Raw genomic sequence first — 144,179 nt, forward strand, 5'->3', positions numbered from 1 at the left:
GACTCATAGAACTTATGAACCTAGAGCTCTGATACCAACTTGTCACGACCCAAAATCCCACCATAGGCGTCGTGATGGCACCTAGTCTCTAAGACTAGGTAAGCCGATTTCAAATACCTTTTGAAGCCATTTTTTTTAACTGAATAAGTAATCAAAACTAACAGCGGAACAAATATGATATATAACCTCCCAAGACTGGTAGTACTGAGTCACGAACTCTAACTGAATATATGGAATGATCATGAGGACCGAATATGCAATACTGTTTGATTACAAATTAACAGTACAATGAAATGAAAAGGCCCCAATGGACTGCGACGACCAAGCAGCTCTACCTTGAATCCTTACGATCCCGTTGTAACTCTGCTCAAGTCCGATATCTCCAATACATGGCTCTGCACAAAAATGTGTAAAAGTGTAGTATGAGTACACCACGGTCGATACCCAATAAGTATCAAGACTAACCTCAATGGAATAGAGACGAGGTACAGGCAAGACACTCACTAGTCTAATACCCTGTGCAATATAGCAATATACAATAGTACTGGAAAATAACTAGCAATGATAACAACAACTCAACCAGTGATATAACTACAAGGCAACAAGAACATCATAATTATTGCTCAGGCGAATAAGGAACACAAGTACAATCAATAAGTCAAGTCCTTCAAATATAATCCTTCACATATTATTCTTTAAGATAAATATCTTTCGAATATACTTCTTTTGAATAATTATATTTTGAATATACTTCTTTAAAATAAATATATTTTCAAGTAAAAAAAAAAGTCACCATGTGACACCTCATTTCAAATCAAAAAAATTACGGGTCTCAGCCCACTTTCATATTTTCCACGACACCTCGTGCCCATATTTCTATCACTATCACACGGACAACTCACGTGTCAATAATAAAATCATCATATTTTTTCCCGGCACCTCATGCCCATATTATTTTCATAACTGTACGGACAACTCACGTACCAAAATATTAATGTATATAAGATCGGCAAGATCAATGTATTTTCAATAAAGTAAGGTTAAAATATTTAAGTCAAGTAAGAAATCAACAAAAGGATAAGTTTATTTTAAAAATCGTTTGAGAGAGGAAAAATGATATTTCCTTTAAAATAAGCATGAGATAAACTATTGATTTGGATATAAAATTTATTAAATTAAATATACTGGAAATTTTCTTTTATTTAAAATAACTCAATCATCAAAGACAAGTACAACCCAAAAATATAAATCCTCAAAGTCTCGTACGAAAAAGTCAAGGTCAACACAATACATCAAGAAATACAAAACACTTAATATTATGTCAAATAATACATCACGAAAAACACAAGAATTTATAAATTACAGAAAAACAAAATAACCAAGGGCAAGTGCAAACATAGTCCCAAAGTAAGTGCTCAAAAGGGGTTCTCCCGAGGTACTGCCTCGTATTCCCAAAATAAATATGCAACAACAATAATTTTCCCAGGCCATCACAAATCAATCCCCAACATAGCCCTCTTTTGTCCCGCCACGTGTGCAATAGTAAAGTAAAAACCCGCCTTGTCTTTCCACACGTGCATAATAATATTCCCACCTTGTCTCACCACATGTGCAACCCCCCACATATATATATATATATATATATATATATATATATATATATATATATATATAGCCCGCCTTGTCATGCCGCATGTGCATAAATCAATAGTAATAATAGCACGGCTGAAACCTCGTGCAAACACCCGAACATAACTCCCACAATATAATATGCCAATATCACATCTCATAAACTACAACTCAAGGATTCAGATATTACAACATAGCATAGATTGCGCATCAAATGCTCAATTATTACAACTTATCAAGATTGCACATCAAGTGCTCAAATATTACAACTTATCATAAATTGCACATCAAGTGCTCAAATATTACAAATTATCACAGATTGCACATCAAGTGCTCAAATATTACAACTTGCCACATAAATCAACAATACCTTATTAGAGCCGATGGCTCGACCATAATGTGCACAAAAAAAATCTTAACAAAATATTCGGAAGTGAACAACTCAACAAAATAATATTTCACATAAAACTCAAGGTGGCAATCACACCAAATCATCATGTAAAAATAATTTCAACAAACAAGGATCTAGGCATGACAAATAGAGGATTTAATGAGTGCCAATAATTTTCAATTTAATACATAAGGGCGTCTAAGGATTTTTAATCAATGAAATTTGCACATATAAACCAAGTACGTACTCGTCACCTCGCGTACATTATTTTCAATTATACAAATTACACATAAGACTCAATGCCTTAGGGATAATTCCCCCACTCGAGGTTAAGCAAGACACTTAATATTTAAAAGTTATGCCGATATTCCAAAATCGCCTTTCTTGCTTTGAATTGGCTTCCAGACAGCTCAAATCTATTCAAATCATTGTATAACTTCATTAAAATTCATCAAAAATAATTCCGGATAATAAAACGTCGACTTAGAAATTTATTCCAAAAAGTCAACAAAAGTCAACGCGGGACCCGCCTCTCGGAAACCGACATAATTTTTATGAAATCCGAATACCCATTCCGATACGAGTTCAACCATACCAATTTTATCGAATTCCAATAACAACACGACTTCCAAATCTTAAATTTTTATTTTTGGAAGATTTTACAAACATCTTGATTTTTCTTCCATTAAATCCGAATTAAATGATGGATTCAAAGACATAATCATGGAAATTAATCAAAACTGGATAAGAATCACTTACCCCAAATACCCACGCAAGAATCTCTCCAAAAATCACCTTTTACCGAGCTCCAAATATGATTTTGAGTTATGAACTCAAACCCCCGTTTTTGGGACTTTTAATTCTGCCCAGATAGGCCTTCTTCGCGTTCGCGAAGGCCAAAACCCAACTGCCTCAAATCCTTCATCGTGTTCGTGACTTCCTCGTCGCATTCGCGATAACCATCTGACCAGCTCCTTCGCGTTCGCGAAGGCCAAACGACCTCAGGCCCAACTCTCCCTTTCTTCTTCGCGTTCGCATTGCCTTGGCCGTGTTCGCGAAGGCTTGCCCAGCTACTTCTTCGCATTCGCGTCCCCTACTTCACGTTCGCGAAGGCCAAACCAACAACCCCTCAAATTCCTCTTCGCGAACGCGGGACTCCATTCGCGTTCGCGAAGAAGGAAACCAGATGACAGAAAACAGCAGTTCAAAAATAGAAGGAAATTGCCCGTAGCCCATCCGAAACACATCCGAGGCCTCCGGGACCCCGTCTAAATATACCAACAAGTTCCATAACCTATCACGGACTCACTCGAGGTTTCAAATCATATCAAATAATGCCAAAAAAATAAATCGCACCACGAATCGAACTTATGAACTTCCAAAACTTCCAATTTCTAAAACGCGTGCCGAAACCTCTCAAACCAACCTGGAATGACGTCAAATTTTGCAGGCAAGTCCTAAATAAGATAATGAAGCTGTTCCAACTCTCGGAATCGCATTCCGACCCCGATATCAAAAAGTCAACCCCTCGGTCAAACTTTTCGAAAATTCGACTTTCGCCATTTCAAGCCTAAATTGGCTACAAACCTCAGATTCACACTCCAGACACGCTCCTAAGTCTAAAATCACCCAACAGAGCTGACGAAACCAATATAACTCTATTTCGGAGTCGTCTTCATACTGTTCTGACTACGGTAAAAATCCTAATATTTAAGCTTCCATCTCAGGGACTAAGTGTCCCAATTTCTCCGAATCATCCGTAAATCAAACCCGACCACACACGCGGGTCATAATACATATTGCGAGGTTGCTCGAGACCTTAAGTCACTGAACGAGGCGTAAATTCTTAAAACGACAAGTCGGGTTGTTACACAAAAGCAACTTAATTACATCAATTAATGCCTAAGAAATAATTTCAAATAATAAAGGTCGAATTTAAAACCACTACCTCAAAGTCAACCAAAATTCAACGCGGGGCCCACATCTCAAAATCCGATAAAAGTTATAAAATATGAATGCCCATTCAACCACGAGTCCAACCATATCAAATTTACCAAATTCCGACGCCGAATCGATGCTCAAAACTTGAAATCTCATTTTTATGAAATTATAACCAATTCCTCTGATTTCTCTTTAAAATCAATAATCATACGCCGAAAACGAAGATAAACTCACGAAATATAATCACAAGCGAGTTAAGAATACTTACCCCAATTCATATGGTGAAAATCGCCTCAACAATTGCTAAATCCCGAGGTCCCCAACTCAAAATATGGATAAATGGCTCAAAGGTCCGAAATGGGACATTGAATCCACTGCCCAGACTTCCTTCTTCGTGATCGCGGACATCCCTTCGCGATCGCGATGAACAAATTCTTCAACATCGATTTCAAACTCTTTCAGACAACCTATAGTGTATCTACTATAACCTTTTGTATAGAACTCCAAATGCCAAACGATTTAATTTTCTGAAAACTATACGCAAAGAGTTACAACTTTTATTTTTGGATCATTTTCAAATTTCTTATAGATTGCAAGATACAAGCTTCCAAAGTCAGCCTTGTGTAGCAGAAATTCCTCCTACAAGATCGCGAAAAGGTTTACGCAATCGCGATTCACAATGCCCTAAATTGTAGTTTGCTCTTCCCGAACTCGACCATATGTTCGCGATCGCGATGCAATCCCCTATAGCCAAAAACCAGCAACTGAAAATGGCCAAAATATGGTCCGAAACCACCCCGAAACTCACCCGAGCCCTCGGGGCTCTACGCCAAACATCCACATAAGTCTAGAAACATCATGCGAACTTGGTCGCACGATCAAATCACAAAAACAACACCCGAAACCATGAATTGGATATCAACATGCATGAAATTAGAAGGGAGAACTCAAGAACTTCTAGAATTGCAACCAAGTGTCTGAATGATATCAAACCAACACCGAACGACCTCGAATTTTGCAGGAAAGTTTCAAATTATAACGCAGACCTACTTGATGTTTCAAATCTCACTTAACAATATCAAATCACAAATCGCACCTCAAACCGACTTAATAAAGTTAATGAACTTTTAAAATTCAAAACTAACGGTGAACAAGCCTAAACACCTCGGATTGATCTCAAATTTGGCACACAAGTCATAAATGACATAACGGACCTACTATAACTTCCGAAATCGAAATCTGACTCCGATATCAATAAAGTCAAACCTCGGTCAAACCTATGAACATTTCTAAACCTTCAAATTTCCAACTTTCACCGATTATTGTCGAAACCTTTTAGAAATATCCAAATGAAATTCCGGGCATACGCCCAAGTCCAAAATCATAGTCCGGACCTAACAGAATCACCAAAACTCCGTTCTGAGGTTGAATACTAAAAAGTCAAACTTGGTCAACTCTTCAAACTTAAAGCTTCAAACATGAAATTCATTCTTCCGAAATTATCCCGAAATACCTGAAAACCAAAACCGACGATTCACACAAGTCATAATATATTATACGAAACTACTCAACACTTTAAATGGCTGAACGGAACGCAAATGTTCAAAATAACCAGTCGGGTCGTTACAAATAATGTTCATTATCTTTCTTTCTCTTAAACCTCCCGTAGAGGTAAGTTGTAGTATTTATTCAACCATGCATAAATAAATTCTTATCCATAATTTGTATTACATATATATAATTACCATAATGATGACTATTATTATTTTTGTCTTTGGCACACCCGCTTTCATTGGTCAATCACTTGTCTTCATTTAGACTTATTATGCACCGCTATCACATTCACTTCAAGCATGGAGCAAATCAAGTAGGACAAGTTTCATGCCTTTTATCATTATAGTGGGACTCAAACCCAATGCCTTACCCATATAAAAGCATGTTAAGCCATAATGAGTTGGGACTCAAATCCAACTCTTATCATTATAGTGCATCAGTTAATCTTGATGACTTACCCTCATGGTGCGTTGGGACTTAAACCCATCGTCTTACCGTCAATCAATATCATCACCATATTCAGTCATCATAAAACTTTTAAGTATTATCCCTTTCAATGGTTATAAGTATATAAACTCGTCTAGTGATAAAGAAAACTTAAGTATTTGCATCACTTTATCACATATTTAATTTGATGCAACATATGAACTATATTATCAGAAGAGAAAGCTAATTAGTGGGTATCCATGCAATCTCATATCTCAATCAAGATGTTAAAGCACATCAAATAATCAACCTCGATAGATGATATGTGCATATAATTATTTAACATGGATCATAATATAATTGACAATATTTTTCATGTGCCTAAAGCAGAAGATTAGTGTAATACATTTCCGTTGTCAAAATAGAAAACTAAGCGTAAAGTTTTTCACTCACAAAAGTTTTTCTTTCGCAAAGAAGCAATAGAATCATATCACAAAGCCAAACAAAAATCGAAAAGTAAAATCCCAACATAGTATTACGAACAAATTAAAATACTAGAAGTAATATGGCTACTCCTCCAATGGTCATGTGACATAAGTATTATGAGTTAGAAATCACCTTTTCGGGATTAACAGTATTTAGCTCTAACATGGTTGAAATTTAATTTCATGAGAACTCTAAGATATAGTAATTATTACCTTCCTAATATACATGCCTAACTTTTATAGTAATTATGTTATAACTTATAGAACCACTAAAATATTATTTAATAGATTAAATATTAGCATCTAATGGTCCCACCTTGTTTCATCCACAACAAACTAATATATAACTCCTATAATTCATGATAGTAAGTACAACAATGGAAAGGAATAAATTGCATAAAATTTTGAAGGACTTAAGGGTAAGTGAGCAAAATAATAGTTTATTTTTATTTTAATATATGTGATAGACCTCAGATGCATTCCTCGGATTGCACTATGAATTCACAATATTACCTTTTCATTTTCGTGGCTAGATATAGAAAGACCATACGAAAAGTTTGCCGCAGCGCTTCAACTTGTATGCCGAATTTTGTGGCTTACTTTGAAGTTAAAGAAGACCAAAACATTGTTGAAAAACATAACATGACTAAAATGGACAATATAAGCAAACTGATCAACATGGCATATGAATTGCCGAAGGTATATAATGGCTCAACAATCAACATATATCAATGATTCTGGATAGTCCACTTTCCGTAGTTCCATCATAAACTTAGTTATCTCTACTCCTTTAGGGGATGATATAAATGAAATATTAGAGACTCGTGCTGATAACATGCTAAGAAATTTAGCTTAAAGTAATAATATAAAACAAGAAAATAGATAAGAATGTAGGGAGAAAGAGATGAGAGGTTCTTATTTTTTCCATGTATTTAAGTGTGTACACTATCATTTCTCATCCTCTATTTATAGTATTATATAGAGGTATACAAAAGAATGTCACAAACATGACATTAAACATTTGAGATCATGGAGGAAGATCGTGAGGAGGTTATGGAGGTATGAGAGTTACAATCATAACTCCATAAGTATTGGAGTAGTGGGAGATAATGGAGAAGAGTAGTGGGTATTACTCATTTATGAGTTATGGACATCCACCATTAGATAATTATTTATAACAAAATATATTTTTTTTTTTGAAAAATTATGTCCAAACAAATTTTCATCTTCAAACCAAACTTCACCCAAATCAAATTTGGAAATTTATGGTCAAACGCTAGCTAAGTGTATTTTTCTCGAAAGTGCTTTTTGAGAGAAGCTACTTTTTTCTGCTTCTCCAAAACTGCTTCTGCTCTAACTCAAAAGCACTTTTTTTTTCTTCTAAAAGCTTGGCCAAACACTTTAACTTTGAAAAAAAAGTATTTATTTTTTGAAAACAAAAGTACTTTTGGCTTTGAAGAACCTTGGCCAAACATACCATTGCTTACTCCACCCTTCTATTCGTATGTTTGTTAGGTTCTGTTTTTTTAAGTTTGACTAAGTTTTATGTATTAGCGATAAAATAATAGGGCTATGAAAATATTTCATTATTTTTTCTAGCGACTTTTTGTGATTACTTAGACAATATAAAGTGTAATTTTTTTATTATAAAAAATAATTTAGCGACTTTTATGGTACTAATAAGGTAAATTTGAGTAGCTTTTTCGTTCCAAAAGACAGTGAAGTGATTTTGGTACAACAAAATACAATTTCGAGTGACCAAATTAACTTTATAAAAAGCATTTGCACAAGTCTTTCTAATTACTTATATTAAACACTTATTGATAACCTAATAAACATAAAAACTGACTTGACATGTTAAACTACATTGATTATGTAATAAAATATTTGTATTGTCGGTATGTATAATCTAAGGGATCGTTTGGTTGGTGAAATAGGAAAATAATTTATGGGATTATTTTATCCCTTGTCTGGTAAATTTTTTGATTTCACGATTAGTATTACTGGAATTGCTCATACTACAATTGTTATATTATTTTTCAATCCCGGGATTACTAATCTTGAAATAAAATAATAAAATGATATATTTGCCCTTCTCCAAAGCTTTTCTTCAAATATTTTAAGAAAAACAAGGTTAAATATCACGACCCCAAATTCTCTCCGTAGAATATCGTGACGGCACCTAATCTCCAAGACTAGGTAAGCATAGCAATATGCGAAAATAATAATTAAAACTTAGAATCTCAAAATTCTAATAATTTCATGAATAGAATCTATAAACACAATGCGTACAACTCCCCAAAACATGGTGAAATGTAAGTCACAAGCTCTAGATACAGCGCTGGACAATCCTATACATCACTATCTATAAAAGTATAATGAAATAAGGAAGAACAAGATAGAAAGGGACTCTGAGGCCTGCAGATGCGGGCAGGTGTATCTTGAAATTTTCAATAGCAAGCTCGGCGCACTAGTGCTGGGACTGATAAGATGTATCTCGATTTGCACAAAAATATGTGCAAAAATATAGTATGAGTACACCACAAAGGTACCCACTAAGTGCCAAGCCTAACCTCGATAGAGTAGTGACGAGGTCTGGTCAAGGCCCTACTAGAGATAATAAGAAAAAAGATAGAAGATATAATAATATAATGATTAATGACAAGGAGGTGAAACAATAAAGAATTTACGGAAAGTTAACAACACGGAAGCAAGATAGCTAATACATCACAAAAGGAAAACAAGGATTTTACATGTTGAGGAAACAATAACCAAACAAATACAACAAGTAGAGAAAGATCAACAGGGGGCCCTACCGAGGTGCCGCCTCGTAGTCCCAAATAATAAAAGTAACGCACAGTCTTTCCTTACATCACTGCGGGAGCCTTTACATTTAGTTTTAAAAATTATTTTCTCAAAATAGCACCCCGCATTTTAGCCTACCTTATCACACTGCATGGCTTCTAGTAATTCCCCTACTAGCCACACATATCAAGCCCACCGTATCTCACCGCATGCGTTTCAACATCCAGACCTTATACTACCGCATGCGTATCAATAGTAACAACGGCATGGCAGAAACCTCGTGAAAATAATCAAACAATCCTCTCAACAATAACACAAATGCCAAAATATAACAGGTCAATAAAATGACATTTCACAACTTACACTTTGCCTCAATAGAAACCACGGCCTTAGTAACTCAATACTAAACTCAACAGTAAGATATTTCAAGGATAGCAAATTTCAAGTAAAGAATCCCACAATTAAATAATGAATACGAAATTAAGAAAGCAAGTAATTCAACTAAACATGTAGTACAAGTTGCAAATAAGAGATACGACAAGTAGACATGTGTAATTAGACTAAACATGGTGACTATAATATGCTACTATAACTCAATTAAAGTCTGAAAAGGAATCTCAACATTTAGCTCGTATACGCACTCGTCACCTTGCGTACACAGCCTCCACATATCACAATTATCACAACAATACCAAATTCTAAGGGAAATTTCCCCCCAAATAAGGTTAGACAAGTCACTTACCTCAGACCACACTAAATCAATCAACTAGAAGGCCTTTCCCTCGATTTTCTAACTCCAAACTACTCGAATCTAGCCAAAATATTTTCACACTATAAATATAACTATAGGAAACTAATTTAAATAATGAAATTATGATTTTAGCAAAGAATTAAAAAATCGCTCCAAAAGGTCAATCCGGGCCCGCGTATCGGAACCCGAGCAAAACTATAAAAATCGAACACACATTCGATATCGAGTCCAACCATATAAGAATTATTCAAATCCGACCTCATTTCGCCTTTCAAAACTAAAAAAATCAGCCTAAGAAGTTTTATCACTTTTCCCCAATTTTTCCAACCCAAATCCCTAATTACATGATAAAATCAATGATAGATTAGTGGAATTTAGTCAAAATCGAGTTAAGAACTCTTATCCCGATAATCCCTCTGAAAATCCCTCGAAATATTTCCTCAAACTGAGCTCTCTAAGTCCAAATTGTGAAATATAAAATAAATCCTCGATTTCAAACTTAAGTTCTGCTGCCCAGTGATTCCTTCTTCGTGAACGCGGAAAATGCCTCGCGTTCGCGAAGCACAAAAATATTGTTGCCCAAAATAACACTCTGTAATCGCAGAACACCTTATGCAAACACGTAACACAGCCCCCAACAAGCTACGCGATCGCGAAACACACCACGCAACCGCAATGAAGAAAAATGCGTGAACCTGCAGCACCCAATGCATATACGCGAACGCGACCTTCACTACGCGTTCGCGATTCACTGGGAACCAACCTTCCGCTATCGCGTTCCTCTCTCTGCGAACGCATAAAGTAAAAGTACCAGTCCACAAAAATTCCTTCGCGATCGCGGACCAGACCTTGCGATCGCATTGAAGGAAACCAGACCTAAGAAAACCAACAACTTCAGCTATTCTTCAATGATTCGAACTGCACTGAACATGGTCTGAATCACACCCGAGACCCCCGAAACCTCAATCAAGAATACCAACAAGTCCTAAAACATCATAACAACACACTCGAAGCGTTAAACCACATCAAACAATACTAGAATCATGAATCACGCATCATTTCAAGCCTAAGGACTTATGAATTTCTGATTTCCGAAACCAACGTCGATTCGTACCAAAACAACTCTGATTGACACCAAATTTTGCACACAAGTCATACATGACATTACAGACCTAATCCAACTTCCGAAATCGAAATCCGACCCCGATATCAAAAAGTTCACTCCCGGTCAAACTTTCCAAAATTTTCCAACTTTCGCTAATTTACGCTGAAATGACCTACGGACCTCCAAATCAACATCCGGACATGCTCTTAAGACCAAAATCACCCTACAGAGCTATTGGAACCGTCAAAACTCCACTCCGGAGTTGTCTTCATACAAGTCAAACTACGGTCGACTCCTACGACTTAAACCTTCAACTTAGGGACTATGTATCCTATTTCACTTCGAAAATAGGATACATCTTATTGGGGGAGGGGAGGGGAGGGGCTAATACACTCAAAACAACCGGCCGGGTCGTTACATCTCCTCCCCCCCTTAAAATAAATGTTCATCCTCGAACGAGTATAGAGACATACCTGCAGTGGTGAAAAGATGAGGATAATGGCTACGCATATCATGCTCGGTCTCCTATGTTGCCTCCTTGACTGGCTGACCCCTCTTCTGAACCTTCACTGAAGCAATATTCTTCGACCTCAACTTCCAAACCTGCCTGTCCAAAATAGCCACTGGCTCCTCAACATAAGATAGATCCTTGTCCAACTAGACTGAGCTGAAGTCTAACACATAAGACGGATTGCCGTGATACTTCCGGAGCATAGAAACATGGAACACTGGCTGAACTGCAGCTAGACTAGGTGGTAGTGCAAGTCTGTAGGCCACCTCCCCAATCCTCTCAAGAATCTAAAAGGGTCTGATATACCTAGGGCTCAGCTTGACCTTCTTCCCGAACCTCATAACACCCTTCATGGGCGAAACCCGTAGCAAGACCCGCTCCCCAACCATGAATGCAACGTTGTGAACTTTTCGATCTGCATAACTCTTTTATCTGGATTGGGCTGTACGAAGTCGATCCTGAATCAATTTAATCTTTTCCAAAGCATCTTGAACCAAGTCTGTACCCAATAGACTAGCCTCAACCGGTTCAAACCAACCCACCGGAGACCGGCACTACCTACCATACAAAGCCTCATACGGGGCCATATGAATTCTCGATTGATAACTGTTGTTGTAGGCAAACTCTGCAAGCGGCAAGATTTGATCCCAAGAACCCCCAAACTCCATCACACACACATGAAGTATATCCTCCAATATCTGAATAGTGCGCTCGGATTGCCCGTCCATTTGAGGGTCAAATGTTGTGATCAACTCAACCCGAGTACCTAACTCATGCTGTATGGCCCTCCAGAACCGCGATGTAAGCTGCGTACCCCTGTCAGAGATGATAAATACCATCACACCATGAAGCATGACGATCTCGCGAATATAAACCTGAGCTAACTGATTTAAAGAATAAGTAGTCACTACCGGAATGAAATAAGCTGACTTCGTCAACCTATCCACAATTACCCAAACTGTATCGAACTTCCTCTGAGTCCGTGGGAGCCCAACAACAAAATCCATAGTAATCTGCTCCCATTTCCACTATGGAATCTCTAGCTTATGAAGCAATCCACCTGGCCGCTAATGCTCATACTTCACCTGCTGACAGTTTAGGCACCGAGCTACATACTCTACTATGTCCTTCTTCATTCTCCTCCACCAATAATGTTGCCTCAAGTCCTGATACATCTTCACGGCAACTGGATGAATGGATTACCATGAACTGTGAGCCTCCTAGAGAATCAACTCACGCAAGCCATCTACATTGGGCACACATAGCCTGCCCTGCATCCGTAATACACCATCATCTCCAATAGTGACCTCCTTGGCATCACCGTGCTGAACCGTGTTCTTGAGGACAAGCAGATAGGGGTCGTCATATTGACGCTCTCTGATACGATCATAAAGAGAAGACCGAGAATCCACACAAGCTAAAACCCAGTTCGGCTCCGAAACATCCAATCTAACAAACTGGTTAGCTAAGTATAACGACCCGGCTGGTTGTTTTAATCATTTATGCTCCTTTCAACTATTTGAGATCTTGAATAACTTCATACAAGGTATTATGACTTGTGTAAATTGTCGGTTTTAGTTTTAAGGTATTTCGGAGTTAGCTGGAAGAATGAATGTCATGTTGGAAGCTTATGTTGAAATAGTTGGCCGGATGCCGACTTATGTGTAAACGACCCCGGAATAGAGTTTTGATGATTCCAATATCTCCGTATGGTGTATATGGACTTGGGAGCGTGTCCGGAAAAAAGTTTTTGGAGGTCCGTGGAATTAGGCTTGAAATGGCGAAAGTTGAATTTTTGGAAAGTTTGACCGTGAGGTTGACTTTTTGATATTGGGGTCAGAATCCGATTCCAGAAATTGTAATAGGTCTGTTATGTCATTTATGACTTGTGTGCAAAATTGTAAGTCAATCAGACTTGATTCGATAGGTTTCAACATCGAATGTAGAAGTTGGAAATTTCATAATAGACTAAAGTTTCAAGTGAGTTCGCACAATATCTAACTTCAAATGAGCATAACTCTCATGATACGAAACGTTATATAGTGTATTACCTATCCAATGAAAGATATCTGAGTTTAGTTTCTAACACTTTAAACTGTTCATCATTTGGACATTCCTATAAGAAGTTATGACCAAATTACCAAAGGCTGAAAAAATAGAATTTCTGCGACAATTCTGCGATCGTAGAATAATTCTGCGATCGCGAAAGTGCTTCTACGACCGCAAACTGGTCGCATAATGGACCATAACATATTAGTTCTGGGCACCAATTTTTGCGACTATTTTGCGGCCCGTATACCCATTCTACGGTTCATTATGCGACCGCAGGCCTGCTTTCGGAGGGTTAATTTTTCTATTTTCATAACCCGATCCCATTTTGATAAATAGGCTTTGGGACTCATTTTGGAGCAAATATTTAACATTTTTACAGAGATGGGAGAGTGTTCTAGAGAGAGGAAGAAGCTCAAGTGCTTTGTTCATCAAGATCTTGTTCAATCTTTGAAATCCAACAAGGAAATATCACAAGATCTTCACCCAAGAGGTAAGGTTCTAACCCCTAGTCTTCAATTTCGAGTTTGGATAAAGATGGGTGATTAAGAGTATGATTCTTGGGTGTAATAGTATTATTTATACATATCAATAAGGTTTATGGAAAGATTGCTGAGTTCAAATGGGTAAAGATTGGGTTGAAAATGGTAAAAATCTTCAATGACTTTAATTGAAGATTTAAGGGTCGAGTTGATGTCAGAATTTGGTGAAATTTATATGGTTGGACTCGTGGTTGGATGGGTGTTCATATTTTATAATTTTTGTCGGGTTCCGAGATTTGGGCTCCACGGGTGAGTTTTGAGTTAATTTTGGATTTTTATTGGAAAACTAGTATTTCCTTATGGAATTAATTACAATAATTGGTATTGACTCAATCGAATTAATTGTGGCTAGATACAAAGCTTTCAGAGACCAATTCTCGTGACAAGGGCATATAGGAATAAAGAATTACGTGGGTTGAGGTAAGTAACAGTTTTAAATCTGGTCATGAGGGTATGAAACCCCGGATTATTGTATCATGTGAGTATTTTGGAGGTGACACACATGCTAGGTGACGGGTGTGTGGGCGTGTACCGTGGGAATTGGGACTTGGTCCATTCCATGAAACTATGTAGTTGATTAATCTATTGTTATCTGTACATTCTCTATGTAGTAGAGATATTGAACCATGTTTAGATTATGTGTTGGCACTATAGGGACCCACGGAGGTCATGTACATGTTGAATTATCTACTAAATTATCGTTTTGTACTCAATCACAGTTTACTTGTTTATTTTATCTCAGTCTTTATTGTTCATTATTGATGCATCATATTATTGCTATTTGGGCTGAGTATCATAACTATTGAGAGCCCGAGAGATTGGAGAGATTTATGACTGAGTGAGGCCGAGGGCCTGATTGTGAGATATTATGCTATAGCACGTGAGTTGTCCGTGCAACACGTGAGTTGTCCGTGCGGATCCTTATATTGTACTATAGCACGTGAGTTGTCCGTGCGGATCCAGATATTTTTACTATGGTACGTGAGTTGTCCGTGCAGATTATAGCGCTTGGGCTATAGGAGCCCCTCCGGAGTCTGTACACCCCCAGTGAGCGTGGGTACCCATTGAGTGTGAGTGCTGAGGCCTGAGAGCCGAGTGGTTGAGCTGTTGTGACGAGTTGAGTAAATATTGCCCTGAGAGGCTGTACTTGCTTTTCATTTGTTGTTGCAATTAGTTGCTATCTGTCATTGTTGTGAAATTCTCTGAAAGATTTTTTATCCGGATTACTTGAACTTGAACTGTAAAAAACTGATTTGACTTAAACTTATGGAATTGAAAGCATGTCTACTCTCTGTTGGAATTACTGAAATGAACTTTAATTGTATAGCCCGTCACTATCTTCAGTTCCTTATTTATTATTGTTACTTGCTGAGTTGGTTGTACTCATACTACACCCTACACTTCGTGTGCTGATCCAGGTGTTCCCGGACATAGCGGGTGTTGATTCTTTCGCATAGTTAATTTTTTCGGAGATTCTGAGGTAGCTGCCGTGTTTCGCAGACCTTGCCTCTCCTTCCCTATCTCCTTATTTACTGTATTTGGTCTCAGACTGTTTTGGACCGTATTTTACAAACTTGTATTCATATTAGATGCTCATGTACTCAGTGACACCAGGTTTTGGGAGTGTTTGTATCGGTATTTTCAAGATTTGTAGATTGTGCTTAAATATTATATATTCAAACTTAAAAGAAATTGTGGGTTATTGAGATTATCGGCTTGGCTAATATCGAGATAGGCGCCATTGCGACAGGTTAGAATTTTGGGTCGTGACACCAAGGCCTGAACATCTAAGGCTAATGACCTCTGTGCTACCAGTAGATATGCTAAGCTGCCCATACTCTCCGCCTTGCGACTCAAGGCAACGACCACCACATTGGCCTTCCCGGGATGATATAGAATAGTGATATCATAGTCCTTAAGCAAATCTAACCACCTACGCTGCCACAAGTTAAGATCCTTCTATTTGAACAGATGCTACAAACTCCGGTGGTCGATGTAGACCTCACAAGGGACACCGTACAAATAGTGCCGCAAGATCTTCAAGGCATGAACAATAGCTGCTAACTCGAGGTCGTGGGTAGGATAGTTATTCTCATGCACCTTCAGCTGTCTAGACGCGTAGGCAATCACCCTACCATCCTGCATCAACACCGCACCGAGACCAATGCGCGACACATCATAATACACAGTATAAGACCTCAAACCTGAAAACAACACCAACACTGGGGTTGTGGTCAAAGCTGTCTTGAGCTTTTGAAAGCTCTCCTCACACTTCTCGGTCCACCTGAGCGGAGCACCCTTCTGGGTCAGTCTTGTCATAGTTGCCGCAATATACAAGCAACCCTCTACAAATTGATGGTAATACCCCGCCAAACCAAGAAAACACCGAATCTATGTAGCTGAAGACGGTCTGGGCCAACTCTGCACTTCTTCAATCCTTTTCGGATCCACCCAAAAATGCCACCGAATGCCACCGAATCAAGCTAGAATTCACACTTTGAAAATTTTGCATATAACATATTTTCTCTCAAGGTCTGTAGCACGGTCCTCAAGTGCTGCTCATGATCCTCCCGGCTCCCGGAGTACACCAGAATGTCGTCAATAAACACAATGATGAATGAGTCAAGATAGGGATGAAATACACCGTTCATAAAGTGCATGAATGTTGCAGGGGCATTGGTCAGCCCAAAAGACATCATAAGGAACTCATAATAACCATACCGAGTCCTGAAGGCAGTCTTCGGGATATTTGGCTCCCGAATCTTCAACTGATGATAGCTTGAACGCAAGTCAATCTTAGAGAACACTCAGGCACCCTGTAGCTGATCAAACAGGTCATCAATACGTGGCAATGGATACCTGTTCTTCACTGTAACCTTGTTCAACTGGCGATAATCAATACACATACGCATGGAACCATCCTTCTTTTTTATAAACAAGATTGGAGCACCCCAGGGTGACATACTGGGCCGAATGAAGCCCTTATCAAGAAACTCTTGCAACTGTTCCTTTAATTCTTTCAACTCTATTGGGGCCATATGATAGGTTGGAATAGAAATGGGTTGAGTGCTCGGTAACAAATCAATACCAAAATCGATATCCCTCTCGGGCGGCATGCCCGAAAGATCCGCCGAAAAAATATCTGGATAATCTCTCACTACCGGAACTGACTCCACGGTAGGAGTATCAACATTGACATCCCTCACGAAAGCTAGATAAGCATTACACCATTTCTCAACCATATGTTGAGCCTTCAGAAATGAGATAACCCTGCTAGGAACATAATCTAAAGCACCTCTCCACTCTTTCCATGGTAATTCTGGCATAGCCAGCATCGCGGTCTTGGCGTGACAATCGAGAATAGTATGATAGGGCAACAACCAGTCCATGCCCAAAATAATATCAAAATCTACCATACTGAGCAATAATAGATCGGATCTGGTCTCAAAACCACCAACAACAACTAAACAAGACCGATACGCACGATCAACAACAATATAATCTCCCACAGGTGTGGACACATAGACAAGAGAACTCAAAGAATCACAGGATACACCCAAATATGGAGCAAAATAAGACGACACATATGAATAAGTGGAGCCTGGATCAAATAAGACTGATGCATCTCTATGACAGACTGGAACAATACATGTGATGACTGAGTCCGATGTAGCTGCCTCCATCCAAGCAGGAAAAGCATAATATCTAGCCTGGCCTCCCCCTCTTGGGCGACCTCTACCTGCTCGACCTCCACCTCTAGCTAGTTGTGCAGGTGGAGTGGAAATTGGTGCGGCGACCATGGACTGAGAAGCCTGAGGACCCGGTGGAATACGTGGAGCCTGAGTAGTCTGTAGAGGTGTACCCCTCCTAAGTATGGGGAAATCCCTCACCATATGACGAGTGTCACCACACTCAAAATAAGCTCTCAGAGGACGTGGCTGTTGTGGCTGGGTCGGGCCTAATCGGCTGGACTGACCACTGAAAGCACCCCGTACAGGAGGTGCACTAGACAATGGTGGTGCATACTTGGGAGCCGGAGGCTTTGGAGTGGCCGGAATACCGCTGGAGGCTGGAAGTGATGAATGAATAGGACGACTTACATAGCCCCTACCATGACGAGCTGCAATTGGGGCACGGGTACCAATATATGTGCCAGAATCTTGAGGCCTCTTGGCCTCCCTCTCCTCTCTTTCTCGAGTCCACATACCCTCCAATCTCCTAGCAATCCCCACTACTTGCTAGTATGTGATATCCATTTCCAACTCTCGGGGCATGCTAAATATGATACTGGGGTTGAGCCCCTCGATAAATCGACAAACTCGCTCTCTAACAGTAGCAACCAAGGCTGGTGCATGCCTAGCCAAATCACTGAACCGGACCACATACTCGGACACGGTCATAGAACCCTAGCGCAACTGCTCAAACTCTGCGTGACATGCATCTCTGAGACTCTGGGGAAGAAACTCCCTCAAGAACATATCCGAGAACTGAGTCCAAGGGAGTGAAGCTGCCTCGGACGGACTACCCAACTCATATGCTCGCTACCACTGATAAGCCGCCCCCTTAAGCTGGAACATTGTGAAAGCAACCTCACTAGACTCCACAATACCCATAGTACGGAGGATACGGTGGCACTCCTCAAGAAAACCCTGGACATCCTCTGAAGCCAAGCCGAAGAAAGTAGGAGGGCGGTACAATCTCAAAAATCCAACTATTTTATGAATAGAATCTATAAACACAATGAGTACAACTCGCCAAAACCTGGTGAAATGTAAGTCACAAGCTCTAGATAAAGTGTTGGACAATCCTATACATCACTGTCTATAAAATTATAAAGAAATAAGGAAGATCAGGATAGAAGGGGACTCCGAGGCCTGCGAACGCGGGTAGGTGTACCTTGAAGTCTCCAATAGCAAGCTCAGCGCGCTAGTGCTGGGACTGATAAGATGTACCTGGATCTGCACAAAACATGTGCAGAAGCGTAGTATGAGTACACCACAATGGTACCCAGTAAGTGCCAAGCCTAACCTCGGTAGAGTAGTGACGAGGTCAGGTAAAGGCCCTACTGGAGATAATAAGAAACAAGACAGAAGATATTAGGATATAATGATAATGACAAGGAAGTGAAACAATAAAAGATTTACAGAAAGTTAATAACACAGAAGCAAGGCAGCTAATACAACACGAAAGGAAAACAAAGATTTTACATGTTAAGTAAACAACAACCAAACAAATACAGCAAGTAGAGAAAGATCAACATGGGGCCCAACCGAGGTACCGCCTCATAGTCCCAAATCATAATAGTAATGCACAGCCTTTCCTTATATCACCGCGGGAGCCTTTACATTTAGTTTTGAAAATCATTTTTCTGAAATAGCACCCCGCGTTTTAGCCCACCTTATCACACCGCTTGGCTTCTAGTAGTTCCCCTACTAGCCATGGGTATCAAGCCCACTTTATCTCACCGCATGCGTTTCAACACCCAGACCTTATACCACCGCATGTGTATCAATAGTAACAATGACACGGCATATACCTCGTATAAATAGTAACAATAGCACGACAGAAATATCGTGCAAACAATCAAACAATCCTCTCAACAATAACACAAATGCCAAAACATAACAACTCCATAAAATGATATTTCACAACTTACACTTTGCCTCAATAGAAACCACGATTTTTGTAACTCAACAGCAAGATATTTCAAGGATAGCAAATTTCAAGTAAAGAATCACATAGTTAAATAATGAATGCGGAATTAAGAAAGCAAGTAATTCAACTAAACATATAGTACAAGTTACAAATAAGAGATAAGACTAGTAGACATGAGAAATTAGACTAAACATGATGACTATAACATGCTACAGTAACTCAATTAAAGTGTGAAAAGGAAACTATGTAGCTAAAAATCAGAATCTCAATATTTAGCCCGTGTATGCACTCGTCACCTTGCGTACACGACCTTCACATGTCACAATTATCACACCAATACCAAATCCTAAGAGGAATTTCCTCCACACAATATTAGATAAGTCACTTACCTCAAACCACGCTAAATCAATCAACTAGAAGGCCTTTCCCTCGATTTTCCAACTCTGAACGGCTCGAATCTAGCCAAAATAATTTCATACTATAAATATAATTATAGAAAACTAATTTAAATAATGAAATTGTAATTTTAACAAAGAATTGAAAATCGCTCCAAAAAGTTGACCCGGGCCCGCATCTCGTATCCTGACCAAAATTATAAATTTCGAACACCCATTCGATATCGAGTCCAACCATATAAGAATTATTCAAATCCGACCTCATTTCACCTTTCAAAACTCAAAAATTTAGCTTATGAAGCTTTATCACTTTTCCCCATTTTTTCCAACCCAAATCCCTAATTACATGATAAAATTAATGATAGATTAGTGGATTTTAATCAAAATCAAGTTATGAACTCTTACCCCGACAATACCTCTGAAAATCCCTCGAAATATCGCCTCAAACCGAGCTCTCTAACTCCAAATTGTAAAATATGAAATAAATCCTCGATTTCAAACCTAAGTTCTGATGCCCAGTGATTCCTTCTTCGCGAACGCGGAAAATGCCTCGCATTCGCGAAGCACAAAAATGTTACTGCCCAAAATAACACTCCGCGATCGCGGAACACCTCATGTGAACGCGTAACACCGCTCCCAACAAGCTATGCGATCGCGAAACACACCACACGACCGCGATGAAGAAAAGCGCGTGAACCTGCAGCACTCAATTCCTCTACTCGAACGCGACCTTCACCACGCGTTTGCGATTCACTCGGAACCATCCTTCCACGATCGTGTCCCTCTCTCTGCGAATGCATAGTGTAAAAACACCAGTCCACAAAAATCCCTTCGCGATCGTGGACCAAACCTCGCGATCGCATTGAAGGAAACCAGACTTGAGATAACCAACAACTTCATCAATTCTTTAATGATCCGAAATGCGCCGAACATGGTTCGAATCACACACGAGGCCCCCAGAATCTCAACTAAGCATACCAACAAGTCCTTAACCATCATACGAACAAGCTCGAAGCGTTAAATCACATCAAACAACACTAGAATCACGAATCACACGTCGATTCAAGCCTAAGGACTTATGAATTTCTGAATTCCGAAACCAATGCCGATTCGTACCAAAACAATTCCGATTGACACCAAATTTTGCACACAAGTCATACATAACATTACAGACCTATTTCAATTTCGAGAATCGGAATCCGACCCTGATATCAAGAAGTTCACTCCCGGTCAAACTTTTTAAAATCTTTCAACTTTTTAACTTTCGCCAATTTACGCCGAAATGACATACGGACCTCCAAATCAACATCCGGACACGCTCTTAAGACTAAAATCACCCTACGGAGCTTTTAAAACCGTCAAAATTCTATTCCGGAGTCATCTTCACACAAGTCAAAACTACGGTCGGTTCCTACGACTTAAACCTCCAACTTAGGGACTATGTGTCCCATTTCACTCCGAAACTCACCCGAAACCAAAATCAAACATCTCGGCAAGTCACACAACTACAATATAACATAGATAAGGCAATAAATAAGGAAGGGGGGAAGAGTCGGGGCTAATACACTCAAAATGACATTAAACTTGAGATTAAAAGTTATTATTTAATCCCCTATTATAATCTTATCACTAAAATATAAAAATAACTTATTTCCCAACCAAGCATTCCCTAACTCCTTTCTTTTTTCTTTAATGGTGTATGAAGAGGGATTGGTTCTACATGTTATAATACCTCCAACATAAAATAAAAGTAAAAGCAATATCAATCTCTCTCTTTCACTCTGGTTTTAGTTTTAATTACAACATTCGGATGATAGTAGTATGTTTTTAGAAATATTGTTTTCTTCCTAAAGAAAATTTGGTGAAGTTCGTTTCCAGTGAAGGTAAAAAACATTTAACTTGTTTTCCATAAAAATTATTACAACAAACAAAAATACGCAAGTCAGACAAAAATATAACTGCAAAAAACAAAAATATTTTCTGATCCAAACATCAAGTAAATTTGTGAGCACTGCAATACCACTAATATGTCATCAATAAAGCGGAATGTTTAACATCCACGAAACATATTTGTAAAAAAGTATCTTGCTTATCTATTGACCTTTATTTTTAATACCATGAAAGTTAATGGTAAAACATTTTGATATATCCCGTCGCTTTCAATATTATGAAAAGTAATTTAGCCTACTCTATCTGCTTAATGTTGCTTCAAATTTGTTTTTCCTATCACGGTGTTTACCACCGATTATAGCTAAAAATACTAATATAGACAAAATTATATTCATTAAGTTCCATCCTTTTTTTTTTACCACCCGATACCCGCATTAAGACTCCTACTGGTTCGCATTCACCCCGCATAAGATACATTAAAAATCACTTCCTACCAGATTTTTTTCTATTTTCATCTTTTATCTTCATCTGAAACTGTACCTCCATATGCTATATATATCATTCCAATTCTCTGGATCAAAATGATGAGTAGCATTGACCAATGATGCACTACGTACTGTTTTAGTATTATATCATGTCTTCATGCATTTTCAAGCTGGCCGTTTAAAGTTCAAAACATGTGTTCCAAAGGAGAGAGTGTCGATGCTCTTATTTGTCAATTAAAGTATGCTTAGAGCAAAATATTACAAAATCAATTAACGTTGTGTTCAATTTTCCCATGTTTGGTTGACTTAAATGATTTGAAAAATATTTTTCTCCAATCAAAAGATGGAAAAATATTTTTCAAAACTTTTTTTAACATTCTCTACCCTATTCCCCATCCCCACCAACCCCCACCCACCACGCCTCACCCACCCCAACCTCGCCCACCACCCACCCTAAATAAAATTATTATTAAGAGTATTTTCTTTTCATGTTGTAGATATAATACTTTTTTTCCTCAACAAAATGAGTGTATTCTTTTCATGATGTAGTAGAAGTTATTTTTTTCATTTCAACAAAACGGGTACTTTTTTTTCATAATATAAAAAAAATATTTTCTTTCATTTCAACAAAACTAGTACTTTCTTTTCATGATGTAGAAAAAATATTTTCTTTCATTTCAACAAACTAAATATTTTCTTTTTCTAAAATAGAAAAAGTATTTAATTTCAACAAAATGAGTACTTTCTTTTCATGTAGAAAAAATATTTTCTTTCATTTCAATAAAACGTGTACTTTCTTTTAATAATGTAGAAATTTTTTTTTTTTTTTACAAAATGAGTACCTTTTTTTCATGATGTAGAAAAAGTTATTTCTTTCATTCAACAAAATGAGTAATTTCTTTTCATTTTGTAGAAAGAATACTTCTTTTTCAACAAAATAAAGTATTTTCTTTTTAGTTACCGAGCTCAAATTTCAATATTGTTCTTGTGTGAAAAAGTAAAATAACACATTAGTTCCTTTGGGTTTTTATGAATTTTGAAAAGAATAATTAAATTCTTGAAGAAAATAGAGTCCGAGGAGGGAGGAGTAAAGTAAAGTATTAATTACTTTAATAATTAAAGTAAAGTATTCTTGAATAATCCAATCCTCTCGAGAATCTCAAAAGGTCCGATATATCTGGGGCTCAACTTGCCCTTCTTCCCGAACCTCATAACACCCTTCATGGGCGAAACCCGGAGCAAGACCCGCTCCCCAACCATGAATGCAACGTCACGAACCCTACGATCCGCATAACTCTTCTGTCTAGATTGGGTTGTGCGAAGCCGATCTTGAATCAATTTAACCTTTTTCCAAGCATCTAGAACCAAGTTTGTACCCAATATCCTAGCCTTGCCCGGCTCCAACCAACCCATCGGAGACCGACACCGCCTCCCATACAAGGACTCATATGGAGCCATCTGAATGCTCGACTTGTAGCTGTTGATGTAGGCAAACTCTGCAAGCGGCAAGAACTGATCCCAAGCACCTCCAAACTCCATCACACACGCACGTAGCATATCCTCACATATTTGAATAGTGCGCTCAGACTGTCCGTCCGTCTGAGGGTGAAATGCTATACTCAAATCCACTTGTGTGCCTAACTCACGCTGTACGACCCTCCAGAACCACGATGTAAACTGCGTACCCCGGTCAGAGATGATGGATACCGGCACACCATGAAGTCTAACAATCTCGCAAATATATACCCAAGCCAGCTGCTCTGAAGAATAAGTAGTCACCACTAGAATGAAATGAGCTGACTTGGTCAACCTATCCACAATCACCGAAACTGCATCGAACTTCCACTAAGCCTGCGGGAGCCCAACAACAAAATCCTTAGTAACCCGCTTCCATTTCCACTCTGGTCTCTTAAGCAATCCACCTGGCCGCTGATACTCATATTTCACTTGCTGACAATTTCAGCACCGAGCTACATACTCCACTATGTCTTTCTTCATCTTCCTCCACTAATAGTACTGCCTCAAGTCCTGATACATCTTAGCGGCACCCGGATGAATGGAGTATCGTGAACTGTGAGCCTCCTGAAGAATCAACTCACACAACCCATCTACATTGGCACACATAACTTGTCCTGCATCCGTAACACACCGTCATCTCCGATAGTGACCTCCTTGACTTCACCATGTTGAACCGTGTCCTTAAGGACAAGCAAATGGGGGTCATCATACTGATGCTATCTAATACGATCATAAAGAGAAGACCGAGAAACCACACAAGCCAAAACTCGACTCAGCTCCGAATCATCCAATCTAACAAACTAGTTGGCTAAGCCTGAACCTCCAATGCTAATGGCATCTCTACTACCAATAGATATGCTAAATTGCCCAAGCTCTCCGCCTTTCGACTCAAGACATCGACCACCACATTGGCCTTCATGGGATGATATAGAATTGTGATGTCATAATCCTTAAGTAACTCTAACCACCTCCGCTGCTGCAAGTTAAGATCCTTCTGTTTGAATAGATGTTGTAGACTCCGGTGGTCGGTAAAGACCTCACAAGGAACACCATACAAATAATGCCGTTAGATCTTCAATGCATGAACAATGGCTGCCAACTCCAAATCGTGGACTGGATAACTCTTCTCATAAGTCATCAACTGCCGAGCTGCGTAGGCAATCACCCTACCGTCTTGCATCAACACCGTGCCAAGGCCAACACGTGATGCATTACAATACACAGTATAAGACCCCGAGCCCATAGGCAATACCAGTACTGGGGTTGTGGTCAAGCAGTCTTGAGCATTTGAAAGATCGCCTCACACTCCTCGGTCCATCTGAAAGGAGCACCCTTCTGGGTCAATCTGGTCATAGTTGTAACAATAGACGAGAAGCCCTCCATGAAACAACAATAATAACCGTCCAAACAAAGGAAATTCCGGATCTCAGTAGCTGAAGGCGGTGTGGGCCCACTCTGCACCACTTTAATCTTCTTCGGATCTACCTTGATCCCCTCACTCGATACCACATGACCCAAAAATGCCACCGAATCAAGCCAGAATTCACACTTTGAGAACTTTGCATATAACTTCTTCTCTCTTAAGGTCTGGAGCACAATCCTCAAATGTTGCTCATGGTCTTCCCGACTGCGGGAGTATACCAAGATGTCGTCAATAAACACAATGATGAATGAATTAAGATAAGGCTGAAATACACTGTTCATCAGATGCATAAATGCTGCTGGGGAATTGGTCAGCCCAAATGACATCAAAAGGAACTCGTAGTGACCATAACGAGTCCTAAAGGCAGTCTTCGGAATATCCAAATCTCGAATCTTCAGCTGATGATAACCTGACTGCAAGTCAATCTTGGAAAATACTCCGGCACCCTGTAGCTGATCAAATAGGTCATCAATACGTGGCAATGGATACCTGTTCTTTAATGTAACCTTGTTCAACTGACGATAATCAATACACATGCGCATAGATCCATCCTTCTTCTTCACAAACAAGACCGGAGCACTCCACAACGACACACTAGGCGGAATGAATCCCTTATCCAGCAACTCATGTAACTGCTCCTTTAACTTCTTTAGTTCAGCTGGGGCCACACGATATGGTGGAATAGAAATGGGCTGAGTGCCCGGCAACAAGTCAATACCGAAATCGATATCTCTGTCATGCGGCATGCCCTAAAGATCTGCTGGAAATACATCTGGAAAGTCACTCACTATGGGAACTGACTCAACGGTAGGAGTATCAACATTGACATCCCGCACAAAGGCTAGATAAGAATTACACCCCTTCTCAACCATCAGCTGAGCCTTTAGAAATGATATAACCCTACTAGGAACATAATTTAATGCGCCCCTCCACTCTAACTGTGGTAAACCTGGCATAGCTAGCATCACAGCCTTGGCATGACAATCGAGAATAGCATGATAGCCCAAGATTACATCAAATTATACCATACTAAATAACAATAGATCAACTCTGGTCTCAAAACTGCCAATAACAACTAGACACGACCGATATACATGACCCACAACAATAGAATCTCCCACAGGTGTAGACACATAACACATGAGAACTCAAGAAATCATGAAATATATGTAACACTCCATAAATCTGAATTAGTTGTGGATGAATTAAATGAGTATTAATGTGAAGTCCTATCGGGATGAGTATGAGAGAAAACCGTTGTTTTGGAATCAAGACCGATAGTAAGGTGCATAAAATTTGATAGAATCGACTAAGTTTATGGGAGGTACGTCTTATAGCCTTAGACAGTGCAAGACCATGAAAACTCACGTCCATAGAGAGTGCAAGGTCATAAAAACTCACGGCCATAGACAGTGCAAGGAACTGTCCAGGGCTTTAACTTCAGTGTCCCAGACAGCGCAAGGCACTGTCCAGGGCATCAACCTCAGTGCCCCAGACAGTGCAAGGCATTGTAGTTTTGGTGCCTCTGATGGCTCCTTGCATAATAATTTTGGCGCCCCTGACGACGCCTTACGCTAGTGAAGTTTACCCGAGCTACTTTATTTTTCCTCCTCAATTTTGGGACATGTTCACTTATTTAAAAGCCCTAGCTCATCCCCCCACACCCCAAACACGAAAACCTACTCTAGAAAGGGAAGCTCTCAAGAACCTAACATTTTCAAGGTCCCTCCATCATCCAAGGTAAGTTCTAACGATGATTCTAAGTTAATTTTAATTCTCCAACACCTTATTAACATGGGTAAATCCTTCCACTCATTAGATTTTTGGTCGAGACACCATTGTTTAGAAAGAAAATCCTAGAACTCGAATTCAAGAGGAGTGAACTTCGAAAAGGTAATGCTTATACTCCCGAATCATTTATAACTATGAATAAATGTGTTTTTGGGAGAATAGTAAATAGGTTTGATAAAGAGAACCACAAGAACTATGCTAGGGTTTTGGACTGTTGAATTATGATTGTTGTAAATATTTGGGTGATGGGAAATGGTGTTAGTTACATCTATTGGGGATTGTAGAATCACCTAGAAGTGGTAGAATGAGAACTTGGTAAAGAAAAGACCAATTACTAAGGGTTATGAGGCTTTACACCCATAAGGTGTTTGATAAAATTCCTAAGTTATTAAAACAAGAGAATTAGTGCTAATATTGGTTCCTCTTGATTTATATATTGACATAGATTATCGTTGAAAGAGGCGATGAACATCAAAATACTCTTAAAAAGGGCCAGAGCTAAGGTATGTGAGGCTAAATCTCTTTACGTTTGGGAATGTTTATGATTCTCCCTACGTCCCATTCTTTGTGACTGTTACGAGTTTCCTCAGAATGTAACTATGCCTTAGTCCCATGAATAGTTATAGAACTTCTATTCTCTAGATGGAATAGTTTCATAATCGTTCAATATCCTATGAATTTCAGTTATGACAAATTGATTTATTATGAATACATGTCTCAGTCTAGTTTTATTCAGTATTCCAGTATCATGTAACTAATTATGGTTCAGTATTTTAGTATCATATATTGCAGTATAATTCTCAGTTCCTAATTCTGAATTCCTGAATGTTGAACACCTGTATTTGGGCCTAAGGCCGCAGTTTATGCTTTATGCATTTTTGGGCCTGATGCCGCAGTTATGTATACGTATACTTGGGCCCGAGGCCGCAGTTTGTGCATATATATATATATATATATATATATATATATATATATATATATATATATATAAACAGTTGGTTCATCATTCAGAAGATGGAGTATTCATAACCTTACTTCTTATGTTTAATTAGTTATCAGTTTCAGTTTCAGTATTTATAGTTCCTTCTTTTAGTTGTTTTACATACCAGTGCAATTCAAATGTACTGACGTCCCTTTTTGCCCGGGGCCTGCATCTTGCGATGCGGGTAACGATTTACAGGTTGACGATTCTACTTGCTAGGACATCTCGTATCAGCTATTGGTGAGCCCCAGTTCTTTCGTGGTACTATCATTACTTTACAGTCTTCCAGTATTTACCGACAGTTGGTGTTTTTCGTATTTCATTAGAGGCTTCATGGACTAGAGTAACAGTTAGACAGAGTTACAAGATTTTCATGTTAAGCAATGTTGATTACAGATATATTTCATACTTGTATTAGTGTTTCCACACTTTGATTTATATCATTCAGACTTTTAGTATATCAACATGTGTTAGTTTATCTTCCACATTCGGTATGCTACGATATCACATGTTGATTCAGCTAGCCAGTTGATTTGCTTGGTCACATGTAGTCAAGCACCGAGTGCCGTGTTACGTCCAGGCCTAGGTTCGCGGCGTGACAAAACTTGGTATCATAGCAATAGGTTCAAGTGTCCTAGGGAGTTTATGAAGCCGTGTCCAGTGAAGTTTCCTTTATATGTGTGTGCCGGACATGCATATAAATGGTTAACTACCAAAACATTTAGGATTGTCTTATTTCTTTCTACTCTAGATCGTGCCATGATTCTTAGAGCAATAGGTAACCTTCTCTTCTTATCGAATTTAGACGTATTGAATGCCCAAGCGACAAGCAGGAAAGACCCAAGGTCCTAGAGATGATGATCTCCTATTGGGTATAATTATGGAGTACTGGTTGGTAACAAATAAGAATTGAGAGGATGTTGAAAGTTGGATGCAATGGATAGTAGTACAGATTACTTCATCACCTTATCAGAAAATAAAAATAAAAGAAAAGGAAAGGGAGTTATCCTGTTCTATGGTTATCAGTTTACCTCAGTTACCAGTTATACAGTCTTTCAGTTAGCAGGTTTATGGTTATTCAGTATGCCAGTATTCAGCTAGTTAGTTACCAAATCTCTAATTTTCAGTGTATCCAAATTCTGGTGACTTGTGAGTATACAATGATGCATACGAGTGCTAAAGGAAAATGTGAGTAACAATGATTATAACAAAATCTTCGCATATTTTAGGTCTGGATTAAGACCCAAGACTCGCCGGATGGTGCATGAAGTGATTTATCAGATGATGGTATACTATGAAGGACAAGTTTGTGTATGGTAGTGTATCCGTATGTGTTTTACCTCACAGAACAATTTTATTTTAATTCTTGAAAATGGAGCCACAAGTTGGATGATGATACTTTAGATGTCAGACCCCACTGTGTAACAGGTGAAGAATTTAATCGCAGCGGGCATAGAATTGATCATTATAGTTTTGGACAGACTAGAGCCTAAGGGCAAAATAAATAGGAGTCAGAAATATTTGTTATTACCAAAGATATTTTGTTAGTACAATTCATGCATATGACCAAGAAGATATGATATACTAAATGAGAATCAAGAGCAGCCGATATTAAATTTTAGGGAATGATTTTAGGTTATTCAAATTTATTCATATTATAACTAGAAAGTACCACGTTAGTAAGTTACCATAAGAAGCAACTATTATTGTGAGATAAAAGATATGATAGTTTTCCCTTAGATTTTGTGACTAAGTGTTTGCCCTGGATATTTATAGTCTTATATGATTTTGAAGTGTAATGAATGTTTGGGGGTAGATATTCCAATTTCATTTAAGACAAATAAAATTTCCCTAAGTGTGATCCATGTACATAGTATAAAAGAAAAATAGTGTGCGACTGTAGAATATGATGGTGAGGAAAGTTAGGAATAAACTTATGCTTCACTTTAATTATTCAAAACAGAACAAGAAAACATGATTCTAGCAGGGTTATTAAAACAATAGTAAGTAAGTCTTGAGTAGATACAATGAATTAGCAATTTCAGCAGAGCTAGTAGAGGTGCGATTTGATTTACTTAGTTAGGTTAACACTAGTGAGTGGGTAACAATTTGAAACACCAAACGCATGTTAGAACCCAAAGAGTTTAAGTTAAACCTAAAGTACACTGACAGTGGAAGAAAACAAATTAGCTAGGCAGTAAGAGAGCAAACTACAGAAGAATAAGCCTTTAAGAGTAATCGGAAAGGGGTTTCCCCCAAGATTGTCAATGTGAGCAGAGTTCAATTATTAAGATTGTGTATGATAGTTGTGAATACATTAGCATTCCGTTTATGTGAGTAATTTTGTTTTTCCTAGTAAGGAAGCTTGCTTAGAAGTAAGTCGGAAGATGAGTCGTCATTGACGTAAAGTACAAAGCATTGCAGAAGATAAGGAAAGTTGTTCGGATCCCAACAAAAAGGAAGGATTCACAAGTACAAGACCTTAACCTTTGGCCTAAGGGGATGATGTGAAAATCGTCAGCAAGTCCAGATGGAGATTTGAAACCCGCATAGTTAGCATGAGATATAAAAACTATAAAATCATGCCCAGTTATGTATCACGAGGGTAGTGCCCTTGCACGAGACTCTAATTTCGGAGTACTGGTCAAAGACTTAGTTCACAATAATACTATAAGTGTTTTCAAGATGTACCTTAAAAGATAAGCAAGTATGGGAAGTATAGCTCATGATTGGGGCAGACAAGGGAACTATGGTGAAAGAACTTCACCGCTTAGCTAAGCTAGGAGTTCGACTTCCGGACCTTGAAGATGGCAGAGTTGTTGTCCAGAAAAGACTTGTTCCTCCTTAGTAGCCGAAGTGAAGGAGGAATAGTTTGATGATCCCTAATGGTTGCAATTAAAAGAGGGGATTCACAAGCATAAGACGATGACATCTGAACAAGGGGGAGATGATGGTACTTTGAGGTATTGTGTGTTCCAAACATAGATGGACTTAGAGAGGGAGGATCATGTTAGAGCCCATAATTCCAGATATTCTATCCACCCAGGTTCCACAAAGATGTATCATGCTCAAGGAGATTTATTTGTGGAACGACTTGGAATGGAACGTCGCGGACTTTGTAGCCAAGTGTCTGAATTGTTAGCTAGTGAAAGTCGAGCAACAGAAAGTCCTGTGTTTTACCATAGAATACACATATCCTTTAGTGGAGACAGTAAATATGGACCTTATAATAGGATTATCTAGCTCATTTTGAAAGCATGATTTGTTTGGGCATATGTATAGATCGCCAATTGGTTGGTTCGAAGTTGGTGAATTAGAGTTGTTGGGACCAGATTTGGTTTATCAAGCTATGGAGAAAGTCAAGTTGATTCAAGAGCATTTGAAGAGGGCTCAGAGTCGCCAAAAGTCCCATTCTGATGTGCAACATAGAGACCTAGAGTTTCAAGTTGATGATTGGGTGTTTCTGAAAGTTTTGCCCATGAAAGGTGTTATAAGATTTGGGAAGAAAGGAAAACTAAGTCCTAGATACATCGGGTCATATAGTATCCTATGAAGGATCGGGAAAGTATCTTATTAGTTTGAGTTTCTGCCATAATTTATGGCTGTATACCCAGTATTTCACGTGTCATGTTATAACATTCAAGTTTCCAGTATTCAGATATCATGTCACAACATTTATGTCCCAATATTTACATCTGATGTTATAACATTCATGTCAGTTTAGAACTCACATACTCATGTCAATCCAGTACTCAGATATTCATGCCAGCTTAGTACTCAGATATCGATGCTAGTTCAGTGCTCAGATATTCTTATCAGTTCAGTACTCAAATAATCGTGCCATTTCAATATTCGTATATCCATGTTAGTTCAGAATTCATGTATCCATGACAGACCAGTATTCACGCATATGTTTTATGTTATGTGTCTTATGATGCCTTGAGAGGCTTGTGCTATACTCTGTTAGCTGGCAGGTGTTTTGGAGAAATGTTGAGGGTAACTAACCTTCTCATTCATACCTTATATTAAAATCTCTGTGTCTTTCAGCATTCGGTCAGTTTAGTAGCCATTCAGTTTAGTACCTATTCAATTCAGTATCTCAACAGTTCAGTAATCGTGTATTCATTCAGTTTAGTATGCACGTGTTCATGACATTTCAGTGTTCATATATTTCCGTCAGTCCTGTTTAACGTTTAGAGTTAGTCGTAGTTACAATAAGGACAATCATTCGAGGACGATCAAATGATCCCAAGGGAGAGATAATGTAACACTCCGTAAATTTGAATTATTTATGGATGCATTAAATGAGTATTAATGTGAAGTCCTATCGGGATGAGTATGGGTGGAAACTATTGTTTTGGAATCAAGACCGATAGTGAGGTGCATAAAATTTGATAGAATCAACTAAGTTTATGGGAGGTACGTCTTATAGCCTTAGACAGTGCAAGCCCATGAAAACTCATGGCCATAGACAGTGCAAGGCTATAAAAACTCATGGCCATAGACAGTGCAAGGCATTGTCTAGGGCATCAACCCCAGCGCCCCAGACAGTGCAAGGCATTGTAGTTTTGGCACCTCTGATGGCGCCTTGCACAATAATTTTGGCGCCCCTGACGATGCCTCGCGTTGACGAGGTTTACCCGAGCTACTTTTATTTTCCTCCTCAATTTTGGGATGTGTTCACTTATTTAAAAGCCCTACCTCATTCCCCCACACCCCAAACATGAAAACCTAATGTAGAAAGGGAAGCTCTCAAGAACCTAACTTCCCAAGGTCCCTCCATCATCCAAGGTAAGTTCTAACGATGATTCTAAGTTAATTTCAATTCTCCAATACCTTATTAACATGGGTAAATCCTTCCACTCATTAGATATTCGGTCGAGACACCATTGTTGAGAAAGGAAACCCTAGAACTCGAATTCAAGAGGAGTGAACTTTGAAAAGGTAATGCTTCTACTCCCTAATAATTTATAGCTATGAATTGATGAGTTTTTGGGAGAATAGTAAATGGGTTTGATAAAGAGAACCATAAAAACTATGCTAGGGTTTTGGATTGTTGAATTATGATTGTTGTAAACATTTGGGTGATGAAAAATGGTGTTAGTTACATCTATTTGGGATTGTAGAATCACCTAGAAGTGGTAGAATGAGAACTTGTTGATGAAAAGACCAATTACTAGGTGCTATGTGGCTTTACACCCATAAGGTGTTTGATAAAATTCCTAAGTTACTAAAATAGGCGTATTAGTGCTAATATTGGTTCCTCTTGATATATATATATACTGACGTAGATTATCGTTGAAAGAGGCGAAGAACATCCTGATACTCTTAAAAAGGGCCAGAGCTAAGGTATGTGAGGCTAACTCTCTTTACATTTGGGAATATTTATGATTCTCCCTACGTCCCATTCTTTATGACTGTTACGAGTTTCCTCAGAACGTAATTATGCCTTAGTCCCATGAATAGTTGTAGAATTTATATTCTCTAGATGGCGTAGTTTCATAATCGTTCAATATCCTATGATTTTCAATTATGATAAATTGATTTATTATGAATACATGTCTCAGTCTAGTTCTATTCAGCATTCCAGTATCATGTAACTTAGTATAGTTCAGTATTTTAGTATCATATATTGCAGTATGATTCTCAGTTCCTAATTCCGAATTCCTGAATGTTGAACACCTGTATTTGTGCCTGAGGCCGCAGTTTATGCTTTATGCATTTTTGGGCCTGAGGTCGTAGTTATGTATACGTATACTTGGGCCCGAGGCTACAATTTGTGTGCGCGCGCACACACGCACACACACACACACACATATATATATATATATATATATATATATATATATATATATATATATATAAAGCCCGAGGCCGCAGTTTATTTTTTCAGATAAACAGTTGGTTCATCATTCAGAAGATGGAGTATTCATAACCTTACTTCCTTTGTTTAATTCAATTATCAGTTATCAGTTTCAGTTTCAGTATTTATAGTTCCTTCTTTCAGTTGTTTTACATACCAGTGCAATTCAAATGTACTGACATCCCTTTTTGCCCGGGGCCTGCATCTCGCGATGCAGGTAATGCTTTACAGGTTGATGCTTGCTAGGACATATCGTATCAGCTATTGGTGAGCCCCTGTTCTTTCGGTGCATTATCATTACTTTACAATCTTCCGGTATTTACAGATAGTTGGTGTTTTTAGTATTTCATTAGAGGCTTCATAGGCTAGAGTAACAGTTGGACAAAGTCACAAGCTTTTCATATTAAGCAATATTGACTACATATATGTTTCAGACTTATATTAGTGTTTCCATACTTTGATTTATATCATTCAGACTTTCAGTATATCAGCATGTGTTAGTTTATCTTTCGCATTTAGTATGTTACGTATCACATGTTGATTCAGCCAGCTAGTTGGTTCGTTCGGTCACATGTAGTCAGGCATCGAGTGTTGTGTTACGTCCAGGCCCAGGTTCGGGGCGTGACAATATACCCAAATATGGAGGAAAGTAAGATGATTCATAGGAATAAGTGGAGCCTAGATCAAGTAAGACTGATGTATCTCTATGACAGACCGGAACAATACCTGTAATGACTTAGTTTGAAGAAACTGCCTTTGTCCTAGCAGGAACAACATAATATATGGCCTTGCCTCCCCCTCTCGGGCGAGCTCTACTCTCCGACCTCCACCTATAGCTAGCAGAGCGGGTGGAGCGGCAACTGGGGAAGCAATCATGGCCTGAGAAGTCTGCCGACCTGGCTGAATCCGTGGAGCCTGAGTAGTTTGGGAAGGTGCACCCCTACTGAGTCTTGGGCACTCTCTGACCATGTGGCGGGTATCACCACACTCAAAACAAACTCTCAGTGGGTGTGGCGGCTGGGATTGGCTCGGGCCGGGTCGGCTGGACTGTCCGCTGAAGGCACCCCGCATAGGAGGCGTACTAGAAAATGGCTGAGCAAAGTGTGCAACCTGGGACCTCGATTCAACCGGAGAACCACTAGAAGCTGGAAGTGCTAAGTGAACTGGACGGCTCACATAGCCCCTACCATAACGGGCGGAAGCTGCGGCATGACCACCACTAAATTCCATCGTGCCACGGGGCCTCTTGGCCTCCCTATCCTCTCTATCACAGTCTCGCATACCCTCCAACCTCTGTGCAATCTCAACCACCTGTTAATACGGAGTGTCTGAGGCCAACTCCCTATCTATGTTGAACCTAATACTCCGGTTGAGCCCCTTAATGAATCAACGAACTCGCTCCCTGACTGTGGCAACCAAGGCTAGTACATGCCCGGAAAAATCACTGAATCATACGGCATACTCCAACACAAACATAGTACCCTGGCACAGCCGTTCAAACTTCGTGGGCCAAGCATCCCGAAGGGTTTGAGGAACAAACTCTTAGAAGAAAAACTTTGAAAACCGATCCCATGTAAGTGAAGCTGCCTTGGATTGGCTACCCGCCTCGTACGCCCTCCACCATTGATATGCCGCTCCCTTCAGCTGAAACATAGCAAACGCAACCCTAATCATCTCCAAAATGCCCATAGTGCAGATAATGCGGTGACACTCCTGAAGAAACCCATGCGCATCCTCTCAAGCCAAACCACTGAAATTATGAGGGTAGTACTTCTTGAACCTCTCAAGCCTGAGCTGCTCCCATCAGATGTTGGTTCCCTAACCACAGGCTGAATTAGAGCAACAGGCTGTATCGGTATAACCTTTCTGATCAACCTGGACCCGCTACTTTAGGCTACGGGCCGCATGAGTCTATGCTCCTCCCCCAGCCTGAGATGTGGCTGGTGCAAGTGGAATCAACCTCGCCTGAGCTATGGTGCTGAACATGCTCATGAATTGAGCGAGGGTCTCCTGAAGTGCTGGGGTGGCAATAGGCGCCTCGGGTGTCTGACCCCCGACTGGAGCAACTGGTGGCTCCTTTGTCGCAGCTCGAGCAGGTGCTCTAGCTGCACCCCGTGCCCGTCATGGCCTCTACCCCGGCCCCGGCCTCTCGTGGCTCTAGAAGGAGGCGCAGGTGTCTGATCATTGAATCCTGTGGTGCGTGTCCTCACCATATATGGGAGAATAAAAAGTCAAAGATTTAGTTTTCGAAATCAACCAATTCGCACGATAAGGAATCAAAGAAGTGAAGTTTTCCTAACAGTTCTGTAGCCTCTCGAAGATAAGTACAAACGTCTCCGTACCGATCCGCAAGACTCTACTAAACATGCTTATGACTCCTAACACCTATGAACCTAGATCTCTGATACCAACTTGTCATGACCCTAATTTTCCTCTGTAGGATGTCGTGATGGAATCTAGTTGTCACGCCCCGAACCTAGGAGCGAGACAAGCACCCCGTGCCTCACCTAACCTGGCGTACCAAATTGCGACTAAGGGACTCTGAACACATAATGTCATACTTTGGCCATGGGGCCACCTTGCAAGACAATTTGCGAAGCAAAATATAAAACTGAATGGAAACTAGCACTAACTAAATATCAATATAAAGCTAGGCCGACAAGGCCGTCATAGCTACTACAGCTGACAAACCACCAATTTATACAAACCCAACATAATGCACTAACCAACAGGATATGCCTACAAGCCTCTACTGATAGATGTACTGTGATCGGAACAGGGCCCCGACCTACCCATAACATATATACAGATATACATAAGATGTACACAAAACTCTAGTCCTGGCAACTCCGAAAGACGTGGAGCTTACCGATCAGGCGGAACTCGGAAAACACCTACTGAGGAGGTCTACCCGTCTGTCTGTCTGAACCTGCACGCATGAAATGCAGCGCCCCCAAAAAGGGACGTCAGTACGAAATAATGTACCGAGTATGTAAGGCAATAAAATAACTGAAATCTGAAACTGAACTGATAATATGATAACTGAAATTAACTGGGAGTCAAAGATGATCTGGAGATATACTTACCTGCTGATACTGACTCAACTCCTTCAATATAGTAAGTAAAATAATTGTACGGCCTTATAAGGCTCGGTATATATAACTGCTCTGCCATAGTAGGCTCGCTTATAGGCGCTCGGCCATACTAGGCTATGTATCTCGACCATGCTGGGCTCGCTCATAGGCGCTCGGCCACAGTAGGCTCGGTATATAACTTTCCATCTGATCAGAGGTTGCCCAATAGGGGCCTGCCCATCGATTATAGCTCGATGGTAATGAAAATACTGTAATACTGTATATATAGGCTTGCTGCTCTCTTGACTGAAAGAAGACAATACTAAAATTGAATATAGAGTCTCGATAAGGAATAATATTGTAACTTATGAGACTAGAATAGTGTGAATAAATTCATGAATATGAACTTCTCTTTTTGTCTCATTACTAACACATGTAGCTACGAGATCATGCCAAAATGAAGGAAGGCTTAGCCTTAACATACCTTATCACAATCTTTTCAATCACCAAGTTGAACTCACCTCTTCGCACCTTAATCTACAAGAATGATAATAATACTATCGTTAAGTTACGAAAGGTACAACTATGGCACAACGAACGACAAACCTATTTTGTATTAAAACGGGCAGCATCTCCCCTATAATATGCCCTTCCTCCAACTTCAAGATAACACCAACAATACAAGGACAGAACAATAACAACATATATACATCATTTTCCAGCCCTATATACACCATCAAATACTACAAAACAGCCCAACACACCCCAATCTCTTCGTACACAAAACGACCACCGTAGTAGTGTCAAACGACCCGAAAATGTTATGACGAACGACCAGCCAACCACCCTACATTTATATGGTATTTATAAACCCCCTTCCTCCTCCAAAACTCCACAAAATAGTAATAAAACACGCAGCCCAACAGCAACACAAAACAGTCCACAAAACAGTCCGCTACAAGTGAATAACTCGAACTCACGGCTTCCGATCACCATCCCGTGAGTTCTTACAAGTATAGAACGACTTACCATGAATTTACAGAAGAAAAAATGGATGAAAGAGAGCAGTAAACTCACCTTATTTGTTGGATAACTCAGCTCCTATCTTGGTTCTTCAAACTCTAAGTTTTACCTCCAATTGGAACTTGAAAGGGAGAGAAAATCAATTAGGGTTTGTGGGAAATTTTTGGGAGGATTCTTTGCAGAGCTTATGTCTGGTTATTATGCTCTATTTTAAGTCTAATATATGAAGAAAATAGGCCCTTAAAAGGCCTCTTTGGACGACCCGAAATGGCCCATTTTTGGGCTTTCATTTAAGCAAGTAGGTGACACACCTACTTGTCACCTAGCAGCTTGCGCAGTATCGCAAAAATGCACATATCTCTCTACTCCGATGTCGTATTGACAAATGGTTTAATGCATTGGAAAATAGACTCATAGATCTTTAATTTGATGGGTGGAACACACCATAACTCTAAGTATATTGGGAGAAAATTGCAGTTACATTTGACCCAAAGTTTCAGTAAAACTTATGAATGTAACTTGTGATTGACTTTCATCGACTTTTGTTCCACAACTCGCTTGACTTAAAAACATAACACACGGATGTAATACGACTAATATAAATCATAACATAATCTCTTTATCATGTTAATCACCCTAGTCTCACCCCAAAGGTACATGTTATAACATTCCCAACTTGTCGACTTTCGATGAAACATTGTTTTATTTAATTGCTTTAGCTTCTGAACTGTCCAACCCTCTTTGTACTTGTTGTTCATGATCTTCAATATTTGTAACCTCAGAGGTAACATGATTAACTTACTTTATATACTTTTAAATATTATCTCATTTTTTTGTCCTACATTAGTTTGCTTACGACGCATTTTTACATACGAAAATATAGGGTGTAACATCACTCCCCCCTTGGGAACATTCGTCCTCGAATGTTTACTCTTGGAGACTTTGGAAACTTTTTCCAGAGTATCCTTCGTACACTAGGTTAAAACCAACCTGCACGTAGCCAGAAACATACTATGCATGCCACACATGGCCAATCTTTATAAATAGCAGCAATTTGCCTCACCGACCGTAAATCATAAATATTGAAAGTGAAAAATAAAAGCTTACCTGATGACCTGCTAGCCTACATAGAGCTATGTTGTAGCGTCCCATCTCGAACCATATCTTCATTTTGAAATAGGTGGGGGTATTTAGACTTCATTTCTTCCTCTGATTCCCACGTCATCTCTTCTACATTCTTGCTCCTCCATAAAACCTTTACGGAAGCTACCTCCTTATTTCGTAGATTGCGGATTTGTCGGTCTAGGATGGCAACTGGAATTTCCTCGTATGACAAGTCCTCTGTAATCTGTACATCATCCGTGGGCACCACTCGGGTAGGATCGCCAATGCACTTCCGTAGCATAGATACGTGAAAAACCGGATGGACAGACTCCAATTCTGAGGGCAACTCTAACTCATAAGCTAGTTGGCCCACTCTCCGAATGATCCTATAAGGCCCAATATACCGTGGGCTAAGCTTTCCTTTCTTGCCAAACCTCATCACGCCCTTCATAGGTGATACCTTTAAGAATACCCAGTCATTAATCCTGAACTCTAAGTCTCGTCGCCGCACGTCAAAATATGACTTCTGACGACTCTGAGCTGTCAACAGTCGCTCCCGGATAACCTTTACTTTCTCTATGGCCTGCTGAACCAGGTCTGGCCCATGTAACCCAGATTCTCCAACATCAAACCACCCTATAGGAGATCTACACTTACGCCCATACAAAGCCTCGTACGGAGCCATCTGGATACTGGAGTGGTAACTGTTATTATATGCAAACTCGATAAGAGGTAGATGTTCATCCCAACTTCTTTTAAAATCCAACACACATACTCGTAACATATCCTCGAGCGTCTGAATTGTGCGCTCGGCTTGTCCATCAGTCTGTGGATGAAAAGCTGTGCTGAGATTCACCTGAGTCCCTAGACCTCTCTGAAATGACCTCCAAAAATATGCTGTAAACTGAGCCCCACGGTCAGATATAATAGAAACTGGTACTCCGTGTAGCCGCACTATCTCCTTAATATATAACTTTGCATAATCTTCTGTTGTATATGTAGATCTGACCGGTAGGAAGTGAGCTGATTTCGTGAGCCTATCGACTATCACCCATATGGAATCGAACTTACGATTAGAACGAGGTAAACCCATGATAAAGTCCATGTTTATCGCCTCCCATTTCCATGTCGGGATCTCTATAGTCTGCATTAGCCCTCCGGGCTTCTGGTGTTCTACCTTCACTTGCTGGCAACTAGTACATTGGGCGACAAACTCAGCAATGTTCTTCTTCATATCATTCCACCAGTACATATCCTTAATGTCATGATACATCTTCGTCGATCCAGGGTGGATGGAATACCATGAATAATGTGCCTCTGACATAATCCTGTCTCGTAGCCCTGCTACATCTGGAACACACAAACGACCCTTGTATCTGAGAACCCCATCTCCCTTGAGCTCTAACAATGGCTTCTTCTGCTGCGGAACTCGCTCTCTCAACTCGACCAACTCTGGGTCCTCGTACTGCCTTTCCTTGACTTCAGCTATGAGGGATGATTTTGCAGTGTTTTGGATTACAACTCCACCATCCTCAGAATCTACTAACCGAACCCCCAACGAAGCCAATTGATGAATATCTCTAGCTAATTGTCTTTTCTCGGGCTCTACATGTGCTAAGCTACCCATAGATCGGCGACTTAAGGCATCTGCTACAACATTAGCTTTCCCTGGATGGTAGAGAATGTTAACATCGTAATCTTTCAATAACTCAAGCCATCGCCTCTGTCGCAAATTCAACTCTTTCTGCTTGAAAATATATTGTAGGCTTTTATGATCAGTAAATATATCAACATGAACACCATATAAATAATGCCGCCATATCTTAAGTGCATGGACAACCGCAGCTAACTCGAGGTCGTGGGTCGGATAATTCCTCTCGTGCTTCCTCAACTGCCTTGAAGCATATGCAATTACCTTCCCATGTTGCATCAGGACACATCCTAACCCGACACCTGATGCATCACAATACACGGCATAACCCTCTAGACCCTCTGGAAGTGTTAGAACTGGAGCTGAGGTCAACTTGTTCTTAAGCTCTTGGAAACTCCGCTCACAAGCCTCTGTCCATTGAAACTTAGTTTCTTTCTGTGTCAACTTCGTCAATGGTGCCGAAAGGGAAGAAAAACCCTCTACGAACCTCCGATAGTATCCTGCTAAGCCTAGAAAGCTACGAACCTCTGTCGGAGTGGTAGGTCTAGGCCAAGATTTCACGGCCTCAATCTTCTGAGTGTCCACCTTTATCCCTTCATCTGATACAATATGCCCCAAGAATGCTACAGACTTCAACCAGAACTCACATTTAGAAAACTTAGCATACAACTTACGATCACGGAGGGTTTGGAGTACCGCTCGCAGGTGGTCCGCATGCTCATCCTCTGAACGGGAATAAACCAAAATATCATCAATAAATACTATCACGAACAGATCTAAAAATGGCCGGAATAGGCTATTCATCAAGTCCATAAATACAGCGGGTGCATTAGTCAACCCGAAGGACATGACAAGGAACTCGAAGTGGCCATATCGGGTCCTGAAGGCTGTCTTCGGAATATCTTTTTCCCGAACTCTGACCTGGTGGTACCCCGACCTCAAATCAATCTTGGAAAAGCATCTAGCTCCCTGCAACTGATCAAACAAGTCATCGATCCTTGGAAGTGGATACTTATTCTTAATAGTTACCTTGTTCAACTGCCTATAATCGATACACATCCTCAGCGAGCCGTCTTTCTTCCGCACAAATAGTACCGGTGCACCCCAAGGTGAGGTACTGGGCCTAATGTAACCTTTCTCCAGCAAATCTTTTAACTGCTCCTTCAACTCCTTCAATTCGGCAGGTGCCATTCTATACGGAGGGACGGATATTGGTTGAGTTCCTGGAAGCAAATCGATGCTAAAATCAATCTCTCGCTCTGGAGGAATACCTGGAAGCTCATCTGGAAACACATCTGCATACTCTTTGACTATGGGAATAGACTGAAGTGTAGGTATCTCAGCATCTGCATCTCTAACTCGCACAATATGATAAATGCACCCTTTTGCGATCATTTTCCTCGCCTTCAGATAGGAAATAAACCTACCTCTGGGTGTTGGTGTATTACCTACCCATTCAAGGACTGGCTCACCCGGAAAATGAAATTTGGCTACCTTTGCTCGGCAATCAACTGTGGCATAGCAAGCTGCCAACCAGTCCATGCCCATGATAGCATCAAAGTCCATCATCTCTAGCTCAACTAGGTCAGCTGAGGTCTGACGACTACAAATTGTCACCGTACAACCTCGGTAAACCCGTCTAGCAATAATCGATTCTCCGACCGGTGTAGATACCGCAAAAGGATCACTTAGTATTTCAGGCACTATACCAAACTTCCTCGCGACAAATGGGGTAATATACGATAAAGTAGATCCTGGGTCTATCAAAGCATAAGCATCGTGAGAGCAAATGGTTAATATACCTGTCACAACGTCTGGTGAAGACTCCTGGTCCTGTCGACCCGCTAAAGCATAGATACGGTTCTGATTACCACTTGAACTGGAACCTCTACCTCTGCCTCGACCTCTACCAACCGAAGACTGAGACTCACGCCTTGAAGGATGCACGGACATAGACGATCCTGTTGCTGAACTCGCTGGTTGTGCCATTCCCCCAGAATCTCTATTTGGGCAATCTCGCATCATATGCCCCGGACGCCCACATGTATAACAAGCATCAGAACCTGCTCGGCATTGACCCAAGTGTCCTCTACCACAGATGTCACACCGCGGAGGAAATGACCATGTCTGCGCAGAACCTCATTGTCGCTGCAAACCCGACGCCCGTGAGCTCTCACCTGGTCCTGACTGAGTATAGCGGTCATACCCGTAACCCTGTAACTGAGGTGGCGGAGGCCTAGGTGGCCGTCCGAAGTACTGGGTCCTATAACTACCCTGAGATTGCTCCTGAGACCTGGGAAATCTCATCCTCTTACGTTGCCCTTGCTCAGCCCTCTCTGTACCCTGCTGCCGACGCCTACCCCTTTCTATATTCTGGGCGAATGCCTGAATCCGGGAGATATCCATACTATCCTGCAATGCAGCGGTGGCACATGCCTCGGTTAACTCTGGGGCTAACCCTGCTATAAACCTGTGAATCCTGTCCCGCATAGTAGAAACTATGGATGGTGCATATCTGGCCAATGAGTCAAAACGGAGACTATACTCTCGAACACTCATATTACCCTGCTTGAGGGCTAGAAACTGATCGACTCGAGCCTGTCGGATCTCCCGCGGTAAGTACTGGTCAAGGAAAGCATCTGAAAAATTCTCCCAAATAGCTGGAGGTGTATCACGTCCCCTGGACCTCTCCCATCCCTCATACCAAAGGATGGCTATATCTCGGAGTCGAAAAGCTGCTAGCTCAACTGCCTCTTTCTCCGTGGCATGCATAACACGAAAGATCCTGTGAAGCTGATCTATGAAATCCTGTGGGTCCTCCCTCTGATCTGTCCCCGTGAACTCTGGGGGACTCAAAGCAATAAACTCTCGGACCCTTGAACTCCCAGACCCCTCAGAAGTTCCTGCACTAGCTGATGCCCTAGCATGTTGCTGGGTAGCTACCAACTGTGTCAACAAATGCACCGCACTCCTTAAGTCCTGATCTGATGGAAGTGGAGGGGGAACTGGATGTGCGGTTTCCCTAGGAATCTCCGTAGTTGGTGGAGGAGCCGGTAATGGCTGAGTAGGGGTCTCCCCTTGAGCCTCAGACTGGGCCCCATCTACTGGGGGTACCCTGTTGGTCCCCTCACCTACTACTGTATCTCTCATCTGGCTAGCCGTAGTCTTCCTAGTCACCGTCATCTGTGCATGCAAACACCAACACATAAGTTTAATTCAAATTTCCTATAACTCAGTTCTATAGCACGATTTAGATTTCAAAGAAGTGTAACCAACTCCTAAATGCCCTGTAGTTCCTTGCTTATATAATGTGGTGCACAACACATCTATAAACAAGACCCTACTAGACACGGCTTGTAGACTCCCTAGGACAAAACTGCTCTGATACCAAGTTTGTCACGCCCCGAACATAGGAGCGAGACAAGCACCCCGTGCCTCACCTAACCTGGCGTACCAAATTGCGACTAAGGGACTCTGAACACATAATGTCATACTTTGGCCATGGGGCCACCTTGCAAGACAATTTGCGAAGCAAAATATAAAACTGAATGGAAACTAGCACTAACTAAATATCAATATAAAGCTAGGCCGACAAGGCCGTCATAGCTACTACAGCTGACAAACCACCAATTTATACAAACCCAACATAATGCACTAACCAACAGGATATGCCTACAAGCCTCTACTGATAGATGTACTGTGATCGGAACAGGGCCCCGACCTACCCATAACATATATACAGATATACATAAGATGTACACAAAACTCTAGTCCTGGCAACTCCGAAAGACGTGGAGCTTACCGATCAGGCGGAACTCGGAAAACACCTACTGAGGAGGTCTACCCGTCTGTCTGTCTGAACCTGCACGCATGAAATGCAGCGCCCCCAAAAAGGGACGTCAGTACGAAATAATGTACCGAGTATGTAAGGCAATAAAATAACTGAAATCTGAAACTGAACTGATAATATGATAACTGAAATTAACTGGGAGTCAAAGATGATCTGGAGATATACTTACCTGCTGATACTGACTCAACTCCTTCAATATAGTAAGTAAAATAATTGTACGGCCTTATAAGGCTCGGTATATATAACTGCTCTGCCATAGTAGGCTCGCTTATAGGCGCTCGGCCATACTAGGCTATGTATCTCGACCATGCTGGGCTCGCTCATAGGCGCTCGGCCACAGTAGGCTCGGTATATAACTTTCCATCTGATCAGAGGTTGCCCAATAGGGGCCTGCCCATCGATTATAGCTCGATGGTAATGAAAATACTGTAATACTGTATATATAGGCTTGCTGCTCTCTTGACTGAAAGAAGACAATACTAAAATTGAATATAGAGTCTCGATAAGGAATAATATTGTAACTTATGAGACTAGAATAGTGTGAATAAATTCATGAATATGAACTTCTCTTTTTGTCTCATTACTAACACATGTAGCTACGAGATCATGCCAAAATGAAGGAAGGCTTAGCCTTAACATACCTTATCACAATCTTTTCAATCACCAAGTTGAACTCACCTCTTCGCACCTTAATCTACAAGAATGATAATAATACTATCGTTAAGTTACGAAAGGTACAACTATGGCACAACGAACGACAAACCTATTTTGTATTAAAACGGGCAGCATCTCCCCTATAATATGCCCTTCCTCCAACTTCAAGATAACACCAACAATACAAGGACAGAACAATAACAACATATATACATCATTTTCCAGCCCTATATACACCATCAAATACTACAAAACAGCCCAACACACCCCAATCTCTTCGTACACAAAACGACCACCGTAGTAGTGTCAAACGACCCGAAAATGTTATGACGAACGACCAGCCAACCACCCTACATTTATATGGTGTTTATAAACCCCCTTCCTCCTCCAAAACTCCACAAAATAGTAATAAAACACGCAGCCCAACAGCAACACAAAACAGTCCACAAAACAGTCCGCTACAAGTGAATAACTCGAACTCACGGCTTCCGATCACCATCCCGTGAGTTCTTACAAGTATAGAACGACTTACCATGAATTTACAGAAGAAAAAATGGATGAAAGAGAGCAGTAAACTCACCTTATTTGTTGGATAACTCAGCTCCTATCTTGGTTCTTCAAACTCTAAGTTTTACCTCCAATTGGAACTTGAAAGGGAGAGAAAATCAATTAGGGTTTGTGGGAAATTTTTGGGAGGATTCTTTGCAGAGCTTATGTCTGGTTATTATGCTCTATTTTAAGTCTAATATATGAAGAAAATAGGCCCTTAAAAGGCCTCTTTGGACGACCCGAAATGGCCCATTTTTGGGCTTTCATTTAAGCAAGTAGGTGACACACCTACTTGTCACCTAGCAGCTTGCGCAGTATCGCAAAAATGCACATATCTCTCTACTCCGATGTCGTATTGACAAATGGTTTAATGCGTTGGAAAATAGACTCATAGATCTTTAATTTGATGGGTGGAACACACCATAACTCTAAGTATATTGGGAGAAAATTGCAGTTACATTTGACCCAAAGTTTCAGTAAAACTTATGAATGTAACTTGTGATGACTTTCATCGACTTTTGTTCCACAACTCGCTTGACTTAAAAACATAACACACGGATGTAATACGACTAATATAAATCATAACATAATCTCTTTATCATGTTAATCACCCTAGTCTCACCCCAAAGGTACATGTTATAACATTCCCAACTTGTCGACTTTCGATGAAACATTGTTTTATTTAATTGCTTTAGCTTCTGAACTGTCCAACCCTCTTTGTACTTGTTGTTCATGATCTTCAATATTTGTAACCTCAGAGGTAACATGATTAACTTACTTTATATACTTTTAAATATTATCTCATTTTTTTGTCCTACATTAGTTTGCTTACGACGCATTTTTACATACGAAAATATAGGGTGTAACACTAGTCTCTTCAACTAGGTAAGCCTAATAATAATGAAAACTGAATAGATATGAATTAACAAATTGCGAAAAATAACTGAACAATAGATAAAAACTTATGGAAACCGAATCTCACACTACACACCCCAAAACCGGTGGAACCGAATCATAAGCTCTATAGAGTATAACAAGAGTAACTACTACATCACTGTCTGAAAGTAAGTACAACAATAAATGAGGATAAAGGAAGGTGACTCCGAGGCCTGCGGACGCCGAGCTGGCATACCTAGAAGTCTCCGATAAAACAGCTAGCGAGAATCTCTATCTACAGGAATGAGTAGACGTACCTGGATCTGCACAAAAAGATGTGCAGAAGCATAGTATGAGTACACCACAGCGGTACCCAACAAGGATCAACCCTTACCTAGGTATAGTAGTGATGAGGCCAGGTCGAGACACTTACTAAGATATGAAATAGACAGTATAAAATGAAATTCTGAATATAAAATAGGAAGTAAGAAAGCAACTAATACAGAACAAGATGATAGCATGATCTAATACCGGAAAATCAACAGTAGAAATAGCATGAAAGAAGCAACTAAAGTGATACAAAGATCATATACGGACTACAACTACTAGAATGATAACGAATGGAGCAACAAGAATTATTCCTTCCACAACACTTTACAACATGAAATGACAGCAAGAAACACAACGAGGTACCGCCTCATGTATAATGAAATCAAATCGTGGTACCGCCTCGTATAATCAAGAATAACAGCCGAGGTACCGCCTCATATTCACATTTCTCAATTTCAATCACAATCCTTCTTTATGCCACCGTGTGAGCCTTATATTTGAAAATAGTTTTCCCAAAATAGATACACGCACTTTAGCCCATCATATGACGCTGCGTGGCTTCACGTAGTTCCCCTACAAGTAACATACACATAAGTCCCACCTTATACCGTCGCATGAGCATTAATATCGCATCACAATAACAACTCGCACCACAAGTGCCCATATATCACAACTTGCCAACAACAACATCAATGTTTCCACAACAATAGCTTATGGATCCAACACAATACGAGAATATCAACAACAATAATGGATGGAAAATTCTCAATAGGATAAATGTTTCAACAATAACCAACATTGCCTCAACGTATTAACAACTTCCACAACCTCAACGTCAAATAACTCAACAATGAGAAAACAACGTGTAATCATGATATTAGATAAGACTAACTCACAATAAAGGAAATAATCTTCAACAATGAGTATCAAATAACGGAAATCAACAAATAAAGGGGCAACATGAACAATTAATTCAACAATGATAATTAACAATGAAGAGATAACATGTGACAATAAAGGGGACAACAAGTTCAACTAAAGCATGAGAGCAATTTAGCAAGTAGGATGTAGAACAATTACTAAATAAGTCAACTAAGGCATTTAAGGATAGTCTAACATAATTAAGGATGATTTAACTATGAGAATTTAGAACATAATATGGCATTTCAATTAAAGTATGAAAATAATCTAAGTAACCTAAACCGGTCAAATACTACGCACAACCCGTGTACCCACTCATCACCTTGCGTACACGGATTTCACTTGGCACAATTGAATCAAACAATATAAATCCTAAGGGGTAGTTCCCCCACACGAATTTAGGCAAGACACTTACCTCAATTAGGCCAATTCAACCCTCGAAAATAGTTTTTCCCTTAAAATCCTTTTCCACACGGCTCAAATCTAACCAAAATCGACTCAATATCATCATACAATTCTAGGAAATTCAATTTCAATAATAAAGTTAAGATTTTTACACTTTTTTTAAAAAGTCAACAAAAGTCAACCCGGGGCTCGCCCGGTAGAAACTTGGGTCTAATGGTAGATTCGGTCTGCCCATGACCCCACGAGTTCATATATATGATTAGTTTCAAAATCTGAGTCCAAATCGACTCTCGAAATTCAATTTCTTATTTTTCAAAAACGGGACAAAATTTCATAAATTTCTACTTTGATTCACATGAATTTGATGCTAAAATCTAAGATATGGTGATGAAATATAATTAGAAATAGTTTAGGATCACTTACCCAAGGTTTGTAGGTGAAAATTCCCTTTCCAAATCGTCTCCTACCGAGTCTAGGATTCAAACAAAACATCCACATAAGTCTAAAAATATCATACAAACTTGATCGCATGATCTAAATATGAAAATAACATCTAAAACTACGAATTGAACTCTAAAACACATGATTTTCAAAGATAATTTCAAGAACTTCTAAAATTTCAACTAAGCGTCCGAATCCTATCAAATCAACTCAGAACGACGTCAAATTTTGCAGACAAGTTCTAAAGGCCATATCGGACCTATTCCAAGTCTCAAAATCAAATTCCGAGCTCAATAGCTAAAAGTCAACTTACAGTCAACTCTTTCAACTTAAAATTGCTAAATTTTGGCAAATCAACACAAATCAACCTACGAACTTCTAAAATCAATTCCGGGCATACTCCTAAGTCCGAAATAACGATACGAAGCTATCAGAGTCATAAAAATACATTTCAGGGTTTTTTTTAACAAAAGTCAAAGTTGGTCAACATTTTTAAATTTAAACTTCTTAAGTCTAGAATTAAGGGTTCAAATCAACACGAAAGCTTCCCAGAATAAAACTAATCAACCCTCCAAGTCATAAAAACATAAACTCACATATGTGAAGCAATAAAAGGGGTAACAGGGCGCAATTACACAAAGAGACCGATCGAGTTGTTACAAGTGCGTCACTTTACGATGTCCGATGTCGGATATATCGTTCATTCTTCCTGGGTCTCGATATAAGGGATTTTTTATCCTTGATTATAATCATGTCAATCGGTGCTTACCCTTCGTTCTCTCATCATAGAATAAGGGAAGACACTACCTTGATTTTACCCATACAAGATAGTCCCCTCATGTTCCGGAGAGGAGATTTATCAAAGCGATGGGAAACGATAAATGAACCCCGTTCCTTCCTACGTACATTACACCGAGTTGACGGGTCAATGAAACATCCCATCAATTACGTCGTTCTGAATTCGGATACACTTCAGCCGCCGGTTGACTGTCCTCGTATGCGAAAAATCACGCATTGATTATCCTTCCTCTTTAAAAACTCCGAAACCTTTTTCACCTTTTCACTTTCCGATTCCAGAGCTATTTGATTTACCCTCGAATACTCCACTTAATTTTAACCTATTCAAATCTTCATACATTTTTCCTTAGATCTTTATATCTTCATCTTCAAATCTTCATACTTCCTCTTTAAGTCTTCAAACCAGAGCTTCATACCTTCATCCCCATCTTCAAATCTTCATCCTCACCTTCAAACCTTCATATTTTCCAAGACCCGATGGCAAAAATTTCCAAATATGTGCCTCGGCAAATCGCCCCTTCATCTTCCAACCCGGCCACGTATGCCAAGGTGGCCTAGGTGCCCCCCTTGACAAGTTGCATCCCCAGGGGTTGCTCCATTGAGAACGACTTCAAAGTCGAGAAGGCCTCCACTCAACAGAACCGAGGCAAGGGAGCATGGAGGTACATATGCTCCGTTACTAAGGACACACTCCCCATAGTTTGAGTAGACTATAACTGGGAGATCAAGGAGGTGGTCGTCCCTAGGCCCAGCGAAGACATCATCACTCACGTGGAGGGCTACCTAAGTGTTTACACTTATGCTTCCACACTCATCCCAGTGGACCCTATAATCCTAGGCTTCTGCAAAAGGTACGAGGTCTGCCTTGGGCAGATTCACCCGTCCTTTTGGAGGATCGTAATCCTCCTTCGCCACTTCCTAAACAACACCTAAGCACCTCGGTTCACCCTTGACTATCTGCTTCATCTCTACAGTCCTCGAATCTTTCGAGGGGGTTGATCAAGCTCGTTTGCCGAACAAGTAAAGCTCCATTCTCGAGAATAGATGAAGATCGAGATCGAGGTTGGAAGGGGGGGGTTCATTCAGGTGAAAATCGAAGACCTCATTCGTCCCAAATTTCTATCGTTCCCTGAAAAGTGGAACTCATCCCGCAAGTCTTTTCCTTCTTGAGTACTTTGCATTTTCTTTTATTCTTTTCCTAATTGCATGTGTTTACTATTGTACAGGGGTTGCCCAGGTTCCTAATGCAGTCCCCTGCTTCAAAGAGTAGATCAAGAGGATCTGCAAACAAATGTCTTGCTTCAAGCATGAATGGCGCAAGCTCTCGAAGGGCAAGTAGGAGGCCCGTTCCCTTTGTGAGACTTTCTCTCGAATAATTATACTCATACACTTGACTTATATTTTGGTTAACTCTTCTTCCTTCTAATAGGTTTTCCCAAGACCACCGTGCTTAGGCCGTTGGATGAGGCCGGGACCCGTACTCACTCGTTGAATCCTCCGCTTCGGGATAGTCCTGGGCTGCCGCAAAGGAGGAGAAAAAGAAGAAGAGGAAATTCTCAGGCTCCCCGGATGCCGAGGTGATGAAGAAGAGGGTGGTTGTACGAGTCCGGAAAAGCAACAAAAGAGCACCAAACCCAGGGTAGCGGACCCTGATTCCCTTTTTCGGCTCAGGGATTACCCCGAGGTTGACGACCTTGAGTTCATTGCTCATGAGTCAACCATCGATGAGGGGGAGCAGGCGGCAACCAAAAAAGGTGTCCAAAACGTCGATCCTCATCTTGGGAACTGTAAGGAGAGTCAGAGGCCACAACCTCCCGAGAAGTCGCTCCTGCCTCGAAGGAGGTATCTAGTGTCATCGACATCACGGAGACACCGTCCCACATAGAGTCCATATTCGAAGAGGCTCAAGCCTGTAAAGATAAATAAAACGAGATGGCACCGGGCCCAGATGATTACCTCAACATACTCTTTGATGACATGGACATGAGCGCGTTGGAGGAATAATCCGGACTTGGTCACCTGGAGGTCCCAAAAAAGGACATGCCATCGAGAGCAGGCGAGTCGAGCTAGAGCTCGAAGCTAGTGAGGCAGTTCCCTGCCCTGAGTGTAGATCTCGACAGTAAGAGAACGGTCGTTCTTACTATCCTAGTGGACGCTTGGGCACTGTCCGCTCTGGTGGGTGTGGCCAGTTACCTTCGTTGCCTGGTGACCGAGGAGGAACAAATAAAGATAAACGAGGTAGGCACATCGAGCCTCTTCAACGAGGTACAATCGGTACTGAACCGGGTAAGAAGTCCACCTTTTTTATCCTTTACGGATTTTGCTTAGCTTTAGCATGTTCTAATAACCTCATTGTTTTTCAGGCTTTGATGCTTCATCATGAAAGCTTCCTTCGATCTCACTTGGAAATCAGCTAGTTCGAGTTTGAGCTCAAAGAGAAAGTCTAGAAGAAGGACATGTACAAGGCTCTCAGTGAACAACGAGATAAGGCTCTTAATGATCTCCCAACTCTCCGGGCTGAGCTGGAAAAGGCGCAGAAGGAGGCCTCGTCTGTGAAATAGGAACATGCCGATCCGGTTGAGAAGGTAAGGATCTTTGAGGCTACAAACGAGAAGCTACTCGTGATGATTAATAACGCAACTTCACAGGTCCAAGAGAAGATAGACTTGATTGACCAGCTTCGGGCCGAGATGGATGAGGTCAAGGCCACGACCGAGGCATTGAGGGGCAGGGACTTGCTAGCTTCGGAAAATGAGGATACAAAAAATGAGCTGACATCGGTCAAGGACCAGCTCCTGGTGGAAAAAGGCAAGTCCGACAAGTGGTCTCGGCTAAATGAAGAACTCTGGGTACAACTGAATTCAGCCATCACTGTATGGGATACCCTCGACCAGGAATACATTGCCCCGAAGTCCAAATTGGAGGCAACTTCGATCGATTCCATTGAAGTTGAGGAAATGGTGGCCCAGTACAAGGCTGATATGGAGGTGTCTAAGGCCCTCTTAAAGAAAAATACCGAATATGCAAAGTGACTATCCTAGAGGGATACCTTCGAGAAGATTCATGCCCGAGATTTTGACCTGTCGGCCGAGATCGAAGAAGCGAAGAGGCTCGAGGTAGAGGCAAAGGAACTTTATGAGCCCAGAGGTCCCGAAGGCTCCGACGGTTTCGGTGCTGAGTCGAGCCCCGAAGAAGATTAGGCATAGGTGCCTTAGTTCTTTGTTAGTTTTTCCTTGAAGATTTCTTTCTTTCTTGTTTTGAGGCCGTTTTATCATGCTTTTGTAAATATTTTTTGAGATATATAAAATTTTCCCTTTGGCAATACCATGTTTTTACTTTTCGGCATCTCTTTGCAATTTTATATTTGTGTATCATTCTTTATGCCTAAGCATGGAATCCCACGTAATCTAGAGTATCCGTTCTTTGGAGGCTCGAATGGGGCCCGATTTCGATGGCAACTCTGGATTACTCGTGGATTCGAGATTTGGGTAAAATCGAAGGCCTTTAAGATGCTTAAGTGTTTTAGTCATATACAATGATGTTTTTGCCGAGGGTAACCTTTGAATGGGTTTTAATTATACGTAATGGCCTTACTTTCGGAGTACAAACTTCGGACGTCCTCGAGCCATTTTTAGGGTAGCGTAGCCTTTCAATTTCGGGCACTGCCTAATAGGCTTGGTGCCTCCGGTATTTGATAGACCGGGCCGCCCATAATTTTTATCAGATGACAGTTCTCGAGTAGGGGTAGCCCTTGGGCTTTAGGATCTAGGATCCGTTGTGAAGCATCAAAGAAGCGAAATGTGTAGTAATAAAGTATAAGGGAAGCAAAGATTTCTTTCATTGTTTTATATGTAGGGTACATAATCGGAGGCGCATAAGCCTTGTGTCGTGGTTAGAGTGGGCTACATGGTCACGGTTCGTATGACCATTTGACCCTTACAATTAATCCTAATCACCAAGCCTTGGCTTTTGACATATAAAATTTTTCCTTGCTATAAGGATCTTAATCTAGGGGTAATGACCCCCCAGTATTCGAGGCTGAACTTGTGAGGGTTCGGACCTAATAGTCACATTCTCCCCTGGCCGAGTACCTGCATACGTTAGTCCGTAATGTAAAAAATTTAAAAAGGAATTAAGTTCGTACCTTAGCAGTAGTACCGCATTAAGTGTGCCACGTTTCAGTTGTTTGGTAGTTGTACACTGTTTCCCGATTCGAGTTTATACGAGCCTTTGCTGGTTATTCCGATGACTCTATACGGTCCTTCCCAATTCGGGATGAGTTTCCTTTTGTTTGGGTTCCTGGTGTGTAGTGTTACCTTTCTCAATACTAGGTCCCCAACTTAAAAATGTCGGAGGTTGGCTCTTCGATTGGAGTACCTCCCTACTCGCTGCTTCTGAGCAACCAACCGGACCAGGGAAGCTTCCCGCCTCTTGTCCATTAATTCAAGGCTCGTGGTCATGGCATCGCTGTTTGACTCTTCAGTAGCATACTGGAACCTGAGGCTCGGTTCCCCTACCTTGACTAGTATTAAGGCTTCCGCTCTGTAGACTAGAGAGAACGGGGTCTCCCCGGTACTCGACTTCGAAGTCGTATGGTATACCGACAAGACTTCGAGCAAGATTTCCTTCCACTTTCCTTTCGAACCAGTCAATCTCTTTTTCAGGTTTTGGAGAATAGTTTTGTTCCTCGATTCCGCTTGCCTGTTCCCACTAGGGTGGTAAGGCGTTGATAATATCTTCTTGATCTTGTGGTCTTCGAAAAACTTACTTACCTTGCTGCCAACAAACTGTTTTCCGTTGTCGCAAATGATCTCGGCCGGTATCCCAATTTGACAGATTATGTGGCCCCAGATAAAGTCGATGACTTCTTTCTCTCGGACCTTCTCGAACGCCCGAGCCTCAACCCATTTTGAAAAATAATCGGTCATGGATAGTATGTATTGGACTTTACCGAGCGCCCATGGCTGGGGCCCGACAATGTCCATTTCCCACTTCATAAATGGCCATGGTGACAGGACTGGGTGGAGCATCTCTCCCGATTGATGAATCATTAGGGCGTGTCTTTGGCACTCGTTGCATCTTTGCACAAAGTCCTTCGCATCTTTCTCTATTTCATTCCAGCAGTAGCTGGCTCTAATTAGCTTTTGAACTAAGGATTCTGCCCCTGAATGGTTCTTGGAAGTGCCCTCTTGGACTTCTTTCATGGCATATTCTCCCGGACCTAAGCATTTAGCCAGTGGGCCGAAGAAGGATCTTCTGAACAATGCCCCTTCTACTAAGCTAAATTTGAGAGCTTTGGTGCGTAGGGCTCTCGATTCCTTGGGATCCGATGGAAATTGTCCTGTCTTCAGGTAGTCTATGTATTTATTTCTCTAATACTAAGTCAAACTTGTCGAGTTTACTTTGGCGTGACCTTCTTCTACCACCGAGTTGATGAGTTGCACCATTGCCCTCAAGCTGAATTCATCGGAGTGGACATATGACCCCAAGTTGGCTGGTGCATCGGCCTCAGTGATTGGATCTCGGGGTACATGATGCAGAGTCCATTCCTTGAATCGGTGTAGGGTTACTTGTAATTTGTCCAAGTATCTCTGCATCTGTTACTCTTTTACTTTGAAGGTTCCATTTACTTGATTTACGACAAGGAGGGAGTTGCATTTGGCTTCGATCACTTCGGCCCCGAGGCTCTTAGCCAGTTCTAGACGTGCAATAATAACTTCATACCTCGCTTCATTATTAGTAAATTTTACAGTTCTGATAGACTGTTTAATTATGCTTCCCGCAGGTGGTTTTAACACGATACCGAGCCCGGACCCCTTCGCGTTGGAGGCACCATCCTTTTATAGGGTCCATATTCCCGAATTAGCCCCCGAACTGAGCACTAATTCCTTTTCGACTTCGGGTATCAAGGCCGGAGTAAAGTCGGCAACAAAGTCTGCCAAAATCTGAGATTTTATGGCAGTTCGGGGTCAGTATTTGATATCGTATCCTCTAATCTCCATGGCCCATTTGGCCAGCCTGCCTGAGAGCTCGGGCTTATGCATGATATTCTTCAGCGGGTAAGAGGTTACGAAACATATGGGGTAGCATTGAAAGTACGGTTTTAGTTTCCTGGAAGCGCTTAGCAAGGCGAGCGCTAACTTTTGTAGGTGAGGATACCTTCTTTCAGTATCGCCTAGGGTTCTACTAACATAATAAATAGGAAATTGTGTACCTCCTTCCTCCCGGACTAAGACACCACTTACCGCCACCTCGAAATCTGCCAAGTAGAGGTACAACTATTCGTCTGCCTTCGGAGTGTGCGGCAAAGGGGGTCTCGATAGGTATCACTTGAGTTCTTCCAAAGTTTGCTGGCATTCCGGAGTCCGAGAAAAATTGTTCTTCTTTTTCAATAGTGAGAAGAACCGATGGCTCTTATCCGACGACCTCGAGATGAACTGGCCTAATACGGCTATGCGCCCGGTCAGTCTTTGAACTACCTTGACGTTGTCGATTACGGTGATGTTCTCCATGGCCTTTATTTTGTCGGGGTTGATCCCCCGATTAGATACCATGAACCTAAGGAATTTGCCTGAACCAACCATAAATGCATACTTCTCCGGCTTTAGCTTCATGTTGTACTTCCTTAGTATGTCGAAGGTTTCCTACAAACGTTTCAAATGGTCCTCTGCTCGTAGGGACTTGACCATCATATAGTCAATATAAACTGCCATTTATTTTCCTATTTGTTCATCGAACATCTGGTTTACTAGGCATTGGTAGGTATCACCGGCATTCTTTAATCCGAACTCCATTACGTTACAGCAGTAGGTGCCGAATTCTGTTATGAAAGATGTCTTTTCTTTATCATATGGGTCCATCCGAATTTGGTTGTACCCGGAGTAGACATCGAGAAAACTAAGTATCTCATGCCTGGCTGTCGCGTCGATCATTCGATCGATGTTAGGCAAAGGGAAGGAATCCTTTAGGCATGCTTTGTTTAGATATTTATAATCCACAAACATCCTTAGTTTATTTCCTTTTTTAGGTACTACCACTACATTAGCTAACCAATCCGGGTATTTAACTTACCGGATGGATCCTATTTTTAGAAGTTTGGATAACTCATCCTTGATGAACGCGTGTTTGATCTCGGACTGTGGCCTTCTCTTTTGCTTAACCAAGTGGAACTTCAGGTCCAAACTCAGTATGTGAGTGGTTACCTCTGGTGGGATCCCTATCATGTCAAGATGGGACCAAGAAAACCAGTTGGCATTAGCTTTAAGGAAATCAATAAGTTTTTCCTAGAGCTCGGAGGTTAACCTCGTGCCCAGGTATACCTTTCGATCCGCTAGATACTCGATTAATATAACTTGCTCCAACTTTTAGACCATTGATTTGGTGGCATCAGTGTCATCAGGAGCTATGAATGATCTAGGGATGCTGTAATCATCCTCATTGTCCGCTCCTTGTTCTTCCTATTTCTCTGGTCTGGCTGAGGCCGCTATCATTAATTTCTATTTAATCTCTTTTTTTTGGTCAGGTTCGTACTCCTCGATGTTGAAACCACGGGCATCGGGATCACTTTATTGACAATAAACATTTCTCTTGCGGCCGACTGTTCTCCATAGACCATTTTGACTCCCTTCGGTATGGTAAAGTTCAGCGCCTGGTGTAAAGTCGAAGGTACCTCCCTCATGTTGTGGACCCATGGTCTTCCGAATAAAGCGTTGTACCTCATATCCCCTTCGATCATGTAGAACTTCATTTCTTGGATTGTCTCGGCAGTGTTTACAGGCAAAGTTGTCTTTCCTTTCGTAGTCTAACATGCCATGTTGAATCCATTCCATACCCGGACTTACGGTACGATTTGATCTTGTAACCCCAGTTGCTCTACGACCCTTGATCTGATGATATTGGCCGAGCTACTTGGATCATTAGCACACGTTTAACCCGAGATTTATTTTATATTACAGATATTACCAGTGCATTGTTGTGAGGCTCTACGATGCCATCGGCATCTTCGTCGCGGAACGAAATAGCTCCCTCCGTAACATAATCCCGGGTGACTTTTTCCCTCGTAATATATACTTTAGTGTGTTTTATATTGGCCCTTGGGGGAATTCGACTCCCCCAATGATCATGTTGATCACCTGCTGAGGCTCTTCTTGTTCGAATTATTTGTTGGCGTCCCTATTTCTGATGTGGTTTTTGTCCCACTCACTTAAGAATTCTCGGAGGTGCCCATTGTTGAACAGTCGAGCAACTTCTTCTCTTAACTGTCGGCAATCATCGGTCCTATGACCGTGAGTGCCGTGATACTTAAACATCAAGTTAGGATCTCTCTGGGCTGGGTAGAACTACAATGGTCTGGGCCACTTGGTCTCTTTGATGCGCCCTATGGCCGACACGATGCTTGCAGCGTCAACGTTGAAGTTTTACTCCGATAATCTTGGTGCCTCCGTTCCCCCGAGCGACCTGTCGAACCCGTTCTTGCTCATCAAGCCCCGGTCACTAGGCCCTCGATCGCTTCTCTTCTCGTTCCTTATTGGGTGACGCTCGGATCCATTTTCCCTTCGATCCGCGCTATATGGTGGATATCGATCTCGGACTGCCCTTGGCTCCTGATCAATGGCTCTCTTAGATCTATCATCGATCCTGATGCGATAAACAGATCCAGAAGGGGCCCCGAGTTGGGGGGGTCCTCAAGCCTGATCTTCGACTGGTACCTATTGTGGACATCGGCTTAGGTTACTGCCGGGTACTCCACCAAATTTTGTTTTAGCTATTCAGAGGCCACAGAGCTTCGGGGGTTGAGTCCCTGAGTGAATGCCTGAACGGCCCAATCATCTGCAACTGGTGGTAGATCCATCCTCTAAATCTGGAATCTTGACACGAACTCCTTGAGCATCTCGTTTTCCCTTTGTTTGACCTTGAAAAGGTCTAACTTTCTGGTCTCGACCTTGATGGCTCCGCCATGGGCCTTTACGTAAGCATATACAAGCATAGCAAACGAGTCAATGGAATTTAGAGGCAAGTTGTGATACCATATCATTGCTCCCCTGGACAAAATTTTCCCAAACCTTTTCAGCAACACTGACTCGATTTCATCATCTTCCAAATCTTTTCCTTTGATCGTGCATGTATAGGAGGTTACATGCTCATTTGGATCCGTGGTCCCATTATATTTGGGAATGTCGGGCAATGAAACATCTTTGGGATCGGCTTTCATGCCGCGCTCGGAGGAAATGTCTTCTGGATAAAGTTTTGGAGTCCGGTCCCTTCAATATCGGGGTTCTCTCGGGATTTGATTGACCGTAGAGTTGTATGTTCCCGGGGCTCGGCTGCACTCGGTCTCTCGGTAATTTGTTCGTCTCTTCAAGTGCCTTCCCGGGATGATTGTTCAAGATCGACCCTGTTGGGGGCGTGGCTTTGATTCTACAGTTGTGCTATTGCCGCTTGTTGAGCCTGCAACATTTCGAAAATCAGTCGTAGGCTCACCCCATCACCTTCACCTTCGGGCACTTCTCGAGCTGGTTGTCGAGGTCCCCCGCAAACACTGTTTTCAGGATCATTCGGCAAATTGACGTTAATGGCCACCTGCGAGTTAGCGTCGATCGGGTCGGCGGCTGGGACACCGTTGGGATCAGCGGGAAGTACATCATTATTGGGCAGCAGATTATTATTTTCGCCGTGATGGCCTGACTCAGGGTCAACGTTCAAGTGAGCAGACTGAGAGTTTGACATTTTTAGGCTGACCTGGAATTAAGATTTCAAAGAACAAGTGTAAAATAGGGTATGTTATGGAGATTTGTAACAAATCACCACTATTATCCTTAGCCCCACGGTGGGCGCCAAACTATTTACTCCAAAATGAGTAACAATTAAATTTGTACGCAGTTTAATTCAATACGAATAATTAAGAATAACAGATAGATGAATTAATGATAAAATAAACGATCAAACTAATTGTAATACGATGACCAAGGCTGATCTTAGGTTGAACTGTGTAATTCGCCCTCGATCGGACCCTCGGTGCAAGCTCGGTCGTGAGTAAAGAAAAGATCAAACAAATAATACCTTGAACAGTAGCTAGAAGACAAAATTAAATTTTTTTGTTGCTTTGAATTGCGTGTTACAATGTGTCATACTAAAGAAAAACTTCCCAGAATTTCAGTCCTAGTATAAGTCTAAAAAATATAAAAATCTTCTTTTTCCGGTAATTGTTGATCCATAATCGTTACTGAACGAGATCCGCACCGTAATATCTGGTTGAGAGCGAATATTACGACCCCTATCTGTTATGCATAACCGTTCACCGCGTCTCCCGAGGTCTAGAAGTTATATTCGGTCAGGGGTACGCTACTTTACCGTGTCCGATGTCGGATATATCTTTCATTCTTCTTGGGTTTCAATATGAGGGGTTTCTGGCCTCGATTATAATCACGTCAATTCATGCTTTCCCTTCGTTCTCTCATCATAGAATCGGGGAAGACATTGCCCCCGATTTTACCTGTACACAGGATTAGTATATGTAAAAAATAAGACAATTAACGGTGACATAATTCCAATGGAGTCAAGGCGTGTCGATATGCGGCTTGTACTTCCTCTAGGAGGAGTCTGGAACCAAAGCGATGGAAAAAATTCCTAAAACGATCGAGGCAGTGTGTAAAAAAAGAAAAAAAGAACACAACTACATATAACGCTTGAAATATATATGTTATATATTCCTAGAAAAATGTCCCGAGGCCAACATATATTTATCAGGTTTGGCCAACACTATACATGTCACTTCCATGAAACAACCAAGGCAGATACATCTGCCTTTATTCGTCATTTTCATCTTCCATTTTACTCTCTTGTTTTACAAAATAACTATGTCACAGGCATTTCAAAGTTTAATATCATTAATAGAACCCGATAACTCTCTATGTAGTAAATATTATAGGTTGAAAACCTTAACGACCCCTAAAAACTCCGGTCAAAGATTTTGAGGTTGTATATTAATATGATAAGTGAGTAATTTAAAAATAAATAAATTATGTAGGGTAAATATTTTTATCCAAACACTGATAATTATTTGTTGTATTTTGTAGTAGAATGAAAGATACGGCTATTTTAGGTGGCGGGATGGGCCAAAGACAAATTGAACATACATAGTTTGCGATTGAGAAGGCCCTCGGTTGACACGGATGAAGCGACTTCACAAATAATGTGAAGTTCAATTACAATTTAGGCTCAAAGAAGCTGAAGAAGAATCCGGAGAAAAAAGAGATCACCTGAAAGATAGACTAAACGAAACTATATAGGAGAGAGATCATTTGAGAGGATAGTAATTGGACGAAGATAGGAAACAGAGGAATCTTCTGAAGCGGTTATGTGGTTCATTATTGTTATTTATCATCTGAAAGTGTTGTATTGTTGGTTATGTTTATTTGCATCTTTGCTTACGTATTATGTAGTATTTATACTTTATGTAGCATTACGTGTTATATATTATGTAGTGTATTATGTAGTGCAATAAGTGCATCGGCACTTTTAATGAACTAGGGTGTGTTTATTCAAATTTGTGGTATATATATTATATTTGTTGTCACGACCCAATTCCCACTATAGATCGTGATGGCGCCAAACGTCGCCGTACAACGATGAAGTATCCATTTAATTATTCCCTTTACTTTTAAAATCATGAAAATTTAGTCAATAGAGAAAAACCAAGTATAAAGACATGGTGAAATAAGGCATGAAATATAATATCAGAGTGAAGCAGTATTATTAATAGACAAAACCATGAACGTCAACTAGAAATACCCAAAACCCGATATCACAAGTGCACGAGTATCTAGTAGAATATACAAAAAACTCTACAACTACTGTCTGAAGCAGAATAGACAGAAATAATAAATATAACAAGAGGAGGCTCCGGGTGATACATGACGGAGCATGGGAAGCAACTCACCACTAGACCTCCGGGTAATGCGGATGCGCTCCTAGACGAACACCAGACGCACCTGCCTCAGAGCCTGCACAATTTGTGTAGAAGTGTAGCGTGAGTACGTAAACAACGTGTAACCAGTAAGTATCTAGCCTAACCTCGAAGAAATAGTTACGAGGGGTCGACATCGACACTTACTAGTGGTCAACATATATAAAGTGCAAGAATTATAAATAGGCACGAGATACAACAGTAACATTACAATAAGAGGAAATAAATAAGTGATTCTTTAACAAAAATAACAAAGCTAAAAGTCCCCAAATATAACATGCTAATTTCAACAAATAAGTGCTAGCAAGTAATTATAATTTCTCAAGTCATGAAGAAAATATCGAGTATAATCGGACTCCTAGCGACATCATGCACGAATTATGCCGTGGCCGTACGGCTCGATCCATAACAATCGTGTACATACATTACCGAGGTCATACGGCCCGATCCTTGGATGCATCATATTATATATAAATATTGCCGAGGCGTTCGGCCAGATCCACGGGAATAAGGAAACTCATCGGACTACGGAATATATGTTTACAACCCCAAGGTAAGCTCATAAAGGAACATAAACTTTTCATCAATAATTAAATATTCTGCCAAATCTCTAAGTAATGAAGCTCGGTCTAACATAATCTCTAATCAAGTTTTACCTATCAATACAAGTAATTAAACTAATAGGTTGAGTTCAAATAGTGCAAGTATTGCCTAATAAAGTCCTATGTCTATCCGGACATAACATGATATTTAGCTACATACGGACTCTCGTCATTCGTGCGTATGTAGTACCCATAATTATTAGCAAATAATAATTTAAACATCTATGAGATTAATTTCCTCTTACAAGATTAGGCATGACACTTACCTCGTTTTCAAGTCCTCTTCCCTGTTCACAAATCACACTATGAGCCTCAAATCAGTGCCAAGCAATCCGAAACTAGCCAAAGGTCGTGAAAACTAATCAATATATGCTCAAAAGTTCATAATTTAAATATTAGAGTAATTACCAAACCTAATTTGGAAGATTCCTAAAATTTACTCCGGGCCCATGTGCCCGGATTTCGAAAATTTTTGTAAATAAATGTTACTCATAACTTCACGAACACAAATATATAATTTCTACTCAATTCCATAATCATTTTGTGGTCTAATCCCATTTTCACCAAAACCTAGGTTTTTTAACATAATCCCGTCATTCTACTAATTTCTATGTTAAAATCTACTCATAATCCACGTGTTTAACTTACACTAGGTAGAAAGCACTCACATTATAGTGCTTGATAAAAATCTCCCTCCAAGAAGCTCCAAATTCGGCCAACACAATGAGAAATGGGAAAAATAAGCCTAAGTCCCGGCTTTAAAATGTATCTACCTAGTTCACCCTTCTTCGCGATCGAGGAAGCTCACTCGCGATCGCAAAGGCAAAGATCACTCGTGAACGCGAAGGGTAACAACAGCTGACCCCTCCCAGGCCCCGTTCTTCTACGCTACCGCGAGAGGTCTTCATGAACGCGAACACCTCAGGCCTCAAACCTTCGCGTACGCGACCTCTTTATCGTGAACGCGAAGAAAAAATCAACCCCTCCCCAAATCCTCCATCTCGAACGAGAGGGGACCTTCACGTTCGCGAAGAAGAAAACCAGAGCAGCAAATTGCAGAAATCTGAACCTAGTTCCGGGTGGTCTGAAACTTACCCGAGCCACCGTGGACCCCATCCAACTGCACTAAAAAGTCCATAAATATAATACGGACCTGCTCGAACCCTCGGAACACATAAAACAACATCAAAACTAAGAATCACACCCAAAAAATAAATTAATCAACTTATGAACTTCAAACTTCTTCAACTAGCTCTGAACGCGTCGAATCATACTTAGACAACTCGGAATGTTGCCAAATTTTGCGTACAAGAGATAAATCACCATATGGACCTATCCCCAGGCTCGGAATCCCAAATGGACATCAATAACACCAAAGTCTTCTTCAAACAAAACTTATAGCTTCAAAGCCTTTAATGCTCCAACTTTCAACATTAAGCGCCGAAATGTTCCCGGATCAACCGAAACTTGATCTGAATATGCGCCCAAGTCCAAAATTATCATACGAGCCTTAGGCTACTATTAAGGACCATCAAATTCTGATGGTCCTTAATATTGATTCAAGGACCATCAAATTCTGATTCCAAGGTCATTTACTCAAAATATTGATTCAAGTCAAACTTGGTAACCTTAGGCCACTATTAAGGAACTAAGTGTTCCGATTTCAACTCGAACCCTTTCAAAACCAAACCAACCATCCCCTCAAATCATAAAGTAGTAAAAGCACATATGAGGAGTCTTAATTAGGGGAACGAGGATCTAGAATGCAACACTACCGATCGGGTCATTACATTCTCCACATCTTAAAAAAACGTTCGTGCTCGAACGGGTCTAGAATCATACTTGGAGTGTTGAATAAGTGTGGATATCTGCTCCGCATGTACTCCTCGGTCTATCAAGTCGCCTCCTCGACTGGTTGACCCCTCTACTGGACCTTTACCGAAGAGATCTTCTTAGACCTCAACTGGCGAACCTGCATGTCAACAATGGCAACTGGCTCCTACTCATAACCCAAGCTCTCATCTAGCTGAACCTTGCTATAATCTAACACATGCAACATGTCGGCATGGTACTTCCGGAGTATAGACACATGGAAGACCGGATGAAATTCTGATAGACTGGGAGGTAAAGCAGGCTCATAAGAAACCTCCCCAACTCGCCTCAACACCTCAAATGGGCCAAGAAACCTCGGACTCAGCTTGGCCTTCTTCCCGAACCTCCTGATACCCTTCATTGGTGATTCTTTCAAGAGATCTTTTTCACCCACCATAAATGATAAATCACGCGCTTTCTGATTCGCGTAACTCTTTTGTCTGGACTGTGTTGTGCGAAGTCGCTACTGAATCAACTTTACTTTATCCAAAGCATCCTTTACCAAATCAGTATCCTACAACCTAGCCTCAACGGTCTCAAGCCACCCGATTGAAGAACCAAATCGCCGACCATATAAAGCCTCAAATGGAGTCATCTCGATGCTGGACTGATAATTGTTATTATAAGAAAACTCGGCCAAAGGCAGTAACCGATCCCACTGCTCTCTAAAGTAAACCACACACGCTCTGAACATATCCTCCAGAATCTGAACTGTCCGCTCCGACTGCCCGTCGGTCTGCAGATGAAAGGATGTGCTGAGCTCTACACGGGTACCTAACTCGCTCTGTACTACTCTCTAGAAATGCAAAGTTAACTGGGGGCCTCTATCTGAAATGATAGAAATAGGCACACCATGCAACCAGACGATCTCTTGAATATAAATCTGAGTCAACCTCTCTGAAGAGTACGTGGTCACAACTGTTATAAAGTGTGCCGACATGGTTAGCCTATCGATAATGACCCAAACAATATCAAATTTCCTCAACATCTACGACAACCCAACCATGAAGTCCATAGTGATGCGCTTCAACTTCTACTCTGGTATAACCATCTGCTGAAGTAGGCCACCTGGCCTCTGGTGCTCATACTTAACCTGCTGACAATGTAGACATCTTGCCACATACTCAACTATGTCCTTCTTCATCAGCCGCCACCAGTAGTGCTGCCTCAAGTCGGATATATCTTCGTAGCACCTGGATGAATAAAATACCGTGAACTCCATGCCTCCTCTAGAATAAGCGACCATGGAGTCTCAGAACACCATCCTTACCGATAGTAACCTCCTTTGAACCACCCTGTAGCACATTCCCTCAAAGAACCAGCAAGTGCAGATCATCGTACTGACGAGCTTTGATCTGCTCAATTAATGAAGACTTAGCCATGACACATGCAATAACTCGATTGTGATCTGAAATATCCAACCTCACAAGTCTGTTAGCCAAGGACTGAATGTCCAAAGACAATGGCGTCTCCTCTGCTAAAATGAATGCCAAACTATCCATACTTTCAGCCTTTCTGCTCAAAGCATCCGCAACTATATTCGCCTTGCCCACATAATGTAGGATAGTAATATCATAATCCTTCAATAGCTCAAGCCACTTGTGCTGCCTAAAATTAATATCTCTGCTTAAAATAATGATGTAAGCTGTGATGATCGGTGTAAACCTCACAGGACACCCCATAAAGATAATGCCCCCAGATCTTGAGAGCATGAAGTATCACGGTCAACTCCAAATCATGTACAGGGCAATTCATCGCATGGGGCTTTAGCTGACGTGAAGCATATGCAATAACGCGCCTCTCCTGCATCAATACACAACCTAGGCCAACGCATGAAGCCTCGCAATACATAGTATACATCCCTAAACCGGACAACAATACTAACACCGGTGTTGTAGTCAGTGCGGTCTTGAGCTTCTGAAAGCTCGCCTCGCAATCATCGGACCATCTGAACGGAACACCCTTCTGGGTAAATCTGGTCAAATGTGCTGCAATAGATGAAAAAGCCTTTGCAAACCGATGCTAATAACCTGCTAACCCTAAGAAACTCCTGATCTCGATTGCTGTGGTAGGACGAGGCCAGCTCTGAACTACCTCGATCTTCCTGGGATCTATCTTAACACCCTCACCCGATACAACATGCCCCAAAAATGCCATAGAATCTAACCACAACTCACACTTGGAGAACTTAGCATATAGCTTCTGTTCCCACAAGGTTTGAAGCACAACTCTCAAATGATGCTCGTGCTCCTCCATACTATGCGAGTAGATCAATATGTCATCTATGAAGACAATTAAAATTGAGTCAAGATATGGCTTGAACACCCGATTCATAAACTCCATAAACACCCCCGGGGCGTTAGTCAAGCCGAAGGAAATCACTAGGAACTCATAGTGCCCATATCTAGTCCGGAAAGCCGTCTTCGAAACATCCGAAGCATGAATCTTCAGCTGATGAAACCCAGACCTCAAGTTAATCTTAGAGAACACTCTAGCACCGTATAACTGATCAAATAAATTATCAATGCACGGCAACGAGTACTTATTCTTAATGGTAACCTTCTTTAACTGGCGGTAATCAATGCACATCCGCATACTCCCATTCTTCTTCTTCACAAACTATACAGGTGCACCCCAAGATGACACACTCGGCCTGATGAACCCCTTCGCAAGCAACTCCTCAAGCTGTTCCTTCAACTCCATCGGAGCCATGCGGTATGCTGGAAAAGAGATAGGCTGGGTACCTGGTGCCAAATCAATACTGAAATCGATATCACGATCCGGTGGTATGACTGGTAGATGTAAAGGAAATACATCGGAGAATTCCCATACCACGAGCACTGAATCAATCGTGGGAGTCTCCATAGCAGTATCTCGAACATAATCTAGATAGGCCAAACAACCCTTCTTGTCCATATGTCGAGCCTTCAAGAAAGAGATAACCCCGCTAGATGTACTGATAGATGAACCGCTCCATTCCAATCTAGCAAACTTTAGCATCGTAAAAGTAACAATCTTGGCATGGTAATCAAGAACGGCATGGTACCGAAACAACTAGTCCATGCCAAGGATGGCCTCAAAGTCGGTCATATCAAGATACAAAAGATCTTCTCTAGTCTTATAGCCACATAAAGTCACAGCACAAGACCGGTAAACCCGATCCACAACAACAAAATCACCCACTGGCATGGACACATATACAGGAGCATCCAAGGACTAACGAGATACATCCAGATAAGGAGCATATAGAGAAGACACATATGAATATGAAGACCCTGGATCAAATAGTACTGAAGCATATCTACCGCAGACAAAAATAATACCTATGATCACAGCGTCAGAGGCTACTGCATCTGGTCTGGCTGAAAAGGCATAGAGCCTAGCTGGAGCACCACCTGGCTGGCCTTCACCTCTATGGCGACCCTTACCTACCTGCCCTCCGCTTCTGGCCGGCCAGGACGACCGGTGTGGCAGCTGGTGCGGTGATCATGGGATGATGGCCTTGCTATACTGCTTTGCCCCAAAGTTTGGGGGAAAATATCCTCATATGACCAAGCTCCCCACACTCGTAGCAACCTCTCGTTGCAGAAGATGACTGACCCTGGGTTTGACCCTAGGTCTAGGCCTCCTGACCTGAATACCCACTGGAAGAACCTTGAATAACCGGTGGGCGGTAGGTACTCTCTAGAATGGCGCTGAAGTAGGGTCGCGCTGCAGCACCCTGAGCAGGCGGTGGTGCTGAATAAGTGGGCCTGCTGGACTGACCCCCCATGAACTGACCTCTGTCCCCAGACGGGGCGCCACTGAATCCTCCAGAATGCGGAGGCATCTTCTCTCCCATCGTATACAATCGGCCATGGATGTGGATACCCTCGATCCTCTGAGTTATCTCTACAACCTGCTCGTAAGGAGTCCCCATCTCAACCTCTTAGGACATAGTAACCTGAATACCATAATGCAAGCCATCAATAAACCTTTGCACACTCTCTGCATCCGTGGGGAGTATCATAAGTGCATGGCATGACAACTCAGTGAATCTTGCCCTAGAATCGATCACAGACATCTGACCCTGCTGCAGCCTCTTGAACTGACCCCGTAGATCTTCCCTCTTGGAGGGTGGAATATACCTCTCCAATAAGAGGCGTGTGAACTGGTCCCAAGTCAAGGGAGGCGAACCTGCTGGCTTGCTACAAAAATAGGACTGCCACCATCTACAGGCCCTGCCCTCCAACTAAAATGTGGTGAAGTCCACCTCATTGGACTCCAATACTCCCATGTTGTGCACTCTATCCCTCCAATGATCAATTAAGTCTTGTGGGTCCTCATGTAGCTCACCCCCAAAGACAGGAGGATGTTGCCTGGTCCACCTGTCCAACCGCTTCTGCTGCTCGACGGTCGCAGCTGGTCTGGCCTTTGGTATAACCGCTGCAACTGGATGAGCCCCGCCCGCAGGTAGTGCACTTGGGGTCTGATATACGGCAGCAGCGTGCCCTGGAGCCGGAGCGGTAGCTGTCTGTGCTCCCCCTCCAGCCTGAGATGTGGCTGGGTCCGTTGGCAATATACCATGAAATGCAGCATATGGCCCATGACCTCCTGAAATCCCTATGCAGACATGAAATTTGTCGGGGTCGGCTTAGCTGAAGGCGCCTCATACTGTTCCTCAATGATAGGATCCTCCACTAGATCCACTAGTGGTACAATGGGGAAAACTCTAGGACGCCCTCATCCTCTAATAGGAGCTGGAGCCCTCCCTCGGCCTCTAGCAACATGGAAAGCAATTTCTCTTCCGCCGGGTGCATCTGTCGCGTGCGTTCTCACCATCTGTGAGAGAATAAGAGAAAGACACTTAGCACAACATCAACTGCACGATTGAAGATGAAGAAAGAGAAGTTTCCTAACACTCTATAGCCACTCGAAGGTAAGTACGGACGTCTCCACACAGCTCTGCAAGACTCTATTAGGCCCGCTCATGACTTGTGAGAACTACGTGAAACTAGTGGTCTGATACCAAGCTGTCACAACCCAATTCATACTATAGGCCATGATGGCGCCCAACATCGCCGTTAGGCAAGCCAACGATGAACTATCCATTTAAATATTCCCCTTATTACTTTTAAAATCATGAATTTTTATTCAATAGAGAAAAATCAAGTATAAAGACATGGTGATATAGGACATGAAATAAAATATGAGAGAGAAACAATATTATTAATAGACAAAACTATGAACGTCTACTAAAATACATAAAACCCGGTATCACAAGTGCACGAGCATCTAGTACAATATACAAAAACCCCTACAATTATTGTGTGAAGCAGAATAAAAAGAAATAATAAATACAATAAGAGGAGCCTCTGGGTGATGCAGGGCAGAGCATGGGAAACAGCTCACCACTAGGCCTCCGTGTAATGCGGATGCGAGCTAGGACTTGCACAATTTATACAGAAGTATAGCGTGGGTACATAAACAATGTATACCTAGTAAGTATATAGTCTAACCTCGAAAAAGTAGTGATGTGGTGCCGACATCGATACTTACTAATGGTCAACATATACAAAGTGCAAGAATTATAAATAGGTATGAGATACAACAATAACACTTTAATAAGAGGAAATAAATAAGTGATTCTTTAACAAAAATAATAAGCTAAAAGTCCCCAAATATCACATGCTAATTTCAACAAATAAGGGCCAGCAAGTAATTATAATTTCTCAAGTCATGAAGGAAATATCGAGTATAATCGGACTCCTAGCGACATCACACACGAGTTATGCCTTGTCGAACGGTCCGATCCATAACAATCGTGTACATACACTACCGAGGTCGTGAAGCCCGATCTATGGATGCATCTCATTATATATAAATATTCCGATTCGTTCGGCCTGATCCACAAGAATAGAAAAACTCTTCGGATTACAAAACATATGCTTACAAACCCAAGGTAAGCCCATAAAGGAACATAAAATTTCCATCAATAATTAAACATTCCGCCAAATCTCTAAGTAATGAAGCTCGGTCTAACATAATCTCTAATCAAGTTTTAACTATTAATATAAGTAAATAAACTAACAAGTTGAGTTCAAATAGTGCGAGTATTGCCTAATAAAATCCTATGTCTATCCGGACATAACATGATTTTTATCTACGTATGAACTTTCATCACTTCGTGCGTACGTAACACCCACAATTATTAGCAAATAATAATTTAAACACCTATGGGGTTATTTTCCTCTTACAAGGTTAGGCAAGAGACTTTCCTCGTTTCCAAGTCCTCATCCCCATTCAAAAATAACACAAAGGGCCCCAAATCAGTGCCAAGCAATCTGAAACTAGCCCAAGGTCGTGAAAAGTTCATAATTTAACTATTAGAGTAATTACCCAACCCAATTTGGAAGATTCCTAAAATTCACCCCCGGAACCATGTGCCCGAATTTTAGAAATTTTCAAAAATAAATGTTACTCATAACCTAACGAACACAAATATATAATTTCTACTCAATTCCATAATCATTTTAGTGGTCTAATCCCATTTTTACCAAAACCTATGTTTTTAAACATAATCCCATAATTCTACTAATTTTTATGATAAAATCTACCCATAATCCATGTGTTTAACTTACATTAGGTAGAAATCACTCACCTTTAAGTGCATGATGAAACTCCCCCTCCAAGAAGATCAAAATTCGGCCAACACAATGAGAAATGGGAAAAATAAGCCTAAGTCCCGACTTTAAAATGTATTCTGCCCAGTTGACCCTTCTTCGCGATCGCGGAAGCTCACTCACGATCGCGAAGGCAAAGCTGTCATCGCCCAGAATTTCCTCTTTCCAAATGCGAGGGCAGACTCGCGATCGCGAAGGCTTGCCCAGCCTAAGCTTCGCGAACGCGGTCAACCCTTCGCAAGCGCGAAGGATAACAACAGCTGACCCCTCTCAGGCCCCGTTCTTCTAAGCGAACGCGAGAACCTCAGGCCTCAAACCTTCGCGTACATGACCTCTTGATCGCGAATGCGAAGAACAAATCACCCCCTGCACAAATCCTTCATCGCTAACGCGAGAGGATCTTCGCGTTCGCGAAGAAGGAAACCAGAACAACAAGTTGCAGAAATTTGAACCTAGCCCGGGTGGTCTGAAACTCACCCGAGCCACCTGAGACCCCGCCCAACTGCACCTAACAAGTCCATAAATATAATATGGATATGCTCGTACCCTCGGAACACATAAAATAATATCGAAACTAAGAATCACACCCCAAAACCAAATTAATCAACTTATGAACTTCAAACATTTTCAACTAGCACCGAACGCGTCGAATCATATTTAGACAACTCGGAATGAAGCCAAATTTTGCGTACAAGTCATAAATAACCTTACGGACCTATCCCTAGGCTCGGAATCCCAAACGGATATCGATAAGACCAAAGTCTACTTCAAACCAAACTCAAATAGCTTGAAAGTCTTCAATGAGCCAACTTTCAACATTAAGCGCCGAAATGCTCCCGGATCACCCGAAACTCGATCTGAACATGCGCCCAAGTCCAAAATCATCATACAAACCTTTCGAACTGTCAAATCTCGATTCCGAGGTCGTATACTCAAAATGTTGACTCAAGTCAAACTTGGCCACCTTAGGCTACTATTAAGGAATTAAGTGTTCCGATTTCAACCCGAACCCTTCCAAAACCAAACCAACCATCCCCACAAGTCATAAAACAGTATAAGCACATACGGAGAGTCCTAATTAGGGGAACAAAAATCTAGAAAGCAAAATAACCGGTCGGGTCATTACATTTGTTATGCCTAACAAGTTCAAAATTCAACTAAAATAATGTAAATCGTGAAATCGTTGATAATAATGGACTAATAAAATTAAACCGACTAATTTTCTTAAGATAATGATAATCCTAGAAACCTCACCCAACACTAATTAGTAGGATAGAAGCGCTCATTATCATCTGATAGATGATCTTCGTTTGTCGAAATGTTTCTCCGTTCTGCAAATTTCAGATCCCTGTCAGTTGATGCCGCTTGTTCTTCAGCCAACTTGTGCATGTGTTAACAAAAGTTGATTGTGCTCTTCTCTAATCTGCTTGATTGCAGTTCAAAATTTGTTTGAGGCATGGTTGTTGAGAACCTTATAGGGAGGTGAGATGCGAGCTTTAATTTTCCATGTCACAAATAAGGCATTGTTATTCGGCATGTCGATACGCCCACTCGCATCATTCACTACAGTAATACTCACATGGTTCTAAACTTTTTAGTTCACAAAAATAGTTGTCCTGCTCTATCAGAAGGTGAGGCTTGTATTCGTGTATGGTACTCTAATGAAATTAGCAGCTTAAACCCGTCATAGGAGAGAAATTATATTTCAGTGAGTTATTCAACGCACATAATCTCACTCTAGTATAACTAAACCTTAAATCTATCATCATCTGTCATTATTGAAAGCGTACGCAAACATAAAAGATGAAAAATATTTCAAATTATGAAAAATTGCATTTTTACATCATACGAAAATCCAATTTAAAAAGAGGATTATGAACATTTGGATAAAAAAAATCGGGTACATAGAAAAAGTACTATAAAGCACATAAAATTTTAAGACCATGACATTTTCAAGTACAAATTAATAGGAAAACCATTTTAGAAATGTATAATTCACTGAGTTAAAGGATATGCATACTGGTCAAACTGGCTAAACGTTCGTTATTCTAGGATATTTGTCCAAGCATATATAACACATGTAAGTGGATTTTGGTTTTTTATATATACTACTTCGGTCGTTTGACAATTTTTTATATTACTTTGGTTCTAGATTCCTCTAGAAGCACTATAGTTCTACTAGGATGTCAGATGAATCTGTGAACTTTTAGGGGTCATTGGTTTATGTCACAACCTAAAGCTTGTGATCGGCATCGGCACACTACTCAACCCGGGTGAATCAATCCGTAGAATAATATATATTTATAAACTTAATAAATACATGGAGAAGCAGTTTTAAAAATATGATCATTTTAAATGATTAAAAGAAACATAATGTTTATATCCATCATTTTGAAAAATTAGAAATACATAAATATAACAATATTTTTTAAATGCATGCTGTATGAATAAGTCTTGCTTATAACTTTAAAAGAATAGCAAATGTCTATAGAATCTTTAAGACACGAGAACGAAATTACGACTTGTGACAATTCTTGATTTAAAAGAAAGTAGGAAACACCATGATTAGCTAGAACATAATAGAAGTGGTGCCTCACAACATACCTCAAAAAAGAGAGTCATCCTAGCTATGTTTGCTCATCATGTACCACACATCATCCTGAAACATATAAAGTAAATTGGGCCCTAGAGATGGGCACCTAAGGACTAAGTATACCACAACGCTACTCAATAACTGTCATAGACTCTCTCTAACTCGGGTTCATGGGACAGAGCTTTACAAAACATATGCAACCAACATTTGTATAAATTGGTTAATAATTACATCCATTCATACTCTTTATATTTTAAATAAAAGTAGTAGTAAAATATAACACATGATATAAAGTTTTGAAATTTTTTTTCAAACACAAGATTCTAATAAAAATCATACAAAACTATTTCTATTTTATTAGGTCATTAAAATTACGTTCGATTCCATTGGCCTAAACATAAGAAAATCATCTTTTACCTTACCTATACCGACATAATTATACCGATACCGACATAAATAACAACTAGGTAATCAAGCTAGCAACACGTATTTAATCCTACTTGTCAGGGCATCTTCCGTAGTACCGTACGAGCCGACTTATTCTCATTACTTTAAGTAATTATCAATTTTCCTCACAATGGGGGACTTTATACCACAAACCTCGGCTTAGCCTTGGAATGTATCCGTAAACCAGTACATATTGTTTCATAGTAATAAACTCAAGAATCGAACCAATCTCGGTAGTTTTCACTAGTAATTTCCAAAATATTTGATATTTTAAAAATAGGTTTAGAGCCAAATAGCCTCAAAGTATCTATATTATCAAATCATTGCGTTTATAGTTAATCAAAACCATTCAAACAAAATCAGAGCTGTGGACTGGTAGGAGGTACTTGGATCTGCATAAAAATATGTGGAGAAGTGTAGCATGAGTCGACCACAATGGTGCCCAGTAAGTGCCAAGCCTAACCTCGGTAGAGTAGTGATGAGGTCAGGTCAAGGCCCTACTAGAATGAATAAGAAACGGATCAGGTATATAATAGTGTAATAATGATAACAATAGAAATGAGACAAAAGATAAATACACAGAGAATAGCTACACTGAACCAAGGTAAATAATGCATCACAGAAGAAAACAAGGAATGCTATGACACGGAACATAGCAACAAAACACAAGTAAAGTAATAGAAAAGTATCAACAAGAATCACTACCGAGGTACCGCCTTGTAGTCTCAAATCACAAATCATTTCACAATCTTTTCTTATATCACTAGGGGAGCCTTGCATTTAGTTTTGAAAATTATTTTTCCAAAATAGCTTTCTGCATTTTAGCCTACCTTATCACGCGGTGTGGCTTCAAGTAGTTCCCCTACTAGCAACACGCGTATCAAGCCCACCTTATCTCACCGCATGCGTTTCAACCCCAAAACCTTATACCACCGCAAGTGTATCAATATCACAACATATCACAAATCGCACCTCAAGTGCCCATTGTCATAACTTGACAAAGAAATCAACAATAATGGTATTTTCACAATAAATAGCCCATGGCTCAACCACAATATGCACAAGAGTCTCAACAATAATAATCGGAAGTAAATAACTTAACAAGAATAGTATTTCACAACTTTATAACTTTGTCTCAATGCGAATCACGACCTTTATAACTCAATACCAATTTTAACAACAAGATATTCCAAGAATGACAACTTCAAGTAAAAAACTCAACAGTTAAAAAATGAATAAGGAATAGAGGAAACACTAACTTTAACTAATCATGTAAATAAAATTAACAAGTAAGAGATAAGATAAATAGGGCATGTGAAGATAGACTAATGATAAATAATATAACATGTTAAGGTAATTCAATTAAGGCATGAAAGAAATCTACATATCTAAAACTGGTCAATTTCCATATTTAGCCCCTATACACACTCGTCACCTTGCATACATGGCTTTCACATATTATAATTAACACAAACCAACACCAATCCTAAGGGGTAATTCCCGCACACAAAGTTAGGCAAGATACTTACCTCAAAACACGCTAACATAATCCACTAGTAGGCCTTTCCCCTCCATTGTCCAACTCCGAACGACTCAAATCTAGCCAAAACAACTTCATACAATAAATATAAACTATAGGAAACTATTTCAAACAATAAAGTTACGGTCTTTACAAAGAAATAAAAAGTCAACTCAAAAGGTCAACCCGGGCCCAAGCCTCAGAACCTGACCAAATTATAAAATCCGAACACCCATTCAATAACGAGTCCAACCTTACAAGAATTACTCAAATTCGACCTCAAATCGCCTTTCAAATTCCCAAATTTTAGCCTAAGAAGTTTTCACATTTTTTCCCCAAATTTTCAACTCAAATCACTAATTAAATGATAAAAATAATAATGAATTCATGTAATATAGTCAAACCGAGTTAGAATCACTTACCTTAATAATTTTCTTGAAAAACTCTCAAAATATCATCACAAACCGAGCTCTCCAGGTCCAAAAATAAAAATAAAATCAAACCCTCGAAAAATTCCTATTTCTGCCCAGCGATTTCGCTTTTGCGGGCACTCAGTCTCACATGCGATGCCGCACCTGCGGAAAATCCATCGCAAGTGCGGTTCCAATATAAGCCCATAAGGCTCGCACCTGCGGAATCCTTAGCGCTTCTGCTCAAGCACTTCTATAGAGATATTGACGGCACCTGCGGTCCAGCCCAAGGCCCTTCCCAAATTTCAGAAGACAAGTCCGCGCCTGCAAAGGCGCACCTACGCGCCATTGACCACATCTGCGGTCCCAGCTAGGCAAGACCAAAATTGGTTCTATGGCTCGAGCGCCGCTTCTGCGGTGACGCACCTGCGACACAAAATGTGCAGGTGGGATTGCACCAGAAGCAGCAGTGCTTCAGCAATGCACCAAGTCCAAACTTGTTTCGGATTCAATCTGAATCATACCCGGGGCCCCCGGGACCCCGTCCGAATATACCAACAATTTCCAAAATACATAACGGACCTACTCTAGGCCAAAATTCACATCAAACAATATTGATTCTACGAATCGCAACCCAATTCAAGCCTATTGAAACTATGAACTTCCGAATTCTAAAACTAATGCCGATTCATACCAAAACAACTCCGATTGACTTTAGATTTTGCAAACAAGTTATCAATGACATAAAAGACTTATTCTAACTTTCGGAATTGGAATCCGACCTTGATATCAATAAAGTCAACTCCCGGTAAAACTTTCCAACCTTCCAAACTTTTAACTTTCTATCTTTCACCAATTCAAGCCAAAACTACTTACGGACCTTCAAATCAACAACTAGATACGCTCCTATGTCTAAAATCACGATACAGAGCTGTTGGAACCGTCAAAACTCCATTCCGGAGTCGTCTACATAAAAGTTAAACTACGGTCAAGTATTTCAACTTAAGGCTCTAACTTAGGGACTATGTGTCCCATTTCACTCCGGAAGTCACCTGAAACCAAAACCAAGCACCACGGCAAGTCACATAACCACACTATAACATAGAGGAGGCAATAAATAAGGAGATCGGTTCTAAAATACTCAAAACGATCGACCGGATCGTTGCATCTACTTGTCCCACAAGTACGGATGCATTTTTGCAAATAATCTCATGTAATCCAAAGTAGACTTTAGAGAACATCCATAAAGAAGAGTAAGTTTTAATCAGTTTACTTCAAGTCCAAGATCCATAATAGTACTACGATGCTCCAATTCATTTAGTACTCTTAAAAACATCGCCAATAATCTAATATTTATATAACAAACTCATATTAATCAAGGAAGTGTTGCGATAATACCAACTTAGTGACCAACACTTGGGTCCAACTTTACAAGTTTAGTAAAAATTCATATTCTCACCGTAGAAGTCAATACTTGAATTTTTTACTCTAAATCTCTCATTTTGAACTCAACAATAATATTCGATAGTGAATTTCTTACAAGATTATAAAGAATAGTCTTTAACTCAATTTCACCTAATCAACATTATTCATTGTCTTCTTTGCTTAGCTCAATAATGGTGAAGAATTATATATTTTAGGTCTTGTTCAATCCATGAAATATTTTATTATTTCTAACTAAAGAACGCACCAAACATCGTAACAAAATTCACAATTTCACTATTCATATCACGACCCAAAATCCAATTAAAGGTCGTGATGGCACCTAACCTGCTTGCTAGTCAAGCTAACACTCAACAACAATAATAGAAGCCAATTATTAAGTCATTAGCAGAGTTCTGATATAAATATAAAAGGAGAATAATTCTCGAAATAACATCATGAATAAAATACCACAAACAATGAGCCTCCTCGAGAATCAACTCCCTCAAACCATCCACATTAGGAACACAAATCAAACACTGAAGTTGCAATACACTATCATCTCTAATGACCACCTCTTTAGCACCAAATTGGAACATCACGCCCTTAAGGAAAAGCAAATGGGAATTATCATACTGATAAGCCTTAATGCGCTTAAACAAGGACGACTGTGCAACAACACAAGCAAGAACTCTAATAGTCTTGGAAATATCTAACCTCACAAATCTATTGGCCAAAGCTTAAACATCCATAGCCAAAGGTCTCTCTGTAGTTGGAATAAATACCAAACTCCCCATACTCATTGCCTTCCTACTAAGGCATTCACTGCATTCGCCTTATCCGGATGATGCAAGAAAGTGATATCATAATCTTTAAATAATTCTAACAACCTTCATTATCTCAAATTCAAATCCTTTTTCTTGAACAAATGCTAAAGACTTCATTGATCAACGTAAACCTCACATGACACACCATACAAGTAATACCTCCAAATATTGAGAGCATGCATAATAGGTTCTATGTCCAAATCATGAACAAAATAATTTGTCTCCTGGAGCTTCAACTGACGTGATGCATAGGCAATCAACCTACCCTCCTACATCAACACACAAACAAGGCAGATGCAGGAAGCATCACAATAGACAATATACACCCCCAATCTCGAGGGCAATACCAAAAATGGAGTTGTAGTCAAGGTAGTCTTGAGTTTCTAAAAGTTCTCCTTGTACTCATCAGTCCACTTGAATGGAGTGCCGTTCTAAGTCAACTTGGCCAATGGAGATGCAATAGATTAATGTCCCTCAACAAAACGACAATAATAGCCTGCCAAACCCAAGAATCTCCTAATCTCTGTAGTTGTAGAAGGTTTAGGCAAACCCTTAAATGCCTCAATCTTCTTTGTATCCACCTTGATACTTTAGACACCACGTAGCCCAAGAATACCACTAAATCCAACCAAAACTCGCACTGGAAAAACTTAGCATACAACCTTTTTTTCTTAGAATCTGGAGCACAATCCTCAAATGTTTCTCGTGCTCCTCACCATTATAGGAATATACCAAGATGTCGCAAATAAACACAATGAGAAAATAATCCAAGTATTGTTGAAACACACTATTCATCAAACGCATAAAAGCTGCTAGGGCATTAGTCAAACCAAAGAACATCACAAAAAACTCATAATGTCCATAATGAGTCCTAAAAGATGTCTTTGGGACGTTTGAAGCCCTGATCTTCAACTGGTGATATCTCGATCTCAAGTCAATCTTTGAGAATACCCTGGCACCCTGAAGCTGATCAAACAAATCATCAATGTGAGGCAATAGATACTTGTTCTTGATAGTGACCTTGTTCAACTGCCTGTAATCAATGCATATCCTCTTGGAACCATCATTATTCTTCACAAATAATACATGTGCCTAAGAAGAAATACTAGGTCTAATGAATCCCTTATCCAACAATTCCTCCTACTGCTTCTTCAACTCTTTCAACTGGGCTGGAGCCATAAGGTATAGGGGAAGAAATATGAGCTGAGTACCCAACACCAAATTAATACCAAAATCAATATCCCTATCGTGTGAAAATCCCGATAGGTTTATAGATAACACATCTAAAAACTCCCTCACTACTAGGAATGAATCAACAGTAGGGGTCTCCATACTAGTATCCCTTGCAAAAGCCAGATACACCAAAGACCCCTTCTTAAACATTTACCGAGCCTCCAAAAATTAAATCACTATACTAGGGATATGGCACTTGGAGAACCCTGAACATACAAATCTTGGTGCGAATTCACTAGAAGGTCATTAAACTATGATGGAACTAGAGTGCTGAATGATGGTCGAGCCACTGCACCATGGGCTACATGTTATGTAGAATAAGCTGGACTACCATGATGGCCTCTACCAAACTAACCCTACCTCCATATGAGGTGAAACTGAAACCACCAGAACGATGAGGCCTTTTATCCATGATAATGGCCTCACTCCCCTGAATATGAATACGCTCGATCCCCCGAGCACTCTCCATGGCCTAATAAAAAGTAGTCCCAATATAAGACTCTCGTGCAATAGCAACCCTGATGCCATAAGTCAAACCCTAAATAAATCGCATAACCCTCTCTGCCTCAGTGAGGATTAAGAAATCAGCATGATGAGACAAATATGTGATTCTCCCATCATACTCGGTCGCTATTATATAATCCTGCTGAAGATGCTCTAATTGATCTCTTAACTCATCCCTCATGATAAGGGGATGTACCTATCAATAAAAAAGTGCGAAAACTGAGTCCAAGTAAAAGGAGATGAACCTGCTGGCCTACCCAACTCATAAGTTTGCCACCATTTCCTAGCATCCCCTCTCAGCTGAAATGTAGTGAAGTCCACCCCATCCGACTCTACCTAAGCCAAATTGCGAAACATGTAATGACATATGTCTAGAAAATCCTCTGCATTCTCTAAAGAACCTCCCTTGAAGTGAGGAGTATGTAGCTTCTGAAACCTTTCCATTTTTTTCTGCTCCTCAACATACATGGCAGGCAAATCCTTGGGTCTAGCTATAATAGGTTGTTATCCACCAACTGGAAATAATCCCGGTGTCTGAAACATCTCCCATTTTTGCTCTAGAGTACAAGTGACTGGGGTCCGAGCTTGCTCTCCCGCCTGAGATGCGGCTGGGGCCACTGGATCTATTCCAACCTAAGTCAAGGCATCAATTAAACTGACCATCTTGGCCATAGCCTCCAAATACTGGTGCATCAACAAAAACCTCTAGATGCTGAGTGGGTATTGGAGTCTTAACATGATCATCCATAATCTGATCCTCCACCTCATCGCATGTGGGTCCGCTAAAACTGCGCTGGCATGGCCATGCGCTCCGACAGGTGCATTACCCCCAAATATAATTGTACCACCCATAGCAAGAGTCCTAGCCCTACCCCGGGCCCTGCCTCTCCCGATTATAGCTAGTGGTACTACCTCTCCCTCACCAGTTGCAAAAATGCGCATTCTCACCGTATGTGAGAGAGTAGATGAGAAAGATTTAAACTTTAGACAATAATCGACACACATGGAATAAAGAAAAAGGAAGTTCCTAGACCCTCTCGGAGATAGATACTAACATCTTCGTATCGATCCACAAGACTCTACTAGGTCTTCTCGTAACTTGTGAGATCCATAGAACCTAGATCTCTGATACCAACTTGTCATAATCCAATAGTCCACCTAAGGTCGTGATGGCACATAGTTAAGCCAACACTCAACAAAATTAATAGAATCCAATCATTAAGTCATTAAAAGTGTTCTTATATAAATACGAAAGTGGAATAAGTCTCGAAATAACATCATGAATACATAGACAAAAGACAGGGTCTGAACACGACAACAACTATCTCACAAACGCCCAAAACACGGTTTCACTTCATCCCAAGCATCTAACAAGAGTAAAATGTCTCACCTAATCAACAATATAAGTAGGGAAATATTATATGGCCGATATAAATAAATAGGGAAGGAGGGCTCCATATGCTGTGTGTCGAATCAAATAGATAATCTCACCACAAAGTCTCCATGTAAGCTCCTAAATAGCTGGATGGATATGACTAGTGACTGCCTCAGAATATGCACAAAAATGTGCAAAAGTATATTATGAGTATAAAAATATGGTACTCAGTAAGTATCAAGTCTAGCCTCGAAGAAGCTGTGGCGAGGAGTTGACATCGACACTCATTAACAATCAAAGAATCAACTGAAAACATAAATAATATTCAAAGTAGTACGAAAGCTAGAAATACCGTACATATGGAATTTAGGCATGCTTTGCAGATAAAGAAATCAAACAAAATATCAACTATTTCAATTCCCTCACAAAGACATGATATATATCAACCAATAATTATATAATAGCTACTACATGAGCTCAAGATAAATATATATGCATGCTCAGGATCCCTTCTCAATACCTCACAACACAAATCCACGTGCTTTGCACATGCCACGTATCCAAACTAACCACCAAATTTGTGTACCTACTCTCACAAGGCCCAAAGTAATGGGTAATCACTTGACTCCGGAGGAACAAATCCATATTGAAGACGTTGATCAGTTTATAATCAATGAACGATAATCAATATCCGCTCATAGTGTCCTTAATGCCAAAATCCTCAACTTTTCTCAATATCCAACTTTACAACTCATGTATATGTGTATGAAATAATATAATTAAGAGGCACGGGAACACAACAATAGAAATGCGGATAAGAGCTCACATGACTAAAAGATGGCTATAGTTAATCATGTAATTCAATGTATCGCACAACCCAATAAGCTATTCCAACATGCATAACTCTAATCATAATAATTAACATGAGTAAATTAAGCCATATAACCACCAAATGAAGCAAGCAAGCAAGTGTATGACTACAGATTAATAATAAAGTTCAACATGGAAAAATAATCCTTTCTACTCAGTTAAACAAGTCATAACCTTAAGCATGCTTCTAAATCATAATAACGAGTCATCACGTAACCATAGAATCGATGAAACATGAATAATAATTTCACATAATCCAAGGCATATCACAAGTTAAATTCTACTAGATATGGTCATAACCTAGCTTCAATCAACAACAACCACCTATAAGGCAACAAGTAGCAAATAGATCACCTATGAGGAGAATTCCCTCTTACAAGGATAGAAAAAAAGTTTACCTCTACCGGATAGCTTCAATCAACAACAACGGCCTATTCGTCCAAATCTAACTCCACACGACTCGAATCTAGTCAAATAGCACTCGATAATGTCAAATAATGCTATATAAATGAACTCCAAACAATAAATTTTCAATCTTTAATAAAATCCCAAAAAGTAAACAAAAGTCAACCCAGACCCACATGGTCAAAACCCGAGTCTTGGGGTAGATCCCAACTACCTATAATTTCACGAGTCCAAATATGTAATTAGATTCCAAATCCGAGTCTATATCGACCCTCAAATCCCCAAAATGCTCCCTCTTAAGTTGTAGACAAAAATCCCAAACTTCTCTTAACAAAATTTCATATTTTAGGTGTAGAAATTCATAGGAATTCAAGATATATACTCAAATTTAAGTAAAAATTACTTACCCTCAAAGTAGTAGTGAAAATCTCTTCCAAAAGAGCCTCTTCCCGAGCTCCAAAACTCAAACATGGTAAACAATAAGTAAAAGTACCGAAATATAGGGTCTGCCAGGCATTATCGCACCTGCGCATACTTAGCCAAAGGTGCGGACATTGCATCTGCGCGACAATCCCTGAATATGTGTACTCTCCTTCACTACCCTGCCTTCGCAACTGGGACACTCCTGCCGCATCTACGAACTCGCAGGTGCGACCCTCCATTTTCGGGTGCTCATCCTCATGTCCGCCCCTCCTTGTAGGAGCACATCCACCCTCTGATTTGCGTCCTTCACATATGCGCAACCTCATCATAGATGTGGCCAATCATAGTACTAGGCCTCCCCACTAATGCGAACAAGCCCATCACAGGGGTGACTTTTCAGATGCGCACCTTCTTTCGTAGGTGCAATGCACCAGATATCAGAAAAATCCCATCAATACCAAAATGGTCCAAAACCACCCCAAAACTCACCCGAGCTCCCTGGGATCCCATTAAATCATGCCAAAAAGTCCTAATACCTTATTCAAACTTAATTCAAGGCTCAAAACATCAAAATTTACATAAAAAATAACAAATCGAAGATTAAATCTATCTCTTAACTTCCAAACTCTCCGACTTCGCCGAATACGTCCGAATCGTACTTAGACATTCAAATTACAACCAAAATTCGCGCACAAGTTCCATTCAACCAAATTAACCTATCCAAAGTCCCGAAGCACTAATTGCAACCTAATAACATCATAGTCAACTACCGATCAAACCTCTGAACTCTCCAATTCTTTGAATTGCCAACTTTCGACAAATAGAGTTAAAATTCACTAGGAGAATCCAAAATCAAATATGAATATACGCCCAAGTCAAAAATTACCATAAAAACTTACTAAAACCATCAAATCTAGGTTTTGAGTTCGTCTACTCAAAAGTCAACCTTGGTCAACTCTTACAACTTAAACTTCCAAAATAGAACTAAGTGTTCCAAATCACTCTCAAACTTTCTCGAAACTAAACCAACCATACCCCTTAGTAATAAAACATCAAACAAACATTCGGGAGGCATAACATTGGGGAATGGGGCTCTAATATACAGAACAACTTGCCCGATCATTACAATTCATCATCTTCCACTTCCAAGAGCCTTAACTCACAATACCCATTTTCAAGACTCGTGTAATACTACAACTAAATAGAATTTTCTAAACCATAATTTCATACACATATTTAATCTGTATATATATGCAAGAATAGAGTCAAGAAATTACCTCTTGAAGTCAACCCCTAACATGGGTTCACTTGGTGTTATTGAAGATTTGGACCAATTCATATGGATTTAAATGTAGATGTTAATACTAAAACTAGTCAATGTTAATCCATCATTAAAATGTTAAGCAACACCTTTGAGGTGTATTTGGATTGGGGATGCTCCACTTTCTCTCTAGAACTCAAAATGTATCCAAAACTCACATTCTCCTTCTATTTCCCCGACCTCCACTTATTTATAGCATAGTGGTCTACGTGGGTGGCTACGTGGGCCACATATCATAGCCATGTAGCCTACAAGGACTACGAAACTTAGCCATGGAGCTGGGGGACTTCTTCTCCTCTCCCTCCCTTCTTCCAGAATGCGCCATGCATCTTGGCCACGGAGGGCTTTCGTGATTTTTATAATCTTCTTTGTTCAATATTCCTAAGTTATTTTCTTAGACACTTAACTTAGGGACCTCTGACCCTCATAACCTTCATGTCCGAGTATTTGAATGAGCTTGTTCCACTCATGCAAGCCTCGTGCTGCTGGGAGTTTTGTTCGGATTGTATTCTTTAAGCTTGAAATCAACTCAAATCACTTGTAGAATTGGTGGGGCTTTACATTCTCCCCAACTTAGAAACATTCATCCTCTAATGTTATACCTTGGTTGTATATAAGTCAAATATTCTAACGTTTTTTAGTTCTAACTCTGTAAGGCCTCCAAATTTGACCAACTCTCAAAATTTCCAAAACCTTCAGCAATGTTTTCTTTGTTTCTAGGCCTATCCAAATTTTCTTCAACATGTTAGTGAGCCACAAGAATATAACAAGAAAAGACCCACATATCTCTACATACCGTGACCATATCAATAAATGACCCCACGACCTCATATGCATCAAGACACCACTATATAGCCACTCTCGACATCAAAACAATAAAGTCCATTACAATGAGATAAGTCTAACAACCATAGGTACTAAATGAATCACCTCTTAAGAAAAATGAACCAACCTCAACTCATCAGCAGGATAATAGATTCTTACTCAATCCATGAATCTAAAGCATGATATTGACCAAATAAAAAGTTTCTAAAAAATAGTCCTGCATGTAGTCGCGAACAAGTGTGGATATTAAATTTTCATATCCTCCTAGGCCACCCAAGTGAAATTCTTGATGTTATGATTACACTATAAAACTTTAGCTGAAGTAATATATTTGATTTCAACCCACACACTTGCATATCAAGAATCTCAACTCACCCTTCCTCGTAATCAAACTATCATTCTCAATATCTAAACATGCTATCAAGAATAGAAAATGGAATTACCTCTAAGGTTATCTCATGTATCATAGAAAATACATGTTTCGTGTTGTTATAATGACCCGACCAGTCATTTTGAGCATTTGTATTTTATTCGGTGGCTTGAATTCTTGAGTAGTTTCATATGATGTATTTTGACTTGCGTGCATGGTTGGTCTTGGTTTTCGAGTAGTTCGAGATTTATTTGGAGGAATGATTTGCTGTGGAAGCTTTAAGTTAGAAGAGTTGACCAAGTTTGACTTTTATATATTTGACCCCGGATCAGAATTTTGATGGTTCCTTTAGATCCGGATAGTGAAGTTTGACTTTGGCGTATTCCCGGATTTGCATTTGGATGTTTCTAGAAGGTTTTGACACTCTTTGATGAAAGGCTAAAAATTTAAAAGTTTGGAAAGTTCATAGGTTTGACTGGGAGTTGACTTCAATGCTATTAAGTTCAGATTGTTGTTCCAGAAGATGGAATGATATGTCATTGGAATTTGTGTGCAAATTTTAAGGTGATTCCGAGTTGTTTAGACGTGTTCGACGTAAGTTTGGAATTTGAAATTTTAAAATATTTTATTAAGCTTGATTTGAGGTGCGATCATGGTTTTGATTCAGTTATGTGTGATTTGAGACCTCGAGTAGGTCCACATTATATTTTGGGACTTGTTGGCATGTTCGGACGGGGTCCCTAGGGGCTCGAGTAAGTTTCGGACTATTTTGGACCATGTCGGATATTGCTGGTTTCTGCTGATTTCTGATATTTCAGTTGTTCTTCGCGATCGTGAAGATGAAGTCGCGATCACGTAATGATTTTTGGAGCTGGGTGTTTTTATTCATCACGGGCGCGACAAGTCGGGCACGTTCATGAAGGTTTGAGCTGGTTTTTATCCGCGTCCGCGCCATTGGTTCCGCGTTCGCATAGGGAAACTGTGGACCGGTGGAGTTGTCTTTGCATTCGCGTGGGCCACGCTGTGTTCGTGAAGGTCAAGCTCACCTGTGTATCGCGTTTGCAAGGTAGGTGCCACTAACGCGAAGGGTACTTTTGTTGCTGTGTTATTTGTGCTTCGCGATCGCGATGGGTATCACTGGAGCAGATCTATAAGTACTCTATTTTCAGACTTTGAGTTATTTTATCACATTTTGCGTTGGGGATCTCGGATTTGGACGATTTCTGAGAGGATTGTTCACCACATGATTTGGGGTAAGTATTTTTGACTCAGATTTGATTATTTCACATGATTCCAGCATTGATTTTTTCATTTGATTGATGAATTTAAAAGAGAAATTTGGGGTTTTGTCTAAACTTTTCTAAAGTGATTAATTGAGTGTTGAACATTGATTCAGAGTAGGAATTGGATGGAATTGGTATGGTTGGACTCGTATTTGAATGTGTTATACCACATGTTTTCGTACGTGAGAGTACGTCGTAAGTTAATTGATGTATGCTCATAAATGAGATTATATTTAAAAGTACATAAAGTAAGTTAATCATATTACCTTGGAGGTTACAAATATATAATATCATGAATAACAAGTACCAAGAAGGTTGGAAAGCTTAGAAGCAAAATGAATTGAAAAAAATAAGTTTCGTCAAAAGTCGACAAGTTTGGAATGTTATAACATGTACTTTTGGAGTGAGAATAGGGTGCTTAATATTATAAGGAGGTTATGTTATTAGTTATTTTAGTCGTATGATAGTCGTGTGTTATATTTTGAAGTCAAGCGAGTTATGGAACAAAATTTTGCAAAGGTCATCACAAGTTACATTCATAATGTGCTAAACTTTAGGTCAAATGTAGCTGATCTTTTCTCCAAATATACATGGAATTACGGGATGATATACCTACCAAATTGAAGATCTATGAGTCTAGTTTCTAATTCATTTAACCGTTCATCGATACGACATTGGAGTAGATAGATATTCGGGTTTCCGCAAGACTGCGCAAGCAGTTCCCATGGGACCCACAAAGTAAGTGTAAAACTGCAGCTTGTATACAAGTCAATTCTAAATCGTTTTAACTCATTCTGATACTCCAAAATAGTTCCTAAACCCTCCTAAATTCTCTCCAAGGGTTCCTCCATGATTCTAGGGTTAAAACCTAAGATAAAAACTTGAATCCAACGCTAGAAACCCCGTGGTGCTTGCTATATCGTAGTTCTTCATCTTGTGGCTATTTTGGAGGGTTCTTCAAAGTGAAGTAACCTCAGGTTTCGTATTGTTATTGTTGATTAAAGTAATAATCATTCCCTCCTTCATATATCTTATTTATTAAGGTAATAATCAGTCCCTCCTTTATATATATTAGATTTTCAAGGCGAACTACAAGTGTTTACACACCAACTTGAACACCAAAAGTTGATTCAAGAAGAGAATACAACACCTATAGTGTTGTGGTGTCATTGAGGATAGTTGTGGGATCTTCTTGGCTGAAATTCTGTGTTGTTTCTACTGGTTAAGGTGAGTATCACATCCTACTACATGTAATTGAAGTTGTTTGGGTGTTTGTTGCATTATTTGAGCAAAATACAATAAGAGAAGATTTGAAATAGTTTGAAATGTTATTGTTTTTAATGGACTATTTTGGAAAGGTTGTTTCCATAAACTTTAAATGGTTTAAAACCTTTGAAAATGACTTTCTTACGATGTTGTTATTACAAAATATTGTGTACACATCGAACTTGCTGTTGGTACTGTGAATAAGTGGAAGAGGATGTAAGGACCGATAAAAATATTAACCAAAAACTCGGGATTTCGTGGTACCAAGTTAGATTTCTGCATTATTATAGTAGAAATTCTTCGCGGTGAGCTTGCTCACCTCGGTTCGGACTATTTGGATTGAACAGTACCCTACGGACTGAGAGAAAAATATTTCATAGAAGAATGCATTTCTGCGGCCCATTATGTGGCCGCATAATCACTCTGCGGACAGCATAATGGCCGCAGAGTGAAGCAGTAAGTTTGGCCAATTTGAGGTCAGCTTTGCGGTCGATTTTGAGCTCATTTTCTGATACTTCTAGAGTGAGAGAGAGAGGGTTCAATAGGGAGGGCCTAATTTTCATCAATCAATCTTCAACCATCACTCAAAGCTTGGAAATACTCAAGTAGAACACCCAATTTCTGCATCCAAAAAGGTAAGATTTCATCACTCTAGCTCTTAATTTCAAACATAGCTATAATGGGGTACTAGGATAATACTTCATGGGTATGAGAGTGGTTCATCTTGCATTCATGTGATAAAGAGTGTGAGAAAAATAAAAAGTGAACTAGAACTATGAACATTTTCCTACTTTTGGGTTCAATTTGTATATTGCAAAAATAGATTGAGGTTGCTAAGGGCTCCGGATAATTGTAGAGTCTAAAGAAGCGCAATTGTGGTATGTATGGCTAACTCTTTTATTCCTTGAATCAAACTCCTGGTGTCCGAATATTTGGTGTAAGTTCCGACTTGATCATACCAGAATTATTTGCCTTAGTGTGTTGGGTTGGAAGATTCATGTTCCCTAATTGTTTTAGATGTTTACCATGTCATTCTGCTATTTGAGAACGTAACTATGATTTTCCAAGCTCTTTTCCTTATGTGTGAAATGCCTCATGCGATGGTACTTATCGACATGAATGATGATGTTTTTTGAACAAATAAAAAGGGAAAGACTTGAATTGTAAAATGTGTCCAAGTGCCAAGAACTACTTAATAAATGAGGATGTTTGTGCCATGTAATGAAAGATGGGAAAGAGATGTGAATTGAGTAAACAATTGAAAGAGGTTATGTCTCAAGTGAGATGGCTTAGCTGATCGGGCCGAGATCGGACGCCATGTCATACACATGGTGGCATTTGTGTTTGAAAAATTGATTTACATTGTGGATATGGATATGTCTCACTTGAGATGGCTTAACCGATCGGGCCGAGACCGGACTCCGTATAAAAATACGGTGGCATTGTGAGTTGTGGCTTGGCACTAAAGATTATTAATCTAAAAAGATGGAAAGATTGAATTGGAAACTATGTGATCCTTACTTGGTGTTTTCTTTGTATTTCTATGAAGTACTTATTGATTATTATGACTGCCTTCTCTTTGTTTCACTGTTCATTCTACTAAGATTAGTGTTTGCCTTACATACTAGTACTATTCGACAGTACTAACGTCCCTTTTACCGGGGGCGCTACATCTTTGAATGCACGTAGGTGGTTCCATCGCAGATAGTGCCGATCGCAGATAGTGGTGCTCTCTTTCTCTCCTCACAGCAGTTTTGGTGAGCCCCATTTCTCCCAGGGGTCATGTAGTCCTTTCTTTGTATAAGTTTTTACATTTTGAGGTATAGCCGGGGCCTTGTTGTCGGTATTGTCATGTTGCTCTTTTGTAGCCTTAGAGGCTCCGTAGACATTTTTGTGGGTCATGTATGTATGTTGGGGCGGTCGTTGGATCGAGTTATATTTGGGAAACTTAACTATGGCATAATGCATATAATGAAAAATGAACTAGCAACGTTTATATATTTATATAACTGATCTCTACCCTGTTTTACAAATGGTGACGCATTCCCTTTTTGGATCATGAATGAGTCGGGTAGGAAAGGTTTACTAGGCTTGCTCGACCGGGTTCACTTGGTTGAGCACCAGTCGCGCTCCCCGAGGTTGGGGCGTGACAAACTTGGTATTAGAGCCAAAGTTTTAAAGTGTCCTAGGATGTCTCGGAACCGTGTCTAGTAGAGCCCTTCTTATCGGTGTGTTGTCGACCACATCTATAATTAGGGTGCTACTTGGACAATTAAGAACGATACCCTTCATTGTTGTTCTATATCATGCGATAGAGCGGAACGTGAGGTTGTTTTCCCCTAACTCATGCATTGTTCTAACTTTCAGTAAATGGCACCTAAGAAGAGAACGAGAATTGGCCAAGAAGCCAATGCCACACCAGGAGTGGCTGTTGATTCCTTACTTGATTATGCGGGTGAGGATAATCCCCCTACTATCGCACTTCGTGATTCGTCTACTCCAGAACAGACTACCCCAGTTCCTACACTCGCGGAGGGTGCCACAATCCCTCCCGCCGATATACCTGTTCCACCTCCAGCCCCAGCTCCAGGACCCAGTATTTCTGATGGGGATCTTAGTGGAGCTATTCAGATACTGACTCAGTTAGTAGCTTCCCAGGCTCAAAGGTCAAATGTTGCACCCACCTCATTTAGTTTGCAAGGAGATTCTTCCATTTCCAGGGTAAACAGGTTCCTTCAGTTAGACCCTCCAGTGTTCACAGGTACTGATCCCGGGGCAGACCCTCAGGATTTCATTGATGAGATGCATAAGACTCTCCGAGTTATGCGTGCTACGGAGACAGAGGGAATAGAGTTGGCCTCCTATCGTTTGAAAGGGGTGGCATATTCTTGGTTTGAGATATGGGAGGATTCCCGTGAGGAGGGGAGCCCTCCAGTGGGATGGAGTGAGTTTGCGGATGCCTTCATAGACCATTTCTTTCCTGCCGAGACTAAGGTAGCCCGTGCTGTGGAGTTTGAGACCCTTAAACAGGGTAGTAAGAGTGTGTGGTAGTATCACATGGAGTTCGTGCACCTGTCAAAGTATGTTGTTCATATGATGCCGACTATGGAGGCAAGAGTGCGTCGATATGTGCAGGGCCTTAGCCCTTTGGTTATTAATGAGGCTGCCACAACTGCTCTAAATTCTGACATGAACTATGGAAGGATGGTGCCATTTGCCCAAGCTACGGAGGCTCGAAATTTAAAGCTCAGGATGGAACGAGAAAGTAGTAGTAGGTCCCGATCAGTGGGCAACCTTGGGGACTCATTCGGAGGTGGGAGATCAGATTTTCAGGGAGGATCATCAGGGCCATCCCATTCTTCAGCTAGTTCCCCGCCATCAGGGCACGGTCAGCAGTAGGGGAGTCGCTTTAGGCCCGGTCAGGGCAGCAGGGGGTCCCACCATCAGGGCTGATCAGGAGGGAGATTCTAGCAGCAGCAGAGGGTCCCATGTCCTAAGTGTGGGAGGATACATTCGGGAGTCTGCTACCTGGACATGCCAGTATGTTATGGATGCTGAATGAGAGGCCATATTCAGAGGGAGTGTCGTGCATCCCGTCAGGGTGCAGGTAGGGGCACAGCTTAGTCATCCAGTCCTACAGCTGCTACGTCTTTAGTACACCCTCCAGCTCGAGGCTCTTCAGCACCTGCAGGGCGTGGTACAGCTAGGGGTGGTGCACAGAGTTCGGGAGGACCCAGCCGATTCTATGCTATGAGTGGTCGATAGAGTGCGGAGGCTTCCCCGGATGTCGTCACAGGTATATTGACTGTTCAATCTCATGATGTGTCTGCCCTTATTGATCCCGGATCTTCTTTGTCCTATGTTACTCCTTATGTTGCTACGAGCGTCGGGATAGAACCGGAATAGTTTCATTAGCCGTTCTCTGTATCTACTCCGGTTGGCGAGTCTATTATGGACGCACGGGTTTATAGGGATTGTGTTGTCATGGTGCGTGGTCGAGATACCGTGGCCGATCTTATTGAACTAGGGATGATTGATTTTGACGTAATAGTGGGAATGGATTGGCTTTATTCATGTTTTTCCAAACTTGATTGCCGAGCCATAATCATGAGGCTTGAATTTCCTAATGAGCCAGATGTTGAGTGGGAGGGGAATAATGTTATTCCAAATGGTAGGTTTATTTCTCACCTTAAGGCCACAAAGATGATCAGAAAAGGGGTGTATTTATCATTTGGTCCGAGTTACGGACACCACTGATGAGGTGCCTACCCTTGAATCTGTACCAATTGTAAATGAATTCCCCGATGTATTTCCAGATGAGCTCCCTGGAATTCCTCCAGACAGGGAGATTGATTTTAGGATTGATGTGATGCCAGGCACGCAGCCTATATCCATTCCACCTTATAGAATGGCGCCGGCAGAATTAAAGGAGCTAAAGGAACAACTAAGGGATTTGCTAGAGAAAGGTTTCATCCGATCGAGCGTGTCGCCTTGGGGCGCACCGATTCTCTTTGTCAGAAAGAAAGATGGATCATTGCGAATGTGTATTGATTACCGGCAACTCAACAAAGTCACAATCAAAAACAAATATCCATTGCCTAGAATAGATGATTTGTTTGATCAATTACAAGGTGCTAAGTTCTTCTCCAAAATTGATTTGCGGTCCGGGTACCATCAATTGAAGGTAAGGGAGCATGATATTCCGAAAATAGCTTTCAGAACTCGGTATGGGCACTTTGATTTTTGGTAATGTCTTTCGGGCTAACAAATGCCCCGTCAGCTTTCATGGATCTTATGAATCGAGTCTTCAAGCCGTTTCTTGACTCCTTTGTGATAGTATTCATTGACGACATCCTTGTGTATTCATGAAGTCGAGAGGATCACGGCGATCACCTCAGGGCAGTTCTACAAACTCTTCATCTACACCAATTGTATGCAAAGTTCTCAAAATGTGAATTTTGGCTTGAATCTATTACATTCCTGGGTCATGTTGTCTCCGGAGAAGGAATTAAGGTTGATCCTCAAAATATTGCAACGGTGAAAGATTGGCCTAGACCTGCTACTCCAACAGAGATTCACAGTTTCTTGGGTTTGGTCGAGTATTATAGGAGGTTCGTGGAGGGGTTCTCCACTCTTGCCTCTCCATTGACTAAATTGACGCAGAAGGCGGTTAAGTTCCAGTGGTCCGATGCTTGTGAAAGGAGCTTCCAGGAATTGAAATCAAGGTTGACTTCGGCACCGATATTGACCCTGCTAGAGGGTACCGAGGGGTTTGTGGTGTATTGCGATGCTTCAAGGATCGGTCTTGGGTGTGTATTAATGCAACATGGTGAGGTTATAGCATATGCTTCAAGGCAACTTAAGAATCATGAAAAGAATTATCCAACTCATGACTTAGAGCTTGCGGCGGTGGTTTTTGCATTAAAACTTTGGCGTCATTATTTGTATGGAGTCCATGTAGATGTATTCACATACCACAAGAGTCTTCAGTACATTTTAAAGCAAAAGGAATTGAACGTAAGGAAGAGAAGGTGGCTTGAATTGCTCAAAGATTATGACATCAACATTTTGTATCATCCAGGGAAAGCTAATGTGGTGGCGGATGCTCTAAGTCGGAAGTCTATGGGTAGTTTGGCTTACTTGGAGGTATGGTAAAGGCCCTTGGCCCGGGAGGTTCACCAGTTGGCCAGTTTGGGAGTTCTTCTTGCGGACTCTAATGAAGGGGGAGTGATTGTGCGAAATAGGGCGGAATCATCGCTTGTGACAGAGGTCAAGGAGAAGCAATACAATGATCCAGTGTTAGTGTAGCTGAAGGAGGGGATTCATAAACACAAGACTACGGCCTTTTCTCTTGGCTTGGATGACGGTACATTACGGTACCAAAGGCGACTATGTGTTCCATGCGTAGATGGTCTTCGGGAAAGAATCATGGCAGAAGCTCATACTTCTAGATATTTCGTGCACCCAGGTTCTACAAAAATGTATCATGACCTCAAGGAAGTTTACTGGTGGAATAACATAAAGAGGGGTGTGGCGGACTTTGTGGAAAAATGTTCAAACTGTCAACAAGTGAAGGCCGAGCATCAAAGGCCCGGTGGGTTAGCTCAGAGTATAGAAATTCCAATGTGGAAATGGGAAATGATCAACATGGATTTTTTAGTAGGGTTACAGCGCACTCCGCGTAAGTTTGACTCAATTTGGGTGATCGTGGACCGACTCACGAAATCAGCACACTTTTTACTAGTTAAATCCACCGACACTACGGAACAATATGCTCAGTTGTATATCAAGGAAATAGTCAGGCTTCATGGCACTCCAGTTTCCATCATTTCTGATCGAGGGGCCCAATTCACAGCTATTTTTTGGAAGAAGTTTCAGCAAGGTTTGGGTACGCAGGTAAATCTTAGCACGGCTTTCCATCCACAGACTGACGGGCAAGCAGAGCGGACTATTTAGACGCTTAAGGACATGTTGCGTGCGTGTGTGCTTGACTTCAAGGGTAGCGGGGATGATCATTTGCCGCTCATAGAATTTACTTATAACAATAGCTTCCATTCCAGTATTCAGATGGCGCCGTTTGAGGCCTTGTACGATAGGAGATGTAGATCACCGATTGGGTGGTTCGAGGTTGGAGAAGCTGAACTAATAGGACCAGACCTTGTGCATCAGGCTATGGAAAAGGTTAAGATCATAAAAGAGCGGTTGAAAACTGCTCAGAGTCGTCAAAATCCTACTCGGATGTTCGTCGCAGAGACTTAGAGTTCAAAGAAGATGATTGGGTGTTCTTGAAGATATCTCCCATGAAGGGGATCATGCAGTTTGGAAATAAAGGGAAATTAAGTCCGAGGTATGTCGGGCCGTATAAAATCATTCAAAGGATAGGTCAGGTGGCGTACAAGCTTGAACTACCACCTGAGATGTCATTAGTACACCCGGTATTCCATGTGTCCATGTTGAAGAAGGTAGTTGGAGATCCGTCCGCTATTGTGCCGGTTGAGACCATCGAGGTTAGTGAAGAATTATCATATGAAGAAATTCCGGTTGCTATTCTTGATAGGCAGGTCCAAAAAATTGAGAAACAAAGAAATTGCATCTGTGAAGGTGTTATGGCGAAACCAACAAGTCGAAGAAGCTACTTGGGAAGCCGAGAATGAAATGAAAGAAAAGTACCCTCATTTGTTTGAATAGCCATGTAATAGTTTTATGAAGTTGTTTCCCCTAAAGTTTGTATCGCTTGCTCGGCTAATATAAAGATATGCCTTTCTTGTTATATGTTCCCCATGAGGCTTCGGTTGGTGTTATTTTGCATTCTGTTGTGTCATTTAATTCTATATATGTTGCTAAGGTGTGTTTCGGGGGCTCTCTGGCAGGTGGATAGGCCTAAATACAAAGGAAACTCTGGCAAAATATTCAGAAAGTTAGAAAGTAAGGCAAATTTGGGGCTGATGGTATGTGGCATGACTGAAACTGTGTTAAGTGAACCTGGATCCTCATTCGAGAACGAATGATCTTTAGTGGGGGGGGGGGGGGGTGGGATCTAAGGAGCCATAAAAATTTTAACCAAAAACTCGGGGTTTCGTGGTGCCAAGTTAGATTCCTGCATTATTATAGTAGATATTCTTCGCGGCAAGCTTGCTCGCCGCGGTTCGGACCTTTTGGATTGAACAGTACCCTACGGACTGAGAGAAAAATATTCCGTAGAAGAACGCATTTCTGCGGCCCATTATGCGGCCGCATAATCACTCTGCGGACCGCATAATGGCCGCAGAGTGAAGCAGTAAGTTTGGCCAATTTGAGGTCAGTTTTGCGGTCGATTATGCGACCGCATAATCGATATGCGAACCGCATATCGGTCGCATAATTCCTCTTGGGTTTCTGTGGAGGGAATTCTGCGGTGCTTTATGCGACCGCAGAACAAGTATGCAGACCGCATACTGGTCGCATACCTGAGCCGAAAGTTTAGGCCCTTGAAGGCCATTTCTGCGGTCACTTTGCGGACCGCATAACCATTATGCGGTCGTATATGTGACCGCAGACCTATGTCGGGGCACCATTTTTCTTAATTTAAAACCCGATCCCCATTCCGTTAAAACACCCCTTAGGTCTATTTTGAGCTCATTTTCTGATACTTCTAGAGTGAGAGAGAGAGAGGGTTCAAGAGGGAGGGCCTAATTTTCATCAATCAATCTTCAACCATCACTCAAAGCTTGGAAATACTCAAGTAGAACACCCAATTTCTTCATCCAAAAAGGTAAGATTTCATCACCCCCAGCTCTTAATTTCAAACATAGCTATAATGGGGTACTAGGGTAATACTTCATGGGTATGAGAGTGGTTCATCTTGCATTCATGTGATAAAGAGTGTGGGAAAAATAAAAAGTGAACTAGAACTATGAACATTTTCCTAATTTTGGGTTCAATTTGTATATTGCAAAAATAGATTGAGGTTGCTCAGGGTTCCGGATAATTGTAGAGTCTAAAGAAGTGCAATTGAGGTATGTATGGCTAACTCTTTTTTTCCTAGAATCGAACTCCTGGTGTCCGAATATTTGGTGTAATTTCTGACTTGATCATACTAGAATTGTTTGCCTTAGTGTGTTGGGTTGGAAGATTCATGTTCCCTAATTTTTTTAGATGTTTACCATGTCATTATGCTATTTGAGAACGTAACTATGATTTTCCAAGCTCCTTCCCTTATCTGTGAAAGGCCTCATGTGATGGTACTTATCGACATGAATGATGATGTTATTTGAACCAATAAAAAGGGAAAGACTTAAATTGTAAAATGTGCCCAAGTGCCAAGAAGTACTTAATAAATGAGGCTGTTTGTGCCATGTAATGAAAGATGGGAAAGAGATGTGAATTGAGTAAACAATTAAAAGAGGTTATGTCTCAAGTGAGATGGCTTAGCCAATCGGGCCGAGATCGGACGCCATGCCGTACACATGGTGGCATTTGTGTTGGAATTATTGATTTACATTGTGGATATTGATATGTCTCACTTGAGATGGCTTAGCCGGTCGGTCCGAGATCGGACTCCATATAAACACACGGTGGCATTGTGAGTTGTGGCTTGGCACTAAAGATTATTAATCTAAAAAGATGGAAAGATTGAATTGAAAACTATGTGATCCTTACTTGGTGTTTTCTTTGTATTTCTATGAAGTACTTATTGATTATTATGACTGCCTTCTCTTATTTCACTGTTCATTCTACTAAGATTAGTGTTTGCCTTACATACTAGTACTATTCGACAGTACTAACGTCCCTTTTACCGGGGGCGCTACATCTTTGAATGGATGTAGGTGGTTCCATCACAGATAGTGCCGATCGCAGATAGTGGTGCACTCTTTCTCTCCTCACAGCAGTTTTGGTGAGCCCCATTTCTCCCAGGGAGCATGTAGTCCTTCTTTTTTATAAGTTTTCACATTTTGAGGTATAGTCGGGGCCTTGTTGCCGGCATTGTCATGTTGCTCTTTTGTATCCTTAGAGGCTCCATAGATGCTTTTGTGGGTCATGTATGTATGTTGGGGCAGTCGTTGGATCGAGTTGTACTTTGGAAACTTAACTATGGCATAATGCATATAATGAAAAATGAACTAGCAACGTTTATATATTTATATAACTGATCTCTCCCCTGTTTTACAAATGGTGACGCATTCCCTTTTTGGATCATGAATGAGTCGGGTAGGAAAGGTTTACTAGGCTTGCTCGACCGGTTTCACTCGGGTTAGTGCCGGTCGCGTTCGCCGAGGTTGGAGCGTGACAGGAAAGGACAACATAACAATGGAAAGTTGTACTTGTTATTGTTGTTAGATTGTTGGGCTATTTGAGGGTGCATCATGTTATACTATTTGTACTGACGTCTCTTTTGCTTGGGGACGCCGTGGTTCATTCCCACAAGTCCAAATGGACATGTTGACAGTCCTCCTAGTAGGCTATCAGCTCAGCGATAAACTCTAGTTGCTCCAAAGTTGCCTATTTGGTCAGTATGATTTGGACATGTATTGATTGGCATGGCGGGGTCCTGTCCCGATCTTTATAACGTTCATGTACTCTTAGAGGCTTGTAGACATATGTCATGTATATGGATACTTTTATGGCCTTGTCGGCCTATGGTTTGAGTGTACAAATGATCATGCCTACCTTATAGGCCCGTATGTCACATGTATAATTTTGTATATCATGTTGGGTCATCCTATGTCGAGTTTTCCTTTATGTTTTATTTTAGTAATATCATGACGGCCCTTCTGGCCCATTTACCCATGATGGTATGATAAGAAAGATAATTTACGTTGGTACTCTATTGAGTAAGGCACTAGGTGCTCGTCGCGACCCTCCAATTTGCGTCGTGACAGAATAGGTTGTCGGAATTTGCAATTTTTGTTGGGTTCCGAGGTGCGAACCTGGGTTGACTTTTTGGTTGACTTTGAGAATTTGATTAAAGATTCGACCTTTTCATTTGGGTTTGTATCCTATGGCATTATTTGATGTTTTAAGTTGGTTTTGGCTAGTTTCGAGCCGTTCGGAGGTTGGTTCGTGCGAGATGGCATTTGTAGAGTATTATTTTGGCTTGCTCGGTATTGAATTGACTTGTTCGAGGTAAGTAACATATCTAAGCTTGGATTTGGGGTTAATTAACCCTGGAAACTACGTTATATGAGATGTGTTGGGGTGACGGACATTCTAGCTGAGGGGCGTGCATGAGTGCACCGATGTATTCATGATCCGAGTGGACTTTAGACTATTACCGGACTTGTTTTGCTATCATGCTTTGTGATATCCGTGTTTTCTTTACTCACTTGATTATTTGAGCAATGATTCATGATAGAAATTATGTGTAGGCTATATGCTTATTTGGTTGAGACAAAATGAGACTATTCTTGTTGTTTTGAGCTATTTGATTTAACTGCAGTTATTAAATCAATCATGATTCCTCATTTGCATGTCACGTCTTAGTCTCTGTACATTAAGATGTTTCATACATCACAGTTTGTTGTTGTCTTCCGTTTGTGATACTGTTTGGGCTGAGTTCTATGAGATTGTGAGTCGTTGAGACTTGAGAGGTTGTTGACTGATGTGGGTCATAGAGCCGTGTAATGAGTGACATATGGATTGGGGTGCACGCCGCAAAAGGCCATATTGGCTATTGATTTATATTTGGATCGGGTTGCATGCTGCAACAGGCCATATTGGCTTTTGATTAGTGCTTGGGCCAGGATCGCTCGTCCGAAATCTAACATGCCATTGGTGAGCGTAGACATAGTGATATATACACGTGCTTTGGTGAGGGGCATTGATTTCAGGCACCCATACAGTGCTGAGAAATTCTGTGCGTGATAAAGTGGGGCATTTGAGCCAAACACCTTGAGTGCGCTGAGAGTGAGTGTACTTGATGATATCACATTGAAATCAATAACTTGACATGTATATTTGGTATGTAGGCATAGAGATATATATTCCTCATGCTAGGCAGTAATTTGAAATTTTATGACTTGACTTATGTATTTGACATGTAGGCATAGAGATGTATTTTCTTCATGCTAGCCGGTAATGTGACATTTGATGACTTGACATATATATTGACATGTAGGCATAGAGATGTATTTTCCTCATGCTAGATGGTTATCTGCCATTTGATGACTCACATGTATATTTGACATGTAGGCATAGAGACGTATTGTTCTCGTGCAAGCCGGTAACCTGACATTTGATGACTTGACATGTATATTTGACATGTAGTCATAGAGATATATTTTTCTCATGCTACACGATAACTTGACATGTATATTTGACATGTAGGCATAGAGATGTATTTTTCTCATGCTAGCCGGTAATCTAACATTTGATGACTTGACATGTATATTGACATGTCGACATAGAGATGCATTTTTCTCATGCTAACTGGTAAACGAAAAGTCTTATCTGATGTTGTGAAATGGAAAAACATAGTTCTTTTAATAAATTCATGTTTAATTAATTTTAGTGGTAAGATTTGGACTTTTGACGATTATACTTGAAAAGCATGTCTATTTCCCATAACTGTGAACGAGATGAGCATAATATCTTTTAGTTTATTCACTTTTACTATCTTCATTATATTATTACGAATTGTTATTGGCTATTGGTGTTGGACACTGACCATTTTCCAAGCACGTCACTGCTTTCAACCCGATATTAGGTTTGTTATTTATTGAGTACGTGGGGTCGGCTGTACTCATACTACACTTTTGCACCTTGTATGCAAATCTTGGAGCTGATGCTGCTGTGTATGGCGAGAGATGGCATTAAAGATCTACCTGCCTTCCGGATATATCTACCATTTGCCCTTGGTAGTTTATATTGAAATTCTATTTATGTACATTCCAAACAGTTGTTGTATTTATTCTCATACCAGCTTTGTAAATCTAAGTCTTAGTGGCTCATAACTTGTACTACTAATCCTTGATATTTTGTATAGAGGTTAAGCTATTTTACTTATTGACTCTTATCACTCTCATTTGAATTGTGTTAATTGTTATTTTTCTTACCTAGAATGTTGGGTTAGGTGTCATTATGACTAGATGGATTTTGGGTCGTGACAAGTTGGTATCAGAGCTTTAGGTTCATAGGTTTTACGATTCATGAGCAAGTGTCTAGTAGAGTCTTGCTGATCGATATGATGACGTCCATGCTTATCTTCGAGAGGCTAGAGGGCATGTAGGAAAATATCCCATCTTTCTTTCCTTATCGTGTGACATTGATTGAGCTTGAAGCGTATCTATTGATTTCCTTCCACACACCCGTATGTTACGTGAGTGCTCGGTATCAGCTATGCATCGATGGCTTGTGATTCCATGGATGAGGTGCAAGATGTGTTTTTTGTGTATTGGTGATAGTCCAATCTATGGACTTGAGGCCAGGTTCAGAATGCAGCTCGGGCTCGGTAGTTTCTGTTGTGTGACTATGTGCCTTTGGGCTTGTATGTACGGTAGTGTCCCTAGGAGTGGAAATGATGGTTTAGTGAGTGGTTTAATAACTATATGATGTGTACTATATGACTGAGGATTTAGCGATTGTATAGTGGTTTTGCCTATGATAGGGCATAGAGAGATGCAGTTTGAGGCAAAACAGGCGGGTGATCTACTGCGAGATGTTCCGATATTCTGTGATCCCTATGAAGTTTGTCTGGAGAGTTTCTTTCTACTAGCGGGATGCGTATGGGTTGCAATTTGAGTTCAGATCGCTTGAGGAAGGTTGCATGACTGTCACGGGAATGGATATGCGTTTGGTAGAGTTTTGAGATATTTTATGATTTGTGCTACATGAGTTGTAAAGGATTTAGCTTAATTACAGTACGATATCATGGAAGTTATAGAGTAAGGGTATCTTGGGTTATTGGATTTTATGTTCTATGGCTTTGAGCCATGTGGGGGAGTCTGCTATCGACGATCAAATTGTATGGTTATGTGTTATATTGGTTTTGATCTGAGGCATATTTGAGGATTTGTTGTGATCTGAAGAGGTTGGCTTTAAGGATGACTTAAGCAAGAGAATTGCTTGATGCATGATGTGCTACACTTTATGGATATATGGAAATCTTGGAGTGATTCGGGTTAGCTATTTGTAGTGGATGTAATGTGTTAGAAAAGGGGGTCACTCGGTAGAATTAAGGTGGGGTTACTTCTTTGGGGGGTTGGTGTGCTAAGTGGGAACAAGTCGTTCGGCTCGTTTCGGCGGTGCGTTGGAGGTCAGAGAAGATTGGATGACTCTCGAGGTAGTTCTAATGAGTTCAAGATTCATATGTGGTATTTGAGGACTTCCCGTATTTGTAAAAGGCTAAGATATGAGATTTGTATTGGGTGATGTCGAAACTTGCGATATTGCTATGTCATTGGTGATTCTACATTTCAATATCAAAAAGGTTAAAGGAAGAGCTTCAGATTCACTGAAGGTCTCTGCAGAGTGGGCATTTTGGTTGCGATACTGTTGGGTGCTTAAGAGGGAATGAAGTGGCTTATGGGCTTTAGGACGACGAGGCTTCATATTAAAATATCTTGTGGTGCGATTTTGTTTAGGATCGTAGTATACTGTCAATAAGAATTGTTAACATGAAGGCAAGTCGAGAGGAACTCGAAGAGATATGACAGTTTGTTAGTGGGTTGGATGAGCATAGTAATAGAAGTGATCAATTCCTTTGGTGTGGTAAGACTCTACAAGTGTTTTGTGGCAATACCCTTGGGTTGAGCGATCTGCGTGACTTTGTGGAGTTAGAGGGATTCATTTCTAATGACTTGGTAATGTGCTAATGGACTTCATTGTTTCGACCACAGCTGGAGACGGATGTATTCTTCAGGTGCCAGGAGTATGTTGTGTGTTGTGATTTTCTCTTAGATGGGGGTCAAGTGGATGGTTTCGGGCTGATGAAATGTGTATCCAGCTTGTGATTCAGTGTTGAAAATGGAATTTTCATGTTCTCATATGATGGCAAGATAGATGAGGTGCGTCATGTGGGATTGAGAATTACATGTACGGAGTTGCGGTTCAGTTTTGTAGGGAAGGTCATGAGTTCTAGATAGCATGGATGGTTTCATATATTTAGAAGAATGTTGGCATTATCTGGTATCGCCTAAGAAGGGTGCGTGCTTCATAAGGATCACTATGTATGGACTTGTGGATGCTTGACTAGTATTAGGGTAATTACCTGATTAATTGTCTGCTGATGTTCAGATTTTTCTATGTGGCACAGAAGAATTTTGGAAGTATTTCTCATAGGATGATTGCGTATGAGGGATGTGTCAGTCATTTTGGTGGTGGAGTTGGGAGCGGACATAGAGATTATTGTATTCTAGGGATTTGAAGACTAGGAGAGTTCTTAGAGGTAGATTGTTCCTTGGGTGTGGACGGTGAAGGTATATTGAGAGGTTGACAGCTGAGTGAATGTGTTATGGATAGATTATTGTGGATTTTTTGTAGGTTATCTACGTATTTTGAGAAGATCAGAATTGATTTGGAGGCCACTTGTAGGCCTAATGAGAATGTGTATCCTACAACGGGTCGGATTTGTTTACTCAGCATAACTATTGTTGAGGGGTGTGTCATCGTTTAGAGTTGATCTTATTCGTGCCTGATATGTTCCATGTGTTACTCTTTTATGCTACGCTGGGTTGTGAGACTATTGGCTATTTACACACAAGATGCGGTTCTGTTTGGACCTTGTAGCAAAATTCGAGCGAGATAGTTCTTGCAGTGTTGAATATTTTATTGTGCTTTGGTTATGGTCTTCCCATTTGTGTAATATTATGCTATCCGTTTCTCCAAGGGTATGGTCAGGCACTTCACGTGTTTGTTGTTGATATGCATATGGTTGTTAATTGTGGGCATCATGGCTCGAGGTATTCCATGTGGACTGGTGCTTGGTCCGGGTCATGCATCGCAGCGGAGCTTTGTTGGGATATGATCCTTCATGCTTATTTCGTGTGTTTTGTTTCTTCGTGTGATGGGTTCATAGCATTTCGCTTTATGGTGATATAGGTTGATTTGCGGGATGATGCTCTCATTTGATTCTCTTTCCATCATTGGGTACATTTGAGTTGTTGCTTATTTGGTGCACAGATTGCACGGTATAAGGCTCGAGGTGGTGCTGGTGTGGCATCTCAATCGAGCAGCTTGTATTGGATGAGATGAGGTTATTGGACCTGAAATGAGTGCCATCGGATTTGATTAAGGTATGTTTGGATGAATAACGTCAATAGTTAGCTCATAATTTGGCAATGGTTCTTATCGGGTGAGAAAATTCTACCACTTGTTGTCTGATGAGTGGTTATGAGTTCCTACATGTTTCCTTCATCATTGGCAGTGTACGAAGGTTTAAACAAGGTTTTATTTGATATGAGGTTTGTTATCAATACCAGATTTGTTATTGACTAACTATTGTGGTTGGAAGTTATTGCCATGAGTATTTGAGTTATGTGGTATATCATGTGATTATATCTTGGGTTATGGTTATGGTTTGATACAACTAGTTCAGACATAAACTGTATAGATGCGAAAATTGGTTCTCATTATGAATTCCGAAAGTCGAAGATTAGTTCTAAAGTTTGTGGACTAGGGTTGAAGTAACGATGTTCAGTAAGGTTGTGTTGTCAGGCTTATATGGATTCGGGTGACATAGGATCACCCATGTGCATGATGAGTTTATACCATGATTTGATAGCTTTGGAACGACTCTTGGCACGTTAGAGGATGAACGTATATTTAAGTGGGGGACAATGTAAGACCCGAATGGTCATTTTGAGAATTTGCACTCCGTTTAGTGGTTTGAGTTCTTAAATAGCTTCATATGATATATTTCAACTTGCGTGCTTGGTTGGTTTTGTTTTTCGAGTGGTTTGGGATTGATTTGGAGGAATGATTTGCAATGTGGAAGCTTTAAGTGGGAAGAGTTGACCATGTTTGACTTTTGTGTATTTGACCCCGGATCAGAGTTTTGATGGTTCCGTTAGGGCAAGATGGTGATTTTGGACTTGGGTGTATGACCGAATTTGCATTTGAATATTTATTACAAGGTTTCAACACTATATGGAAAAATCTAGCAATTTGATGGTTTGGAAAGTTCATAGATTTGATCGGGAATTGTCTTTGATGTTATCGAATTCGAATTTGTTCCGGGAGTTGGAATAGGTTTGTTATTTCATTTGGAACTTGTGTGCAAATTTTGAGGTGATTCTGAGTTGTTTAGACGTGTTCGGCGTATGTTTGGAATTTGGAAATTTAAAATAGTTCATTAAGCTTTTTTTATGCTGCGATTCGTGGTTTTGATATTGTTATGTGTGATTTGGGACAACGAGTAGATTCGCGTTATGTTTTGAGACCTTTTGGCATGTTCGCACGAGGTCGCAAAGGGCTCGAGTGAGTTTTTGACGGGTTTCAGACCATTTTGGACCAAGTTGGATATTGCTGGTTTCTACTGATTTCTGATGTTTCAGTTGTTCTTTTCTATCGCGAAGATGAAGCCGCAATCGCATAGTGCTTTTTGGAGCTGGATGTTTTTATTTATTGCGGGTGCGACAGGTCGGACGCGTTCGCAAGGTTTGAGCTGGTTGTTAGCCGCGTTCGCGCCATTATTTCCATGTTCACATAGGGAAGCTAGGTACTGGTAGATTTATCTTCGCATTCGCGTGGGCCACGCCGCGTTCGCAAAGGTCTGGCTCATATTTGCATCGCATTCGCGAGGTATTTTTCGCAAATGCGAAGTGTTTTTTGTGGCAGTGTCGTTTGAGCTTCGCGATCAAGTATCTATTTCCGCGATCGCGATGGGTATCCCTGGAGCATATTTATAAGTACTCTATTTTTGTACTTTGAGTTATTTTATCACATCTCGGATTTGGATGATTTTGGAGAGAAATTTTCACCACATGGATTGGGGTAAGTATTCTTTACTCGGATTTGATTATTTTACATGATTCCATCGTTGATTTTGGCATTTGATTGATGAATTTAAACGAGAAATTGGGAGTTTTTATCTAAATTATTCTAAAGTGATTAATTAGGTTTTGAACATCGATTCGGAGTCGAAATTGGATGAAATTGGTATGGTTGGACTAGTATTCGAATGGGATGTCGGAAGTTGCGAGTTTTGTCCGATCCTATGGTGCGGGCCCAAGTTGTCTTTTTGGTTGACTTTTAAAATTTGATTAAAGATTCGGCCTTTTTCGTTTGGGTTTGTTTCATATGGCATTATTTGATGTTTTGAGTTGATTTTGACTAGTTTTGAGCTGTTCTGAGCTCGGTTTGCGTGGGATGGCTTTTTAGAGTATTGTTTTGGCTTATTCGGTATTTATTTGGCTTGTTCAATGTAAGTAACATATCTAAACTTGGATTTGAGGGTAATAAACCCTAGAAACTATGTTATATAAGATGTGTTGGGGTGGCGCACATGTTATGTGACGGGCGTGCGTGCATGCACCAGTGTATTCATGATCCGAGTGGACATTATACTATTATCGGACTTGTCTTGCATTCATGCTTTGTGATATCCATGTTTTCTTTACTCACTTGATTATTTGAGCTTTGATTCGTGATAGAAATCATGTGTTGGCTATGTGCTTATTTGGTTGAGACATAATGGGACTATTCTTGTTGTTTTGAGCGTTTTACTTTAACTACAGTTATTTACTCAGTCATGATACTCATTGAATGTCATATATCAGTCTCTGTATATTAAATCAATTCATACATCACATGTTGTTGCTGTCTTCCATATGTGATACAGTTTGGGTTGAGTTCTATGAGATTGTGAGCCCTTGAGATATTGTTGATTGATGTGGGTCGTAGAGCCATGTTGTGAGTGATATATATATATATATATATATATATATATATATATACATATCGGGTTACACCCTTCAATATGCCATATTGGCTATTTATTTATATTTGGATTTGTTTGCATGCCGCAATAGGCCATATTGGCTTTTGATTAGCGCTTGACCCAGTATCTGCACCTCGGCAGTTTGCCAGCAGTAAGTGCATGCACATTGATATATACACGTACATTTGTGAGGTCCATTGATGCCAGGTACTCGTACAGTGCTGAGTGATTTTATGTGTGATGAATTGGGGAAATTGAGCCAGGCACCTTGTGTGTGCTGAGAGTGAGTGTACTTGATGATATAACTATGAAATCATTAACTAGACATGTATATTTGTTATGTAGGCATAGAGATGTATATTCCTCATAGTAGACGATAATCTGACATTTGATGACTTGACATGTATATTTGACATGTAGGCAAAGATATGTATTTTTCTCATGCTAGCGGGTAACCTGACATTTGATGACTTGACATGTATATTGACATGTAGGCATAGAGATGTATTTTCCTTATGCTAGAATATAATCTGACATGTATATTGACATGTAGGCATAGAGATTTATTTTCCTCATGCTAGAAGGTAATCTGACATTTGATGACTCGACATGTATATTTGACATGTAGACATTAGAGATGTATTTTTCACACGCTAGCTGGTAATCTAACATTTGATGAATTGACATGTATATTGACATGTAGGCATAGATATGTATTTTCGTCATGCTAGACGATGACATGTAGGCATAGTGATGTATTTTTCTCATGCTAGATGGTAATCTGACATTTGATGACTCGACATGTATAATTGACATGTAGGCATAGAGGCGTATTTTCCTCATGCTAGCCGGTAATCTGACATTTGATGACTTGACATGTATATTGACATGTAGGCATAGAGATGTATTTCCCTCATGTTAACTAGTAAACGAAAAGTCTTATCTAATGTTATAAATTGGAAAAATGTAGTTCTTTTGATAAACTCATGTTTAATTGATTTCAGTGGTAAGATTTGGACTTTGATGGTTATACTTTAAAAACTTATCTACTTTCCCATAACTGTGAACGAGCTGAGCATAATTTCTTTTAGGTTATTCACTTTTACTGTCTTCATTATATTATTACGAGTTATTATTGGCTATTTGTGTTGGACACTGACTATCTTCCGAGCTCGTCACTTTTTTTAACCTGAGGTTAGGTTTGTTACTTATTGAGTACATGGGGTCAGTTGTACTCATACTACACTTCTGCACCTTTTGTGCAGAACTTGGAGCTGATGCTATTGTGTATAGAGAGAGTTGGCATTGAAGATGTACCTGCCTTCCAGATATAGCTACCACTTGCCCTTGATAGTTTAGATTAAAATCTTGTTTATGTACATTCTAAATAGATGTTGTATTTATTTTTATACCAGCTTTGTAAATCTAAGTCTTAGTGGCTCTTGACTTGTACTACTTATCCTTGGAATTTTGTATAGAAGTTCAGTTATTTTACTGAATAATTCTTATCATTCTTATTTGAGTTGTGTTGATTGTTATTTGGCTTACCTAGCGGGTTGGGTTAGGTGCAATCATGACTAGATGGTATCAGAGCTCTAGGTTGGTATCAGAGCTCTAGGTTCATAGGGTCTACGAGTCATGAGAAAGTGTCTAGTAGAGTCTTGAGGATCGGTATGATGACGTTCATACCTATCTCCAAGAGGCTACAAGGCATGTAGGAAACTTTTTCATCTTTCTTTCCTTATCATGTGATATTGATTCAGCTTGAAGCGTATTTTTTGACTTCCTTCCACTCACTCATATGTTATGTGAGCGCTCAGTCTTAGTTATGCATCGACGTCTTGTGATTCTATGGATGAGGTGCGAGATGTGTTTCTTATCTTTTGGTGATGAGCCTGTCTGGAGGACTTGAGGCTAGGTTCAGACTGCAGCTTGGTCTTGGTGGTTTCGGTTGTGTGAGTACGTGCTTTTGGGCTTGTATGTCTGGTAGTGTCCCTAAAAGTGGGATTGATGACTTAGTGTGTGGTTGAATAACTATATGATGTGTACTATGTGACTGAGGGTTGTGCTTAGATGGTTTGGATGTGATGAGGCTTAGATGGTTTGGATGTGATGAGAAGAACTTTTCTTGGGATATGAAAGGACTATGGATGCTTGATTTCTGTCTTGATTTGTTGTTCAGTATATGAGTGTGTTGAGGGATCTTTCATGTTGGTCATTTGTGGGATGAAGTAGAAGCTTATGTCTTGTTGACGAGTTTAGACTCGGGAAAATTTAGCGATTGCATAGTGGTTGTGCCCATAATAGGGCGTATAGAGATGCCGTTTGAGGCTAAGTAGGGGGGTTATCTATTGCGAGATGTTCTGAGGTTATGTGATCTATATGAGGTTCCTCTAGAGAGTTTCTTTCTACTAGCGGGATGCATATGGACTGCAATTTGAGTTTGGATCGCTTGAGGAAGGCTGCACAACTGTCACGGGGATTGATATGCACTTAGCATAGATTTGAGATATTTCATGATTTGTGCTACATGAGTTGTAAAGGATTCAGTTGAATTACAGTACAAGATCATGGCAGTTATGGAGTAAGGGTATTTTGGGTTATCGGATATTATGTTCTATGGCTTTGAGCCAAGTGGGGGAGTCTGCTATCGACGATCGGATTACATGGTTATGTGTTATATTGGTTTCGATTTGAGGCATATTTGAGGATCACCTGTGATCTGAAGAGGTTGGCTTTGAGGATGACTTAATGAAGGGAATTGATGGATGCATGATGTACAACACTTTATGGATATATGCAAATCTTGGAGTGATTCAGGTTTGATATTTGTGGTAGATATAATGTGCTATGAAAAGGGGGTCACTCGGTTACGTTAAGGTGGGGTTACTTCTTTGGGGGTTGGTGTGATAATGGGGCACAAGTTGTTTGGCTTGTTTCGGTGATGCATTAGAGATCAGAGCAGAGTGGATAAGATCTAAGATTTGTATAAGTGGTGTTTGAGGACTTATAAGTGGTATTTGAGGACTTATAAGATCTAAGATTGGTGTGCTAAGATTTGCATATGTGGTATTTGAGGACTTCCCAAATTTGTAAAAGGCTAAGATCTAAGATTTGTATTGCGTGGTGTCGAGACTTGCGGTATTGCTATGTCATTGGTGATTCAACATTTCACCATCAGAGAGGTTAAAGAAACAACTTCAGTTCACAGAAGGTCTCTTCAGAGTGCGCATTTTGGTTGTGGTACTATTGGGTGCTTAAGAGGGAATGCAGTTGCTTATGTGGTTTAGGACGACAAGGCTTCATGCTAGGATATCTTGTGGTGAGCTTTGGTTTATGATCGTAGTGTACTGCCAATGAAAAGTGTTAACATGAAGAAAAGTCGAGAGAACTCGAAGAAATAGGACAACTTGCTAGTAGGTTGGATCAACATAATAATAGAAGTTATTGGTTCCTTTAGTCTAGTAAGACTCAACAGGTGTTTTGTGCCAATACCCTTGGGTTGACCGATCTAAGTGTCTTGGTGGAGTTAGAGGGATTCAGTTCTGATGACTTGTTTATGTGCTAATGGACTTCAAAGAGTTCTCGATTGTATCGACCACGTCTGGAGATAGATGTTTTCTTCAGGTGCCAGGTGTATGTTGCGTGTTGTGTTTTTCTCTTGAATTGGGGGTCAAGTGGAAGATTTCTGGCTAACAAATTATGTATCCTGCTTGTGATTCAGGGTTGTAATGGGATTTTCATGTTTTCATATGATTGAATGATAGATGAGGTGCATCGTGAGGGATTGAGATTTGCATGCACGGGGTTGCGGTTTAGTTTTGAAGGGAAGGTCATGAGTTCAAGACAACATTGATAGTTTCAGATGTTTAGAAGAATGCTGGCACTATCTGATATCACCACAGAAGGATGTGTGTTTTAGAAGGCGCATTATGTATGGACTTGCAGATGCTTGACTAGTACCACGATAATCGCCTGGTTAATCGACTGCTGACGTTTACATTTTTCTATATGGAACGAAAGAATTTTGGAAGTATTTCTCATAGGATGATTGTGTATGAGGGATGTGTCAGTCATTTGAGTGGTAAAGTTGGGATCGGTCATGGAGATTCTTGTATTCTAGGGATTTGAAGACTATGAGGATTATCAGAGGTAGATTATTCATTGGTTGTGAACGGTGAAGGTATGTAGAGAGGTTGACGGGTGAGTCAATGTGTTATGGATAGACTATTGTGGATTTTTCGGAGGTTATCTACCTATTTCGAGAAGATCGGAATTGATTTGGAGGCCACTGGTAGGCCTAATGAGAATGTGTATCCTACATCGGGTGGGATTTGTTTACTCAACACAACTATTGTTGAGGGGTGTGTCATCGGTTAGAGTTGGTCTTATTTGTGCCTGATATGTTCCATGTGTTACTCTTTTATACTACGCTAGGTTGTGAGACTATTGGCTATTTATACACATGATGCAGTGTTGTGTTTGGACCTTGTAGCAGAATTCGAGCGAGATAATTCTTGGAGTGTTGAATGGTTTATTACGCCTTGGTTATGGTCTTCTCGTTTGTAGAATATTGTGCTATCCGTTTCTCCATGGGTATGGTCATGCATTTCACGTGTATGTTGTTGATATGCATATGGTTGTTAATTGTGGGCATCATGGCTCGAGATATTCCATGTGGACCGGTGCTTGGACTGGGTCACGCATCGCAGTAAAGCTTTGTTGGTATATGATCCTTCGTGCTTATTTTGTGTGTTTTGTTTCTTCATGACGGGTTAATAGAATTTCGGTTTGTGGTGATATATGTTGGTTTGCAGGACGGTTCTCTCATTTGATTCTCTTTCCATCATTGGGTACATTCGAGTTATTGCTTATTTGGTGCACGAATTTCAAGATATGTGGCAGAAGGTGGTGCTGGTGTGGCTTGTCAATCAAACAGCTTGTATTGGATGAGCTGAGGATATTGGACTTGAAATGAGTGCCATCGAATTTGATTAAGGTATGTTTGGATGAATAACGTCATTAGTCAGCTCAGAATTTGGCAATGGTTCTTATCGGGCGAGAAAGCTCCACCACTTGTTGTATGATGAGTGGTTATGAGTTCCTACATGTTTCCTTCATTATTGGAAGTGTACGAAGTTTTAGAACAAGGTTTTATTTGATATGAGGTTTGTTAGTGGTACCAGATTTGTATTGAGCAGCTATTGTGGTCGGAAGTTATTGATATGAGTATTTGAGTAATGTGGTATCGCATATGATTATATCTTGGGTTGTGGTTATGGTTTGATACAGCTGGTTCAGACTTATAGTGTATAGATGCGAGAATTGGTTCTCGTGATGAATTCTGGAAGTCGAAGATTGGGTTCTAAAGTTTGTGGACTAAGGTTGAAGCAAGGATCATCAGTTAGGTTGTATTGTCAGGCTTATATGGATTCTCGTAATGTGGTTATGGTCATGCACTTTGCGTGTTTGTTGTTGATATGCATATGGTTGTTAATTGTGGGCATCATTGGCGAGCGTAAAACACACACTTAAATTATGCTCGCTAGTTAAATATAGAATAGTATAATATCGTATCAACAGGTATTGGATTTAAACAATATTCTTGTAGTTTCTAGCTTGATTGCTATTCAAGATGATCAATAATTGAGATGTATATGATGTCCAACTAAAATTAACTACGAATCTAAAGCTATTGACTAATGACAATCGAAACAAAGATAAGCAAGGAAGCTATCAGTGAGAGAAAATAGGGGTGATAGAATAGGTGCAAGATAATTGTTTGGGATCTAACTCTAGATAATTCACTTCTAATGTTCAAGTGAGTTTCTCGAATTCACTCAATTATTAGTTCAAATGTTCAGCAAAAACGCCTCTCTCGATTAAGTCTTAACCTCATAAGATGAACCAATTTAAGCATGTGAAGATATGCAAGAGTGCGTAATGGATTGGCCTTTAGGAAAACCTCGTTCGATTATTCTCCTAACTAGGTTTAATCAATGATTCAATTAGCCTCTTTTGATTACTAAGAAGAATTATTGAACTCAACCAACAATACAATGCAAAGATATCATAAGTTATGCATCTCTCGATTACATGAACAAGTTAATATAGATGCAGCAATTAAATCATCCAAAAATGCTTCAATACATAAAACTAGAGTTATAATCCAGATACAATCATCGATACACCAAATCCATCAAACTACTCCATAGATATGGAGTAATTCATCACAATTTAAATTAAATTATAGAAAAACATAAATTCAATCCGAACTTGTGTCTTGAGTGAGGAAGGAATGACAAAATCCTTGTGCTCGTGTTCTTTCAACTCCTCCTTAGCCTCCTTAGGTCGAAAGTATGTCAAAAGTCCAGAAAATAACATTTTACCATGTATTTATACTAATTAGGGTCGGGCCCAGACGAAACCACCTTCTCCTAGCCAAAATAGGATTGTCACTCTATAAAAATTACACAGGCGTGCCGCATGGGAAGACGCGACATGCGGGGCATTAGTGGGGAAATCTAGAGAGTCAAAATCTGTCATGCATCAAGTGTTTTACAGCCACGGCGCCTCACGCGCTGCCCCACGTGCCGCGGCAGTGAAGATTTCTCAGAGTACGGATTTTACGTGCATTTTTACATCCAGACTTGGTCCTCGACCCCCGAACACGGTCCTGGCTTAATCGCTTGGGCTTTTACTCAGAATTTAAAGCTCCAAATAGCTCGAATTTATTCCATAACATCTACATCACTCGAAATCGCTTCTACAAGGTATAAAACACACAATAAGTTCAAAACACTACCAATTAAAGGTCAAGATAGGAAGAATTCACTCACTCTCATAAACAAAATTCATGTGCTAAAAAAGACGTATCATAAGATTTCCCATAGTGTACTACTCAACTAATCGATCCTATTCAGTCAAGGATCAAGTAGGACTTTAATTGGTTGTAATGTAGGCTGCGGGATGGGTAGGATGCATTAGAATATAAGAGTGACTACACCTCCCTCAGCACTTGTAATACATACATTTATTTGTTCAAAACCCCATACTTATGTCAAACCATAAATCCACTTTCACTTCAATATACATTAACTTTCTACTTCTTTAGGCACAATTACATCAAGAGTCGCCACTATCAAAGAATATTTTGCACAACAATACAACTATTTTTTTTCTTTTTCAATTCAAGTGGCTCTTAATTTTTCAAAACAGTGCACCTTCTTCCTTATTTCAATAGTTCCACTCAAAAGCCAAACCAACCACCCCACACTTCACCTTTTACAAAGTTCATAACAAATTCAAGTGCTCACGAGAGGTACATGGTTCAAATAGATGGTCAATTCAAACAAAAGGGTAAAGCATGTAATGTGGTTGCCAAGGAAACAGATTAAAGACTCAACAGGGTTAACTAAGATACATAATTAGGTGGGTAAAACATATATTTGGCTCAACCAAGAAATGCCTAAATTACTTCCAAAACTGAATAAAACTACTATTTCGCTTTGCAAACACATGGGGCAAGTTCTAAACATCAAATGCAATGCACAGAATAACATAAAACTTCACACACACATGGCACATAACTCACTTAAGATTGGACTATCAAGACACTCTTGTCAAAGCAGCTAAGCAAATTTAAGATCATACAGTTTAAGGTATTTATACAAGAGTCAAAAACCGAGCCTAAGCGTCACAACTAAAGAACTTACTAATCTCAAGGTATAATAAATTTAAGAGATATTTCCTTCAATTCAATTCATACCACAAGGTTTCCTACTCCTAAAAAAACAAAAACTAACTACACCCGGTTCAAACAAAATCCTTGGACAAGAACCGCGGCACAAAGAAAAGCATAGTGGGAATTAATACACCACCTACAAGAGAAAATCTTTTTGTCTTTCTCTTTCAACTTTAATCCCTCAAGAAACCTGTTAATGATATCCATCATCGGGAAGAATCGAAAATTTTAAATTTTTTATGATTTTTTCCTATTTTCTTTTTCCAACTACTACACTCACAAAAGAAAACTAATATACATACATACATACAACATATCCCCCACCCCACACTTCAAGTTGTGGAATGTCCCCATGACACATAATTAAAAAGCAAGAGGTAAAGGAAACTTACCTGAATTTTCTTCTTTTCCGAGAGCTTATGAACTCCACCCCTAATTCTGAATTCATTCCTCGTTTTCGCTCCTTGAGATTTTTTGTGGAGCTCATTAAGCCCAATTCTTTTGAGGATACCTACAAGACCCGCTCCTTTCTTTCTTTCTTGTCCTCGTGTTGAGCAGTGAATTGCTCGTTCCTGATGATCCTTAACTTGTTCATATATTCTTTCACAGGATCAATCCATACATATTCCTGTAAATCCCCAAAAATAAAATCTACATGATCAAGGTTAGAATAAGTAAACAAAGACGAAAAGTCATGTGAATACTCATGTGGTATGTCCAAGATCATTTGTTTCTCATTCTCTTCTACTAAAATTTGAAAGGTGGATGGGGGTTTGAACTCTTCTTCCTTTTCTTCACACTCAACTACAACCTTATTTTCAATCATCTCAGTTGAATCAGAGACCTCTTGAACAGTGGAAAGCTCTCTCTGTGGATGCTCATTCTCTTGAGTAGGCTCGTTCTCACAAGGTATCTTCTCCATATATTCACCATCACAACACAATGAGATTTTTAAAAGTATACTTACTAACTGACTCACTTGTGTTGTTAGGTTCTTAATAGCTTCATTATTTTGCATAAACCTTTTTTCAATACTATTCATGAACCTATGCATAAGCGCTTCTAAACTACCATTATTCTCTTGAGTTGGTTGTCTCACTTTGTTTTTATTCCAGTCATAATAAAAGTATTCATCCCAACCAGAGTCAGAATTGTTCCCATATGAATCCTCATACCTGTACGAACTAAAAACAGAGTGAGACTGCTCAAAATACGAATCATAGGAAGAGTACATACCTGCTTGACAGTCAACCCATAGATGATTTCCACCGCATTTAAACCACATAGCAGACCTTTGATAATATTTAGCTGCTAACTCTTCAATTGTTTTCTTAAACTGGTTGTACTCCATCTTCACAGCATTTAGAGTTCAAAATCTACAGTATCGTCTCCAACTTGTTAGGTACTACAAAAAAATCTTGAAAAGAAGTTAACCAATAAAGAAAATAAAATAGAAAAGCAAAAGAAAAGAAAAAAAAAGTGCAACCTAATTCCTGAATTAGCACCAAAAACTATTTCAAACACTATTGATTGTCAATCTCCGGCAACGACGCCAAAATTTGACGAGCACAAAACACACACTTAAATTATACTCGCTAGTCAAATATAGTATAGTATAATATCGCATCCACAGGGATTGGATTTAAACAGTATTCTCGTAGTTTCTAGCTTGATTGCTATTCAAGATGATCAAAATTTGATATGTATATGATGTCTAACTAAAACTAACTACGAATCTAAAGCTATTGATTTATGACAATCGAAACAAAGATAAGCAAGGAAGTTATCAGTGAGAGAAAATAAGGGTTGATAGGATATGTGCAAGATAATTGTTTGGGATCTAACTCTAGATAATTCACTTCTAATGTTCAAGTGAGTCTCTCAAATTCACTCAATCATTAGTTCAAGTGTTCAGCAAAAACTCCTCTCTCGATTAAGTCTTAACCTCAAAAAATGAACCAATTTAAGCATGTGAAGATATGCAAGAGTGCGTAATGGATTGGTCTTTAGAAAAACCTCTTTCGATTATTCTCCTAACTAGGTTTAATCAATAATTCAACTAGCGTCTTTCGATTATTAAGAAGAATTAATGAACTCAACCAACAATATAATGTAAAGATATCACATGAAAAAGTGAATATAGATGCAACAGTTAAATCATTCAAAAACGCTTCAATACATAAAACTAGAGTTATAATCCATAAACAATCATCAATACACCAAATTCATCAAACCCTAAAGAGAACTACTACATAGATATATAGCAATTCATCACAAATAAAATTAAAGTATAGGAAAACATAAATTCAATTTGAACTCGTGTCTTGAGTGAGGATGGAATAATGAAATCCTCGTGCTCGTGTTCTTCCAACTCCTCCTTAGCCTCCTTAGGTCAAAAGTAGTTCAAAAGTACAGAAAATAACATTTTACCATGTATTTATACTAAGTAGGGTCTGGCCCAGACGAACCACCTTCTCCTAGCCGAAATAGGATTGTCACTCTGTAAAAATTGCACAGGCGCATCGCATGGGGAGACGCGCCATGCGGGGCATTAGTGGAGAAATCCAGAGAGTCAAAATATGTCAGACAACAAGTTTTGTACAGCCGCGGTGCCTCACGCGCCGCAGCAGTGAAGATTTCTCAGAGTATGGATTTTTCGTGCATTGTTGACATCCAAACTTTGTCCTTGACCCCCGAACACGATCCCGGCTTGATCCTTGGGATTTTACTCAGACTTCAAAACTCCAAATAGCTTGAATTCATTCCATAACATCTACATCACTCGGAATCACTCATACAAGGCATAAAACACACAATAAGTGCAAAACACTACCAATTAAAGCTCAAAACAAGCAAAGTGCAGTTCATTATAATGCAATAAGGGACTAAAAAATGGGATTATAGCCTTCCATCAATCATGGCTTGAGGTATTCCATGTGGACAGATGCTTGGATTGGGCATGCATTGCAGCGGAGCTATGTTGGGATATGTTCCTTCGTGCTTATTTTGTATGTTTTATTTCTTTGTGTGATGAGTTCATAGCATTGCGCTTTGTGCTGATATATATTGAGCATTCTTGATGGTTCTCTCATTTGATTCTCTTTCCATCATTGGGTACATTCGAGTTGTTGCTTGTTTAGTGTACGGATTGGGCAGTATGTGGCTAGAGGTGGTACTGGTGTGGCATGTCGATCGAGCAACTTGTATTTGATGAGGTGAGGTTATTAGACCTGAAATGAGTGCCATCAGATTTGATTAAGGTATGTTTGGATGAATAACGCCATTGGACAGCTCAGAATTTGGCAATGGTTCTTATCGAGCGAGAAAGCTCCACGACTTGTTGATCTGATGAGTGGTTATGAGTTCCTGCATGTTTCCTTCATCATTGGTAGTGTACGAAAGTTTAGAATAATGTTTTATTTGATATGAGGTTTGTTACTGGTACCAGGTTTGTTATTGAGCAGATATTATGGTCGAAAGTTATTGCTATAAGTATTTGGGTTGCGTGGTATATCGTGTGATTATATCTTGGGTTATTGTTATGGTTTGATACAGTTGGTTCAGACTTATACAGTGTATAGATCGGAGAATCGGGTCTCGTGATGAATTTCGAATGTTGAATATTTGGTTCTAAGGTTTGTGGTCTAAGATTGAAGTAAGGATCTTCAGTTAGGTTGTGTCGTCAGGATTATATGGATTGTGGTGACATTGGATCATCCATGGCTATGTGCATGAAGAGTTTATACAGTGATTTGATAGCTTTGGAATGACTTTTGGCACGTTCGAGAATGAACATATATTTTAGTGAGGGAGAATGTAACGACTTGACTGGTCGTTTTGAGAATTTACATTCCGTTCGGTGATTTGAGTAGTTCATATGATTTATTTTGACTTGCGTGCATCGTTGGTTTTCGTTTTTGAGTGGTTCAGGATTGATTTGGAGGAATGATTTGCAATGTGGATTTGACCTTTGTGTATTTGACCCCGGATTGGAGTTTTGACGATTCTCTTAGGTACGGATGGTGATTTTGTACTTGGGATATGCCCGGATTTGCATTTGGGTGTTTCTAGAAGGTTTCGGCACTATTTGGTGAAAGTTGACAATTTGAAGGTTTGGAAAGTTTATAAGTTTAACCGGGAGTTGACTTCTATGTTATCGAGTTTGGATTATTGTTCTGGGAATTAGAACATGTTCGTTATGTCATTTGGAACATGTGTGCAAATTTTGAGGTGATTCCGAGTTGCTTAGACGTGTTCAGCGTCAGTTTAAAGTTTGTAAATTTGAAATAGTTCATTAAGCTTGATTTGAGGTGTGATTCATGATTTTGATGTTGTTATGTGTTATTTGAGTCCTCGAGTAGGTCTGCGTTATGTTTTGGGACTTGTTGGCATGTTCGGACGGGGTCCCGAGGGGTTCAGGTGAGTTTCAGACGGGTTTCAGACCATGTTGGACCATGTTGGATATTCCTGGTTTCTGCTGATTTCTGATGTTACAGTTGTTCTTCGCGATCGCAAAGATGAAGCCGAGATCGCATAGTGATTTTTGGAGCTGGGTGTTTTTATTTATCGCGGAAGCGATAGATCAGGCATGTTCGCGAAGGTTTGAGGTGGTTGTTATCTGCGTTCGCTCCGTTGGTTACGCGTTCGCATAGGGAAGCTAGGGACTGTTGGAGTTGTCTTCAAGTTCGCGTGGGCTGCACCATGTTCGCAAAGGTCTTGCTCAGATGTGCATCGTGTTCGTGAGGTATGTGCCACAAACGCGAAAGGTATTTTAGTGGCGGTGTCGTTTGTGCTTCGTGATCGCAAAGATATTCCCGTGATCGCAATGGATATCCCTGGACAAGATCTATAAGTACTTTATTTTCGGACTTTGAGTTATTTTATCGCATTTTGAGTTGGGGAACTCAGATTTTGATGATTTTGGAGAGGATTTACAACACATAGATTGGGGTAAGTATTTTGTATTCGGATTTCACTATTTTACGTTACTCCATTATTGATTTTGGCATTTGATTGATGAATTTAAAACAGAAATTAAGAGTTTTTGTCTAAACTTTTCTAAAGTGATTAACTGAGTTTTGAACATAGATCCGGAATCGAAATTGGATAAAATCGGTATGGTTGGACTCGTATTCAAATGGGTTATCGGAATTTCTGAGTTTTGTCGGGTTACAGTGTAACGACCCGGCCGGTCGTTTCGAGAGTTATAGTCCTGTTCCCCCTTTTTCTGCTCATTTTGTACTTTGTTGTTGTTTTATGACTTACCGGATTAGTTGGTTCGGGTCTGGAGAGATTTCTGAGTGAATTGAGACACTTAGTCTCATAATGGAAAGCTTAAGTTGAAAAAGTTGACCAGATATTGACTTATGTATAAACAACCCTGGATTTGAGTTTTGATGGTTCTGTTAGCTCCATTGAGTGATTTTGGACTTAGGAGCATATCTGAATTGTGATTTGGAGGTTCGTTGTAGAATTAGGCTTGAAATGGCGAAAGTTGGAATTTTGGAAAGTTTGACCGGGGGTGAACTTTTTGATGTCGGGGTCAGATTCCGATTTCGGAAGTTGGAGTAGGTCTGTGGTGTCATTTTTGACTTGTGTACAAAATTTTAGGTCAATCAGACGTGATTTGATAGGTTTCGACATCGCTTGCAGAATTTGGAAATTCAAAGTTTATTAGGCTCGAATCTATGAGCGATTTGTGTTTTTGATGTTGTTTGAGGGGATTTGATGGTTTGACTAAGTTCGTATGATATTTTAACACTTGTTGGTATGTTTGGTTGAGGTCCCGGGGGCCTCGAGTTGATTTCGTGTGGTTAACGGATCAAGGTTTGAAGTTGAAGAGCTGATGAAGCTTGAGGACTGCTGGTGTAATCGCACCTGCGGAGTGGGCACCGCAGGGGTGAGCCCGCAGAAGCGGGAAGGGAGCCGCAGAAGTGGGCCAGAAAGGAATTGGTAGAGGTCGTAGGTGCGAGGTCCTTTTTGCACCTGCGAGGCCGCAGATGCGGCGAAGAAGGCGAAGAAGCGGAGTGTGAAGAAGTTGAGGGGTGTAGGGTGCTTCCGCAGAAGCAGATCATGGACCGCAGAAGCGCCTCCGCAGGTGTGAGACCTGGAGCGTAGGTGCGAGCCCAAGTGAGTTAGTGACTTCCGTAGGTGCAAAGTTTTCACCGCAAAAGCGAGACCGCAGAAGCGGATTTTGGGACCGCATGTGCGGTTTGACTAGGCACAACATATAAACATAAGGGTTCGCGATTTTCTTCACTTTCTAACGTTTTGAGCTCGGATTTTAGAGGTTTTTGAGAGGATTTTCAAGGGGACTATTGAGATAAGTTCCTTGTGTTCATCTTTCTTCAATAATTATGTTTTCCCACTGTTTTTCCACCTAGTTGGTGTATTTTTGAGGTGTAATTTAGGGCTTTGAGGTTAGGGATTTTGAGAGTTGATTTTGGGGATTTGAATGACCAATTGGTGTCAGATTTTGATAAATTTGGTATGAGTAGTCTCATGAGTGAATGGGCTTTCGTTTGCAGGCAAAGGTGAGAGGAAGAAAAAATTGGTGGTATGTTAACAGTGCTATATCCTACCATATGACCAAAAAATAAGAAACTTTCCTCTCACTAAGAGCCTATCAAGGAGGGAGTGTGGGATTTGAAAATGGAAAAAGGGAAATATAATCGACATAGGTAAGGTTGGTAAGTCCCACTCTTATAGGGTTGAAAATGTGTATTATGTCACAGGATTGAAGCACAACTTATTGAATGTGTCTCAAATGTGTGTCAAAGGGAACCAGGTTTTCTTTACTTCTAAGAATTGTATCGTTACAAATGAAAACTCTAGAAACCTTGTTCTCCAAGGAAAAAGGCACAAAAACGTTTGCAAAGCTGATATTATATCTTCACCTAAAAATAAACTCTCATGTCTTAGTGCATTTGATACTGACTCCTTTCTATGGCACAAAAGACTAGTGCATTTTAGTTTTTCTATAATGAACAAATTAATTACCAAGGACCTAGTCCTAAGGCTGCCCAAGTCAAAATTCAGGAAAGATAATGTTTGTGATGCTTGTGCAAATTAAGCAGGTCATATCATCATTCAAATCAAAGAAAGTAGTAAGCACCTCAAGACCACTGGAACTACTTCACATGGACTTATGTTGACCAAAGAGGGTTTAGAGTAGAGGTGAAAAGAGGTATGTATTTGTAATTGTTGATGATTATTCTATATTTACATGGACTATATTTATGTTAACTAAGGATGAAACATTTGATATGCTTGTAATTTTTGTAAAGAAACTGCAAAGAAAAATGAACAATCATGTAGCTAGCATTAGATCTAACCATGGAACCGAATTTGAAAATGTCAACTTCCTGGAGTTCTATGCTAGAAATGTTATAGATCTCTGCTCCTAGGACACCACAATAAAATGGTGTTGTAGAAAGAAAAATAGAATTTAAGAAGGACATGGCCAAAACTATGTAGATCAGTAGTGGACTTTCAAAAACCTTTTGGGTTGAAGCTGTGAACACTACATGCTACATCATAAATAGATGCATGATTAGGCCAATAATTGATAAGAACTCCTATGAATTACTTAAGGGCAGAAAACCAAATATAACCCCCTCCCCCCCCTAAGAGCCTTTGAAAGTAAATATTTTGTACACAACAATGGCAAAGAGGCTCTAGGAAGGTTTGATGCTAAACATGATGAGGGTGTCTTTATGCGTTACTCACCACATAGTAAAGCTTATAAAGTGTACAATAAAAGAACAAAATGTATTGAAGAAAGTATTCATGTAATCTTTGATGAATCTAACCATTTGGCTGAGAAAGGTACACAAGTTGTTGATGATGGTGAGTTTGGTCCTGCTGAAAACAATTATGAACAGTCAAACCAAGGATTCCCAGAGGCTGCTGCTGAACCAGAGCAAGAACCAGGTCCTCTAGAAGCTGTTCAGGATATATCACAGATAGGTGGAACAGATCAAGAAAATCAGATAGATTTTAGAACCTGGTTCCACTGCTGAGCATGAAGGAAACACCGGTACTCAAGGTCCTCACACTAGAGCCTGGAAACATCATAGCTCCCACCCTCTTACCAATTTGCCTATACCAGTTGACTCCGGAATGGTGACCAGATCAAATTTCAGAAACATGATTGCCTTCTCAATTCATATATATATCGTGGAGCCTAAGAATATTAAAGAAGCTTTTGGAGATGTAGATTAGATAGTGGCCTTGCAGGAGAAACTAAATAAGTTTGAAAGAAGCAAATTTTGGCACCGGGTTCCCAACCCAAAAAACAGAACAATTATTGGAACTAGGTGTGTGTTCAGGAACAGGCTAGATGATCAAGGAAACATTACCCAGAATAAGGCAAGATTGGTTGTACAAGGTTACAATCAAGAAGAAGGGATTGACTATAATGAAATGTTTGCTCATGTGGCAAGGATGGAGGCAATATGCATTCTCATTGCCTTTGCATCATACATAGGTTTCAAACTGTATAAAATGGATGTTAATAATGCCTTCCTAAATAGGCACTTGATAGAGGAAGTGTTTATGCGACAGCCTCTAGGATTTGAAAGTCATGAGTACCCAGATCATGTGTACAGTTTGGATAAGGCATTGTATGGCTAAAAACAGGCTCCAAGGGCTTGGTATGAGAAACTATCAAAATATTTCCTGGAGAACGGGTTCTCACGAGCCAAAATTGACAACACATTGTTCCTATTGAAAAGTGGCAAGAACCTGCTAATAGTCCAAATATATGTGTGGATGACATCATTTTTGGAGCCACAAATGAATCCTTATGCAATGCATTTGCTGAACTGATAGGGAGTGAATTTGAAATTAGTATGAAGGAAGAATTATACTTCTTCTTTAGGCATCAAGTTAAGCAGACAGAAAAAGGAACCATGATACCCCAACAAAAATACATCAAGGAGTTACTCAAAAGGTTTGATATGGACAATACAAAAAATGATTGATGCTCTCATTGCCACTGCAACCAGGTTGGATATAGATGAACTTGGTACCCCAGTTGATAAAACGAAGTACAGAGGTATGATTGGCTCATTGCTCTACTTGACTGCAAGTAGGCCTGATATTGTGTACAACGTGAGGCTATGTAGATTCCAGTAAAGTCCTAAATAAACACACTTAAAGGTTGTTAAAAAAATATAGAGATATCTTAAGGGTACTCAAGACTTGGTTCTTTGGTACCCAACTAGAGACTTCTTCGAATTGATTGGTTATGCAGATACTGACTATGTTGGGTACTTGTTGGATAGGAAAAGGACATCAGGAATTCATTGAAAGAGTCCCCATATTTTGTGACAATACAAGTGTTATGATTATAGATAAGAACTCGTTTCACTACAAGAGAACCAAACATATTGATGTGAGGCACCATTTGTTAGAGACAATATTGAGAAAGGTCACATCTCTATAGACTTTTTCAAGACAGAGGAGCAGATTTGTGACATATTCACCAAATCTTTGAGCAAGGTTCACTTCGAGTAAAACCGCTTGGAGCTTGGTTTGATCAAAATAGATTAGAACATTCTTGACTTCCCTCAATTATTAGCTATGTATTAATAATTTATTTAGTGAGTAAATGTGTAGAATAATATTTAGCATAGTCTTATATTGTAACAGGTGTGCACGCATGACATGATTCTAGGGCATGAATGTGTAATATAATGACAAAAGCCTGGACAAGAAAAATCTCTCGGCCAAGATTGAGGAAATAAGTCAGAGAACCTGGTTGTATGACACCTAGGTATGTACCCCTTTTCCAATTGATTGTTGTATTTAATTGTTAAACTATCATGCTATTCAAACCAGGTTCCTACTCACTTTGTTTGTACTTTGTTGCCGAATCTCTCTAACCCTAGGAAATTAAAAGTGGATCAGGTCAAAAAATAAAATCGTCAACTCATGGAAAAATTATGATTAGTTCTAAGTTCGCGTGTGATCAAGACTAATTTCTTAAACTTCCCTACACACGTCTCTGCCGCCCAATTAAATTTTCTAACTGCCACTTTTAAATTAAAAAATATGGAAGTTACCCCTACCCTTTAAGAGCTGGATTTGGATCAATTAAAAGAAAAATCAAGGCTGGAAAACTGTTAAATTATCCGCCCTCTCCTCTCTCTTCCCCTCTAGTCCGATCAAAATTAGTTGAGAAATTCCCAAGCTTGAAGAGAGAAAAATCGCAGGTTCCTTCTTTCAAAATCACAAAATTCACTGCAATGACAAACTCAACTAGCAAAATTCCCTCCACAATTCCTGATGAAAACCCTACTCCTAACCCTACTACATATATTTCCACAACCACCCAAATCGAGTCTGCCCGAGAACCATCTTCCCCACCAAAATTCCCAAAGATTTTCACCGGACTACTTGACTACTCTGATGAAGAGGAAGTGTGAAGGGTCTGAAGGTGGAAATCTAGTTGTGGAGGAACCACAAATTGAGGGGAGCGAACATTGAGCTTGAGTAAGAGGTTGGTACTGAATAGGCAAAACAAAATGGCCCATGAAAAGTTGAATGAAGAAGGGGAAGTTGAGATTCAGGCAAAAGTAGTTGAATTTGGTGAGTGGGTGAAGGAAAAGAGGGCGATGCAATTGTTGGTGATGTGATTGAGGAGACACCTAAAGATATAGTGGCAGAACCTGGGGAGAGTGTTAGTGCTGGAGTAGAAGTATCAAAAGCCCCTGGACACTAATCAGGTTCTTCTACTGCTAGTGAGGTTGAATTTATTGTAGTAGGAGATGTTGAAGATGTTATTATGCATATAACATGTCAGATTCAAGAACATGGTTCTTTCAACGTTGATCCAGAAAAATTTGAGTACCTTGATTAGACTGACACTGAGGAGTAAGAGGAAAAAGAGGAGAAGCAGAAGTTGGTAAAGAGATTAGTGATGACAGTGATGATGAGGCCCTAGTAAACTTTATTGCCAGGATGAAAATGAGGAAGAAAGATGAGGAGAAAACCCTCCCCAAGAGTGTAAAGGTTGTAGAAAATAAAGTAGTCTTGCCCCCTGGGTTCATCCCATTAGGAGGAAGAATACATGTAACAAGAGGGAAGAGCAAGGCAGGACTTGAGAAAGCCTTGGAGGGGAGCAAGAAAAAGGAGAAAGATAAAGAGGTTCAGAATGGTTGATGAGTCTGCTGTGGAGGAAGTTGATCTGGTGAGTGAAAAGAGGATGAAGAAAAAGAAGAAGAAGATGAGGAGAAGAAAGTCCCTCTTCAAATAAAAGGGAAGAGGGAGGCTGAATCAGCTTCAGTCACTTATGAGGAGAAGACTGCCAAAGGGAGAAAGGTTGCAGTCTCTGAATCAGTAGTGATAATTGGCTTAATATATGCATATTTTGATGTATATTGCCTCACATTTTGCTCATGTCTCAAAGATTTAAGATGTACAATATAATAATTTGTGCTAAATTGTGGTATTTCTATGTGTAGGAATCATTCGGATGCAATTTGGGACGAAATGGCGCGAATTGGAGCGAAATTAGGAAGAAAAGGCAAAAAGTGAAATTTGAGGGCCACAGCCAGCGTGGGGCGTTGGCTGTGGCGCAATTTACAGCAGCTAAAATATTTCAGTGCCAGGGCTAGCGTCCCACGCTGCCCTGGACGTTCAAGACGGGAAAGTAGCCTTTTTCGACTAGGACTCGGTTATTTCGACCCCTAGACGCCCCCAACTCATATAAAAGCCAACCTAAACCTATTTTAAGAGGGGAGGACGTTTTAAGAGAAAAATCACAAGCACAGAGCCGCCGTGGAGGCCGGAATTCATCAAGTTCCATCTTTCTCTCACCAAATTTAGTAATTTTTATGTTTCTTTGTATGATTTGTTATTTGACTACCATGTCTATGTGGAGCTAAACTTCACGTTCTAGGGTTGTGGTTCTTTCATGACTATTGTTATTCAGATATTGATTTTGCCTTCTTGATTTATCATATTGGTTTATTTATTCAATCTCGCGCTTAATTATTTAATTAGTTGATCACCAATTGAATACTATCTACGAATCTAGAATTGAACTCGAAAGTGGGAATTCTAGATTGCATATAGGATTGAGTAGAGCAAGTTCTTGAACTCGTGCATCGGGGAACAGATTCGTGGTTAGGATAGACATATACTTAATTGCCTTGCTTGGTTGATTTACAGGAATTATAAATGCGTTCTTGTTGATTCTAACTCCATAGACATATAGGTGTTAGGTTAGCTTGAATAGGCAAGTAAGAACTCAACAGATTCTTATGAGCAATATTAACCCTGTCAACCAATAAGCTAGATAAATTAGTCGGTCAATTCAATTGAAGAATACAATAGGATTGTTAGATAGCTCATAACCCTAGATCTTTTTCATTACATTGATATCATTAAAATCTGCTATTTCTCTGTTCAAAGTTCATTATTTATATTTATTTTATTTAATTAGTTTAGAATAAAATATTTTTAGGTTTAATTCTTGTTTAGATAATTAGGATAGTCTAATTTAGTTAATAGTTAATCACAAGTCCTCCTGGGTTCGACATCCGACTTTTAGTCACTTTATTACTTGACGACCGCGTATACTTGCGTGTGCGTTTGGCCGCAACAAGTTTTTGAAAGGAACCAATTCCAAACTTGAGAAAAAGAATCAGAGAAAAATTGCTATTGTGGGTAGAGATGAGTGGTTCGTTTGGTTGATGATGCTGAAGGGTCGAGTAATTGACCCAGCTGCGGTGACCATGTTTGGGACGAAGGAGTTGATGGAGAAGTTGGAGGTCTAGGGGTGGACGCACCTATTTTTATGCCCACTCCCAGTCATGTATGGTGAGGCAATACTTCACTTTTAAGAGAACTTCAAAGTGCTGGAGAATGGCATAGTGAGTTCTGAAGTCAGAGGAATGGACCTGGTTCTTGATGCTAAATTGCTGGTGGGAAATTCAGAATGTGCTAGGAGGGCTTTGACACTTATATGAGGCGTGATTGGCTGACGAGCGTAAAACACAACATGAAATTGATGTTGTCTAGCCAAAGATAGTATAGTTTAACTATCGTCTCCACATGGATTGGATTAAAATAATGTTCAAGTAATTTCTAGCTTAAATGCTATTCAAGATGATTAATACTTTGGTTGGAATAATTATGAACTAAAACTACCTATTAAAACTAAATCAACAGAAAGACAAGATTTGAGCAACACCTAAATAATCAATGGGAGAAATAAGGATCATGACAGGATAGGTGCAAGATATCTACTCGGATTCAACTCTAATTCAATTAACTCTAATATTCTAATGATTCTCATGAATTCACTCGATGATTAGTTCAATCGTATAGCCAATACTCCTCTCTCGATTAAATCGGAACTCTACTAGGTAATCTAATATAAAGTACTGCAAAGATATGCAAGAATACATTAATGGACTAGTCTTTAGGAAAATGTCTCTCGAATATTCTCCTAACTTGATTTAATCAACAATTCAACAAGCTTTTTCGATTACTCAAAAGAATAGCTGACTTAAACCAAACAAGATAATACAAAGATAATCACCCAAAATATTCCTCTTTCGATTAAATAATTCGGTGAATACAATTACAATCACTTCAAAGCTCCATAAACAAATTCATGCAAAGAACTAGAGTTAACATCCACAAATATTAATCAAAACACCATATCCGTCAAACCCTAAAGTAAACTACTCCATAATCATAGAGAAATTCATCACAAATAAGTTTAAGAACATAGAAAATATTAATCCAACGTTACAATCCAAACTCACATATTGAATTGGTAGACGAAAGATGAAATCTTGTCTTGAAGCCTCCAATGCTCTCCAAAAGCTCCCTGGCTCAAAAGTCCCTTCAAAAATGTATTTTCGGTGTATTTATACCATGTAGAAGCAGGTCCGGATAAAACTACTCTTTCCAAGCCAAAGTGGAAAACTACTCTAAGAATTTTGCACAGGCGTGGCGCGCCCCACGTTGTGCCATGCGCCGCGCCAGTAGGTTTTATTAGAGGTGTGCAATTTTCGTCAGCAGGCTCCACTGCACTGCCGTGCCGCGCCATGCGGCATGGCAGTGTATTTTTCTCAGAGTAACTTGTTTCTTTCACTTTTGGTATCCATACTTTGTCCTCGACCCCCGAACGCGATCTTGACTTATTTCTTTGGGCTTCTACTCAGACTTCAAAGCTCTAACATTTTCGATTTAGCTCCAATTTATCTTTTTAACTCGTAATCATTTCATACGAGGCATAAAACATGTAAATAAGCACAAATCACCATTATTTAAGCTCAATCGCAAGTAAAGTGCAGTGATTGGAGTGCACACTACGACTAAAATACGGGTTTGTAGCCTACCACCAGTGGACTATGTTGGGAGAAAAGGAAGATGTCGTGTACTTGACCAACAAGTACACTCAAGGAAGGGAGAAGCTGATGGCAAGGAATGTAGGAAAGGGGGAGATGAAACCGGTTCACAAGTTATTGTTGTAGTTTGTGAACAACTGCCTACTTCCTCGCTCTGAAAAGTGGCATGAGGTTACTTACCTATATTTGATAGTTATGGAGGTCCTTGATAAGAACAGACCAATTAACCTCCCATCTCTGATGTAAAAACACATGACAAGGCCTGCTGATTAAGAAAACGGTACACGAGCTCTGACTTATGGGTTTCTTTTGACCAGGGTGTTTGAGCATTTTAAAGTTCAACTTAAAGGTCCTAAACAGGGAACCATAAAGGACATGTTTGATGAGGAGACCTTGAAGGAGTGTGACTATGTTGCTCGACCACCAGGGACCAAAAGTAAGAGCATGGTCACTAACCTCCTGGAGGAGTTTACTACTGCTAATAAGGAAAAGGAAAAGATAAGAGAAGAAATTTCCACATTGAAGGAGGAAAATAAGAGGCTGAAGTAGGAGATGAAGAAAGAGTAAGAAGCCTATGCTGCTAGATTTGACAGGCTTCTCGGGCTTATCCAAGGAGAAGCCTCTTCTAGCAAAGAACCTGGTCCTCAATCCACTTAGGTCTCTCAGTCTGCCCTTGGCCAGTCCCTTGTCCTGTCCCCCCCCATGACCAGTGTCTGAATTTGTTCTTGTTTTCTTTTGTTTTAATGTAGTTGGAAGTTTGACGGATTGGTTCAACCGTCTTTTGGTTTGGGCGTTTTGGGCTTAATGTGGTACATGGTATGACATAGACAACTTGAATAAAATTTCCACATTTTTGGCAAATTCTTGTGTTGTGTATCTGGGATAACTTTTAATTTGATTGCTCATGTATTCTCCTGGTGATATGTACACGTTAGTGTAGCCCCTGCATCCATGAGATTAACATTACTACATTCTCTCATCGACTTCACTGATGTCTTACTTTTTTGATGATGCCACATGGGGGAAGTTAGGTATGTGCATCATTCATAAACCTGGTTCTTGAATGTCACTTGGACCAATAAAGGAAAATACTCTTGAGATGTCTATTTGCAGGTCTTATAATAAATTATGCCTAGCCATCTACAGAGTTGCGATGAATGGAATGCGAGTCCTTTACAATTGTGCAAACATGGAAAAAATGAAGAAGGGTGTGGTAAATGAAACCGGTTCGCGTGCTAAAGATTGATGAAAAATCGAGCAAGTTGTTGACCGATTTGTAGGCCAGCTTATCATTCACTGCCACCCAGTAGAGGAGCTTCTATGCAGATTTCATTCAGTGCACTTCCAACATAGAATTATCATCACTCCATCTCTTCAGGGTTCATCAGTACCCAATTCTTCTAGTGGATATTCTGATTCACGTGGTCCGACTCAAGCCCTGTAGTCATTTTCAATCAGGGGTTGCTATAAGTGTGGAGAGTTGGGGCATGTTAGGAAGTATTTCCTCCGTCTTTCTAGAGGTCCACTGTACTAGGGAGTTCATACTATGGTTCCCGCACCGGTTTATACACATACTAGGGAGTTCAGACTATGGTTCCCGCACCGGTTTATACACCACTCGATCAGCCAACTTGGGGTGGAGGTTATCCAAGATGTAGTCGTCCTAGAGAGGGAGCTCAGTCTAGTGGAGGTCAAGCTAGGTGCTATAAATTTTCAGGGAGGACGGAGGTCGTTTCTTCAAATGCAATGACTACAGGTATTATTTCTTTGTGCCACAAGGATGCTTCAATATTGTTTGATCCTGGTTCCACTTATTCATATGTGTTATCATACTTTACTTCTTGTCTAGATATGCCTAGTTGTTTTGTTGATGCTCCTGTGTGTGTTTTTACACCTGTTGGTGATTTTATTGTGGTGGATCGAGTTTATCGATCCAATGCGGTCACTATTTGTGGTTTTGAGAGGAGGGTGGACTTTCTATTGTTAGATATAGTGGATTTTGATGTGATCTTATGTATGGACTGGTTATCTTTGTACCATATTATTCTGGATTGTCACACTAAGACTGTGATGTTGGCGATATCAGGGTTGCCGAGGTTGGAGTAGAAGGGTTCTTTTGGTTGCACTCTTAGTAGAGTGGTCTCATTTTTGAAGGCTCAACGAATGGTTGAGAAGGGATGTTTGGCATATTTAGCCTTTGTCAGATATGTTAGTGCTGATACTCCCACCGTTGAGTCAGTTCCAGTAGTGAGGGAGTTTCTAGATATATTTTAAGTAGTCCTACCAGCATGCTACCCCGATAGGGATATTGATTTTGGCATAGATTTGGCACCGGGCATGCAACCTATCTCTATTCCTCCATATCGTATGGATCCACTGGAGTTGAAGGAATTGATAAAATAACTGCAAGAGTTGCTGGATAAGGGATTCATCAGGCCTAGTATTTTACCTTGGGGTGCACCCGGTGTTGTTTCTTAAGAAGAAGGATGGGTCTATGAGAATGTGAATTGACTATTGGCAGTTGAACAAGGGGAACAACAAGGGGATGAGATGCCTTTAAACTCCATTCTGGTATGTGAACTTTTTTGTGTTTGGGGCATTGACTTCATGGGGTCGTTCCCTTCATCCCATTGATATGATTACATCCTAGTAGATGTTGATTACGTCTTTAAATAGTTTAAAGTAATCCCTACTAGGACCAATGATTCTCGGGTGGTGTGTGAGTTCTTACGGAAGAATATTTTACCCATTTTGGGACACCTCGAGTGAATATCAGTGACAATGGTCACACTTTATGAATAAGCAATTTGGTGCATTGTTGTCCAAGTATGGGGTCACACATAAAATGGAAACCATGTATCATGCCCAAACTAGTGCGAAAGTTGAAGTGGCTAAACGTGAGCTTAAACAAATTCTTGAAAAGACGATTAGTGCTTCTCGTAAGAATTGGTTTGTGAAGTTGGATGAAGCTCTATGGGCATACAAAAACCCGTTCAAAACAACCACATGGACTTCACCTTTTAAGTTAATGTATGAAAAATCGTGTCACCTACCTGTTTAGATAGAACATAAAGCTTATTGGGCAAATTAAGCTACTTAATCTTGATCGTAGCCTTGCAAGTGAACATAGGTTATTTCAGATTAATGAGTTGGAGGAGTTTAGACAGAACGCATATGAAAATGCACGAATTTTCAAAGAAAAGACGAATGTGGAATGATTATTTAATAAAGTCAAAGGAGTTTCACGAAGGAGATAAAGTCTAGTTATACAATAGTAGACTTATGTTGTTCCCCGAAAAATTTAAGTCAAGATGGATGGGTCCGTATGTGGTAAAACATGTCTCGATGTATGGCGCGGTTGAAATTCAAGATGAGGAAAGGATAGAAAGCTTTAAATTTAATGGGCACATGTTGAAATCGTACTTTGTAAGAGGATTTGACAAGCAATCCTCTAGCATAGAGATCAAATGAGCTAAAGTGATGGAGTCAAGCTGACGACTATAACTCAGAACTACTTCTAACCCTTTTTTTTTCTTTTGTAGTGTAGTTTAATTTTTTGTAAATTAGGACTACTAGTGTTTAGGAGTTTCAAAATTTGTAGGTACATGTATTGGTAAGAATTGAACATAAAAGAAGTACAAAATAGAGTTGCGGAGTAACTCGCAGGTAAAATATCAAGAAAGAGTTAGAACACTAAGAAAAAAGTATAGGCGTGCCGCATGGGTCGCCGCTAGGCGCGTCGCACTAGGCCAAAGCAGGAGAATTTTGTCAGAAACATCTCTCTGAAAACCCTCATTACCGTGTCGAATGGGACGCCATACCCCACAGCGTGGCAATGTATTATTTTGGATAGAATTATTTAAAAACAATTCTAAATAGTATTTTGAAAGTACAAAATTGTTTGTGCCCTTTTCACCCAACCCTTGTCACCTCTTTTTCTTTATTCTCTTATTCTCTCCTCTTCAAATCCCCACTTCTTCAAATTCCCCACTTCTTCAAATTCTTCCACCTTCAAATCCTCACATCCCTTCCCACTTCAAGGTAAGTTTTCTTCTGTCATTTTTTCTTTTTATTATGATAATTATTTATAATACTTAGTTACTTTAGTACATATTCTCCCAACCCTAGGTAGTTATAGTTTGTAGTTTTAGCTCTTGATTTTGGCCAAAATTATGATGTATTATGGTGGAATTTACTTAGCTTTGATGTTTGTGGTGAAATTTTGTTGTATATTTGTGACATTAGAAATTTGTTTGATGAGTTTGTATTGGTGTGCCTTTATGGCCGAATATTAGAGTGTATTTTGTGTAATTTGGAGCACTTAGTGCTATTACTATGAGGTGATTGCGAATGGGGTATGGTGGATTTGTCTTGTTGATAAGAACTTGTAGTGGTTCATGGCCAATTTGAGTTGAAAGTATGGTGTGACACTAGTGCCTACTACATGTTTAAAAAAATGCCCCAATGACACAAAGTGTGTATTTTCTTGCTAATTTGAATGGTATTTGATTCATAATGAAATCGATGTTAAACGTGAAGTGTGGGGTGGGCGGTCATATGCTAATTTTTGCAATTGTGAAGTGTTGGCCCCGAGTATTAATCGATTGTCCAACCCATGCTTCTGTGATATTAGTGGCTAAATGTATTGTCCAATTCATGCCATATACTTGCGTAGTTTTTGTAGCGTAACTTCTCTTTTTTTTGTTAGTAGTCAATTAGTATAACTTCTTGATTTTTCTATTCGTAGTTAGTATCTTAGCTTCTTAGTTTTGTATTTTAGCATTAGTATAGTGTAGTCCTTGTATTGTTGTTGTAGTATTATTTAGGAGGTGGGGAGGATCGGTAACGACTTGTGATATGCTTATATTGGGGTAGTCTAGGTCACCGATATACATTCCAACTTGTGAACACGCAACGACATAAGTGTGGGTTGGTTACCCCTTTGGTCTTACATTTTGTTCTAAGTGTTGTGGCTAATTGTGTTCGTCTTGTGCAGGTACAATATCTGTCATCCGAGAAAGCATGCCAACACTGGTTCTCTAGAATGGCTTCGAGTAGTAGGAGAGAAGGTAGGTGGGAAGAACTCATTGCCCCAGTGGACGAGGAGATGGAGCAGATTGACCCTGATGCTGACATGGTCCATGGGTGTAGGTTTGGCACTTGGGTTGTTCCGGCACATGCTAGGCATTGGTTTAGGACTTTTGTTCTCGCTGTGAAACCGAATCCTGAGGATGCATCATTTTATGATGGGAAGCTGTGCCAAAAGTACTCTGTGATCTATCAAAATATCCGGGCCCTAGGCTTTGAGAGTTTGTTCTGTCCCGGTGATGCGGTGAATGTGAACTGGGTAAAGGAATATTATGCCAACTAGCAGCCCAACGCTAGTTTGGATGTTGTGTATGAGTCATAGGTGCGAGGCAAAATGACCCCTTTTTCCTCTTGGGTAATCAACCAGTTTATAGGGTTCATAGAGCATTCTCACAAGTTATTCCAGATGTTTCTTCATCGACCTGCCTATCGGGATATCTATCGCCGACTATGTGGAGATGATTTTGTTGCTACTTGGCGAGATATGCAAATGAATGTCATAAGGACATGAAGAAGGGCACTTTTCTGCGTTCAGCTAAGGTTTTGTTGCATTTGATCGACATAAAGATCATGCCTACTAAGAGTGAGACGAATGTGTCTTGGGTGAAGGTTTGTTTGATCTATGCTTTCCTGACCCAGATGGAGTTTGATCTCGGGAAGGTTGTGATGGAGCACTTGGCTAGAGTGCGAAATTTGGGGCTTGCATATTGTTTTACTGAGTATGATCACTCGGCTGCCGAGGACACATCACGTGGATGAGGAGTATCACTATGATCGGGTGATTCCAGTCTCACGGCCCATTAAGGCCTTTGATGTTACTTCCATGATTGACCCTGCTGTTACTGCTACGATAGACTAGAGGATGATTCATGTTGAGGAGACGTTGCAGCTCATGTTTACTGATATGCACATTCGTGCTGAGAGGGGGGAGGTTGACTTGGATGAGCGGCAGCAGGATTATCCTCTTTCTCATATTACGCAGTAATGGTTGAATCTGGCTAAGAGAGGTGGCTGCCACCTGATGAGGATGTGAACTTAGTGTCGTCTGATGATGAGTAGTATATGCGCACCTTTAATGGTGCTGATGATTAGGCCGAGGACCTCAGGAAGTTAATGATTAGGAGGAGGGCCTCAGGAAGTGACCTTTCTCACCCTTGTTTCTATTGCTTTGCATTGGTGGACAATGTAATTTTTTAAGTGTGGGGTGTGGTGTTCCTATTTGTTTGTACTTGTTTGTTTTGACTTTGTCACTTGGTGTTTTGTTTATCTATCTCTTTCTTTCATTAGACAATTTGGCATGTAATAATAAGGGAGGTTTGTGATGATTTTTCAATCTTTTCTACTAGGTAATCTAGTATCCTTATGCATGAAGATAATCAATTCGGTCGTTGTGGTCGGACTCTATTATCATAACTCTAGTTTCTAGTTGGAATGTAATGCTTAGTAATTTTTTAGTTTTGACTCTTTTCAACGATGGATTTCCTCGACTGTCTTCTTGAGGGATTTGAAGTGGAATGAAAAATAATTAAAAAACTTGAAAATCTAAAAATATGTCTTTTGTTTTTTTTTCTTAGATAGCTTAACAATTCCCCTTTGGTTTTTCTTTATTCCGCGATTCTTTTCCAAGGATTTTATTTGAACCAGGCATAGTTTTTTTTTTCTTTTGATTGGAACAAAGAGATCTTATGCCAAAGTGCTAATTAGAGATAACATGTCTTGACTTTGTTGGGCCTTGAGAGCTGTGAGTGTCTTAGTTGTGACGCTTAGGCTCATTTCTTGACTCGTGTATAAGTGCCTTAAAATATTTGATTTTGATTACGCCTAACTGCTTTGACTAGAGAGTCGGTACAGATCCGATCCTGAGTAAGTTATGTGCCAATGTGCGTGTGATGTATTGTTGATATTCTGTGCATGTCACTTGATGTCTAGAACTTGTCGCGTGTGTGTGCAATGCGAAATAGTAGTCTTATTTTTTCTAGGAAGTAATAGAGGCATTTCTTTGTTGAGCCAGATATATGCCTTTTTACCCACCTACTTATATGTATCCTAGTTAGTTAGCCCCGTTGCGCTTGTAATCCTATTTTCTCTGGCAATCACATTAGAAGCATGACCCTTTTGTTTGAATTGATCATCTATTTGAACTTTTTACCTCTTTTAAGCACTTGAAATAATTATGAGCTTGTTAAAACCTAAGTGGAGGTATGTTTGGTTTTTTTAGTGGAACTATAGAAAAGAAAAAAGGTGCAGTGTTTTGAAAGAAAAAAGTGAGACCCGCTTGTAGGGAATTGAAACAAAAAAGATGAGAAAATTGCTTGAAAACAAAAAAAGAATCAAAACTTAGAAAGAAATTTGAAAAGAGTTGTTTTTTGTATATATTAGAAAAATTTGTTCCTTGCTAGTGGTAACTCTTGCTTTATTTGTGCTTGAAGAATTGGGAACTTGGTGCTAGTATTTTATGACGGTGGGAAATGGTACAACACAAGTGTGGGGTTGAAATTATTATGCATATGTATTAAAGTGCTTAGGGATGTGTAGTCACTATATCCAGATGTATCCTACCCATCTTGCATCCTACATTACAACCAAATTAAGTCTCATTTGATCCTTTACTAAATGGGCTCAAATTAGTAGAGTATTACACTACGGGCAAGCCAATGGTACGTCTTCTGTGGCACATAAATTTTATTTTTGAGAGTGAGTGAATTCTTTCTATCTTGAGTTCCTACTTGTTCTTGAACTTTATTTTGTATGGAACTACTTTCTATTTTTGGTGCGAGGGCACATGTCTTGAGAAGGAAAGGTAATGTGTTTGGCCTATGTGTTAGAGTAAGTAAGTAGGTTTTGAAAATTACTTGGTGCTTTTGAGTCGAGTCTTGAGGCTATGATGTTATGATAGGGTGCTTAGTCTGCTTTAAATATTCTTGGCATGAAAAGTTAGGAAAGTTGTTTGATAAATGAGTCATTTTTCTTTGAAATGTAGTTTGATTTCTCGAGGACGAGCAATGATTTAAGTATGGGGTATTGATGGTAGGCTAGGAACCCATATTTTAGCCACATGTTGCACTCATCACTACACTTTATTTGTATTTGAGCTTAAATGTGATGATTTGCACTTAGTATGTGTATGATTCTAAGTTAAGGAGCGATTGTGGATAAAAATTAGATGATTTGAAGCTTTGAAAACCGAGTAAAATTCCAAGAAATTAAACCAGGATCGCGTTCGGTGGTTGAGGATCAAGTCTGGGTATCAAAAAGTGAGAAAAAATCTCACTCTGGAAATAATGCACTACCGCGCCGCAAGGCGCGGCACCACAGTACTTTAGTGGCCTGCCTAACGAAATTTTGCTCTCTAAACTTATCCACTAGCGTGCCACGGCGCACAAGGCGCGATGTGCGTATGCATCTTTGCTGGCCAACTTTTTCACTTTGCCTTGGAAAGGATAGTTCCGTCTGGACTCGTTTTGACATGGTATAAATACACCAAAAATACGATTTTGAGGGGAATTGTTTTTTACCTATGAAGAATTTAAGGAACTAAGGCAAGGAAACACATGATTTCATCAAGATTTCAACCAACAATGTGTGCAATATAGATTGAATCATTAACGTTGATGTTGCCTATGTCTTTAAACCTTTTTTGGATGACTTTTTCTATTGTTATGGAGTAGTTTACTATAGGTTTTGACAGATATGGTGTTTGATTGATATTTTTGGATTTAACTCTGGTTCAATAGTATGAATACATTGATGGAGCTTTGAAATATTACAACTTTGTTCACAGGTTTATTTAATCAAAAGAGGAATATTTTGGTGATTATCTTTGCATTATCTAGGTTGGTTTAATTTGGTGATTCTTCTAAGTAATCGAGAGAGCTTTTTGAATTATTGATTAAATCAAGTTAGGAGAATATTTTAGAGACATTTTACTAAAGACTAGTCCTTTAACGTGTTCTTTCATATCTTCACAGTGCTTCATATTGGTTTATTTTGTAGAGTTCAAATTTAATCGAGAGAGGAATTTTAACCTTAAGTTTAAGCTAATTATAGAGTGAATTCGTGAGAATCATTAGAACCTTAAAAGTGAACGCAATCAGATTTAGAGCCTGAATAGCTATCTTACACCTATCCTATCGTAGCCCTTTTTCTCATATTGCTAACAATTCATTTAGCTCGACTAGCACTCTCTGCGATCAATTTTAATTAGTCTTAAATTTAATTTAGTAGTTAATCATAGTTAGTAATTACCTTAAATTAAAGTGTTGGTCATCCTGAATAGCAATAAAGCATAAGTTATTTGAACATTATTTAAATCCAATCTCTGTGGAGACGATAATTTTACTATACTATTTTTTTCTAGCGAGCATTAATTTCGTGTTGTGTTTTGCGCTCGTCAATAGCCATCAAATGTAAAGTAGTCTTTCATTGTTGGCCAAATTTCACATATAGCCGCTATGTTATGAAAGTAGCCTGCAATTAGAATCCAAAGTGCTTGATGGCTATCTAGATTGTATCATCCTCCCTCCCCTTAAAGAGATTCATCCTCGAATTTGGACCTCTAAATAAAAGAAAGGGAGCTTCCAATAGTACAATTTCAACTTGGGCATAAAAAAGTGCCTAAAACTAACAAGCAACCCATATTTTTACAAATTTATGGTAAATCTAAGCATCCAAGTCAACAAGTAAGTCAAATATGATATCCATGGACAAAACAAAGCACAAAAGCTAACCAAAATATGGGAATTATCATGAAACACCTCGAATTCCACACACCAAGTGTGCCCCAATATTAAAATCATCAAGAAAAGGATTAAATATCATAGATTTATCAAGTTCAAACATAAGCATAATCCAAATAAATAACTCATTCTTGAATTCAAGTCGACATGACAAATCAAAAATAAGAATAGTATGTTCCAACAAAACAAGTCCCTTGGCTTTACCAATATTATCATTCAAGAAAGATTTAGCATGCTTTTTCTTAATCTCATCACTAATCCGCATGAAAGTTATCAACTTGCTCTGAACTCAAAGCACTAGTGTAGCGGAACAAATTAATTCTATCAAATACTGGCATGACTTGATAGATCATTTTAAGTACTAGCTCCTCTATTTGTGTTTCGAGACCTTTCATACCTTTATTTGATGATTTATTACTTGTGTGCGTGGTCCGTGTTCTGGGGGGATGGAAGCTTCACATTTGCGAAGCTTAGTTCACATTTGCGAGGTGTACAATCTTCACATTTGCAAAGTTCCAGTCGCAATGGCGACTCTGAGAGAGTAAAGGGAAGCTTCGCATCTTAGTTCGCATTTGCGGACTGCGCATATTCGCATTTGTGGTCAATGTATCGCATTTGCGATATTGAAAGCTCAAGGGATATTTCGCAATTGTGACCAGTCATTCGCATTTTTGAATGTCTCAATTGTGAACAAGAGTTCGCAATTGCGATACTTGTAGCTGGGTTAAATGTTGGGATTTCCGGAATTAGCTCATTTTACACCATTTTAGAGACCTAGACTCCATAGAGGCATTTTTTGGAGAGCAGTTTCTTCCCAACATCATGGGTTAGTAATATTAACTTGTTTCTGTTAAATTTCTATTGCTATTTTCATGAATTTCACTATCAAATCTAAGATTCATAGAGTAAAAATTGGGAATTTTGGGTAAACTAGAGATTTTGTAAAATTTGAGATTTAGACCTTAAATTGAGGTCGGATCTCGAAACAAATCACATATTTGGACTCAGGGATGAATGGGTAATTAGGATTTGGTTTTAATTTCGAATTTCGACCACGTGCGCCCAGGTTGAGACTTATTTGAGTAATAGTTGACTATATTTGGGTAGTTTGGAGGCTTGTTCCAAGGGGAAGTGTCACAATCCAAATCCCACCATATGGGTCGTGATGTCACCTAATCTCTAAGACTAGGTAAGCCTATCACTTAACAGCATTGAATCAACAAATCATGCTATAATAAGATAGAAATTAATACTAAAGCAGGAATAAAGTTAATACAGGCCAAAGTGGCAATACTCAAACATCTCCCCAGAACTAGGTAGTACAGAGCCATGAACTCTAACTAAAAACATACGGGATATAAAAAATGATACAATATTATTCTAATGTAAAATTAATAATATCTAAATAAAAGATGAGACTCCAAGAGACTGCGACAACATGAAATTCTACCTTGAATCCTCACGAATAAAGCAAGCTCTAACTCTCGGGGTCTGCTACCACCAACCCCTGGATTTGCACAAAAATATGTAAAAGTATAGTATGAGCACACCACGTTCGGAACCCAGTAAGTAACAAGACCAACCTTGGTGAAGTAGTGACGAAGTTCAAGTCTCGTGATGCTCACTAGTAAAATAACCTGTGTAGTGAATCAACGACTGTAAATATAATATGTAATGGAAATAGTACCGACAATCTCGTTAAAACATATGATAAGAACTCAATGTAGAAGAATCCACTTTCGTCAACAAATCATCAAATCGAAATAGGGCATAGAATAACATGTTAAATTCGACTAACACTCATTAAAAATACAACCAGAGCTTTTAAGAGAACATGCATATGATCAGAATATTAACTCTGTTTCAACACATAAACAACATCAAGAAAGACATCCCTATATTATCACACAATATCATCATAAATGCCACCCTTATTTCGCTGCATATGTACAAAATAATGAAATGCCCTCCTTATTTTGCCATATACTCATACCACTACCCTTATTTCGCCACGTGGGAAACCCGAGAAAATACCACCCTTATTTTGCCCCACGTGCACAACAATAGACACAGTCGCACGGCAAAGACCTCGTGTTGATACCCCCAACCTATCCTCTCAACGTGTCCACATGTGCCACAATTTTCACAAAATAATAATACCAAAAGTACATTAAGGTATAAGCTCATAATTTCACTTAACATAAATAGGCAATTAAGTCAAAGTCCTAAGGGGCTCCCCCCCCCCCCCACCACCACCACCACCACATATGGTGAGGCAAGATATTTACCTCAAACAAACCAATTTGATAATCCAAAAATGCCTTTCCTTTAAAATTTACCTCCACCCAGCTCAAATCTAGCCAAAAATAACTCAATAACTTCAAACAACACTAAAGTAATCAATTCTAAACAATAAAGTCCCAATCTTTACCCATTTCCTGAAAAGTCAACAAAAGTCAACTCCCAGCTCGCACCGTCAAAACCCGAGTCGAGGGGTAGATCTCGACTATCCATAGCCTCACGGGTCTAAATACATGATTAGTTTTCAAAATCGAGTCCAAATCAACTCCCTAATCTTAAATTTTTATTTTTCAAAACATAGTCAAAATTTTCCAAATACTCCTTTCAAATTCAATGGTTTTAAGTGTAAAAATCCATGAGAAATCAAAATATTTTATCAAAATTAAGTGAAAATCACTTACCCAATAGCTATGTATGAAAATCACTTACCCAATAGCTATGTGTGAAAATCTCCTCAAAAAATCGCCTCTCACCATGTCTAGCGCTCAAAATGTGATAAAATAAGTAAGTCCCGAAATGCCTATCTATTCACAAGCTGCATATGTCACATTCGTGACCAGAGGTTCACAAATGCGACCTCTGCAAATTCAAAACATGGCTTCCCCCAGAAATGTCGTAAATGCGAAGTCACTTGCTGCCCCTCCCCGGCTGGAATAAAGACTCCCCATTCTCTCTGCCTTCCTACTCAAGGCGTCGGCCCACATTGGCCTTCCCTGGATGATAAATAATGGTGTATAATAGTCCTTCAATAGCTCCAACCACCTCGGTTGCCTCAAGCTCAGATGCTTAAGTAGATTTTGAAGGCTCTGGTGATCCACTTACATCTCACAAGACATGCCGTAAAGATAATACCTCCAAATCTTGAGTGCATATATAATAGCTGCTAACTCCAAAATCATACACCGGGTAGTTCTTCTCATGGGGCATCAACTGACGCGAAGCATAGGCAATCACCCAACCATCCTTCATCAACACACACCCAATACCAACCCGTAAAGCATCACACTAGACTATATATGAACCTGAACCCGAAGGCAAAACCAAGACTAGGCTGTACTCAAAGCAGTCTTGAGCTTCGGAAAGCTCTTCTCACACTCATCAGACCTCCTGAATGTGGCACCCTTCTGAGTCAAATTAGTCAGTGGGGCTGCGACAGATAAAAACCCTCCACAAAGCGGCGATAATACCCATCCAACCCTAGGAAACTTTGAATCTTTATAGCGATAGAAGGTCTGGGCCAGCTCTAAACTGCCTCTATCTTTATCGGATCTACCTTAATCCCCTCACTAGACACCATGTGACCCAAGAATGCCACCGAGTCTAACCAAAACTCGCACTTGGAGAACTTAGGATATAGCTTGTTCTCCCTCTTGGAGCACGATCCTTAAATATTGCTCATGCTCCTCCCGGCTGCGAGAATATGCCATATCATCAATTAATACAATGATGAAGAAATCTAGATAAGGCTTAAACATGCTATTCATCAAATGCATGAAAGCTACTAGGGCATTGGTCAGCCCAAAAGACATCACAGAGAACTCATAATGCCCATAACGGGTCTTGAAAGCCATATTGAGAAATGTCCGAAGCCCTGATCTTCAACTGATAGTATCCCAATCTCAAATCAATCTTCGAGAATACTCTAGCACCATGCAGATGGTCGAGTAAATCCATGTGGCAATGGATACTTGTTTTTTATAGTAACCTTGTTTAGTTTCCTGTAGTCAATGCACATTCTCATGGAATCATTTTTGTTCTTCACAAATAGAACCGGAGCACCCCAAGGTGAAACACTCGGCCTGATGAAACCTTTATCTATCAATTCCTACAATTGTTCATTTAATTCCTTCAACTCCATTGGAGTCATGCGGTATGGTGGAATAGAAATAGGCTGAGTGTCTGGCGCCAAATCAATACTAAAATCAATGTCCATATCGAGTGGCATGGTAGGTCTGCAGGGAACACATAAAAAGAACTCCCTCACCATGAAGACTGAATCAACTGTGGGAGTATTAGCACTCACATCTCTAACAAACACAGGTACTCCAAGAAACCCTTCTCAACAATCTATTGATCCTTCAAAAAAGAGACCACCCTACTAGGAACATGACCCAAGGAACCTCTCCATTCCAAGCCTGGCAGAGCTAATGTCACGTTCTTAACGTGACAATCAAGAATACCATAATATGGAGATAACCAATTCATTCCCAAAATCACATCAAAATCCACCATATTATGTTACATAAGCCCCCAATAGTGACACAACAAGAACGATAGATACGGTCCACCACAATAGAATCCCCAAAGGGTTCCTGCTGGGGTCCACCCCTCCGAAGTCTGGGTCAATCTTTCATAACGTGCCTAGTATCACCACACTCAAAACAACCTCTCTATGGGTGTGGTTGCTGGTATTGAGTCTTCTCCAGACGACTAGAATAACTGCTAAAAGGACCTTATGCAAAAGGAGCATTGAAAGATGGTTGTCTGGTATGAGTGCTCTAAGATCCATGGCTAGCTAGAGCATTACGGGAAACTTGAAGTGCAGAATTAATTGGTCGACTGATATGACCTCTACCATGATGGACCTTTCCCCCATAGTAGAAGCCACCAAATCCTCCAAAACCCCGAGGCTTCTTAGCCTCCCCATCCTCCCTCTCCTGACCGCGGATATGCTCTAACCTCCTAGAAATCTCCATTACCTGATGAAATGCAGTCTTAGTCTCCAACTCCATGCCATTCCAAACTTGAGGTTGTAGGCAAGTCCCTCAATAAATCCACAAACTCTCTCTCTATCTGTGGAAACAAAGGAAGGTGCATGACGATGTAACTCTTTAAACCTCATAGCATACTCGGACACAGTCATGCTTTCCTGGCGCAACTGCTCGAACTCGTTGAGCAACTTGTCCCTGCGGGTCTATGGATTAAACTCCCTCAAGAAAATATCAGAGAACTTGGACCAAGTTGTCACTCCCCAAACCTAGGGAGGCGTGGCTGGCACCCGATGTCATACTCAACTCGAGCGTACCACTCTGTAATCGTGAACTGTGGAGGGTTATCCCTCAACTTAGGCAGATGAAGCCTACCTGCAAGCTGACAATACCAATCGAGGCCGATGGGGCCATATTCTGAATCATCTGAAAATAATGTCTCTCTCAACTGAGGGTAAACATAACCAAAAGCTCATATACATAATTATGCATGTCGACGAGGCCGCCATGAACGTCTACAACCAGCAATACCAAACTGAACATGTACACAAGGCTGGCAAGGCCACCATACTAACCTACAAAATACATAGGACTCATCTACAAGCCTCTAGAGATAACTGAACTATATCATGGTTGGGACAGGGCCTCGACCTATCCATCAAACCTGTATATATAAAATGAACTCCAAGGTCTAGAACTGGTAACTCCGAGGAAGTGGAGCTTACCAACCAAGTTGATGTTTGACTCTGACTACTAGGAAGGTTTATCCAGCTCTTTATCAGGACCTGTAGGCATGAAATACAACGTACCCAGCAAAAGG

The sequence above is a fragment of the Nicotiana tomentosiformis genome, chromosome 10 (assembly GCF_000390325.3).
Source record: "Nicotiana tomentosiformis chromosome 10, ASM39032v3, whole genome shotgun sequence".
In the NCBI taxonomy this organism is placed as follows: domain Eukaryota; kingdom Viridiplantae; phylum Streptophyta; class Magnoliopsida; order Solanales; family Solanaceae; genus Nicotiana; species Nicotiana tomentosiformis.